General features: G+C 41.1%; 2 long non-coding RNA genes across 2 annotated transcripts; one reads left to right on the forward strand and one right to left on the reverse strand.

The window, feature by feature from the left end:
* The first annotated feature begins 33,390 nt into the window (after nt 1-33,390).
* On the forward strand, nt 33,391-95,152 carry LOC132210621 (uncharacterized). Its single transcript, XR_009446758.1, has 3 exons — nt 33,391-33,486; nt 93,340-93,438; nt 93,704-95,152. It is a non-coding gene; the product is annotated as an uncharacterized LOC132210621 (long non-coding RNA).
* LOC125459993 (uncharacterized) lies at nt 73,423-104,892 on the reverse strand. Its single transcript, XR_007249148.1, has 5 exons — nt 104,822-104,892; nt 89,451-89,564; nt 78,217-78,373; nt 74,280-74,369; nt 73,423-73,784 (listed from the first exon to the last, which is right to left on the reverse strand). It is a non-coding gene; the product is annotated as an uncharacterized LOC125459993 (long non-coding RNA).
* Nucleotides 104,893-144,179: the final 39,287 nt, after the last annotated feature.

Raw genomic sequence — 144,179 nt, forward strand, 5'->3', positions numbered from 1 at the left:
CACAAGCTTTTTGGGTGTGAGGCCTAACTTAACCTCTCACTGTATCTTACAAACTGACTTCATCAACTATTGACCCACTCCTACAGCATCCCGCTTGTCCAATTCCAGCCTCCAGTTACCACGAGTTTGTTCTGGAACAACCCTCCACTCAGCAGATATCAACTGAAAGACTGGGATCTTTGGTGCATACATGAACATTAAAAGGCCACTACGCACCTAGACAAGCATTGGCAATCCAGCATTGCGCCCCCCCCCATCAATATAATGACAGAAGAGCCATGCTGATCATCGAACATAGCTAGCAGGTTGACACTTCCTCATACGTATAATGTCATTATCTCATCCAGCAGACTTTCATTCCATGCTTTTACACATCAAACTGATCCTTGGCATTGTCCAGCCATTTTCTGCTTGCACTTTGCATCAATGAAACAGCAAGTAATGGCAAGGAACTCAGGTCGTGGTGAATCTCATCAATGTCTGTGGATGATGGGTGTCTGCACATAGTACCCATGGATTGTACCAATGATACCATTATGTAGTAACCAACATGGAGTCTCTTGCCAGCCAGCAGTAGGATGAAGTCACCAGGTCCCTGTTCTGGCCTCAAAGGTGTGAACTCTTGGGTTCGAATTTGTTTGGCCTGTTGGATAAGAAAACAAGTTACATGCTAAAGAGATGAGATGTGCTACTAATAAGGCATTTAATAAGCAATAAATTGCCTCAACAGGCAACTCACCACTGCCAACCACGAAACTCACTTGCGTGCCTGGCAGATGAAAAAAGGATGAAGCCAGAAGTTCCAGCCAATGAGATAAGACTTATCTTTTGATCTTGCCACAAAATTGGCCGTTGTCTGCATTTTCAGACCCCTATGTGATTCCACCCACTGAAACTAACTGAAGCAAGAAGCTGTAAGCATGAGCGCACATGTTTTAGAAGCAGTGTAAATAAAACCATAGTTGGATAGAGAATCTGGAGTGCCGTTCCCACATTTCTCTCAGGCATAAAACATAATATTTAGAGTCGAGATGTTAAATAGTTTAAATTTATCAGCTCAGGGACATTTCCTTCCTGCAACCTGAGATCCGTCCATCGTGTGAAATCAGTAGATATTAAAGTTTAGGATCCAGTTGCTCACCACAGGGATGGAGGGTCCAGATGTGGATAGATTAATGGGACTGGATTGATTTAGGATATGTGGTTGGTATGGATGAGTTGGACCGAAAGGTCTGTTCCCATGCTGTACGGCTTTATGACTCGATGTAGCAACAACTCACGAAAAGCAAGTATTCAGTACCTCCGAGCAGGCTGCCAGCAAATATTCAAGCAGCTCACAGAAGATGCCTCTACATTTGTTTTAGTGGGAAGTGATCTCAAAAATATACTTCAGACTGGAGAAAAAAAGTGATGAATAAACAACATGTATAGTGCCAAAGAGTCCATCAATGTCAGATCATTAATTGTGAAGGAAACCATCAATTCCCAACACTTTGGCCAGCCTGAGGGAATGAACCCAACAAATTCTAAAGCCACTTATCGCAAATTATAACATCAAACACTCGCATCAAATTTTAAATGCCTCTAACACTTACTCTCACATTAGTATTCATGCACAAAGACTCCATTCAGATGAGGTAATGCACTTCCACAGAATACAATTATCTCCATCCCTGGTTTGTGATATCTGATCTTCCAAATGGCAGCCATCTGATTTTTTTGAATGGGTTTAATAATTCAAAGTTGAATTGAGGTCCTTGCAAAGTGAAGTATTCACTACAGAGAGCGAGCTTTCTTGTAGTCAAATATCAAGGAAATCACTAGTCTAGAGGCTTGCCCTTTAGAACTGAGATGTGGAGGAATTTCTTCAGCTGGAGGCTGGTTAATCTGTGGAACTCAAAGCTGCAGAAAGCTGCGGAGGCCAAATCATTGTTTACGGCAGAGATGGATAGGTTCTTGATTGATAAGGGGATCAGGGTTGAGGGGGGAAGACAAGACAATAAGATTGAGAAACATACCAGCCACGGTCAAGTGGCAGAGCAGATTTAATGAGTTCTTACATCCTATGGTTTTATGATCATTGTGATCAGGATGAAGGTAGATCAAATGGTTGCGTGATATCAGTGGTTATCTGTTGGATGTCAACATGCAATTGAGTGTGAGAAAATTGACAATTAACAAATGGAGGTATTTCAATTTTATATCAATTTTAACTCCTTCAAGTGTCAGAATTACCTCCTCTTTCACATGATTTGTGCAGCATCTTCTTCCTTGGTGAAGATGGGTACAAAATATTCAATGTATACCTCAGGCACACCCACTACCTCTATGCATATGTCTTTTTGGTCCCTGATTGGTCCTACTACACCTTTTGCCATCTCTCACTATTATTTTATGATTATAGAAAACATTTGGCTTTCCTTTTGTGTTAGCTGCCAATCGTTTTCACACTTATTGCTTTCCTTATTTGCTTTTTCAGATTTCCACTGAAACTTCTATTCACAGCCTGGTTCTGAATTGTATTATCCACCTGAGAGCTGCCATAAGTGCAACTTTTCTGATGCATCTTCATCTCTATATCTTCTGGTATACAGGGAGCTTTCGATTTGTTCTCCTGATCTTGCTTCTGTATCAAAATATATCTTGAAAATAATCAAAATATCTCCTCTTTAAAGATAATCTGTTCCACTACCATTTTGCCTGCCAATCTTTGGTCTAGATGTAACGTTTTCCCCAGTGAATTTAACTCTTCTTAGTTAATTAATCTTAGTCCGGATTAGTCCTCATCCTTTTACGTGTAAATGTTCTGTAAATGTCCTGTAAATGTTCCTCTATTAACATCTGACTCGTTTAACCAATCAAATTCCCAAGAACCAGGTCCAGCAATGCCACCTTTCTCATTTGTGCACCAAAAGGCTTGAGCAGCTATTCAGTCCTGCAGTATGCAAAGTACTTGTCGAAGCATCTGATTGGCCACCCTGTTGGGGGCCACAGTGTCCCAACATTTTGAGAGCGCTGTTTCAATGCCATTATTGTGTATACTACAACTGCTGAATGATCAAAATACTGAGGGAACTGCTTTGTTTCTGATATTGCCCACGGAGGCTCAATGGAACCGTCCCCACTGGATCCAGGCACTGAAGCTATAGATGTCTCTGTGTCCTCTGCAGTAAGTATGTCAGCAGGGATGGGCAAGAAAAATGGATGAGGAAACTCTGTGCAGATGAGAGAGGAGTGTATGTTAATACTCTGGTTAGAAGTAGTGATCAGATCACTTTATCACAATTTCCAGTGTATCTGCAATGTGACACCTTCTTCCACTGGGGCCACATGAAATTCGATTCCCATGCAGATCATGTCTGGGATTTTTGTTGCAGGGCAGCACAGACATACACAATACAATCCTATGACGCATTGCTCTGGACAACAGGAAGACAAAATGAGAGTATATGATAGATAATGAGGACCATAGAATCTGTACAGTGTAGATAGAGGTCATTCAGCCCATCAAATCTACACCAACACTTCAAAGAACAGCGAGTTTTGAGAAGATTTGTAGCTCAGGTTGAGGTTCTTGATGTGAGTTTGCTCGCTGAGCTGGAAGGTTAGTTTTCAGACGTTTCGTCACCATTCTAGGTAACATCATCAGTGAGCCTCCGATGAAGCACTGGTGTTACGTCCCGCTTTCTATTTATCTGTTTAGGTTTCCTTGGGTTGGTGATGTCATTTCCCATTCTTTTTCTCAGAGGATGGTAGATTGGCTCCAAATCAATGTGTTCTCATTGGAACAATGTTCTAATGCAGCTCCGTTTGTGGGTGTTGGGATGGTTGCTCCTGTAGTTCAGTATTTTTTCCATATGTGTTGTCTTCCTGTAGACGCTGGTTTGCGTCACATTGATTTGGAGCCAATCTACCATCCTCTGAGAAAAAGAACAGGAAATGACATCACCAATGCAGGAAATGACATCACCAAACCAAGGAAACTTAAACATATAAATAGAAAGCGGGACATAACACCAGCGCTTCATCGGAAGCTCACTGATGATGTTACCTAGAATGGTGACGAAACGTCTGAAAACTAACCTTCCAGCTCAGCAAGCAAACTCACATCCAGAACTTCAAAGAACATTTCACCAACGCCACCACATCACCATAACTCTGCATTTCCCATGGCTGATGCATCGAACCTATACATCCCCGAACACTATGGTTAGGTTAGTATGGCCAATCCACCTAACTTAGACATCTTTGGACTGTGAGAGGAAACTGGAACACCTGTCAGTAACCCATGCACACACCGGGAGAATGGGCAAACACCATACACACAGTCACCCAAAGATGGAACCGAACTCAGGTCCCTGGCACTGTTAATCAGCAGTGCTAACCATTGAGCCACTGCCCTGCCTGATCCTGGAGAGCTATAACACTATGCCAAGTAGAGAGATGAGAGCCCCTGCTGAGCTGTTCCAGCAATTTCTGTTTTTGTTTCTGATTAACAGCATCTGTAGTTCTTTTGATTTTTAGAATAATAAGAACATTCATCAGAATGAGCAGCACCTTCAGCGTCCTATAGTGCAGCAGCTTTAGCTAAACCAACCCTGGCAGGACAACTTTGTGAACCTTGTTTAATGGAATGCTGTTGCATCAAGTTATCCTCCACTGACTGGTAAATATTTTGATGCTGCTGAGGTCAGCATCTGCTGTGAAGTCCCAACTGTAATCCTGCTCTTTGGTTTAATTTTTTTAAGCTTTTCCTAACAAATGATGTTTAATAAAAGTTAAGGTTACAAACACTTGGAAGTCTCCACAACATCTGATCTTGCCTTTTACAATCATGACAACGTTTCATGCTAGTATGGGCATTACAGAAAGACTAGCTATCAGTCGTGCAAGATTAGAACATGGTGTGACACTGAGGATGGCTAGACTCTGTAACTTGATTCTTTTAGCTAATGATGAGAAATGAACGTATGTTCCAAATATAACTTACATACAATGAAATTTCACCCGTGTGCCCTCAGAAGGTTTTCTTTATCATTTCCCTCCTAATACATCTAGTCCTGTCCCAGGTTCATATTTGTAGTAGAAAGAGCCAGCTCGATAGTGGAGCATATTCATCTTGGAATTTTGGACAGGCAACACCAAGAACATTAATGTTTAAAGGGCTTGACATGCTGAGACTATCCTAGCCTAGAGACAGGCTCAAAGTCCTCAGCTTCAACTCACATTGGGTTGCGGATTTTTGGGCAAAGTGATAGTGAAGTGAGTCCAAAGAAAACAACCAGAACTTGAGGACTCCGTAAGTATCCCCATCCTCAATGATGGAACAGCCCAGCTCATCAGTGCAAAAGATAAGGCTAAAGCATTCACAGCAATCTTCAGCCTATAGACGCTACTGTATGATCCAACTCAGCCTCCTCCAGCCCATCGCGCATACCAGTCTCCAGCCAATGAACCATTCCATGTGATGTCAAGAAACAGATGGAGGCACTGGATACTGCAAAGGCTATAGGCCCTGACAACATTCTTCCAATAGTATTGAAGATCTCGCCACTCTCCTAGCCAAGCTCTTCCAGTACAGCTATGACTCTGGGATCTACCAATAACATGGGAAATTGCCCAGGTATGTCCTGTGCATCATCAATAAAGTGATGAAAACTGTCATCAAGCAGCCCAGTTTGGGATCCACCAGGGCTAATCAACTCCTAACCTCATTACACCCTTGTTTCAAACACAGACAAAGGAGCTGAATTCCAGGGGAGAGGTGAGAGTGACAGCCCTTGACCCATTTGACCAAGTGTGGCATCAAGAATCCCTGGCAAAACTGGAATCAATGAGTATCAGAGGCAAACTCTCCTGTGGTTACAGTCATACCTGGCATATAGAAGATTGCTGTGGTTGTTGGACATCAGTCATCTTAGCTCCAGAACATCTCTGCAGGAGTTCCTCAGGGTAATATCTAGGACAAAAAAATCCGTTTGATTGATACCACATGCATAAGCATCCATTCCTTCCACCATTGACAATCAGTAGCAGCAGTGCGCACTATCTACAAGATGCACTGCATAAATTCACCAAAATCCTTAGTCAGCACCTTCCAAACCGTCGACCACTTCCATCTAGAAAGACAAGGCCAGCAGATATGCAGGAACAGCGCCACCTGCAAATTTCCCTCCAAGCCTCTCACCATCTTGACTTGGAAATATATTGCCTTTCCTTCACTGTTTGAGTCAAAAATCCTGAAATTCCCTCCCTAACAACATTGTCAGTCTACCGAGAGCACAGGGACTGCAGCAGTTCAGGAAGATAGCTTACCACCACCTTCTGAAGGAGAACTAGGGATGGACAATAATGCTGGCCAGCCAGCAACATCCACGTCCCACAAGTGAATAAACAGGTAAATAAGTGTATTATTTGATAAGCCTAAACAAATAGATTAGTAGAATCATCACTGAGCAATACCTACTCTCTATTCATCTCAAAATGTTATCACAGTACTGAAGCATCACAAATGTTAAAAATAAACAACTGAGCAACACAGTTAGTGCCAGTGTAAAAATGTACAAGGCTTTCTGAAGACAAAAGGAAAGCTTCACCATCTGTCTAATTAGATAAGGCTTTTTTATAACCAAGTAACAGCATGAATGCTGGCAGTAACTCCATTATTCATTACAGATATCACTGTCAGAATTCTATTAGCAACAAACAGGAGTAAATGAGACGTAGACCACATCTAATGCTCATCTGAATGATTTTCAGTTTCATAACTTAGGCCATGAATGACTCAGGAGCAACAAACTTCTGAATGAGTTATGGTCGAACTAGGATTGGGAAAAGATAATTAAACATCCCAGAAGTCATTACTTGAACTTTGGGGATAATGGGAACTGCAGATGCTGGAGAATTCCAAGATAATAAAATGTGAGGCTGGATGAACACAGCAGGCCAAGCAGCATCTCAGGAGCACAAAAGCTGACGTTTCGGGCCTAGACCCTTCATCAGAGAGGGGGATGGGGAGAGGGAACTGGAATAAATAGGGAGAGAGGGGGAGGCGGACCGAAGATGGAGAGTAAAGAAGATAGGTGGAGAGAGTATAGGTGGGGAGGTAGGGAGGGGATAGGTCAGTCCAGGGAAGACGGACAGGTCAAGGAGGTGGGATGAGGTTAGTAGGTAGATGGGGGTGCGGCTTGGGGTGGGAGGAAGGGATGGGTGAGAGGAAGAACCGGTTAGGGAGGCAGAGACAGGTTGGACTGGTTTTGGGATGCAGTGGGTGGGGGGGAAGAGCTGGGCTGGTTGTGTGGTGCAGTGGGGGGAGGGGACGAACTGGGCTGGTTTAGGGATGCAGTAGGGGAAGGGGAGATTTTGAAACTGGTGAAGTCCACATTGATACCATATGGCTGCAGGGTTCCCAGGCGGAATATGAGTTGCTGTTCCTGCAACCTTCGGGTGGCATCATTGTGGCAGTGCAGGAGGCCCATGATGGACATGTCATCTAGAGAATGGGAGGGGGAGTGGAAATGGTTTGCGACTGGGAGGTGCAGTTGTTTGTTGCGAACCGAGCAGAGGTGTTCTGCAAAGCGGTCCCCAAGCCTCCGCTTGGTTTCCCCAATGTAGAGGAAGCCGCACCGGGCACCCCTCCCTATTTTCTGCATATAAACTGAAATTTTCTCAGCTACCATCAGCTACCTAATGTTTAGGACCCAAAACATTAACTCTGATTTCTCTTTCACAGATGCTGCCAGACTTGCTGAGCTTTTCCGGCAACTTTGTTTTTGTTCCTGATTTACAGCATCAGCAGTTCTTTCAGTTTTTAAACAAATCCCCTGCTCAACAAATTGCGTCAGAAGCTTCTGAAGCATAATCAAACATTCATAATATGATCAGCTATCAAAACAAACCAGTACAGTTACAATTCTGTTGAAACTAAAAGAGCAGATTTTTCTTTATAATTTCAAAGCAGATGTCCATCAAAGGACTGTAGTAAGTTGAGGGACGTCAGCTTTTGTGCTCCTGAGATGCTGCTTGGCCTGCTGTGTTCATCCAGCCTCACATTTTATTATCTTAAACTGTAGTAAGTTATTGTTTTGATTCCATTACAATAAAGCTACAGTCTATTTTTCCAGAATTAGAACACCCTGGGCCTTCAGATCACTGTTCATTTGATGACAGGATGATTCCTAGGTGTTTTTTAATTTCATTGTGAATGCATGAAAGCACTTTTTAAAATGGGAATGCACTCTAATGAATCCCAACACAATACCATGCTGGTTAATGTAGTGGTAACCTTGCAGGATAAAGTCCTGTGCTGAGTCAATGCAGCAAAACTACATCTAATTAATTTTAATATTTGAAGTTGTCAAAGCATTTAATTCTGGCCTGTTGGATTGCTTCACACACATCAGCAGACTTCCACCACAATAATTCTCTTAACTGATGGGTTTTCTAACCACTTCCAAAACCTGCTGAGCTCAATGAAAATGCTAAGGGGCCTCAAATTCATGCTGTCCGTGCTTTGGAAACTTTGACCAGTTTATGAATTAAAAATGCTTTACTCAAATGCTCTTGATGGTAAAGCAGGCAAAGGGACAGAGAATTTGGTTGGGGTTTAATGCAGTTTTATTAAAATATTCCTTATTAAAAACGCTGTGTAAGCATTTCCCAAATCCCCATAATATTTACTCTCTATCTAACTGTATCTATTTGAGGAACAATCCATGTGTTTGAGCTGGGTCATTGGAATCTCCTTCCTTTCTGATGTAGGACTGGCTCTCTTCCACAAAGCTGGATCTCACAGGTCAGGGTGCATCTTCTCCTGGATCTTCTTGGGTTCTTCTGCCATGAGTCTTGCTGTAAGTCTTTATTAACTGTGCATTTTCACAATGTACATTTTTATACCTGTTGCCCTGGACCTTCCTGAACGTTCTGTGGCCTTTGACCCATGAGATCACGAGTGGGGTTCAAGCACCCAATGAGTTCACACAAACACCTTTCACTGTTACCATACTGAGGAGGTATCTCGTGCACACCTTCAGGCAGCTTGACACTTCTCTAATACACAGCTCCTGGGCTGATTGTCACTGGTTACTATGAACCATTGTGACCTCCTTGATTTTGGTTTCTATTGTCCTCTGTAGCCAATAGCCTCAGGTTGCTGTTTTGTTCAATTTGGCAAATTTTCTGTCAGGATTTCCCTGCCAGTGCGTCAATTTGGAATGTCCAATTTTGGGCCCGTTGTTACTTGACCACACGCAGATATCACTTAGAACTGCCAATAACAAAACTGACATGTTAGGATATAAATATGGGGGTGGAACGTATATCCAGCCCACCTACTGGAAGTTTGTGTAGAGCACTTTTTGAGGGGGATCTTCAAATTCCTGGCCCCACAGCCTCCATTTTGCCAATTCTTGTACTCATTCCTATTTTTAGACACAACGCTCTGGCCTGGTATAATTTTCATTAGCAAGTGAACTGGCAATTTATTTTTCTGTGTCAGGAGGGGCAGGTACCCTATCCTGATAAATACTGCAATGCCAACTCTCCCATTCTCCCACAGCCTTTTCCCCCTTGCCTTACCAGTTTATCTCCCTCACAGGCCCCTCCAACTTCTTTCTGAAATAATTGATTGTCTCTGCTTCTATCACCCTCATTGGCACAAGTTTCAGGTTATTACCATTCACTCTAAAAAAGGGTTCTTCATCATATCACCGTGGACCCATTCCCTCATCTTTTAAATCTGAGATCCCTGGTCCTTAGGTGATCAACTAATGAAAACAACTTGTCTTTGTCTTCCGTGACAACCTGCTCAAAATCTTCTTTATTTGTATCAAATCTCAAGAAGCTATAGACTCATAGAGCTGTACAGCATAGAAATAGCCCCTTCAATCCAATTGTCCATGCTGACCAGATATCCAAAATTAATCTAGTCCCATTTGCCAGCATTTGGTCCATATCCATTTAAACCCTTTTTATTCATGCATCAATCCAAATGCCTTTTGGTCATTATACCAGCATCCACCACCTCCTCTGGCAGCTCATTCCATACACATACCACTCTCTGTGTGAAAATGTTGCTCCTTAGGTCCCTTTTCAATCTTTCTCCTTGTACCTTAAACGTATGCCCTCTAGCACTGGACTCCCCTGCCCCAAGCAACAGACCTTGACTGTTCACTCTATCCATGCGCTTCATGGTTTTATAAACTTCTACAAGGTCACCCCTCAGCCTCCAACCCTCCGGAGAAAATAGTCCCAGCCTATTGAGCTTCTCCCTGTAGGCTAAACTGTCCAACTCCAGCAACCTACTTTGGAGCAAGCAATGGGCTGAAGTTACCAGCTGCTGGCTCTGACTCCCATGCTGAAAATTCTCAATACCTGGTTTGTTCTATGTGTTTCATCAGAATGGAAGCTGAATATTAGTGAAGCAAGTTTTGGTAAAATAAGGCAATTAACTAGCTATAATTGTCTTATTTGGCAACTCGGTATGGCCTATCAAGAAATTTACCATTATACGAGGCAAAAGCATAAAAGGTAAAATGATATGAACCTAATGTTGAGATAGACGTTGCTGGATTTTTTGCCCATTTGTGCCACAAAATTAACCATAGTCCACATCTGTCAGGTCCTCATAAGATGTTGTCCATAGTGTGGAACACTGATCCCATCACCAATAAAAATTATGAAATGCAATCCAAGTAAAGTAGTAACAATAAAATGTTTCTTTTTCTATGTGTTCATTTTGATGCTTGTTTGAAGTCTTTATTTCAAAAAAAAACCACATGGATCAATAATTCAAAAACATTTGATATCTTTTCATTTTAGTACCACAAAATCTGTACTATTCACGTATGGAAATGTATTTTATCATAGTAAGTCAACATTTTGTACTTCAGTTAAAAGTGTATGATGCCAAGAAAATCAATAACAATACTTATTACACAGAATTCAATGCAGCTTGAGCTAGACTACTATTGCCTGCAATAGTAATCGCAGGGACACTAGTTTTATCTAGCCAGGAAAGCATGTAGTTCTCTCAAGGTGCTGTTGGTTTTAAGGCCTCTAGTTCCTTTGGATCATATTTCTTTTTAAAGAGATGTCTTTTTCCTTAGTCAACATAATATCATTTTACGGTAAAAGTCTCGAGTAATTTCCTCTTTTTTACAAGCAAAAGGAAGACTTCTGTGCAAGAAGAGGATGGAAAGAGGATGTCCTGTCTCTTCAGATAAAAGAAAGGAGTGATTTTTGTTCCATTCAAAGAATTGCTTCCTTTAAATGGAGCACATCAGGTTTGGCAGCTCTAAGGCTGTGGATTCTTTGCTGTTGCATGTCAAATCAGACACTGATAGCAGACAGTTCTTGATGTGTTCATTGAAACTGTACATTCTGTCAGAGCGTCAGAAAGAAAAGAAGAAGATGAATATGAAAAGAAGACCATTAGAGACCATCACATTTTGGAATGTCAATATTCTGACACATCTGCCAGAAATGGGATTTTGGCAGGTTCAGCAATTTGCACATGAACTAGTAGTGTATCATTGTCTTCCTTTTCAAAAGCAGAATTGTAATACTTTGCATGAACTATTTAAGTTCCTTAAAAATTACATATACAAAGACTGAATAACTCAGAATTGCAATATCTCTAGTCCTGAGATACATCATCAGGTATATCTCCCCTTTCACCTACAAAGGCACAAAGCTTACAGCTATTCAAAACAAAAATCACAATTTTACAAGACCATAAACAGACAAAGTTGTGCATCAACTGCCTTTCCCTAGAGGCTTGTGCAGTACAGCCAAAGCTTTGGTATGAAATAAAGCAAGCAATGCAAATAAAGTAGGTATTTGAAAATTTGGGATGAAAATATTAAATAATTTTATGTTTTATAGTTAGAATTAATTATTGTAAACAGAGTGTTTGAGGGTTTATGAAACAAAGAAATGCATAACACAAAAATACAAAAGCTGAAAATAAAGTACTGTAGTTTCATAGGAAACAAATACAACACATTGTACTCATCAATGAAATATCAGCCATTTAGAAGCATAATCTGAGGTACAAAGCAGTTGCATATTTGTTCTAGAAGGCAGATCGATTTGTAGATTCATAAGCACCTTTACTGAAGCCCAAAGATTTGTGACAGGCTGTCTCAGCAGTCCATGATTATTTTCAAAATGAACCTTTAGAATTTTAATTCAAATGATGGCGATCCTTAACTCACCTGCTACAAAATCAGTTAAAAAATTAAAAATAAAATGTGTGCACCTTAAGTCACATTTTAAATTGTGATGACACTGAAACATCTAGAACAACACAGGTCTGGTGTCCATGGTGTAGAGTTTGGGCTCATGTTCAAGCCAGAGTATTCCAACTGAATAAAAAAGGATGAGAGAACTAAGTAGCTTATAGTGTTGATTCTTAGTTGCTGGACTGAAAACCATTCAGATGTATGGCCAAAGAATGTCAGTGATGAGTGGAGAACCCTTAGAGATATTAATTCTTCTAGCCTGAAACAAAAGAAGTCATGTGGTAATTTTACCTGCCCAGAGAGCACAGTTCAATCCAGAACTAATTACTGTATAAAAATACTACTTCTGCCCTCAGCCATCTCTGTCACAGAAGTGTTTCTATAATGAGACATGAGTATTGTGTTGTATTGCTAGTCATCCTTTTTGTTCTCTGGTCTGTCAGACATGTCAAAATGGAGCTGGATTAAATTTTTAAAAAATTATCATTACTCTATCATCACCAAAAGGGCAAACAATGTTAAAATTCAACAAACAACATCCAATAAGCTCAAAATTAAACAGTATGCACATTCTGCCCTCCCACCTTGAGGGAGAACTCCAGTTCCCTTAATGAGTTATCTTTTGTTGACATAAACAAGGTTTAAATGTCCTTCATTTTATGACCCTTGCGCTCTTCAAGAATTATTTTTCTCTACACTAGACTTTGGAGGCCACGTGAATGCTTTCTACTAAATCAGAAAATTGTGTATGTCTGTGTGAGATGCAAAGAACCAGATTCAGAATTGTCTAAGCCTGTGTCAAAGGGGCCTCTTCCAGCAGTGGGCAATGTACTCGAAACTTTAACTCTGTGCTCAATGCCTCATGGGACCATTTGCCAGGCCTCAACAGTCATGCATTCTCTCAATTATATGCCCCTCTGCACTAACCAGACGTTCCTGAAGAGCTACGTGTTCTATAAATTAATCTGTAAGCCAACATCATATGCATAAAAGAAAATCAAAGTTGCAACTAAGTGCTCCACAGCCGGTTAATGCAGCCTGTTTGAGGTGCATTTGCAATTTAAAAAATAATGTTCCTCAAAATATATTGTAATAAATAAGTCAGGATTTTTTAATACAATTATTCATTCATGGGATATGGGTGTCACTTATTAGGTCAGCATTTGTTGTCCATCTACAATTAGAGGCACCAAGAAGGTGTTAGCGAGCCATTTTTTTGAATTACTGCAGTCCGTCTGGTGTAGATATAACCAGAGAGCTGTCAGGTAGGAAGTCAGGGAGTCATGGAATCACACAGCACAGAAACTGGCTTGCACCTGTACCTGCATCCATCACTTTCTCTGGCAGTTCATTTCACACACAAACCAATCGCTGTGTAAAAAATTTGTCCCTCATGTCCTTCTTAAATCTTTCTTCTTTCAATATAAAAATATGCCCCCAATTTGAATTTCCCTACCTAGAGGATGAAAAACCATTATCATTCACAATTTCAGTGCCCCTCATGGTTTTATAAACTTCAAAAAGATCACCTCTCAACCTCCTTCATTCCAGTGGAAAAGCATCGCAGCCTTTCTAGTCTATTTTTACACCTCAAACTCTCCATTTCCAGTGACATCCTGGTACATCTTTTCTGAACCTTCTCCAGTTTAATAATATCCTTCCGATAACAATGCAACCAGAACAGCGCACAGTACTCCAGAAGAGGCTTCACCAACACCCTGTACAATCTCAGAATGGTATCCCAACTCCTATGCTCAAAGATCTGCACAAGGGAGGTAAGCATGTTAAGCGCCTTCTTAAGCACCATGTGCACCTGTAATGCAAATTTCAAAGAACCATGTTCCTGAACCCCGAGGTGGCTCTGTTCTATAAAACAACCCAAGGTCCTACCTTTAATTGTATAAGTCATTACCTTGTTTGTATTGCCAAAATGCAATACTTCACATTTATACAAATTAAACTCCATTTGTTACTCCTCAGCCGATTGGTCCTATTGATCAAGATCTCTTTGTAATCTCAGATAGCCTACCCACAACACCACCAATTTTGTTGTCATCTGCAAATTTACTAACCATGTCTTCTATACTCTTGTGCAAATCGTTTGAAAAATGATAAATGAGAGCCAAGTGCCAACTTCTGTGAAACATTGCTGGTCACAGGCCTCCAGTCCGATAAACAAATGAAGGAACAGTGATACTGTGCCCTTTTGTCAGCTTCTCTTTCCTTTCTAGATTATAGAGATCATGATTTGGACAGTGCTGTTTGAAGAGCCTCAGTAAGGCATTGCATTGCATCTTCTGGTTGGTAAACACTGCTGTCACTGTGCATGGGTGGTGAAAGAAGTGCGTGTTTCTTGATGTAATATGATTTCCATGAATTCCGAGCATACTTCATAGGATATGATCAATCTTTTCACATACACCTTTGCTGTAATGACACCCAATGCAAACCTTTAATAAAATTTGTAACTTTGGTACATTTCCCAGACTGATATTTGTAGAATTGTACAGTACTTCTTTGTATCTCATCAACCTTAATTATATCTCTCACTGTATAAGGATCCCGCACACAACTTTCATGCTCCAGGTTTGGGTGAAGAAATATATGGTAAGCTATAACCCTGAAATCTTCATTACAATACAAAGATGCCTCCTCAGAAATCTGAGAATTCTGTTTCTTGTGTGCTTTAGATGTTATCTCTGAACATGGAATCCCAATTAAAGATTGCTTTAAAGATAAACACAGGTTCTACCTGTTGGAGAATATGATAACAGAAGTTAAACTTATCGGCTGGTGGACCTGGTTTGTTGGTAAAGCATATGGCATAGCTCTGGCAGTTTTTCAATTTCAGTAAGCTGAAATAATCCTGAATGCTTGCTGATATGGACGTACAACAGACATCCCCAAATAACCACAGCAACTTTTTAAAGTTATTCTGAAGTTATTTATAGATGTCAGAAAGGTCTCTACACAATTCCTTGGGGAACTCAAGACATCTTCATGAAAGGATCATTCCCAATCACAGACCACTCTTTCTCTTCTGTTGTTAGTGAAGTGCTGGATCTACTTTAATCATGTTGCCTTGTTTCAAAAGCAGTGACATTTGGACAAGATCTTTTCATAGGAAACTTTGAGGCTTTCGAAGGAAATAGTATTACAATGTGAATACTTCCAAGCTTGGGGTAGTGTGCAAATTTTCCCCGGAAGCTGTCAAAACACTCAAGAAAATTTAATCATGATAGCAACCAATCATAAAATGCCACCCTGTTAGAAGAATGGACAGAATCAGCAAGGAACTGCCCTTTCAATCATAGGCCAAGCCTCTTCTGTATTTCTTACTGAAAATCAATCATCAGTAAAGTGGTTCACATAAATCTCTATTGTGTGTTGTGATATCGAAAGCACTTACTTCTCCTTCCTTTTATTTCTTTTTTCCTGGCCGACCAGAAGCACTTAGGATTCTCCTTAATAGAGGTTGTAAGATAATCAAAAAGACAATCTTTCCTTGTTTTACTGAGAGCTCCTTTTAAGTTCCTCTGACAGGGTATCTAAGGTGTAAGTGTTCATCAGCTGTCACTCATTCTGGAATTGAATTGAAAACATTGATGTTAAATCCATTAGCACCTGTTTTCAGGAGTGGGCCAACTTCTATGGCTTTCTACCTTGGCAGTGAATATTAATCAAACACCCTGATGTATATACTAAGCAGGTCTTGCCAATTGTTGCTGGCTGAGACATTGGTGAGGATGCTGTGCTGCGCTGTGCAGGCTGTGATTAGTTTTTATGAATTTAGCAAACTTGTCCTGAAACAGGTGCAGGACATCCCTGGTTCAATATTGAAATGGTTTTGGGTAGCCACCAGGGCCACTAAAGTAAATAGTCATCATGAATATTGCAGTGCCAAATACAAAAGAATAAAAACAGTTCAGTGCAATGCTAGACTCCTTTTCATTGCACCCACTGATATTAAATCTGGAACATCCCTGCCCTGTGTGATTTGGTTCTATGTTAGACAGTGCATTAACCACACAACTACTACGAACAGTATCAGATTAATAATGTTTCTAGACTAGTAACCCACATCCTCCTGACTAATGCTGTAGTAAAATAATTTCAAATTCCACCATGGCATCTGGGGAAATATAAATTCAGTTAATTATTAAAACTGGAATGAAGTATGATTCTGAATAATGATCATGAAACCTATTTTGTTCACAAATGTTTTTCAGGAAAAAACATCTGCTATCTTAACCCATTGTGGTCTACATGTGATTCCATCCACACAACAATGTGGTTCACCCCTAACTGTCTCCAAAATGGCCTAATAAGCCACTCAGCCCCATCAAACTACAACAGAAATATCAAATTGGAATAAAGGCAGACAGATCACTTCACATCCTCAAAAGGTACATCCCCCATGATGGCCTCCTCACCAATGTTTCGAGACTGGTGCCAAAATTGTGAGAGATGTCCCACAGACTTGTCAAGCAAATAGTCTAACATTGTCACGCTCACAAAGACATGTTAGAGCATAGACAACACCATCACCATTCCTGGGAATGCCCTACTCCATCGACATGACAAATCAATAGAGATTTTCCCACAATGATATACAGTCAGGAGGCAGATACACCGGGAGATCTCGATTTTGACCCCAAAGCCCATGAGGTTCTCATGGCATCAAGTCACCCATAAGCCAGAAAACATTCTGCTGGTTATGATCAACCGCACGCCATCAATTGATGAACTCCTCCATGCACAATGTTCAGCACCATTTGTACTCGTCAAACACTGAAGCAGCCCATGTTCACATGCAACAAGATACGGACAATATCCAGGTTTGAGCTGACAAGTGGCAAGTGACATTCACGCCACACAAATGCCAGGCTATGATCATCACCAATAAGAGACAATCTCTGGATGTGAGTTTGCACGCTGAGCTGGAAGGTTAGTTTTCAGACGTTTCGTCACCATTCCAGGTAACATCATCAGTGAGCCTCCGGTGAAGCGCTGGTGTTATGTCCCGCTTTCTATTTATCTGTTTAGGTTTCCTTGGGTTGGTGATGTCATTTCCTGTTCTTTTTCTCAGAGGATGGTAGATTGGCTCCAAATCAATGTGTTTGTTAATGGAGTTCCAGTTGGAATGCCATGCTTCTAGGAATTCTCGTGCGTGTGTCTGTTTGGCTTGTCCTAGGATGGATGTGTTGTCCCAATCAAAGTGGTGTCCTTCCTCATCTGTATGAAGGGTACTAGTGATAGTGGGTCATGTTGTTTAGTGGCTAGTTGATGTTCATGTATCCTGGTGGCTAGCTTTCTGCCAGTTTGTCCAAGGTAGTGTTTGTCACAGTTCTTGCAAGGTATTTTGTAAATGACGTTCGTTTTGCTTGTTGTCTGTATAGGGTCTTTTAAGTTCATTAGCTGCTGTCTTAGTGTGTTGGTGGGTTTGTGGGCTACCATGATTCCAAGAGGTCCGAGTAGTCTGGCAGTCATTTCAGAAATGTCTTTGATGTGGGGGAGAGTGGTTATGGTTTTTGGGCCCGTTTTGTCTGTTTGTTTGGGTTTGTTGCTGAGAAATCGGTGGACTGTGTTCATTGGGTACCAGTTCTTTTTGAATACGCTGTATAGGTGATTTTCTAAGAAACAGGTACCCAATGAACACAGTCCACCGATTTCTCAGCAACAAACCCAAACAAACAGACAAAACGGGCCCAAAAACCATAACCACTCTCCCCTACATCAAAGACATTTCTGAAATGACTGCCAGACTACTCGGACCTCTTGGCATCAGGGTAGCCCACAAACCCACCAACACACTGAAACAGCAGCTAATGAACTTAAAAGACCCTATACAGACAACAAGCAAAACGAACGTCATTTACAAAATACCTTGCAAGAACTGTGACAAACACTACCTTGGACAAACTGGCAGAAAGCTAGCCACCAGGATACATGAACATCAACTAGCCACTAAACAACATGACCCACTATCACTAGTACCCTTCATACAGATGAGGAAGGACATCACTTTGATTGGGACAACACATCCATCCTAGGACAAGCCAAACAGACACACGCACGAGAATTCCTAGAAGCATGGCATTCCAACCGGAACTCCATTAACAAACAAATCAATTTGCTCTCAGATGAAGGGTCTAGGCCTGAAACGTCAGCTTTTGTGCTCCTGAGGTGCTGCTTGGCCTGCTGTGTTCATCCAGCCTCACATTTTATTATCTCGATTAACAAGCACATTGATTTGGAGCCAATCTACCATCCTCTGAGAAGAACAGGAAATGACATCATCGACGCAGGAAATTACATCACCAACCCAAGGAAACCTAAACAGATAAATAAAAAGCGGGACATAATACCAGCGCTTCACCGGAGGCTCACTGATGATGTTACCTAGAATGGTGACGAAACGTCTGAAAACTAACCTTCCAGCTCAGCGAGCAAACTCACATCCAGAAACTCAACCTGAGCTACAAATCTTCTCAAAACTCGCCAGAGACAATCTAACTACCATCCCTTGACATTTAATGGTGTTACCACCTCTGAATCCCCCACAAATAACATCCTGGGGGTTACCATTTGATCAGAAACTCAACTGGACTCACCACATTAACGGAGTGGCTATAAGAGCAAGCCAGAAGCTAGGAATACTATGGCAAATAACTCACCTCCAGTCTCCTCAAAGCCTATCTGCCATCTACAAGGCACAAATAAGGAGTGTGATGGAACAGTCCCCACTTGCCTGGGTGGGTGCAACCCCAACAACACTCTAGAAGCTTGACACCATCCAGGAAAAAGCAGCCTGCTTGATTGGCACTACATCCACAAGCATTCACTCCCTCCACCACCAACACTCCGTAACAGTAATCTGTGCTAGCTATGAGGTGCACTGCAGAAATTCACCAAAGACCCTCAGGCAGCACCTTCCAAACCACGATCACTTTCATCTAGAAGGACTGGGGCATCAGATATATGGGAAACCATCACCTCCAAGTTCCCCTCCAAGACACTCAACATCCTGACTTGGAAATATATCGCCGTTACTTCACTGTTGCTGGGTTAAAATCCTGGAATTCTCTCCCTAATAGCACTGTGGGTCAATCCACAGCAGGAGGACTGCAGCAGCTCAAGAAGCCAGCTCACCACCACCTTCTCAAGGGCAACTAGAGATGGGCAAGAAATGCTAGCCAGCCAGACACACACATCCCACAAATGAATAGAAAAAAGCTTATATATTTCTAGGAAGCAACACTGAGAATGGCAATGGCACAGAATGTGCTTTGACTGGGAGTCTTCAATTTCCATTATCAAGAGTGATTCAGCGGCAATATCACTGACTGAACTGGCTAAGTCCTGACAGGTCAGGCCTACAAAAAGAGAGAACCAACAAGATAGACAAACCTACCTCACAAATTTACCCTTTGCAACTGCATCTGTCCATGATAATATTGATAGGAGTAATCACTGCACAATCGTTATGGAGATGAAGTTGTAGCTGCCCATTAAAGATGTATGCCATTATGTTGAATGACACTTCGACACTTCCACAATACTAAATGGGATAGGTATGAGTAGGTGTAGCTGCTTAAAGATAGACATCCCTGAGACATGGGGGGCTATGAAGAGCAACAAAATTATTTTCAACCAAAATGTGTAACCCATGGCCCGGCAAATTTCCATCTCTCACAGTTACAGCATGCCAGAGGGCCAATGCTGATTCAGTGTGGAGTGTAGAAGAACATGTCAGGAGCATAATTAAAGTTGAAGTGCCTGGTGAAGCTACAGCAGAAAACCGCACAATGGAAGCAATATGCAACTGACACAATTAACTGATGCCATGACTGATAGAACAGATCAAAGCTCTGTATTCTTGCTGTACCCAGTCATGGAGGGTAATGGATAATTAAACAACTAAACAGATGACATGGCTCCAAAAACATGCTCAGTCTCTATGCTTGGGAGCCCAGCATGTCAGTAGGAAAGAAAATATTGAAGCATTTGTAACCAACTTCAGCAAGAGGTGCCAAGTGAATAATTGACCTCTACCTTAGGTCCCCAGCGTCACAGATGCTAGACTTCAGACGATTTGAATTACTGAATATTATATCAAGAAACAGCCAAAAGTACTGGATATAAAAAAGTTTATGGATCTTGATCACTTCCACATTAACATTAATAGTACTGAACACTTATGCTCCAGAATTAGGTATGCCATTCACCAACCAATATAGCTCTATCACTGGCAGCTACCTACCAACATGGAAAATTGCCCACATATGTCCTGCCCAAATAAAAGGACAGGACAAAAGCTGGCCAATTACCACCTTATCAGTCTACTTGGCATCATTAACAAAGTAATGGAAGGTGGCTCCAAGTGCTATCAGGTAGCACTTCCTCAGTAACTACTTGCTCACAGCTGCCTTATTTAGGTTCCTCAACTCTAGTACCTCTCTCCATTGAAACGTGAAGCCACAGAGCCACAGTCTAACTCATCTTGCCTTCCTTTGCTTGTAAAGACACTGATCAACTCAGCACAGGGTTTCTGACACCACTCAGATACAGATAGTTGGTGTACTGGTATTGCTTGCCATGTTCTCTGCTGTAACCTTGAAAGATTCCCATCATGGTAATATTAAGAGTGATAGTGACCTTTCCAATGACTGCCAGCACAATCATCACCCTGCTGTGAAGTTGCAAGTCCTGTTAAAGGAGGAGATACCGTTATGTGACCACCTTCTCAGTTATATTGCTTGTGGCTGAGCTGGGAGTAATGGAAATGTTTGCTGTGGAGGGCCCTTTTCTTCATCCCTCTATAAAGAGCTTCCACTTTCTAAAACCTTTACATTACAGATCCAGAGATACAGGAACTGCAGCCTTTGTGGGGACAGGTCACTAAATCCTTAAACCTCAACCATTCCCCAACCCCCAGCCACTAAATGTATTAATGTATTAACACTCTGGGCAAAATCCAGCTAGTTACAACCACAACTCTGAAAACACTCCACAGTACATGCATACATTTTCCAGTAGAAGAAGTCTAATGCACCTCAGCTGCAAGTTAGAACCATAGGGAGATGGATGATCCTCAGGCAACTGAACATGTAAATAAGAGAATAACATAAGAATTCCATAAACTTGCGTGGTGCAAGTTGCAAAGATGTGAAATGAATCAGCCTGAACAAAATCAGACACCATAACCTGCCAACAAGACCTTCCAGGGTTTGCAAGGCAAACCTGCACATGGCCAATCAAAGGATGGGGGACAGACCAATTTTTGATTTCAGAACTTCCATTACCCCAGCACCACTGGTGCTACTTAGTCCCATTTCATGGTTGAAAGGCTTCAAATAGGTTTGTGTGGCACCTGCAGCTTTAAAGATTCACACATTTAATCTATTTCAAAGATAGAATAGATGAAAAATTGCCACTTTTTAGTTGCTTTTTTCACAATGTCAGGCTCGCTGAAACAGCGAGCAGCTTGAAATTTGGCTTTCAAATAGCTTTAGGGCCAACAGAAGGGAAAATCAAATGTAAATTCTTAAGCACCAGACAGAAGGGCTCCTCCAACAAAGGCTCTAGGTCTCTTAACAGAAATGAGATGCATTACTCATAAAAAAAGCTGGGTGACATTTTGAAATGTGAAGGCACCCATTACAGTGGCTTTAATGAATCAAGAACTTATAACTTCTCCCAAACCCAAATCTACCTTCAGGCTATTTCAGACAACAGACCCTTTATCCTCCAACAAACATCAAAACATTGATGAAAAGCCAAGAAAAATCAGGCAGATTGCCAGAAGTAAAAAATGTAAATATAAGATATATAAAATCCATTTCTACTAAGTGCTGTGTAGTTATAGTAGGTTGAAGTAGAACAGAATTTATGAAATATTCAAGCCAAGCTCACAAAAATGCACTTAATTATATTACCTTGCCTTGTTAAGGATCTAATGTTAGAGAAACATATCTATCTCACAGACGAACAAAATGTTAACCAGATTGTAGGAATGGACAAATTACAAATTTATGATTTATGGAAATATGATTTTGCAAACAGCTTTGGAAAACTAACAGAAGACAACAGTGCACCTGCAATAATGACCTTTTCAAAATTAGAAAGCCTTTTACCAAATGATGTTGGAGAGATTGGTACACCAGCTGTCGAGTGTGCAGTTACTAAAGAGAATGCCTGAGGGCGGCCATAGCAAAAACTGATTTACTGAATAGACACAGTGCTCAGTAATAAGCGCAGGAATGGAGTGAACTGAATATGTTTTTGATAAGGAAAAGGCCAATCCATCCCCTAACATGCAAAGATAGCAGAGACCATGTGTGACACAACATTTATGACTGGTAGAAAATGTAGAATAGTGGGTACACTTTGTAGAAAAGCATAAAGGGATATCGTGAATATGGCTGTAAAGTGGCAAAATGAAAAATCTATAAACAAGAATAATATGAAAAAGATTTATTGAAAGTACTTGAAAATTATTTGTATTAATGAGAATGTTACAAGTAAGGTAAAAGGGAAAATAGCAAGTTATGTTATTGTCACAGTGTAGATGTCATGATGAGAGAAGAAGAATACTAAAGGAAGGAATGTCTGTAGACAAATCAACCATCTCAATCCATGGTGTTTTAGTGTTAAAGAATAGCATTGATACAGGAAAGGAGATAACACACAGGGCAACAACACTCACATCTTCAGCTCTGTGCAAAGCAGTGGTTGACAAATGTCATTAACAGATCCTATCCTGTGTTACATAGCTTCTTCATTCAATAGTACAATTGTTTAGACAATTTTTGCTTCTGTTCTTGCTGAGGCTCCTCAATAATCAGCAGACTTATTATTCTGATTGAGGTATATTGTCTCCAAGGTTTTCTCGAGCAAGCCTGCTTGATTGCATGTCAGCAAATCAGATGTCATGTAAGACTCAGTGATAACATACTTGTCTCTGACTCGGAAGGTTATAGATTCAAGTTGGACTGCAGGGATTTGAGCACATAGTCAGCATCTTTAAAATTTATTCATGGCACGTGAGCCTCACATGCTGGGCCACTTACTATTCATCCCCAGTTGCGCTTGGTAAGACGATGGTGAACTGCCTTACTGAACCACTGCAGTTCATTTGATGTAGGTAGACAGACAATGATATAGGGAGGGTATTCCAGGGTGGTGACCAGCAACAATGAAAGAATGGCAATATATTTCCTAGCCTGAAGGGTGAGGGACTTGCAGATAAACTGGCAGATGGTGACATTCTCATAAATCTCTACAATTATCTTTCTCGTTTGTGAAGGTCCTAGATTTGGGTGGTGCTGTTGAAGGAACTTAGGGAGTTATCTATCAGAAAATCATTCTCTAATTGGATAGAGTAAATGTGGATAAATGGAGGTGAAACCATGTTTGACAAACCTAATAGATTTTTTAAGGAAATGTTACTCGAAGTGTTAATAAGGGGGACCCAAAAGGAACAAAGTATAAAGCTGGATGAACACAGCAGGCCAAGCAACATCTTAGGAGCACAAAAGCTGATGTTTCAGACGTAGACCCTTCATCTAGGCCCAAAACATCAGCTTTTGTGCTCCTAGAATGCTGCTTGGCCTGCTGTGTTCATCCAGCTCTGCACTTTGTTATCTCGGATTCTCCAGCATCTGCATTTCCTATTATCTTGGACCCAATAGTAGATGTATTTGGATTTTTAGAAGACTTTTGATAAACTCCCTCACAGAATGTTGGCAGACAAAATTAAAGTGCATGGGATGGGGTATAATAAACTAGAACAGAGGCAGAAAACAGAGAACAGCAATAAATGGCTCATTCACAAGGTGACAGGCTGTGACCAGTTGGGTGCCACAAGGATCAGTACTTGGACTGCAGCTTTTCACAACCTATATCAATGATTTGAGAAAGGGGCCAATTTATGATATTTCCAAGTTCAACAAAGACAATGGAAAGAAAATTTGGGGGACTTAGATTTGAGTGAGTGGATAAGAGCATAGCAGATGGAATGTACTGGTGACAACTGTGAGGTTACATCCTTTGGTAAGAACAGTGAAGATGCAGAGTATTCCTTAAGTGGCACTAGACTGGAAAGTGTTGCCCAATGGGACATAGGCATCCTTGCTCATAAATCATTGGAAGTCAGTATGCAGGTGCATCAAGCAACCTAGGAGCCAACTGGTATGTCAGCCTTTATTGCACAAGGAATTACATACAGGAGCAAATAAATCTTGTGTCAGTTGTATAGAGCACTGGGTGGAGTTTTCCATGCAGTTCTGTCCCCTTGCCATACAGGGAGATACATCAGTGGTTCAATGACATTACCCTTCCTCTTCTCTAATGGCTCAGAAATGGCACCGATATCTGAAGGGTGAAAAGTGTTGGTGGATCAAAAAGGAGCTGGATTAGCACCCAACCAGCATATTGAGTTGTGAAACAGCATTATCACTACACCAGACAGATATCTTGCTGCCTCATTTTGTTTTTGAAACAATGTATAACACTATACAACCATTTTAGTTCAGAATGAATTCTTTCCAAAATGATACAAGGAGGAAGCTGACTTGTACTGTCATTCTTCTAGACATTTGACAGTGGTGCCAGGTGAAAATTTTGGATATGTAAGTAGCAGTATCTGTGTTAGTATAAAGCTGCCTACATAGGCAGTTATTGGCAAATTCAATATCTTACAGGAACGATGGTACTTTGTTTTCACTTCATTTGGTCGTAAAATAAATGTTTCTGATATGCATCAAATTTTTAAATCTAACACCTAAAATCAGGATTACAAAACACCTATTTACCAAGCTATAGGATCCGAGATATTTTGTAAATATGTTCAGTTCACACTTTGACACCAGTGCATGCTAAATTGATTAGGGTACTTTAAGGTATGAGTCTACAAATAGCTAACCCTTTTGCCTTTGTCATGGGAGTTTCAAGTCTCTTTCCCGTTCTCAACCTTGAATGTTCAGTTAATTTCCTCCAAATGAATGCAGCTGAATCAGGAGAGTTCTAAAGGAATTATTGCAGATTGCTACAATAACATAATTTCAAACATGGAGTCAAGAGTAGTCTTCCCCCAACTTCTGATCACTACCAGCTTCCCACTATTCAGAGCGGAGATACCATGTCCTCAAACATAAATAGTGCAGAGATGCCATTTGTTTGTTGCAATAGAGTCAACCTGAAATGTTTGTTCACTTGGTATGCTACTAGATAGAACCAAACTGCATTTATAAATAAAATATATTTTTGGAATTTAAAGAAAAAATGGTGTGGCAGTACATGAGTTGCAAGCCCACAACAGGAGATTCAATTTTACATGTTCTTCCTGCATTTTAATTTGCTACACAGCCTAAGTTCACCAGGTTTATGGCTTTATTGAAACATAAAAAATAACTTTCTGACAGTGGAGTGGATTGCTCTTCAATTTCAAAGAACTGAAGAAAAGCAAGTGTCTCAATTGCAAGAAACTATTACATCAGAATGGAGAATGACTCTCAATGCATGTCTCTCAGTAAGTAAGCACAGTCAGTTTTGGGGCTTTTTGAAAATCACTCAAGAAATATGAGCATAACACATCACCAATCCTGAATTTTTCTTGAAAAAATGACAGTGAACTGTCTTGTTGAACTGTTGTAGCCTGGTTGTTATAAGTACAGTCAAAGTGCTTTAGGGAGGGCTTTATAATTTTGACCCAGGATAATGAATGTGTTTTCAAACAATTTAAATCAGGATGGTGAGTGAATTCAGCAGCAACTTGCAGGTGCTGTATTTCAACGCAACATTTGCCCTTGTTCTTGTAGGTAGTAGCGATTGCAAGTTTAGACTGTACCTCTAAAGTAATAAAAGGCTTGTCTCCACAAGGCCCAACATGTTTTCTCACACTATCATCCTAAAAACAACTCATCAACTACCTAACTTGCCCCTCTGCTGTCCCCTCAACTGATGCTCAGCTGATTCCACACTTGCCATAGCCAGAAGAACTGACCAGATATTCCAGAATAAACTGGCTTTCCTGGCACAAACATCAACTTTAATCCTCAGCCAAATACCAAGCCAAACATTAATATTCTGGACTTGTCATTTACTGGCAATGAAATGAAACAGTAACAACAAGCAAATACTACTCAGAGTCATAGTTGGCATGGCTGACACTGGCACAATGCAGGCTCAACATTCTCGCCCCAGTCACAACCCAAACACCAGGCCATACAATCTACCTGTCAATAACTACGTTCAATCAACCACACTTTCTCTAAGTCACTGCTACTCTGTCCCTCTGCCTACTGCATGCCAATATTTTGTTGACCAGTTGTGGATGGTTACAAACAGTAAAGCTCTCAAACATCAGCAAGGAGATTTTATTTACAATCAGGAAAAGTGAAATCAAACAATATGATAGAGGCTGCACTTCACCCCCTACAATACAAACCAAATGCTGAAATGGTGATGCACAATTATTTAACATTCCATGATTGTCTGCAGCGCCCAGCTCTCATCTACTGAACCCAAGTGACAGTCAGCTCCTGGTTTGTAACACCCGACACAGCTCAGCTCTGCCATGCATAAGGAGGGTGTCTTCCTCCCCAGTGTTCTCATCCTCCTTCTCTGAAGGCTGCTTCCATCCTCCAGTTCTTCAGCATTTAGGACATCTCCTCATTGCTTGCTCCCCTTATGCAGAACACTGCATGCCAGGATGATGTGGCGCGTTCTGCCCAGACTGTGCTGGTGGGATCTCCCCTTGCAGACTTCTTACGATTTTCCCAGGTCTCTCACTATAGCCCACATCAATCAAGCCCCTTTAAGATTCCACCCACTCTCATTGAATTCAATAACTTTCTTGTAATTATCTGAACAAACTGTTACTCTTTTTAGCATTTTTAGTCTGACCTACCATAAACATGAGATATTGATGTCCGTGGTTTGGACACTGTAATCGGTTTATGTATCGAAAACACTTCATCCAAGTGCTCTTGTTGGTCAGACAGACAGGGGGGGTCAGAATTTGGTTCGCTGTTCAAATCAATTTTACAAACAAAATATACTTTATTAAAATGCTGTGAGCATTTAACAAATTCCTACAATATTTACTCTCTAGCTAGCTTTATCCGTCTGAGAAAGGATATTACCTGCAAAGGGCTGGGCTGTTGGAATCTCCTTCTTCTCAGATTGTAGGGTTGGCTGTCTTCCATGAATGTGGCTCTTACAGGTCAGGACAGATCTTCTCCCTTCCTCTCCCTCCCTCCCTCTGCCTCTCTCTCTCTGTCTCTATTTCTCTCCCTCTCTCTCTCTCTCTCTCTCTCGCCCTCGCTCCATCTCTAATTCTCTTTCCAGGTGGTTGGAATTCCGCTTCTGGGCCAGGTCAAGGCTTCTCTCAGTCCTCACTCGGTCTTCATGTGATTTTCACTAAGTCTTCATTGAGAGTCTTAACTGAGTGAGTGGCATCTAGGAAAGTGTTCTTATCCCTGCTCATTCCTGACCTTCCAGAATGTTCTGTGGTCTTTGGCCAATGGGGTCATGAGCTGGCTTCAAATCATCCAATGGGTTCAGGCTAACATACTTCATTGTTGCCATGCTGAGAGGTGTAAATGCACATACTCAGGCAGTCAAGATGCTAGAACATCCGAATGACACCCCCAATACACAACCCTTGGGCTGGTTGTAATTGGTTCCTCTTGAATTTTTACGACCTCTTTGATCTCGATTACCACTGCTGTTTGTAGCTGATAGCTGCTGGCTGCTGTTTAGTTGGCCAATTTTTTTCTCAGGCTTGTGGGTCTCCAGCTGTGGGCCAATTTAAGATGTCCAGTTTTGAACTTGTTCACATTGACATTAAAATAAATTACCAATACTAATTCTACAAGATTTTTTTATGTTGCAGTTGCCACACAATGAATTATTTACTTTAAAGTCCTGCAAGTCGTCTGGAAGAGCACAGAAAATAAGTCACCTCAGATAATTTTAGCTCCTTTCTCCTCTAACAGTTAACTTATATTCCTGAACAGGCATATATTTTCTGAATACGAACCAAAAGAACTGCGGATGCTGTAAATCAAGAACAAAAACAAAGTTGCTGGAAAAGCTCTGCAGGTCTGGCAGCATCTGTGAAGGGGAAAACAGAGTTAACGTTTTGGGTCCAGTGACCCTTCCTCGGAACTGCTGAGCTTTTCCAGTAACTTTGTTTTTGTTATATATTTTCTGAATGTATTATCTCAACTTATATTCAGTGTGCTAGTTGGCAGTCTGTTTCATAAGTTGTTCTTCAGTTACATTTCATCATACTTTCTTAGCTTTTAATCACACCTCTAGTTATGGTTAAACATGAGGAACTTCTCCACATTTATCCTTTTGATTGCTTTCAAACCGTAGAAGGAAGCAATGTGGCCCACTGTGTTAGTACTAAATCTTTTCTAGAATAAACCAAGAGCTAATTTCATTGCCACGTGTATTCTCCTCTTGGCTCTGTGTCCTCTTACACTTCAAATATTTATTTACTTTTCATGCTCCAATATGACTTTGGGCTCGAAGACTTTTTCATTTGAAGGGAATTTTGTAGAGTATGTCTTAATTATTAAAGAAGCTTTTCTTTCTTCCAAAGTAACTTTCATTATTAGTGAACCTTCAAATAATTAATTTTGGCTTAATGTGAAATTGGCAGAAATTGTTCACTCAGTTCTATGAAAAGACTGAAAGTAGACCTTTTACTGTACTTTAAAAATGATTTACTACAGACATTTTGAGGAAAATTCACACAAGTACATAGGAAATATCATCAGGATTGTACTATGTGCCCCCTCAATATTCTGCCTCAATGCCACATCCTATAAATATTGAACCTGATAAGCCCCATTAAATCTTGTTTCCCTTAATAAGATTTTGTTTCATTCTTCTAAACTCCAATTCATTCAGAAATTTGTTATAGGTCAACCCATGCATCCTAGTACATGATCTAGAGAACCTTACCGTACTAAGTTAAATGTATGTATATCATTCCTTAAATATGAAACCAAAACATGGTATTCCAGATATGGTGTCACCAGTATATTGTAATAGACTTCCTGTATTCCTCTCTCAATAAAGGCTAACATGCCATTTGCCTTCCTAACTACTTGTTATAGAGTTATAGAAATGTACAGCTCGGAAACAGGCCCTTCAGTCCAACTCTTCGATGCCAACCAGATATTCTAAGTCAATCTAGGCCCATTTGCCAACATTTAGGCAATATTGTTCTAACCCCTTCCTATTCATATACCCATCGAGCTGCCTTTTAAATGTTGGCATTGTACCAGCCTCCAAAACTTCTTCTGTCAGTTCATTGCATACATGCACCACCCTCTGCATGAAAATGTTACCCCTTAAGCCCCTTTTAAATCTTTCTCCTCTCACCTTAAGCCTATGCCCTCTGGTTTTAGACTCACCCCACCCAAGAGGAAAGACCTGGGTTACTCACACTATCCATGCCCCTCATGATTTTATGAACTCCCGTAAGGCCCCAGCCTATTTGGCCTCTCGCTACAGCTCAAACCCTCCAATCCTGGCAACATCCTTGTAAATCTTTTCTGAACCCTTTTAAGTTTCATATTATCCTATAGCAGGGTGACCAGAATTACACGCCGTATTCCAGAAGTAGCCTAACCGGTATCCTATGCAGCCACATCATGACCTACTAACTCCTATAGTCAATGCACCGACCAAAATAAATATGCATACCAAACACCTTCTTCCCTATCCTGTCTACCTGGGACCTCTTCCAAGCACCTACGAACTTGCACTTCAAGGTCTCATTGTTCAGCAACTCTCCCCAGGACCTTACCATTATTTGTGTAAGCCCTGCCCTGACTTGTCCTACCAAAATGCGGCACGTCACATTTATCTAAATTAAACTCTACCTGCCACTCCTCAGCCCCTTGGCCCATCTGATCAAGGCCTCATTGTACTCTGGGGTAACCTTCTTCGCTGTACACCACACCTCCAATTTTAGTGTCATCTCCAAACTTTCTAAGCATATCTCCTATGTCCACATCCAAATTATTTATATAAAGCAGTGGACACAGCACCAATCTTTGTGGAACAGTGCTGGCCACAGGCCGACAGACTGAAAAAGAACTCTCCATCACCTCACCTTCAAGCTAGTTCTGTCTCCAAATAGTTAGTTCTCTCCGTATTCCATGTGATCTAACCTGTACCAACATTTTAAATTTCCGTATTCTTTGTACAAGTACACTCAAGTCTCCTTTATATTCAGTTGTTTCATGCTTTTAAAAAATACTTCACTTTCATATTTTTGTATGAATGTGAGTAATTTTACATTTGCCATATCGTAATCCATCTTTTATCTTGTTGCCCATTCATTCGACCTTGTCTATTCTCAGTCTCTTTGTGTCCTCCTCATAGGTTGCATTTCTACTTAACTTTGCATCATCAGTAAAGTTAGATACATACTCTCTGTTTCTTTGTCTAATTCATTGTCATAGATTTTAAATAGCTAAAGTCCTGTCATTGATGCCTGCAGCACTCTAGTCAATTAAAACCTGTCAACTTGAAAACACATCGTTTATTTCTATTCACCATTTTCTGTCCATTAACTATTCCTCCTTTCAAACTGATATATTACTTCCAACTCCATAATCCCTTATCTTACCAATCAACATTTTGTGTGGAAGCTTATTGAATGCCTTTTAGAAGTCCAACTATTTTACATCTTTATCTTCCTACTAGCTACATCCTCAAGGAAAAAAGCCAAACAGCACCTGCGTTTCATAAAACCATGACTTTGCATAATTCATATTATCATTTTTAACTCAATTGGTGGAATATCAAATATGAAAAATAGCAACATTTACCCGATGACTGATAGTTTGTAGCTGCATGTCTTCTCCCTTCCTCCTTTCATGAATAGTGATGTCAATGTGCTAACTTTCAATCCTTAGGGAATGCTCTAGAATCTAAAAATGTTTGGAAAACCATAAACAGTGCACGAACAGTGACAACTTTGAGAACTTTTGGAAGTAGGCCATAAGTCATAGGGATTTGTCAAGCTTCATTCATATTGTTTTCTCCAATACTCTCCTGTTATTACTAATTACCTTAAAGTTTTCACTCTTATTTACTTCTTGGTAATTCTCTATCTTTGGTATGTAATTTATACCTCTTCAGTGAATAAATGCACAAATTATTTGTTTAACATCTCTGTGATTCTCTATGATAATTCCTCATGTGTCTAAAGGGTCATCATTTACTTTTAACTACTCTTCTTGTTATATGCTTGTAAATGTCCTACAACCTGTTGTTTTTTATATTCCTGGCTAGTCTCATATTCTACTATTTTTTCTCTTCTGTCAACTTCGCAGTCTGGTTTTACAAATATCGGATCATAGAAAAACACTCACTCCTAAGGGCATTAAATTGAATAGTTACTGAAATAGTAGACGCATTGCTTTTAATTTTCTGAAAGTTCCTATTGGATTCCAAACAGCAAGCGTGGCGCCCGTATTCAACTGATTGGGAGGCAGAAAGCACAAAATGACAGGCCAGCTATCTTAACATCTTTCGTAGGGAAAATGCTGAAATCTTTTACTAAGAAGGATATAAAGGAGTACTCAGAAAATCACAATGCAATTAGACAGAGTCAACATGGCTTTCTAGAAGGGAAATCATGGTTGGCTAAGTTATTAGAGTTTTTTGAGGAAATGACAACCTCTGTGGATACAGAGGAGAATGTATTGTACAACACAGAAGGCATTTGGCAAGGTGCCATATCAAAGGTTATTATGCAAAAGAAGACCTCACGATGTGCAGGGCAACGTAATAGCACTGGTAGAGGATTGGTTAGCTAAAGAAAACACAACTGTGTCAAAGGTTATCAGGGTTGGGTATGGGATATGGAGGAATGTCAATTTGAGGCCACAAGAAGAGTAGATGTGATTTTATTGAATGGTGGCCTACTTTTGCTCCTAATACATGCATTCTTTTAAGTTAGCATTATCCTTACTTTGATTCATAAGTCACAGATGTAATGCATTTGGTAAACATATTGAATCATTTCTATTCATTAACTGCCATTCCTTTCAGTCTATTTACATCATGAATCTTAGTCAGCTCCTCCTCCCCTCCACTAATATCAATTAAATTGGCTATAAGGTATTTTTATTCAGTGGAGTGTTTAAGTCTCAAATTTAATATTAAATTCAAATATATTGTAACGACTTTTCCCAAAAGTTCTTTTACAACAAAGTTATTAATTAAATCTGCTTCATTGCACCATATCAGATAGAAAATAGTTTAATCCCTAGTTGTTCCACAATCTGTTGTTCCAGAAAGGTGTCATGAAATGATGTACAAACTCATCTTCCAAACTACCTTTGTCAATTTGATTTCTCTAGCCTAAACTCTCGACAGGATAAAGTGTTCAACTGTCTGTTATGAGTAGCCTAAATCCAAAGATTGTGAGTCCAAGCCCCACTCCAGAGACTTGAATATTTAATCTAGATTATCACTTCAATTCAATACCAAAAGATTGCCACTGAGATATTACAGAAATTCATTACAAAATACCCATTGACCATTCCTCTCTATTTCCTATCATCAGCCAATTTTTTGTCCATGCTCTTGCTGTCCCTTTCATACCGTGAGCCATAAACCTGCATGACACTACATCAAATGCCTTCTGTAAATCCATTTACACTATTTCAATAATGTTACCCTCATTAAACTTTTTTAAAAAACTTCAACATGTTCTTTAAACATGATTTCCCCTTTAGAAATTTGTGCTGACTCTTCCTAATCAACCTATCTTTTCTCACTAGTTCCATTCCGAATAATTGTTTCTGAAAGTTTCCCCATCACCAAAAATAAACCGACAGATCGGTTCCCTTGGTGTCCTGGCTACCTTTATACTTCAACCAACACCAAATGCAAATGTATACCCATGAACGTCATTAATATTTGGGTAACTATTTTGCATGGAAATTGGTTGCCACCTTTCACTACTAGCGTTCAAAAGTGCATCATTAACTGTAAAGTGTTTTAAGACAACCCAAGGTTATTAAAGTTACTATATAATGTAATATTGCTTTTCAGAGTATAATTGTTAACCTGATGCATATTTGCAGGATAACAAAGTGTGGAGCTGGATGAACACAGCAGGCCAAGCAGCATCTCAGGAGCACAAAAGCTGACGTTTCGGGCTTAGACCCTTCATCAGAGAGCATATTTGCACATAGCCCTGGTAAGTAGTTTTCTGTTAAATTTTAAAAAAACACAAAATTGACACTTAGATATTTCTAAAATTATTAAGGGAAATGCTTATATTTACAAAACTTTAAATTTGCGCAGTTGGTACTTGTTCTCAGAACTCACAAGTAATAGCATGATTCAGATGAGCAATTTTTCCAGAAAACTACATGTATATTTTCAAAGCAATAAAAATACAAGTTGTGCATAGTAAACATTGATATGGATGGGACATGCAATCACGCTAGTTTAACTGAAGAAATATGTGTTCAGAGTTTCAAAGACAATATTGCCTTTATTATCGCTAAATTCCTGGCTTTGTACTCAATTCTTCAACAGAAAACTTGTGCCTTACTGTTGGCTGAAGTTCTTTGTTATACCTGATCTAATTGAATTTATTGCTTCTTCACAATCCTAATTTTACACAGGAAATCTGTGGTCTTGTCCCAAACTTTCATTTGAGTTTGGACGCATGTTGCTACAAGGTAGCTGTGATATGTAATTGAAGTCTTTAATTAATGAACTGAAAGATCAACAGATTGGGATTCTTTTGAATGGTTCAGCCATTTTTGTATATCTTGCATCAACTGCTGTAGATATTAAAAAAGCAATCAGTATACTGTACTCCAGTATCAGTTCAAGAGTGGGATTTAATGGCCTCCACCCACTATCCTTAGGTGCATTTAGAGGTAATGGGAGTTATTTAATTCACTGAGAGGGTGTATGGTGGGAACTTGCTGCCTTCCCAACTCTGCCCAGTCATGTCCCGGTGGAAATGACTCATGCATGATCTTCCCACCTTGCACCAATTGGCACAATATGTGGGCAATTAATACTTGATCAAGGGTCTCATCCTACCACCATGGAGGATTTGCCATGCAAGGCCAAAAAACAGCCCTCTAATGGGTTTGTTTGCAGGCTGCCCAGTGCTCAGGATAGGGAGGTTCCTTCTTCAAGCATGATCAGAAAACACAGCATTGAATAGAATAGAATAGACTTTATTGTCACATTTACTCAATGAGCATAGTGAAAAGTTTATATGTCACCAATTGCAGCACTGACTTAGGTACAAAAGTATCGAAGAACAACTTCTTCTATTACAAACTTTTTAGACAAAGATTTAGAAAGTGGATATCACCGAGGTTCACACCCCTCACTGTTTCCACTGCTTTCCCCATGACTCCTACCCTGTGAACACCTCTTCCCAACTTGCCTTAATGCAGCTTGACCAGAGGTCCCTCACTGATGCAATTTCTCTACTCAGCAGCTGCCACTGCTTACACCAGTGCTGGTGTAAGGCATTGCTGTCAGCTTCAGACTGACTGCCTACTCATGGGGTTGAGGTGAGAAGACTCTGCTTCCATGGTCCTCCATTATTCCGGCCTTTCCACCAGGCATCAGTCACCACCTCCCCAAGGGAACATGCTGTTCCATGGAACTACTGGCCTCCAATTAGCTCACCTCTCTTGGCACAGGGACATCCGCCCCCAGAGACTTGTTCCTGTCAATGGTCTATCAGTGACCACTCAATTACCTGACTGGCATGTAATTGTAGAGGAGGCAGCACTGGTCTCTCACAGGCTCCAGTGATCGTTATCCCCATCACCTCTTTGACATTCATTCCAAGGATTCTAGGGGGATGGATCTTTACTTTGCATCTTACTACACAGCAGGCAATTGTAAGTTACTGTAGTACCTTTAACAAAGCTCTCAATGGTTATTTCCCTTGACTTCAAATGAGGCACAAACACCATTTTGGCGCATGTCTCATGTCAATATCGACAGGTCACGGTTATGTCTGATTTGTCCCTGTTTCTCTAAAAACTGAATCTTGCAGTTTTCGAGCTTGTTTCTCCTCTAATTCTCATCAATCATAAGAATTGTAAGGTGCTTTGAATTTACCCTCAGGGTGGTCTGCTTTGGAACAACTTGATTCAAAATAAAAAAAGAACTAATGTTCTATCAATTAAATCGGCCAATTCCCACTGATCCTATATTAGACGTAACAACTAAAGATAGTTTATGAGCTGATTAGAATCAAACCCCCAGTTCATAAATGTCCAAAAGAAGAAAAAAATCAGTAGAAAACCATGCTTGTTAAAAAAAACAAACCAGATGGCTACTTCATTACATACTACACTGTTAATGATCTTTACAGCAGTTATTATCATTTAATGATATTTTCCTACCACCTGTATTTACAGTGAAGTCTTTATTGAACCTTTGGGACCAAAGCAAACTGACTGGCTCACACTGGAACTTTTTAGACTAACTGACAACTGTTGAAATTGACATAATGCCATCATAGCAGAAACCAGAGAGGTTGTAACAGCAGACCCATCTGTGTTTAAGATAGCTGCTTATTCAAATGTGATTTCCTTACTCTGTTATTTTGTTGGTGGCCAAATAAACCAGCTTCTTGGTGCATTCTCTATCTTCAGTTCCTCCTAAATTAAGCTCAAAACTTGTTAATTCTAAGAAAAACTGCATGCATAGATTTTTAAAAAAAAACTTAAGTAAATTGTAATGTGTCAGAGCTTTGTTGATTAATAATCCATAAACAACGTTTGAGAGTGGGTGGAGGAAAGAATATGTTGAATGCTCTTTGTCCTATTCATCCTTCCAGATCTTTTCCTCTATCATGTTGATAACTGTACATGCAGTTCCCACACACACTTTTTGATTGTTTGTTCGTCCTCTTACGCTCTGAATCACTTACCTTCTGTGGTGCACTTTTTACTGATATGTATTACAAGCCCACAATCATTTGAAGAATTTTTTTCCTCAGTTCCACACTATGTAAATTCCCCATTCAGTTGGGACTGCTTCCTTGTCCTATGAACCTATTTGGATAGTTCTAGATTCTGTACCAAGGTTCTGGTGTCACCTACTTTTGACTCAGCCAGGGATTCTTCTTTGCTAAGGTTAACAAGGTCTTACTGAATCTACTACATAGTCCATGCTTTTTCTTTGAGGTTTGGTTAGCTCAGTTCTTGTTTCAGCTGATTTGCAATGCAAAGTGATACCAACAACATGGGTTAAATTCCCATATTGGCTAAATTCAATTTCTTCCACTTTATCAACTTCCACCCTTGCCTCAGGTTAAAATTACCACCAGTCATCTCTCTCTCGAATGAGAAAGCAGTCATATGATCTTCTGGGACTATGGTGACTTTACGTTCCTTCTGTCTTGACTCACAATTATGAAAGATTCTAAGAAAGATTATCCGTGATCTGCATTTCTGCCTGAACTGCCTCTACACATAACAAATTATCTTCAACTAATTGCATAACCTCCATGTGATTCCATTTACAAACATTTTTCCCCACTTTCCAGAGGGGCTTATCCTTTAGCGATACCATGGTCCATTTTTCCACTATCCTCACTTCCAGTTCCCTTCTCCTGGGCACATACAAACACCTCCCAATCATCTATTGCATGACCACTGTCCAGAGCCTCAAACATTCCCACCATGTGAGACAGCACTTTATATGTACTTCTTGTCATCTGTCAGCGCATTGTCATCTGCACTGGAAACATCAGATGTAGATCAATAGCCACTTTGAGAATTGCACATTCTGTGTATGCATTTTTCAAATTAATTCTTGTAATATTGGCATTGCTAACAAGGTCAACTTTACTTGTTTATCCCTAATTGCCTTGGTAGTGGGCCTTCTGCCTAGGCCAGTGCAGTCCAAGATCTGGAAGAATAAAGGCTTATATTTCTAGGATTTCAAAGTGCTTTAACAGCCAATGAAGTATGTTTTGAAGTGACATAATGCTGGAGATGCACTAGCCTATTTAGCTCACAGCAAACTCCCACAAACAGTAACGTGATATCTGTTTTTGTAATGGTAACTGAAAGATAAGTATTGACCAGAACACCAAGAATATCTCCTCTTCTTCAAAACTGTGCAATCAGATTTTTTACCTCCAGCAGAGAATGGAGATGTCGCCTCGTTTTAACCTCTTGTCAAATAGAACAACTAACAGTGGCCAATGCTAATGCTGCAGGACAAGGAAGATGATACCTTCATGTCAATGTACCCTCAAAGAAAAATAAATTTCTTTCGATAAACCTCAAGCAGTCCTCAGTACTACACACAGTGCCAGCCTTATGTGGGACCTCACAGCATTGAGTGGGATGGGCAACCTTCAGGGATAATTAGTTTCCATTTCTGTAGAAGCCCTTGTCCTTAACTTATGTAAGCAATAAAATTATTTCAATTAAAACAATAGGGGTAATCCAAAACCTGTTGGAGGAGAAATATCACCTCTCTGAATTTTATCTCAATTATTCAAGAATACTGCTCACCATGATAGTTGTAGGACCGTTCAGTATAAGCTCGGAGGGATGCAGGAAACATGGTCAAATCAGAATTTCAGTCATGTACAGATGATGTGGTCCCTAGTCTAGCTGTTGATCACTAATGTTCAGTACTAACAAGCCAATACTGTTCACAGGAAAAGTCCAACTTCTAGAAAGTTGTGCAGAGCATATTAAACACATCTTCAATCAGCCTTTATCCATCAGTGAAAAAGTAATCAGCAGGCTGCCATCAACTGATGTCTTAATGACCCTCTCAAACTGTTAGAAACAATGAAGGCAATCAAAACTTTGTTGATCAGCAAAGATCAGACAGCTAATGCTATCCGAGCTGAGATCTACAACGTTGGAGATCATTGCTTGGTCAAGAATCTCACTGAACCCTTTCAGTCTATGCAGGAGCAATAAACTATCCCACAAGAAGACAAAGATGGCTCCAATAGCCACCTGTACAAATGAAAATGACCAACAATTACAGAGGAAGCTCACACCTCCCCATCACCATTAAACTCAAACTAAATTTTGGTATTTGTTGTGCAATCTATTAACCAGGATCTGCTGCTAGAGAGTTCATGCAATTTCAGACACCGTTAAGGAACCACTAATATAGCATTTTTTTAGAGTTAGAGGAGAAATGTCAAGAATAAGGCACGGACACCTACATCACATTTGCAGCCTTATCAAGGCCTTTGACACAGTCTGCCATGAGGGCCTTGAAAGGTAATGGGAAAAGTTGGAATCATCTGAGAAATTCATCACAATGATTCACTAACCCTGTGACAGCATGTTTGTGCATGGCCTGGAAGATAGTGAACCCTTTACCTCATTCCCACTCATTAGTGAAGTTAAATAAGGTGACATGCTAGTGCTGAGCCTTTTCAAAATGTGTGTCTCTGCTATACGCTCTGATGCCTTCCATGATGGTGATTCTGCCACCAAAATCAGATATCATATGGATGAAAAGCTGCTCGTGACTCCAGGCAAAAAACAAGGTTTCTAGGGATATACATCATGGTTTCTTGTTTGCCTATGATTGTGCACAAGCTGCCCAAAGTTGGGCATGCAAAGTTGCATGGAATTGTTCTCTAATGCTCGCAACAACTTTAGTCTTATCATGTGCACAAAGAAAATGTAAGTAACCAGTCTGCTCTCGGAAGCTCTGTCTTGAACCCAAGTTTCAGCCCATTACCAGAACATGTTAGCAGTGGATAAGTTCACTCATCTTAGCAGCACACTCTCTTGAGCTGTCTATCTTTGTAATGACATGTATCAATATTTTCCAAAGCAAGGGTAGCCTTCAACAGATTTGAAGCATTAGTCTGGAAATGAAGTGAAATAATCTTGCCTACAAGACCAAAAGCAATAGCTGCGCACATTCTGCTGGATGCAAACAAGACATATGCCAGAGTCATGCCAAAGAACTCAACCACTTTCACTTGAGCTAGCTTCAGAAGCTTTTGAAAGTCAAATAGCAAAACAAAATACATCCAGCCAAGAGGTGCCTACCCAAGCTGGCAAGTGAAGCATCCACACTATATTAAGGCAGTCACAATTGAGTTGGGCTGGTCATGTAGCCAGAATACCTACAAGTTATTGACTAAAATGAATCTTCTGCGCAGAACATAAGTCTGAGAAGTACTCACATGGTGATCATAGGAAATTCTGCAAGAACATTCTGAATTTCACCCAAGATTATTACACAATCATAGCAACTATTGGGCTATATAGCTTCACATATAATTGGGAGACACTCAGACTGTTTATGAGAATGATTAATATAGCAATACCTGAGTCAATATTTAAGCCGACAGACTAACTTTGTAACAGGAAACGAAAAGTTGAATATTGTAGACTATAAAGCACAGGAACAGAAAATATAACTTTGCAATAAGTGGACTTAAGATAAATATTCCTTTGTCCAAATCTCTCATTTACTTTCGTCACATATATCCCTTCTTCCTTTCCATACCGAGTATGGAAAATGTAACTCACAAAGGAATATGCTATCACAGGAACTGAATGCCTTCCATTGGCCTTAGGACTATTTAACTGTTGGGCTATCATACCAATATCTATCATGTCCCTATTCAATTCTTACTTGGTCACATTCTCGGTATTTTTAATCAACCTGTTCGGATTTTTTATGACGCAAGCCTGGAGTAGATTGGACTTGAACGTAAGCCTTCTGGCTCAAAGATAGGGACAGTACTACTGTGGCACAACAACCTTCTCACTCACATGAGGAAATAGGTCACTGAATAGTGACTAGTTGTGTTTTGCCTTTCACTAACCTGATTCCAATTGAAGCAAGCTTCCAGCTCTATCATGGAAATGAGCTAACATTCATATACGAGCAATTAAACCTGTTAGATCTTGTTCACAAGTTGAGGAAGAACTTGATTCTCTGACATTATGCATTACAGAAGTAATGGCAATGATTTCCTTCCTAATTTCTCATATAAATATTATCTCTTTTACCACATGCTTTAGTTATGTTCCCTTAAAAAGACCTACCTTAACAATTATCACCATTAAAAATCCAGAAAATTCAATATACGTAATTGTGTTTGCAAGTTGTAATTTTAGTGAATTATATTTGAATGTCATAGCCGTCACATGAAATCTTCAAGACCTCTCTCTAGATTTTTTCTATGTATCATTATCAGGTCTATATATCAGCAGGACATGTCTGGTTTAGCTAGGGCTAAACATATAAATGTTGACAAAAGACAGATGTTAGTGTCTGATGCTAACACAACCGAAGAATGAGAAGCTGAAAAAGTAAAACAAGACTGACAATTCTCAGCAACACACAGTGGCTTTGAAGGAGGAATAGTTGCGCCCTATAGCTGGAGCAAATCTGAGTGTTAGACCCGGGTTACTCAATGATACTCAGCAGATTTCTCAGTTAATAAGAGAAAGCAAGTGTAAAGTGTAATGTCTGGAGGTGACTGAGTATTTTTTACTAAAGAATTGGAGTAATCTGGATTTACAAATAAGCTGAAATGTGACCAGGTGACTTTTCACATTGTGTGGTGTGTCAATTGTTTGAGGCATAAAAATGAATAAATATGAAAATATGTGGGGGCTATATTAGAAAACGCACAATAACAGACACACGGATTATGGTGCATTACTGACCAGCACCCATTTAATGCCACTATATCTACTTCATGCTGCCTGCCTTCACCACATAACTCATTCGCAGCACACAGCAGCAGCATTCAAAATGTTAACTTTCTGTCACCTGATCAACCAGCCTACATTGCACTTCCAGCGGGTGCTGGACTTTGTCCAGAAAGTGAATCTGACTTGGTAATCAGTGAAGAACGGCACAACATGGAAGAGAGGGCAGTCTGAGGATTTTGATGCTTCATTAGATGCCTGTGGCGGAGATGGAAAGAAGGAGAGATAACTGCAAAGTCCCGAACTACAAAGGACCAGCCTGACCTCCAGATATATGCTTGAAAATAGTGTGAGAAAATGCATATGGAGGTCAGTGCCAGAAATGAAGACCCAAAGACCTGAATAAAACCACAAGAAGTTCAGTTACTTCACATTATTTTCCAAGCTCAATGAATGTATTTACAAACAACACATTCTATTGTCTGCACCATTACCTTCAGATTTTGCTAAAGTCACTAAACATCCACCATTCCCCACCATCAATCTCTACCAATGAGGCATTGCATTTCACATTCATAAGCTTTACCTAAACCTCACACACTTAGCGTTTCTGCAAGCTCACAGCCCTATTGCATACACTGACAATTCCAAGTATGGCAAACTGTAATAACCCTTATTAATGACTGATGGGGAATCACTAATTAATGCCCCTGTAGAGCTTATTCAATAATAGGCAATGACCGGCCCAACCGGAACTCATCACCTGAACCCTTCATAAAGCAAACCCAGGAATGGGCCTGTAGAACTGTCTGTCCTGGGCTGAAACGAGCCTATATACAACAAAAATAGTGACTATATTTTGGAGTTCAACAGTAAATGATCTTTCTCCCCAGTCAGGCTTCCTGAGTTATTACATAAACAAGTTACACTACACTTATCAATACACTTCCATCTAACTTGCAGATCAAGGTGATGCACAACAGGAGATAGCATGAGCTAACCAGAGGGGCAGAGGCAAACACGCATGCAGTATCCCACACAGAGGAGTTGATAATAGCTATAAATGGAACATCTACCATTGTGATTGTGGCCAGATGTGAGGTTGAAACTGTCAAAAATGACAGTAATCTCAGACATAACCTCCCTTCTTGAATCTCACATATGCTTTATTCTACATTCGGTCAATTTAACAGCAGATAGCTTAAGCATGAACCTTTTGCATTGTCCCAAACATCAAACTTACCCTTATCCTGCAAAAGAACACTAACAGAGGCAAAGAAACACAGAAGACAAATATTAACAGTAATGCAAAAATGAGTAGTTAATTTGAGTAAGCAATGTGATTGGGAATGTTTGTTCTGTGATTGATTCTATTCTTGCATTGTATCGACAGGGGTATTGTGATGGTCAATGATAGAAGGAATGTAAGGAACAGAAAAACCATTTCCTGGTGAATAGGAAATTGGGTTCTGATTCCTGGCATGAGACTAAGATAAGATCATCAGACTCAGTCTATCCAAAAAGGAATGGTATAAGTTGGTCTCTTTCCCTTTTCCTCTCTTACCCCTATTTCTCCTCATGCTTCTGTTCTTAAATCTTTGTTGCAACAAACACTGTCTCCTCACAAATCCAGGTTGTAATATGCCTGAGATCATCATGACTCTTGTACTTGTCCTGCTGGTCTTCCAGAGCGGGCCAGGCTACAGAAGCATTGCTTCTGCACACCAGAGATCTATCACACTTCATATGACAGCATGGTTTTTACTTTATGTGAGATGTCCATTATGTGCATAAGTTGTACTACAGAGTCATCAGCCATATCATCGCAAGATGGTCCTGGTCACCCAGTAGCCTCTGTTTAGTTTGCTTTGATAGCTCAAATAGACAAAGCACAGTGAAATATCACATAATGGGAGTTTCAGGACAATGCATTGCTCTGTAATATTTTCTGTCTATTGTTACATATCAGCTAGATATGGAAGGAGTAGAATCACTTTGGCTTTGATATGAATGAGTTGACCAGGTGATGTCCATGCACACTATCAATGGTATTCTGCGACCCCATTGACGCTGCCTGCATGTTTGTCAAGACAGAATGAAATGTATTACTCTCTCATTAAATACAGTACAACAGTGACCTCCTTCATGTAACAGTGTAAGGCAAACTGCGAAATGTTGTAAATATCTCCAGGACTGACCTTGAAAGACACAAACAGATGAAAAACCACATAAGCTTTCATAGGTCCTTGCCCTGATCTGCAGTTGTGACAAACAACTTGAGAACATTATACTGAAGCACAGATGTCTATGCATTTTCATCTTCAGAATAGTCCTCAGAACATCTAAGGTAGACATTGGCATCCTGTCGAAACCTCTTCTCTCTTCCTGCAGCTTATCCTGATCTGTGTGACCTCTATTCATTCTCTAAGCAAATCTGGACTCCATGCAGAATGCCAAACCATGCACCTGTCTCTGGAGGCAACTGGTTTGTCCAGAAGATTTGAAATCAGCAAAAGTTCCTTCAGAAGCAGCCACACCACTCCTTGTAGATCTTTTCAGCTGAAATAATTACAGAAAGTATTGAGTCCTTGTACCAGATGAAATTAGCCAGCAACTAATCTCTAAGTATTGGTGGTTGCTTCAAATAATTGTAATGTTGGCTCCTTCATGATGCTGTGCAAGGCTAAAAGAGTGCATTAGCTAAAACAATAAGCCTGCTGTGTATATTTCTAGAAGATGTTCACATGTTATTGCCCTCATCAGAATGGCATCCAGTGTGATTTGTTCTGTATATGAGTGCACATGACATAGACTCACCAGTCAGGTTAAAATGTAGCACGAAGCTCCCAAAACAAAGGAAGCTAACAAGCCCACTTTCTCAGCATATAGGTTTTATTTTGACCGTTTCTAGGCTTAGAATATACTGAGATAAATTTAATCGAAAACAATAATCAGTCACATGGAGGTGGAAGTGGCAGGACAGGGAATTTGTGAAAGTGGCTTCATCTACCCATCCAAGCAATTTTGTCAGAGGTGAGATTAAACTATCTCTGGCTACCTGCCCAGCAGCAAAGAGATCAATTAATCAACTGGGATCATTTAATGGTTGGTGCCTAAAAGTGCCCTCCAGCCACAATCTCTCAGTAGCAAAAATGAAGGTAGCATGTTAATGGCCACCTCCAGGAAGAGTGTGCATCCAGGTAAGCCTTAGGAAATGCTGCTGGCCGGTATTCAAAAATAATGTTGGTGAGGTTCTATCCTTGTTTCTACAGCTTAACTATGTAACAACTGTAACAGGCCTCCAGTGTCAGGCAGCAATAATGCAGGAGGGCAGGCAGCAGAGCTAATGGACCAATTGAGCTGGGAAATCCAGCAACAGGTGCTGGCAATGAGGAAGGCCACCAGGTGGGCAGCCAGAAATATCAAATAGACCGTCCCTGGAAGAAAGGACATGTTTGGGGAAAAGAGTCCTTTTCGATACATCATGCATCATGCAGAGAAAGGACTTCCTCAATAAGATGTAAACCGTGGACATTTATATGCTGTGCCTTCCTTGTTTAACATTAATTTCCCTTCATGTTTGTGATGACTTGATGGCAGTGGAATAAAGAATATCAGCCTTCCTGATCTCTAGGCCATCTATGTGCTGAAATCTCATGTCAGAATATAGTACTCATTTCCACATGTCAGCACCACTCTTGAGTTGTGGTATTTTGCATGTTATCTCAAGAGCTCTTAATTCACTTTTATTAGAAATCTAGGTAGGCGAATATACACTGCACAAGTGCAGGCCTTGAGCACACAAACCCTGGCCCAAAAGTGACAACAATGCTAACAGTCAGGCTGGTATATATTTGATACAATTTGAGAAACAATGAAGATAGCCAGGGTATTTTGTTGCCTGTCAGCTGTTTCAGGCTTTACTGAAAAAGATGTGTATGCAGGAGTTAATATTAAAATGGTTTCAAACCTATTTATTCATCTGACTCCCAACAAACTCTCCTCCTTATTTCTAAAATGCAAAATAAATGTATGCAATGTATTCAGCTTTAACAAGCCAGATTTGCAGAGACTCCAAAAGAACACACACAAAATGTAAAATCTATAAAGACTTTAATTCAATACATCTGACAAGACAGATCTCTACAGACGTACATTTCAACTCTGTTTTAATTGCACTCTACGCACAGTAATCGGAAAGGCAGATTTGTCAGGCCATAATCAGAACAAGTTCAGTAATGCAGAAGTAATCAACCTGAAGTGTTGATCATGCAAATAATTACCACACAAAAAGGAATCCATCAATCTAGTTGAGGTTATTTGTGTTTTCTGTAAAACAGAGTGGATTTTCTGATCCAAGTACGATGGGATGTTAAAAATATTGCCTGTAGCTAATGACAGATTTTGTAGATAACTTCAGTGAATGTTTCAAAAGCAACATTAATACGGAAGACACATTCAGAAAATTAATGACAGTTCATCCATGTAGACATTGAAGGCTCCGAGTTCAACTGCGACATATTGATGAGATACTGTATTTGTTGTGGTATTTCTTTACATTTAGCCAAAAATTCTTATAAATACTGAATAACTGTTACATGTGTATTAGCTTATGAAACGCTTTATTATTCAGCTTTTATCAGATGATAGAATCATGTTGCACACCAGTTCTGCATACCGTACTGGGGAGTCTGGAATTTAGAATTCTTTGCACTGCAATTTCTAACTATTGACATCTTCCATCACTTTATTGATGATCAAGAGTAGGCTGATAGGGCAGTAATTTGCCAGGTTGGATTTGTCCTGCTTTTTATGCACAGGTTTTAATTGGACAATTTTCTACACTGCCAGGGAGATACCAATGTTGTAACTGTACTGGAAGAGCTTGGCTAGGGGAGCAGCAAGTTCTGGAGCAAAAGCCTTTAGTATTGTTGCCGAAATATTATCAGGGCTAGTAGTCATTACAGTATCCAGTGTCTCCAACCATTTCTTGATATCACGCAGAATGAATCAAATTGGCTGAAGACTGCTATATATAATGCTGGGGACCACTGGAAGAGCCCAAGTTGGATCATCCACTCGGCTCTTGCTACAAATGCTTCAGTCCTATCCTTTGCACTGATTTGCTGGGCTTTTCTATCATTGAGGATGGGGATTTTTGTGGAGCTTCCTCCTCCAGTGAGTTGTTTAATTGCCTACCATCATTCACAATTGGATGTGGCAAGACTGCAGAGCTCAGATCTGATCCATTGTTTGTGGGATTGCTCAGCTATGTCTATCATTTGCTGCTTCTGCTGTTTACCATGTAAGTTTGTAGCTGTTTGGTAGTTTCACTGTGTTGACACCTCATAGAACATAGAACATTAGAACATTACATTACAGCACAGTACAGGCCCTTCGGCCCTCGATGTTGTGCTGACCTGTCATACCAATCTGAAGCCCATCTAACCTACACTATTTCATGTACATCCATATGCTTGTCCAATGACGACTTAAATGTACTTAAAGTTGGCGAATCTACTACCGTTGCAGGCAAAGCGTTCCATTCCCTTACTACTCTCTGAGTAAAGAAACTACCTCTGACATCTGTCCTATATCTTTCACCCCTCAATTTAAAGCTATGCCCCCTCGTGCTCGGCGTCACCATCCTAGGAAAAAGGCTCTCCCTATCCACCCTATCTAACCCTCCGATTATTTTATATGTCTCAATTAAGTCACCCCTCAACCTTCTCTCTAATGAAAACAGCCTCAAGTCCCTCAGCCTTTCCTCATAAGACCTTCCCTCCATACCAGGCAACATCCTCATAAATCTCCTCTGCACCCTTTCTAAAGCTTCCATATCCCTCTTATAATAGAACATAGAACATAGAAAAGTACAGCACGGTACAGGCCCTTCCGCCCACGATGTTGTGCCGTGGAATAATCCTAATCCAAAAATAAAATAACCTAACCTACATTCCCCTCAATTCACTGCTGTCCATGTGCATGCCCAGCAGTCGCTTAAATGTCACTAATGACTCTGCTTCCACGACTATCACTGGCAAACTATTCCATGCACTCACAACTCTCTGGGTGAAGAACCTCCCTCTGACATCTCCTCTATACCTTCTCCTAACACCTTAAAACTATGACCCCTCGTGGCAGTCAATCCTGCCCTGGGGAAAAGTCTCTGGCTATCGACTCTATCCATGCCTCTCATTACCTTGTTCACCTCGATCAGGTCACCTCTCTTCCTTCTTCTCCCCAGAGAGAAAAGTTCGAGCTCAGTCAACCTCTCCTCGTAAGACAAGCCCCCCAGTCCAGGCAGCATCCTGGTAAACCTCCTTTGCACCCTCTCCAAAGCCTCCACATCTTTCCTATAACAGGGCGACCAGAACTGGGCACAATATTCCAAGTGTGGTCTCACCAGGGTTTTGTAGAGCTGCAGAATAACCTCGTGGCTCTTAAACTCAATCCCCCTGTTAATGAAAGCCAAAACACCATATGCTTTCTTAACAACCTTATCCACCAGGGTGGCAACTTTGAGGGAGCTATGGACTTGGACACCAAGATCCCCTGTTCCTCCACACTGCCAAGAATCCTCCCTTTAATCCTACATTCAGCATGTAGGTTCGACCTTCCAAAATGCATCACTTCGCATTTATCCAGGTTGAACTCCATCTGCGATTTCTCAGCCCAGCTCTGCATTCTGTCAATGTCTTGCTGAAGCCTGCAATAGCCCTCGATACTACCAACGGCACCTCCAACCTTTGTGTCATCAGCAAACATACTAACCCACCCCTCAACCTCCTCATCCAAGTCATTTATAAAAACTACAAAGAGCAGAAGCCCAAGAACAGAGCCCTGCGGGACACCACTTAGCACTGACCTCCAGGCAGAATACTTACCATCTACAACCACTCTCTGCCTCCTGTCAGCCAACCAATTCTGAATCCAGACAGCCAAATCACCCTGTATCCCATACCTCCTGACTTTATGAATGAGCCTGCCGTGGGGAACCTTATAAAATGCCTTGCTGAAGTCCATGTACACCACATCCACTGCTCGACCCTCATCAACCTGTCTTGTGACTTCCTCAAAGGACTCAATAAGCTTTGTAAGGCATGACCTGCCCCTCACAAAGCCATGCTGGCTCCCTTTAATCATGCCATGCTTTTCCAAATAGTCATAAATCCTATCCCTCAGAATTCTTTCCAAAACCTTGCTGACCACAGACGTAAGACTGACTGGTCTGTAATTTCCAGGGATTTCCCTATTCCCTTTCTTGAAAAGAGGAACAACATTTGCCTCCCTCCAATCATCCGGTACGACTGCCATGGAGAGTGAGGAAGCAAAGATCTTCGCTAGCGGCTTAGCAATCTCCTTTCTTGCTTCCCGGAGCAACCTAGGATAAATCTGGTCTGGCCCTGGGGACTTATCAATCTTAATGTTTGCCAAAATTTCCAGCACATCAACTTCCTCAATCTTGATCTGTTCAAGGCTGTTTTCCTGCTCCTCAAGGTTCTCATTCACAACAAGGTCCCTTTCCTTAGTGAAAACCGAAGCAAAAATCTCATTGAGGGCTTCCCCTATCTGCTCAGACTCCACACACAAGTTCTCTACGCTATCTCTGATCAGCCCTACCTTCTCCCTGATCATTCTCTTATTCCTCACGTATGAGTAAAATGCCTTCGTGTTCTCCCTAATCATTCCTGCCAAGCCTTTTTCGTGCCCCCCTTCCTGCCAAGCCTTTTTTGTGCCCCATCTTCAGGTATGCCTGGTGCTGCTCCCGGCAAGCCCTCCTGCACTCTCCATTGGACTCGGGTTGATCCCCTGGCTTGATGAGAATGGTTGAGTGGGGGATATGCCGGGTCATGAGATTGCAGATTGTACTGGAGTAAAATTCTTCTGCTGTTGATGGCCCACAGTGCCTCATGGATGCCCAGTCTTGAGTTGTTAGATCCGTGTGAAATCTGTCCCATTTAGTACAGTGCTAGTGCCACACAACATGACAAAAGTAATTCTCAATGTGAAGGCAGGACTTAGTCTCCACAAGGACTGTGCCATGGTCACTTTTACTGATGGACATGGATAAATGCATCTGCAATTGGCAGGTTGGTAAGGATGAGGTCAAGTATGTTTTTCCCTCTTGTTGGTCCCCTCACCATCTGCCACAGACTTAGTCTAGCAGCTATGTCCTTTAGGACCTGACGAGCTGCTGAGCCACTCTTGGTGTTGGATATTGAAATTCCCCCACCCAGAGTACATTTGTGTCCTTGCCGCCCTCAATGCTTCCTCAAAATGTTGTTTAAAATAGAGGAGTGCTGATTCATCAGCTGAGGGGGACTGTACATGCAGGAAGTTTCCTTGCCCATGTTTAACCTGAAGCCATGAAACTTCATGGAGTCCAGAGTGAATGTTGAGGATTGCCAGGGCAACTCCCTCCCAACTGTACACCACTGACCTGCTGATGGGATAGGGCATATCCAGGGATGGTAATGGTCATTTCTGGGACATAGTCATACTTACAGGATCATACCTTACAATATCAGGCTGTTGCTTGACTAATCTATGAGTCAACTCTCCTAATTTTGACACTAACCCCAGGTGTTGGTGAGGAGGACATTGCAGGGTCAACAGGGCTGTTTCTGCAGTTGGCTTTTCCAGTGCCTGGTTCGATGCCTGGTGATCTGTCCAGGTTCATTTCTTTGAGACTTTGTAGCGATTGGTACAACTGAATGGCTTGCGAGGCCATTTCAAAGGGCAGTTGAGAGTCAACCACATTGCTGTGGATCTGGAGTCATATGTAGGCCAGACTAGGTGAGGATGGCAGATTTTCTCCACTGGTCGGGATTAGTGGACCAGGTGACTTTTTCCTACAATCATCAATGAATTCATGATCATCAGTAGATTCTTAATTCCAGATTATTTTATTGAATTTCAATTCCACCATCTGTTGTGGCGGGATTCGACCCAGGCCCCCTGAACATTAGCTGAGTTTCTGAATTAATAGTCTAGTGATGATATAACGAGGCCATTTACCTTCCCTAAGACATGGTTGGAAGATTGACTTGCTAACAGAAAAGAGAAGGTGTTTTTAAATGCATTATTTCTGTTGAGAATGATTTAACAAGTGGTGTGCCACAGGGATCAGTGTAATCAATTTTTTTCACAATTTACAATGCTGAGTTTGATGAAGTGACCTGAGGTATGATTACTAAATTTGCTGATGGTATAAAGGTTGGTAGAAAAGTAGGAAGAGAATATATAAGGAGGCTACAAAGCAATATAGATAGGTTAAGTGTGTGGGCAATGAACTAGCAAGTGGAATATTATATGAGAAAATGTGAAACTGCCCACCTTGGCAGGAAGAATAAAAAATGTCTGAATAGCAAGAGATTGCAGAACTCTGAGATGTAAAGGGATCTGAGTGTCCTATTGCATGGAACACTGACACTCAGTTTGGGTTTTCCCAGACCCACTCAGTTTCTGACATTAATACAACCCTGGTTAAAACATGGACAAAAGTACTGAATTCCTGTGGTGAATTGTGAGTTATTGCCCTGAAATCCAACTGCATGTTGCATCTAGGGGACCTAGTAAAACTAGAGACAATGGGAATAAGAGAGAAAACTCTCTGCTGGTTGAAGTCATGTCTGGCACTAAGGAAGATAGTTGTGGTTGTTGGAGATCAGTCATTTCAGGTTCAGGACATCTCAATAGGAGTTCCTTTTGGGTAGTGACCTTAGATCAAACATCTTCAGCTGCTTCATCAATGAATTTGCTTCCATCATAAGGTCAAAAGTAAGGATTCCTCACTGATGAATGCAGAATCTTCTGCACCATATTGGACCAGTCCAAGTCCAAATGCTGCAAGACTTGGACAAATCCAGATTTTACTTACAAGTAGCAATTAACACTTACCTTACACAGTGCCAGGCAATTGGCATACCCAACATGCAGCAAACTTGATTGACACCATATTCACGAACATTCATTCCCTCTACCACCAATGCTTGGTAACAGTAGTGTGTACCATCTTCAAGATTCCTTAAACAGCACCACCAAATGCAAGTTCTCCTCCAAGCCACTCACCATCCTGACCTTGAAATATGTCATCATTCCTTCAATGTTGCTGGGTCAAAATCATTGAACTCCCTCACTCAAGGTGTTGTGGATCTACATGTAGCTAATAGACTGCAATGGTTCAAAGATGCAGCTCACCTTTTCAAGGTCAAGAAGGGATGGATAATGTTGGTCCAGTTGGTGATGCCCACATCCTGTGAATGATTGAAATAAATCATAAATTGTTACTATGCAGGTACAGTAACAGGGAAAGGTAATAGAATGTTATATTTTACTATGAAGAGAAGTAAATTCAGAAGTATGGAGGTTATACTTCAACAATACTGGACATTAATGGAGTACACCTGGAGTACCATGTATTATTGGCCTATGTATTTAAGAAGGATGCAAATGCATTGAAAATTGTGTGGAAAAGGTTTACTAAAATAATTCCTGGATGGGCAGGTTATTTTATGAGGAAATGTTGGATAGACCAGTCTTGTATCTGCTGTGTTTAAAAGATTAAAGTGCAATTTGTTTGAGTCATATAAGATCCTCATAAGTCTTGACTGGGTGTAGAAAGATTGTTTCTTTCTGCGAAACAACACACAACTAGAGCTTACTGTTTAAAAATAGCTCTTCTTTAAGTTTTAAATTCTTTGTTTTCGGTCTGCTTTCTTTCAATGAGTAGTTATATTTCAATGTAACTTAATGATTTTCTTTTTATTTTAAATTTTTAAAGTGTAAGTAGAATTAAAGACTTAAATATTACAGCTCATTGATTTGAATTATCTTCCTCATTTGTCTTTGTCGAAGTCTCTTGACATAAATATAGATCGTCTTTGCTCATCATTTTCTTGAAGACGCGTATTAATAGGTAATCAGACAAGAAGTTTGGAACAATCTGGGCCAAAATCTTTTTGTGGATTTTGTTTTTGAAAGCACTAGCAGGTGTAAGTGAAAGCAAGATTATTTTAAAAAAACGCAAGTTCTCGGCTTCATTCTTCTAAGTTGTACATCTAGCACTTCAGTTTGAAACTGATCAATCTCTGCTTCTAGAAGGTGTTATAACTCTGACTGGAGGCATGTGCTGGTAATCAAGCTTTACCACTCCACGTGCATAACCCAAAATGGTCAATGTGTCTCTCTTTTGGATACTACAAAAGAAATATCAACCAGGCATTTTTCATAAACTCAAAATAATTCCATAATAAGCAAGATTTATTTTCTAAACAAGTGGCAAACTAAACTACTATTTAGAATTAAACTATATCCCTTTATTCACCAGCACACACATTCATATATAAACAGGACAACACAAATTTGCAGAAATATTATGAGATTGGAAAAAAAAAGAAAAAAAGAGAACAACATTGGGTGACACAGTGGCTCAGTGGTTAGCACTGCTGCCTCACAGCGCTAGGGACTCAGCTTCAATTTCACCTTTGGGTGACTATCTGAGTGGAGTTTCCACATTCTCCCTATGTCTGTGTGTATGGATTTCCCTCGGGTGCTCCAGTTTCCTCCCATAGTCCCAAGATGTGCAGGTTAGATGGATTGGTCTTGCTAAATTGCCTACAGTGTCCAGGGGTATGTAAATTAGGTGGGTAAAAGGGGTATGGGTTGGAAGCTCTGACGGTTGGCGTGGACTTATTGGGCCAAAGGGCCTGTTTCCACACTTTAGGGATTCACTAACATTCCTGTGGATCAAGGGTACCAATTCAGAAGATAGATTGAGCTCATTTCTCAGTTCCTTTGTTTCCTGTTAACAAGATCAGTTGATGACAGCCACAGAAAGAACTTCAGACTCGTTTTCAGATTCAGATGGATAACAGCCAGAAATCCTGATATGAAAAATTATCAAATTTCACAAATATTTCACTTAGAGATGTTTCAACTAGTTTTATGTTGTCTCTTATTGAGTGTAAGACAATGACAAGGAGAGAGAGAAAGAAATAGAGCTATATTTTCCCAACCAGCATCTTTAACTGCCCAAGTCTAGGTCTACAAAAACACACTGTAACTTCAGTCCAGAGGCTGTTGCTAAGTAGCACACATCACAAATCCCAGGGTTTTTCCAAGCTTGTTTATTTAGCACTTAAGGGCCCTAAAATCTAATTCTTAGCTCGCTTGTTGTCTTTACTGGACTCTTCTACTGATATTATTTGTTTTTCCTGTACAGGTATTTTACAGATTTTTATTTTAGCTTTTTCCTTTCAACAAATCACAAAAAAACTCCATCAAACCAGAAATGCCTGAACCATTTCATATTCCAATATATTACTATCCATAAATATATACATCCCTAACAAAGGAGATAACCCTGGTTGACATGGAAACATAGGACTTCAAATTTATAATCTTCAAGCTGGGTGTACATTGAACAAAACCTTGAGCAATGTGGTTGCTGTCTGAAAGAAGCAATGCTATTGAATGATGCTGTATTTTCTTGATGTAAATCTGCCATTTCAAGAAGATTTAAAGGAATCTATGATCAATAAATGTCTCTTGTTTAACTAGCGTTGACAAAGGCTGTCTAGACTATAAGGGAAGAATAATATTCCATTGTGCAGATAGAATTTTTATTTTGCTTTGATATTCTGATCTGCTGCCTAGCCAACTGTTTGTAACTTGGCAAGTCAATGTTATGTTTATTGTAGCATCTAACACCACCCAGCTGTTCAAAGAATTCAGGATATATTAATTGTATAGAGTATAAAATACCAAGCATATCTTCCTGACTGATGTCTTCTTGAATAAATATTCCTGAATGTTTAATGCTGTTATTTATTTTCTCTTTCAAATAAGACTTTGTGAACACATTTCTTCAGAGCCCTTGAAATAAAGATAGAAACATCCCAACCCGTTCAATTTTGTGGTTCGCATGATTATTCAGAGACTGGTACTGAAGAATATTTTGGACTTCATGTTAATATGAACATTCTTCCCTTCTAGTTGGTAGCACCCATTTCATGTTCTCCATAGGGGCTATGAACAAAAGAAAGCCTCATCCCTCAACACACTGTGTCGATGACTTCCCTTCACTATCAAATATAGAATAATGAGTTTTTTTTTGCTTGAAGAGTAGTACTTTACTCTGGCTGGGCACATGTCAGCAGTATCACATTTTAGGTTGAGCTTCTATCAACGAGTAATGGGAACATGAGGCGGAAGGAAAATTTTGTCCTGATTTTCACACAATTTCAAAATTGGGCTATATAATAGTTATTGCTAAAATTTAAGATTACAAAAACCGAAGCTGAACAACCACTCATAGGACCAGAAAATTATTAGAAAAATTTCAACATTATTATTTTTGCAGGAGGATCATGTCAAAATGGAAAAACTTTGGGGATGGAGTAAAAATCCATAGTACAGCTTACAACCCAAATTTGAATAACACCAGACAGAAACAAATTAGATCAGGAAGTAGTGATATGCCACAATAAACACAGGCTTTAAAAGTCTCAAGATTGCTGGAAGCAGGAGAAAATGAAGGGAGGTAAAGTAGCTTAGCAGCAATGGTGTCCTGTTATAGAAGGTTACTGCAGGAGATGTTACAGTTTCTACGGCAGGAGTGGTGAAATAAGATGAAAAAAAGCCTCTTACGTGCAAGTGTCAGCTAAAAATAAAATTTAGCGACAATCTCTCAAAGTGACTGCTCCATTGCAGTTTCAATGTGTTTACTTTCATCAGTGCCTCATGCTTGTATGCTGTAATCAAACAGGAACTGTCCAGTACTAGGCTATAACTTCACTTCCCCAAATCTTGAATGCCCTTTCCTTTCATTATAACCCTGTCCTTTCTAAATTACATCAATATTCAGACATGTCAAAGACCGTTAATGGGCTGTGATGCATTCTGACCCTTTCTGAAGGCTATCAGGAATAGTGTTCCCCCTTTGTGACATGGCTAATTTTTCCAAAATCCCCAACTATTCAATTTCACTTGCAGGCAATTCTCCACTCACAAGATTCATATATGCTTTGCAAGTAAGAAAATCTTTTCACCCAGAGTCATGGACATGTTAGGAAATTGTTGAAATTAGCACACTGTGTTTTGTGTTATTTTATATTAATGCACACCCCCTCTTACCCCGCTTCCTGCTCCATCACACCACAAATAACAGATATGTTTAGACAAGGAAGAGGTTGAAGTGGTAAAAATCAGAATTGTGACCCCAACATGCCTCTAACCTGCCCACATTTGTCCAATCAATGGGAATCAGGGATTAAAAATCTGCTGTAATAAAATGTGAGGCTGGATGAACACAGCAGGCCAAGCAGCATCTCAGGAGCTCCTGAGATGCTGCTTGGCCTGCTGTGTTCATCCAGCCTCACATTTTATTATCTTGGAATCTCCAGCATCTGCAGTTCCCATTATCTCTGATACCATTAAAAATCTGCTACCTGGAATCATACCTGGTGCAAAGGAAGATAGTTGATCGTGTTTGGAGGTCAGTTATTTCAACTTTAGAACAGCTCTGCAGGAATTCCTGTGGGTAATGTCCGAGGACCACCCATCTTCAGCTGCTTCATCAATGACTTGCCACCTGACTCCTCAGATACTGTGTGCCCATCTTGCCTAAGTTCTGTGATTAGGCGTCTTTCTGACTCCATTGATTTAAACTCTGTCTTTCTCCCCATCAAGGCCTCCAATTCAGAAACTTTACTCAGCCTTTGATTCCTGATCTTCAACTCTCCCTTTCCCTCCTGTCATCCCGCTCTGGGTTTGGCCCTTTCTGATCCCATGGCATCTTCTCCAAACTGCCCATCTTCTGGAAAGTTATGCCTGTCAATCAAGCTGATGTCAGAGTGGGGAACCTGACAGTGACATCACACACTGTAGAATCTAATATCACACTTTAAGATTTCCAGTACACTGCCCAGTACTAGACATATGAACATCAGTCACCAACTCCCTAGCTGTTAATCAATATAAACAATTGCAGCGGTAGTATGTGAAAATACTTCAGTGATTTGAACACATTATTCATGCATTTGAAACACTGAATAATTTAACAATTGGTGAGCTCTGCATCAAGAATTTAGCTTAATGTCAATCTAAATTAGGCTCTAATCTCTGTGTAGACATTTTTCTTTTATTGAAATAAAGAGGTGAAATAACTCCACAAAGGCCGGTATCCTATCGACAAGTCAGTCTTTATTTATATGGTACCGACCCAGCTAATACAGAGCCAGCTCCTAAAGTGAAGAGAACCTCTGACGCTCCTGTTCTGTCAGTCAACCAGGGCTCCCTGAGTGCTCCTGATTAACAGCCCCAAATTGGAAGACATTTCAGCTTTAGAGATAATGGGAACTGCAGATGCTGGAGAATCCAAGATAACAACGTGTGAAGCTGGATGAACACAGCAGGCCAAGCAGCATCTCAGGAGCACAAACACTGATGTTTCAGGCCTAGACCCTTCATCAGAGAGGGGGATGGGTAGAGGGTTCTGAAATAAATAGGGAGAGAGGGTGAGGCGCACCAAAGATGGATAGGAGAAGATAGGTGGAGAGGAGAGTATAGGTGGAGAGGTGGGGAGGGGATAGGTCAGTCCGGGGAGGACTGATAGGTCAAGGAGGCGGGATGAGGTTAGTAGGTGAGAAATGGAGGTGCACTTTGAGGTAGGAGGAAGGGATAGGTGAGAGGAAGAACAGGTTAGGGAGGCGGGGACGAGCTGGGCTGGTTTTGGGATGCAGTGGGGGAAGGGAAGATTTTGAAGTTTGTGAAGTCCACATTGATACCATTGGGCTGCAGGGTTCCCAAGCGGAATATGAGTTGCTGTTCCTGCAACCTTCGGGTGGCATCATCGTGGCACTGCAGGAGGCCCATGATGGACATTTCATGTAAGGAATGGGAGGTGGGAGTTAAAATGGTTCGCGACTGGGAGATGTAGTTGTTTATAGCTGTGGGAGTCGGTGAGCTTGAAATGGGCATCAGTTACAAGCTGGTTGCCTGAGATGGAGACTGAGAGGTCCAGGAAGGTGAGGGATGTGTTGGAGATGGCCCAGGTGAACTTCAGTTTGAAGTGGAAAGTGTTGGTGAAGTGGATGAACTGTTCGAGCTCCTCTTGGGAGCAAGAGGCGGCGCCGATACAGTCACCAATGTAACGGAGGAAGAGGTGGGGTTTGGGGCCAGTGTAGGTGTGGAAGAGGGATTGTTCCACGTAACCTACAAAGAGGCAGACCTTCCACCCCGCCTCCTAACCTGTTCTTCCTCTCACCTATCCCCTCCTCCCACCTCAAGCCGCACCTCCATTTTCCACCTACTAACCTCATCCCGCCTCCTTGACCTGTCTGTCCTGCCCGGACTGACCTATCCCCTCCCCACCTCCCCACCTCTACTCTCCTCTCCACCTTTGCAGAAGGACAATTCCTGGAACGGCGGGACTATCATATGTTGAAAGATTGGAGCGACTGGGCTTGTATACTCTTGAGTTTAGAAGGATGAGAGGGGATCTGATTGAGACATATAAGATTATTAAGCGATTGGACATTCTGGAGGCAGGAAGCATTTTTCTGCTGATGGGTGAGTCCAGAACCAGAGGACACAGTTTAAAAATAAGGGGTAGGCTATTTAGAACAGAGTTGAGGAAAAACTTCTTCACCCAGAGAGTGGTGGATATATGGAATGCTCTGCCCCAGAAGGCAGTGGAGACTGACTCTCTGGATACTTTCAAGAAAGAGATGGATAGAGCTCTTAAAGATAGTGGAACAGGATACTGATTGTGGATGATCAGCCATGATCATAATGAATGGTGGTGCTTGCTCAAAGGGCTGAATGGCCTGCTCCTGCACCTATTGTCTATTGTCTCTCCACCTATCTTCTCCTCTATCCATCTTCAATCCGCCTCCCCCTCTCTCCCTATTTATTTCAGAACCCTCTCTCCATCCCCTCTCTGATGAAGGGTCTTGGCCCAAAACAACAGCTTTTGTGCTCCTGGGATGCTGCTTGTCCTGCTGTGTTCGTCCAGCTTCACACTTTGTTAACATTTCAGTTTGCTTGTTTGTTTACAGAACTGCGTGGAAATAGAGCATATAGACAGCTCATCACCAGTAATTTCTGATATTAACCTTTTGCACTCAGGATCTTTATATTTAACCCATGTCACCTCCTAGTCTTCAAAGCTGTATCTGATGGATGCTCAATCTTTTGCTACTGACAACCTCTCCATCTCATCTTCTTGCCCTTTCCATGTGAAATGTGTGCCAGTGGTATAGAATCATGGAATAGTTGCAAAACAGAGGGAGACCATTCAGCCTGTCATGCCTGTGCTAGGTTCTCTGCAAGAGGAATTCACCTTGTAGTACTCCTCTGCCTCCTCATTGTCGCTCTGCATATTCTTTTGCTTCAGATGCAGATCAGTGTTCCTCTTGAATGTTTTGATTGAACCTGCCTCCACCAAGCTCTCAGTCAGCAGATTCCAGATCCCAACCACTTACTGTATGAAGATCCTTTTCCTCATGGTGCATTTGCTTCTTCTGCTGATTACCTTAAATTTGAGCCCTCTGACTATCGATCCTTGTGCTAATGGGTTTAATCATATCTATGTTATCCACACTGCTCAAATCTCCCCTCAACCTTCTCAAATTAAAGCAAAACAGTCTGAACTGCTCCATTATATTCATATAAATTGAGTTTCTTTACCTGAGGAGCAATTCTCGTGCACATTCTCTGCACCCTTTCTAACACCTTGGCATACTCCTACTTAAATAAGACTCAGTTGAAATTGACATGGCATCCTGATGCTTCTGTCAATTGGAAAATTGTCGCAGCAATTTTGCAGCAGAAACCCATTCAGTTAAAATTCAATTCCCTATATTCTGACTTCAATTTGTTACAGAGCAATACATTTACAAATAATTAAATTTTGCTCAATTACATAAGTAAATAGAAATGTTAACTAAATTGATTCTGAGTGAAATGAGCAAAATCGTACAAAGATCAACAAGAAACAAAAGCAGGAATTGTTAAAAATGTTACCTTGGTACAAGTGTGTGATGTGTTCTGCCAATTTATCTTTACTGTTCTAATTTTGCTTTGCACTGGCAAAGGCAAAAATTGTGAAGAAACATCAATTTTGCAGCTCACTTTCGGAACCTCACAGCTGTGCTTTAGCCTGAGAAGAGGACCTCAGACAAGATCTATGCCTTGACCTAGCAATGATCTCATGCACTAACAATTTGGAGACAAAGTACCACAGTACAAGGTGGTCAAGCTGACTTAAAACTGGAGTGAACACCTTGAAAGGGTAGCCGAGTGTTGAACCAAATGAAAATCTTCACATTGCAGGCATCTAGCCTTGAGGGTTTGCTGTCCCAAACGACTGAAACAAATCTGCCATCACTACCCTGTTCATATTTTTTTGGTCTAATATCATAAATCCAACTCACAAAAGATCAAAAAATGCAAAGACTGGAGTTCTCTTAAAAAAAGTGATCTTCTCATCACTGGTTCAAAAATCGTTGTTACTGTCAAAGTGGGGTTGTGACAATATCAGAAACATTAAATCTGATTAAATAGAAGGGGAAAATGCTTCTGCAAAATAGTATTTTGCCAGTAAAGCAGGATTTGTTAACATTGAGAGTCAGTTGTCTTCTAAAGGCCTCACAAATACTGAGAGGAAGCCCAAGTGAAAGAAAATCCTTTATACACCCTCTGTTCAAAAGGTTGTCTAAATATTTGTCTATGGTTTGGCGCCATATTATTATCTGTTCATCGTGACATTTGATACTTTTTAGTTACAGTGTATCATGCAAGAATTACTATTAATCCTAAAAGCTATTGTTTTAAGTCCTACAACAATGCAAACTAAAATAGGAAGGTCAGGGAATGTTTGAACTTGCGATTGTTTATGAGTGACTCAAGCAGGAGAAACCTCTTGGGTAGTAAACGTTACATGCGAGCACAGAAGGAAAAATTACAGATTCAAAAGGAGTCTACCTAACATCCAAATCAAATGTTTCATGTGTTATTTATATGTGGTTCAGGATCACTCACTTAAAAACATATAAATAAATATACAAAGGAGGAATACTTCACACTATCTAAAGTTTCAAATATTGCTCTGTGAAGAGCTAGCTCCTGTTGAAAATCCTTTTCAAGAGTACAGACTTTACATTTTGTAATAGAGTCCATGTTGCTGTTAGTCCATTATAACAGTTGTTTTCTATAGCCCACAGCCTACACTATTTCAAGACAATTTGTAATTAATAATATAGTACATTATGATACTCACCCCAGCACAAATTAATAGATCATTTTTTTTGTCAGCAGGTCCCTTACATCAGTTTGAATAAGCTGTAGTGTGCCTGTAATTATGGGCACTCTAAAGAATAGTGTGGTAAAAAATACTGTTGAATTGCTAAAACTGCGAGTGTTATATATTTCAACATGATTACTCAGCTTTTGACTTTTTTTAGACACATTTTTTGTCCAGATCAGTCTTTAGGATAGTTATATCACTATATTTGGGATATAGACAAATGGCAATTTATCATGACCATTCTGGAGCCAATTACTAGGACTTCACCAACAATAGCTTGGAACAATATGCAAATGTGAGTGGGTGTTGAGAGTCAGTTGAGTGATTGTGGTAGGTTACCGAGTAGGTGGGGGTTAGGGTGCCAGGTGGGTGAGGAGCTTGGAGTTGAGCCAGGAGGGGATAGCATAGAGGGATTGTGGTATCAGGTCCAGCAGTGTCAAGTCATTGGGATGATATCGGATTGGGTAAGTATGGGGGTCAGAATCAGCAGTGACAAGTCAGGTGGTGGGGGGATGTGTTGGTGGTAAGTGGGGGGTAGAAGGGTGCAGTGGGATGTTGGGATGGGGAATGTGGATCTGGAATGGTCAGGGGAGGTAGATTCAGATAGAGGGGGTTATTAGGTTATTATGCCAAGAAGTGTCAGAGGCCAGGGTGGGTGTAGTCACAAAGATGAGTTAGGTCTTCAATTTAACTTTTACCGGGCTAGAGCAGATTTTCCTCCAAATTTTCCTGGTAAACTATTAAGCTTAAGTGACTGAGAGCCATCTAAAATTCTCAATCTGAACTTAAGATTTTGGCTTTTTTCAGAAAGTTCCAAGCACAAGATCATTGCCCCAAGCAAATTTCAGTTTCTTGGCAATTCCTACAGAGTCAGTTGCGTCAGAATTTTCACATAGTCCCAATGCACAATTAGAACAAGAATTAGCTTTGTTATTACATGCACTCTAATCAGTGTCATGAAATGTTTGCAATGTTGCCGTTATGACGCCGTCTTAGGTACAAGACACCTGAGTACACATACTTAAGTATTTGATACAAAATTGAAAGAATAATAAAAGTCCACCATAAGAATAAAAGGAAAAAATTGTACTTGGTTTACAGTCCTACCACCCCAGTTTGTGCCAGCACCAAGTATCAAGACTTTAATGACAAGTCTCCCAACTACACCAGGCTTCAAAAGTCAAGGCCTCACCTCCCCATGGAGCCTCCTGACTGGGACTCACCTTCCCCATGCTGACCTCCGGTCTGGATCTCATCTCCGGGACCCATCTCCCAGCACGGGACTCACCTCCGCAGCCCTGGCCTCCGGCACGGGACTCACCTCCCCAGCACTGACCTCCGGTAGAGGACTCACCTCCCCCGCATTGGCCTCCGATCAGGGCCTCCCCCCCCAAGCCTCCAACTCTGGCCTCCAGTCCGGACTCATCTCTGGGACACACCTCCCTCATGCTGGTATCTAGTCAGGGTCTCACTTCCGCCATGCTGGCCTCTAGCCCAGGACTCATCGCTGGGACACACCTCCTCAGCAGTGCCCCCCGGTTGGGGACTCACCTCCTCCAAGCTGGCCTCCGGTCCAGGACTCTTCTCTGGGACTCTTCTCCTCCACACTGACCTCCAGTCCGGCACTGATCACCAGGACTCACTTCACCTGTTTTATATTTGCTACAACAAACAATCTCCGACATCAGAATTCCTGAGCCAATGTGTAAGTTAAATGCAATGATATGTAAGAATTAACATACATTATCTTTACAAGAATTATGTGAGAGTAAAAACTATAATATATAGGCTGTTATATGTTGTTCTTGTGACAGCTGACGAAAAACTATGGTGCATAATGTGGTACCAAGCCACAAAAATAAATGCATCTACCAATCACAAATAAAAAATAACGTTACAAAAGAGAAACAGAAACCACTAGAAAACATCAGCAGTCCTGGTAGCAGCTATGTAAAGAAAAATTAAACCAACATTTGGGTTTGTGACCTTTCATCAGTTGATCACTTGAGATAGTGTATCATGATGTGAGACATTAGCTTTGTTTTTCTCTACAGATGCTGCCAGACAAATGGAATATTTGTGCCATTTTCAACTTTTATTTCAGGTTTCAAGCATCCCCAGTATCTTCCTTTTGTAATAACTTGAAAGCATTATTTATTTCCAGAGAACTACTAATTCCCAACTCTGTCAACACATAAAATGTTAGTGCAGCAATACACCCTTTCCTGTGACTTGTTCCTCTGTTTCATATTTGTTTCACAACTTCTAAAATCAACTCAAATTGTTCAGATCTTTTGATTTCAGCCAGGTTAAGATCTGTGCACAGCAAAAATTGTTCCCTAATGTGACACACTAAGGATTTTCCACAATATTGCAAACAAAATAATTTACTGTACAGCAAGGAAATAATAGGGGAATATGGCACCAGACAAAGGAGGGACACAGTTTGATCTTTATCATGCAGGGAGTTGGTGTTGGAAGTGAGAGGAAAGCTTTCTGCCGTGAATGTAGCCATGCCAAATAAAAAGAGAAGAGGAGACAAAGCAACAAAGAGACTTCGGGGAAAAACGTCTCCTAAATCCTGGGGAAACTAATCTTATGGAAATATGATCCTCATTAAAATCAGAATCTCAATTTTAGATAAAATATCATTTGACAGGAATATCAAGAATTTCCTAGGCAAACTATAGCTTATTTTTCATCTCCAAAGGATGCATAAAAAGGATAACATGACTTTAAATAGTAAGGATGATTCACAGCTATGTATAACATTTCACATTAAAATAAATAGCATTTAATGCCACTTATGTATTGCATTTCAATGTAATTCCATCTTAGGTTTAATTTTGTTTTAAATCAAACTGTAGAACGATGCTCTTGTTGACAAATGTTATGCACCGTCACCCCTTGTACTAGTAACAAAAGATAAAAAAAATTTCCTATTAATAATTTTCTGAACACCCATGAAAACTAGAATCTTGCAGTATTATGGCTTTTAAAACATTTGTCAAAAATTACACGTAAAAACGCATGTTGTACGTGGCATATGTTTCACATTGAATTCAAAGGGAGCCTGTTGTGATGGTAACAATTACTTTGTGAGGCGGCAGAAAGTAAGTTAAAAGACCATCTTCACCATCATGAATTAAGTTCAGGGGAAAAAAATGATATTTATAAAGCCAAGCTGTTTGTACTTCAAAAAGGAAGTGGTACTGCCTCTAGAGCATAGTGCTTCTGGACCTTCCTGGTTTTAAGTAGGCAAGGTCATGTCAGTTACAACCTTAAGGTCACCGCAGTAAACAACAGCCCATCAAGATAAGAGTAGATCAGCAGACGATATTAATTACCTGCTCTTTCAAGTCATCTCTACTTCACATCTGGTTTTCTCCCTGTAATGTTCAGTCGAGCCAATAAAGGCAGATAGAGACAGTGCTCCACTAACCTGAGACAGAACAAGTTTTTTTTCGTCACAGAAGACTGATTTTCAGAACTCTTCCTCAAGTTTTGACTTTGATATTCTATTTTACCCTAAACATTTTTTTTCTTTGGAAAAGTTCCTCAAAAAGATTACACAAAAACATGTAATTAAAAATCCCAGCATGGTCCTGATACAGAGAATTATGCCAGAATGTATAATCTGCAGGCAACTTTATTTCACTCTTAACATTTTGCATTTTCTTACTTGTTATTGTAGATTTTCAATTAAAATGTCAAACCATATTGACCCTCTAAAACTTTAGTTCATGTTCCAATGCGTAAGTTAAATTTGTGCACTTTCAACACATTTACTCTGTATCTAACTATGACATATACAGATATATTATTTGCATTCATAGAATCTCTTCAATGTGGAAACAGGCTCTTTGGCCCACCACCCCCTGGAAGAGCTTCCCATCCAGGCCCACCCCCCTATAGCCTACCTAATCTACACATCTCTGATGCTACGGGCAATTTAGTAAGCCAATCCACCTACCTTGCACTTCTTTGGACTGTGGGAGGCAAACTGAGCACCCTGAGGAAACCCATGCAGAATATGCAAACTCCACACAGACAGTTGCCCAAGGAATTGAACCCAGATCCCTGGCACTATGAGGCATCAGTGCTAACCACTGAGCCACCATGCTGCCCCATCCTTGTTCTTTTCAATGAATTTCATAAACAAAGGTACTAGACCACAGCTAGCACTAAACAAACGACACCTTACATACTGCTGAGAAACTGGACACAACCGTACTTGTTGATCAAATTCCTACTTCCACTAAAAATGTCCTTGAGTTGTCCTTTCTATCAAGTGCTACTTACCTTTGAAACACGCTGCCTGCAGATTTGACAAAAAAAATCATATCAAAACATTTGATAGCCTGATCTGAATACTGTGGGTGCCAACAAGTTAATACTTTTTTTAAATCCACAGATAGGTGAAGGGTCTAGGCCCGAAACGTCAGCTTTTGTGCTCCTGAGATACTGATTGGCCTGCTGTGTTCATCCAGCCTCACATTTTATTATATTGCTCAATCCTAATTGCCCAGACAGCGGTTAAGTGTCGACCACATTGCGGTGGGTCTGGAGTCACGTGTAATGCAGACCAGGTGAAAGCAACCGTTTCCTTCTATAAAGGACATTAGTGAAATATAGGAGTTTATAATGCAATAGCATCATAGCCATCATTAGACTCTTAAGTCTAATTAATTCAAAAATGTTAATTCAAATGGGATTTGAACCTAGTCCTCAGAACACTATCTGGGTTTCTGGATTGATAGTTTAATGGTAATACCAAAGACCATTTACTCTCCGGTATATCCAAATTATAGGCTGAATTTTGACACAAACTTAGAAATTTCAAAGCCAACGTAAGTTTCACAAAAACTGAAAATCATTCAAGTTTCACATTCTCTGTTAACTCCTTATGGGTGAAATTATTCAATTGCTATCATACTATTTGCATTTAACATTATAATGCAATTAATCCCATTCTTGATCCATAAATACAAACATTCTTCTCAGTGGGCATATTTTGTAAATAAACTCAATCCTTGCACAATTGCCTTAAACATGCATTTTCTGTGCTTACTTTAGCAGGATCCCAATGTATTGCTGTATAATGACCAAAAAACTAATTATTATGGAACAAATCCAATAAAATGAGCCAAAAACTGTTTTGCAGTTTGTTTGATATTTTCTGGTGGAAAAATCAATTAAACCAATCTGTGATTCTGATCCACATTTAAAGTTTACCTCAGAACCAGCCTCCTAGACATTAGGCAATCAGAAACATCACAGCTTTCTGAGAGACCTTCACTTTACAGCTTGAGGTCACAGAAAACATCCAAGAACCAACACCTGCCCTGAGGTTTAATGGAATTTACAACTCAGAGACTGAGATATTAGTATTTTGCAAAAGAGCATTATCCTTGTAACTTTGAGCTGGTATGCAAGTGAGAAAGTGAGAAGATGAAATTCTGTTCATCTTTTGCACATAAAGAATATTTGAAGGTACAATACTTGCATTTAATTAAGGAAATGCCTTGTCACAAGCCTAGTACACATCTTTCATTACATGACTGTCATCAATTAGGATTATTTACCATTCACTACAACAAAGTCAAGGAGGAATTTAGTAATTGTAATGAACCTGGCATAAACTGCATAACATCAAATGGAAATATCATCCTGTTTCACATGGAGCTCCCACTTTTATACACTAGCATAAATACAGCCATTGAAATTCTAGTTGCCAGCCATTTTAATGGACCTTACTGCAAATTAACTAGGATTTCCATTGTACTCTGAATTTTTAATGGATAAAGGTCTTGCACTCCTTTTATGGCTTAGGCCCCACACGTGAGAGGCTGGTGCTGATAGTTTTATGGTTAATGTCAACATGGACAGAAGTGTTCCCTTACTATCCATGACCAGCATATTTGGTGTGGAAACAGGTGTCTCCATCCATATCTCTTTGAGTTGCCCAATTAAATAATTTAGCAGCAAAGTTTTTAGTGAGTTTACATAAAAAAGTTACTTATTCTCCCACACATACACTGAATTTAAATGCGACTTCCTACATATTCATTCTCACTTGGATACTCACTCAAATTTAAGATACAAAATGCAACGATGTCAGTTTCTGAGGTAAAATTTCCCATGTCTTACAGGAAGGCTTTGGTTGTTAGATTTTTTTTCTGTGACTTTAAGCTGAAGTGAGGATTTTGTAAAGTGAGGGATTCTCAGGAAGCTGTGAGATTCTGATTGCCTCATATCTAGGAGGTTGGATCTGAGGTAAACTTTAAATGTGAGTCTGGATCACAGATTAGTTTAACTGACATTTCCACCAGAAAATAGCAAACAAACTGCAAATCAGCTTTCAGCTCATTTTTAAAAACAAAATGTGGCTCCCGCATCATGTGACTTTCTATAACTTCAAGTCCTCTTTGATACATGGGCCAGAATTCGTGTTAACTCCAGCACTTGTGTTGTGGTTTTACACCTTTGAGATTCATTTAGTTTAGTTTGAGCCATCTATGAAAATTTGGGACAGGGATGTGGAAAAGCATCAGGATACAGCATCTATTATAAGTGATAAGTGACTATTCACTTCTGTTTGCCACAATTTGAGTTTCATCCTTTCCTTTTATCCAGCATGAAGAAGAGAGATAGATACCCTGGATAATCAATGGGTAGCATCTTGCAAAGCCCTAAACACTGTGGTCAATAGCAAGAAAGTTGAATGAGACCTATCTAAGCATCAGGAAATCTAATTGCATTTTCCAACAGAGTTCCAAACATCAAGATGGGATTCTTGCTAGGGAGTGGTGCGAGGTCTTTTAATGCAGATAACTGTAAATCTTACCTCATTAATATGCAACTTCGTCTCAAACCACAAGATAGATTGAAACTAGCTACTAAGAATTTCCAACAGGAATGTCAGAACAGGCACCTGGTGACTAGGATCAGTGTTTCAGGGCACCAGATAAACACACCCCACATGTGAGGACAATGGCATCCGTCAGCTGCTAACCTCTCTGTGCTACCATAGCCCATTTCCAAGCAACTTTCACCGTGCCTCTGCGATTCAATGCTACACTCTGGAGCACACTGGCAACTATAATTAGTTGCTTCTACTAGGACACTTTACAGACTGGGCCACCACTACATCTCAGGGCTGCTTAATCTCCTAGCACTCACTGATTTTGTGCCTACCTAGATGCCCACAGCACCCCTGCCTCGCAAGGCCTTTTTGCATTTTGTCCCCTCAGCCACAGTTTAAATGCTCTTGGTATTGTTGCCCTGGCTTGTTGTTCAGTCCAGAAAAAAAGCCAGGCAATTTTAGCCAAGAGGATGAACACATTGCAGTATAGCCATAGTTGCCTCAATCTCACACAGGCAACGTGTGCCAACAGCTTATGTGGCAAACACACCACATGTGCTGCAAGCAAATGATTATGTTAACATCCAACAGAAATGTTCTGAAGTAAAATCCAGGGAGATACTCGACAGTCAGGGTGTGCTTGCACACAAAGCCTCTGATATCAGTCCATCAGATTAGACAGGGTCAAGTGATGCTCCAGGCAGACAGAATCAACATCCCACCAGCTTTCTTGTCTCTTTCCACCCCAATATGGGTTGCTTTGACCTGGAAAGTGTGCAATGTTTTGAGATTCAAGGGAGAGAAACAGCTGACAGTTGACAGATTTGCAGCGGCTATTTTAATAGCTTACTTATGTCTAGTTTATAAAACAATTTACTATAAGTTCAAAATATGATGCGTCAGTTCTCACCATGACAAAATTTAAGCCCTATCCAAGTGGTCATCAGTGTGACAGTTGTACTAAACTTGGATGCAACTGGCTCCTTCCAAGGAACGACTGGGAAGTATGAGATTTCTGAATCCTCAAATGTATCCACAAATGTGTCAATGCCAATTCTGAGTTGATTTGTGCAGGTCACACTGTTTCTTTCTCCATGACAAAATCAGTGCTGTTCCCCAGCCAGTAGATCAGGAGTAAATTGTGTAAACATTGAGCATGGTATAAGGAACTGTCTGGAGAGGTTAGTTAGCTAGCTCAGGACAAAGTAGTCTGATCAACTACTCAGAAACTGGTTGGAGAGAACTGATCACTCTCTCCATTTCATGTCTCAGACAAGCTCAGGCAAACTTGCACACATGAACACAGGTATATAAGCCTTATTAAGCACAAGTTTCTTTCTGAGAGTTGAATTAAGAATAATTTAGGAGTCTCAAATTGTTAATACCCAAAGTGAACCATCAGTTACTCACATACAAATGCATCATTTGAGCAGGTTATGCACATAGTTCTATCTTGCGCTGCAAGAGCCCCTTGACTCTATCATCCAAATTGCTGGATTTGAGTTACCCATATTGAACTGCCTGACCCAAAATTCAGAAAGATCCAACATCTGGCATGGTCCCAGTCCCAAGGATGCCAGATTTGAGATGTTGTACTGGTGTATTCAAGTGGGCTATTAAATATATCATTAGGCTTCCTGCCACCAACAAGCCACCACTGATTTCATTGCTTACAAATTTCCCATTGCCAGGAGTCTTACATCTGGCCTCCCATGTAATTTTCCTTGCCCACCTATAATCTTACCTGCTCCAGTAAAGTTGGTAAAATCCTACCCAATAAGACAAAAATCCAAAGAGTACCATAAGGGGCAGGCAATCTGTTGTCCCATACTGCTCCCCAGGTAATGGGCATGAAAATTATAGTTAGACAACTTTTAAGTTTAAGGCACCCATTATTCAGGGAGTCCAGGTCAATAAGGTCAGCAATGATGAGCAACATGAATTAGTTTGAGGTGGAATTCATACCATCATGTTTTCAACAAGAAATACTCTTTTGATATATATCTGATTTATAAATATATATTTACGGTAAAGATTAAGATATACTATAATCAGACAATCATAGATATCCTGCACAATAGAACAAAATTAGGCTCTCTGAATGTTAGTTTCCCTTAGATTCCTTTTCAGTGATACTAACAAAGATAGAAATTTGTTTGAAATATATGCATGAATGCCACTATTACAATACCAAGAAAAGAACTTAAGTGTAACTGCATTGTATGCATATTGCAGAGGTTCAAAGCACTGCATTCCAAAGCATGTATTTTCATAAAATTATCCACAGCTTAAATTATGGGTTAGTGAATTAAAGAATAACATTGCCCTTGTTCTTGTTTTGGGAAATCCTGGAGCAACAAGCAAAATTTAATCCTAAAGGGTAGACATCAATGCAGGCACCTGAAGTTATAATCGGGGAGAGGAAGAGAGTTGATACTTTTACTTTATCATTCTCCATTAAAAGCTGGAAAAAAAACTAACAGAGTGCCAATTCTCTGAGAAAATTGGAAAATCCCATCCTTAAGTTAATCGAGCAGTGATTTTGCAGTAAAAAGAATCCAGAGTTGTGTGAATTAAATATACATAAAATTGCATGACTACTCAGGAGTCACAGTTTCCTCTTAGGATCACCAACTCTTCACTCAACTGGAGACCACCTTCAAATATATGCTGCTTTTATTACATGAGTTTGTATGGAAGATAACTTTTCTTCTGGCTCAAATTGACAAAGATGTCTTTTCTAATGGAAGAGAATAAACGGTAAAATGCACAATTCAGCAGAAAGAAAAGTAGAAATTGCTGGAAAAACTCAGCAGATCTGGCAGAATCTGTGGAGAGAAAGCAGAGTTACCACTTTGGCTCCAGTGACCCCTTTTCAGAACTGTTTGCAATGTGGGGGCTACATCATAAAAAGGACAATTGATGGTTACAGTTTTCAGATTCCTATGATTGTGACAGGAAAATTAAAGAGAAGTAACAGAAAGAGATGGTAAACATTTTCAGCTGTTCAAAAAGCACCACAATCTTTCAGCAGCCAAAATTCTCCCCACAGCCTTATGGAGCACCATTATTACCCCACTAACCATCAATGAGATTTTGAGAGTTGGGGTATTCTATCAATGTAGACTCATTCCCGCTCATTGGCTTTTCTTGTGCTTTTAACTATCACTAGTTCTGCCTTGATAAAGCCTACCAACAATTAACTTGTTCAATTGCTAAGCTACTTCTTTGCAAGCAATTTTGTAGTGCAATGTGTTTATTTGGACTGCTACCTTGGCATAGCTGCTGCTATTTTTGTGATGTCAACTTATAGGTCTCCTGGTCAACTATGTTAAACAGGTGTTAGATTTCTGAACTCTATTATTGAAAGGATTAGTTCCACCATGGCTCCTGAGTGGTGTAGGCTATGAGTCTGCTCTGCCCAGTTTTTTTGGTCAAAGTTAGGTCTAATCATTTTAAAGAGATCAGCTGATATTGCCACTGAAAATGAACAGCAATTTTAAATTACATTTAATGCGAGATGAAAGAACAAACTGCTCCTTCCAGTTATAAAACACTCACATAGACTATTTGTCTCTCACAGTCTCCTATTCTCCTCCATCACAGGACATCTTTGTTGGTCCCTGCAGTTGAGGCAGACTGCTGAAAAATACTTCCATCAAATCTGCCTCTGGAAACCCACTTGACATCAGTGAGAATATGCTGATAAGGCCCAAATTCATGTCAGCCTTCATTCCTAGCTTCTAGCACTTGTAAGAATGTACTTACTTCAGATCCTATAGGCCTAACTGAATTTTAACCCATCAACTGCATACACATGTTGCTCAGCGCCCACCTGTGGTTCTTCAACATAGTTAGTTTCACTCATGCTAAGTTATTGGCTGTAATATCAGATAGAGAAAAGAAAAGTGAAATGCATTTTTCCTAGAGTACTGTGTTTGTTTCTGATGCAGCAATGCTTATGTTATTCCTCATATCATAAGAACTGGACATGGGTATTGTGATATTGAAGAATTCAACAGGACATTTTTTACGTCATATTGTTAATAACAAACAAAAAAGATGTGGAGGCATTTTGAGAAAATCGCTACGCAAAAGAATTGGGTAAAGGGGGACTGGACATTAGTTATGCAGAGTAAGTTGACAGGTAAGCACAGAGAATATATGCCACACTGTCAGACGAAGTTTCTCGGGATTACAATGCAGTGAAGAAAACTAGGTTGGCTGCAAATGAGGTCATACCTGAGGTACATTAAGATTTTGTGTCAAACATATAAGCCAAAGATTTTGAGATTTAAGGAATCAGCGTGGTCAAACATAAAGTGAATCTGAAGAAGTTCTGAGGAAAGGTCACCAGACCTGAAATGTTAACTCTGATATTCTCTTCACAGAAGTTGCCAGACCTGCTGAGCTTTTCCAGCTACTTCTGTTATTGTTCCTTATTTACAGCATTCACAGTTCTTTCCATTTTTATTCTTGTATAATTAATCTGCGATGGTTGCAGAACACAATTTTGACAGGTGGATAGGGGCATTAGAATGTAAAACCATGCAGGAAGCTTTCAGAGACATTTACTTACTGAGAAGAATTTAAAAGCTCACTACCGCCTGTAATAAGAACAAATGCTGAGAACCAAAAAGTTGAAACTCCTAGCCAGGCAGCAATAATAAATGATGATTATGAGCTACCATAAAACCATACCTTTCTTACATCATCCCCATTTATTTAAAAGGAATAAAAAGTAGGAAAGTGAAAGGAGGACAAATAGCCAAGGTGCGAATGGGTAACTGTGAGAGTCCTGAGGTCTCTGCTCCAGCTAAGAGAGGACAGTACTGAGGCTGAAGGTGATAATCATAAGCCTAAATGTTTCCACTGTAAAAAGGTGAGACACATTCATTCAAAATGCTGAAAGGTGAAACAAAAATTCATGGAAATTATTGGAGTTCATAAGAATGCCTAAAAACAACATCAGAAGGTAAAGGCCAACAATTGTAGCTTAACTACAAATAAGATATTCAAGATAGACATGGTAAATATGGTAGATGTAAGATGGAGTCGTAGAGTTATATTTACAGCACAGAAACAGATCCTTCAGTCCAACTCATCCATGCTGACAGGATACCTTAAATTAATCTAGTCCCGTTTGCCAGAATTTGGCTCATATCCCTCTAAAACCTTCCAATTCATGTATCCATCCAGATGCTTTTTAAATGTTATAATTGTACCAGCCTCCACCACTTCCTCTGGGATCTCATTCTATTAAGAGTTTACTCTGAAAGAAAGTTAACCCCTTTTTCTTCAAAGGAAGCCTCCAAACCCATAACTATTCAAAGTGATACAGGAGCTACTCAAACTCTCTTGCAGGAGAAGAATTTAGTTTTCCCTCCAGAATGTTCAGTGAAAGCCAAAGGATAGATGGAGAGTATATCCCAGTTCCAGTGCACAATTCCCATTGGACTATAATTTATTGCCTGGACTAGCAATTGTATGGATTGTTTCAAAATTACCTGTGGATGCAGTTGATTTACTAATGGGGACTTATTCTGCAGGAGTGAAAGTCATAGCTTTGACTATAATCATGAAAAGTCCAATTGAAGCTAAAGAGACAGAATAGTTTCAGGATGCGGGTTCTGGGTGTTTTTCTATCAGGTGTACCAGAAGAATGATGAAACAATATCTATAATCAGAACTCACAGTACATTCCACAGGCAGATGTTAGGGTGGCTGAAACTCTACTTAAGAAAAAAGGACAGTTCAAAAGAGATTTCTGGCATTCTTTTGTTAATTGGGGCTCAAGAAACAGATCCAGTATAAATTTAGTATAGACAGCTGACACTGAAACTGAGGCCGAAGGAGTTCCAGAGTGTATTGTATTAGAAACAGAGCTTTGATGAGGAAGTAGAGATATCCTCACAGACCTGCAGGTGAAGAATGGATAGTTGATCATCAAATAGTGATGCCGGTCAGATATCGTAAGGAGATATCACAAGTGGATGCAGTTCTTATGGAAGAGCCCATGAGAATTTGGAAAATGCAGGCAACAATAAGCAGGCATTTTACATGGTCAGGATTTCATAAAGCCATCGTGCAATTTGTAAAACATGTCAAACATGTTAGGTAGGAAGAAAACTTCAACATGCAACCAGACCATCACTTTTGATACCTATACCAGATCATTTATTCAAGTGTCCATTGATTATGTAGCTTTATTACCAAAAATCAAAAGAAAGACATCCTTACAGTTATGGATATGACAACGTGATTCTCAGAGGCTATACCTTTAAGAATAGTTACAGCTAGGTTAGTGGTGGAAAACTTAACACAGATTTGTCAAAGAGACTACCAATTAAGGAATGGTCTGATCACAGTTCTAACTTTATGTCTAAAGTTTTCCAGAAAATCATTAGTAGTTTGGGAATACAACAATTAAAGTCAACTGTGTATCGCCTGCAAATACAGGGAGATTTGTAGAGGTACCATCAGACTCTCTAAACCATGATCCAGGTATACTGGATTATAAATGTCCACAGGAATGGGATAAAGGATTCAATTTCTTGTTATTTTCTCCCAGAGATTCTCCAAATGATTCTGCTGGCTGATGTCCATTTGAATTGGTGTATGGTTGTGAGATTAGAGGTCCATTAAAACTGAGGGAGAAGCTCCTGAAAGAGAAAGACAAGTTGTCAGTGTTGGATTACGTGTCCCTGTTTCTGGAAAGACTCACTGCACCATATAGGGTAGCACAGAAACATTTTAAAACTTCCTCAGGTAAAAATAAAAGAATGGGCAAATATACATTCAGCAACTGGGATGTTTCATGTGGGAGATAAAGTATTGATATTATTGCCTCTGCAAGGTGAAGCTTTGAAAGCATAATCCAGTGGCCCAGATATAAAATAGTTACACGGGCTAGTAAAATGGTTCATTTGATACACAGAGAATCTCCCACAATTAGTCTAGCTAACACAGAAATACTGGCAGAGATAGACACCACTAAAATATATTGGGAGGATCTTACAAGACTACTGAGGAAATAGGAGATCATCTGGATAGATAAACCTGGATGTGTTACATTAGCTGGACTTCTTGTAGATGTAGGAGAGTCAGGACCAATAAAACAACAGCCTTATCGGGTAAGCCCAGAAAAATAAGCTCACCTGGGAACAGACGTTCAGTGCGTACTGGAAAACCACTTGATTGAATGTACTCAAAACAGCTGGAGTTCACGAGTGTGTTGGATCCTAAACCTGATGGATCGATTAGAGTTTGTACAGATTACAGAAAGGTGAATGTTGTCACTAAAACAGAATTATACTCAATTTCGCAGTTGAAAGATTGCGTTAATAGAATTTGAAGTGCATCATTCCTTTCTAAGTTTGATCTATTGAATGGGTACTGGCAAGTGCCATTAATATCAAGGGCTGAAGAAATTTCTATTTTTGTAGTACCAATTAGGTTATACCAATGTTGAGTGATGCTATTCGGGTTAAAGAAAGCACCAGCTACATTCCAAAGGCTGATGAATCAAGAAATAGCTGAGGTTCATCTCTGTGAAGTATATTTGGATGATATTATAATTTATATCAGCACTTGGGAAGAACGTGTAAGACCAGTCTAAGAACTGCGTAAGCAATTACTGTTAACTGGTTTAGTGAAAAATTTAGCCAGAAGTGAATTTACAAAATTTAGACTTATCTGGGACTTACAGCTGAACAAGGACAAGTGTTACTGGGCATAGACCTACCTTTAAATGTAAACATCCTTTTTCTGTTAGGTTCTTGTGAACAGAGTGTTTGTGTCTGAGCCAAGAGACCTCAGTACAAGTCTTAACTGTTCCGTGGGTGTGTCATAACATCTCAGGACAGGTGATTTGCAAAAGGTAGGGCTTTAATAGAATTCCTTGTTCCTAATATTAAATGAGAAATCACAAAGTTTTGGGAAATGTGTGGATTTCATTGTATGTTTGTGCATAATTTCAGCATGATAGCTGTAGCTTTAAAACACTTCTTAAAGAAACAAGTGGAAGTGCTATGGTCAGCTGAATGCCAATCAACTTTTGAGAAGCTGAAGGCAATCTTGATAAATGATCCAGTGTAGCAGCTGATACTAGTGATTTGGCTGTCTTGTTACAGGATGATGAGTCAGGAATAGAGGAGCTAACGGGTTCATCTCCAATATCCTGAACCAGTATCAGGAGTACTGTACTGTGAAAAAGCGACTTTGGGATTATTGCTGGCTTTTCAACACTTTGAAGATACAGAAACACAGAAATGCTAATTTACACTGATCACAATCCACTTTATTTCAATGAATAGTTTAAAAACCAGAATATAAGTCTGTTCAGATAGAGTCTTCTGTTGCAACCATTTGGCTTCTGTCTCTTTGCAATGTTTCGCCATGAGTAGTAATGACCTCTATCTGATCTGGATTGGTTGCATATTCCAGAAACTTCTTTTGGTTCCAAGTACTTGTCTTTGAATTTCTAACTCATACTTTCTGACCATTGCTCAGCTTTGGTAGTTCCCTATCTGCTTACTTGTCATGTACCTTTTTCTTTTTCCTCTGACATTGAAGAACAGTATCCTGTGACTGCAAACGTTTAGAAATTGGAGCTGGACAATATTATTCATGCTTGCGTTCTCAGCATAAGAAGCATTAGCCCCTTCTCCATTGGTGCTGCACAAAAATACGGCAATGCAATGTGAAAATCCAGTTTTGTTGCTCAACACATGGCAGTCATTGATTGGATTACATGTATCATATGTTCTGCCAGACTATTTGAATGTGAATAGGACGATGATGTAATAAAGTGCTACTCCCACTTAGCACACGTTTTTACATTGTTTACCAGTGAATTGCAGTCCATTGCCAGACACTTTCTATTCTGAACAGAAAATAGAACTCATTGTGGCGAGTATAGCTGTATTAGTTCTGCTGTTAATTCAATGAACAATGAGAAACTTGAAGAAATTTGTCAGAAGGATGTTATCTTCCGCAGATGCTGTGAATATGTCTCATGCTGCTTTCATCCAAGGAGTGGATGGAACGTTATTTGGATATATATTCTCCCTCCACTGCTGGGTTTGATCTACTTCATTTACATTCACAAGTAATTAAAGATCCTGATTTTATCCTAGTCACTTCTCCTATCCACATGCTAGTTTTCTTTTGGTCATTTTGTCATACAGTGGGGTGTCGTTCTTGAGAAAATCTCTCACTGGAGATGAGTCTTCTGCAAGGTAGGGATTTTTATTACAAGAGGAATTTGAAAACACAGAGGCATTAATCATAGCTTCACTATACTCTGTAGCGTCAGCAATTGCTTGACAGCCTGCATTTTGCCTGAATCAGGACAGATTCCATGGCTAGGTAAATGGAGCTGAAAAAAATTTATCTGATTAACACTGAAGTTCTACGTTCTGCTGTTAAATATCTGCCCCATGGCATTGCACTGCTGCCATCAGTAGCTAAAGGTTGTTACCATGCTCTGTATTGTCTTACCCATGACTGAGATATTGTCAGCTGCAGAAACAAAACCTGGTACATTTTCAATCATCCTATCTACATCCTGCATGAACAGGTCTTGGCTTGCTGATAGCCTAAGTGATAACCATTGGAAACAATACCATTTAAATAGCATCTTAAATGTTGTGAGAAATTGGGATTCTTACACTAAGTGAACTGACTAGTATCCATGCTTCACATCTAACATTGAAAAGAATATTGCTTGATAAGCTTATGATTTAATTCTTCCAGTATCAGTATTTAATGTGAAGGCCTTTTAAGGAAAAGATTGAGGTGCACTGGAAAAATGGTAACTCTTAGGCACAATCTTTTTTTAAGACACATGATGCATTTGTGTCATGGCCAACATTCCCACTTACAGCACCATGTCGTTCAGTTGTACTCAAAGTTTCTCTTGAATGTGCACACACTGCACTTCTTTGAAGGATCAATAAACGTGGTTACAGCATCTTTAAAATGCAATGCTACATCACCCTAAAATTGTCAAAGGTATTGAATTGGTCTGCTAACAGTGTTTGAGGTTATTGACTTATTCAATTGCACAACACTTGGTCTATTCCACTGCAGTGGGTATAGTTTGAATCTCATAAACTGTGACCACACCAAGGTCTGGGGATACTGGTGGAGCTGACATTGCTGGACTATTGGTATCTACTAGATAGAAGATTTCAGGAAACCACAACGAGCTTGGCAAAGCAGTGTGATTGCAACAATGCACAGAATTGGAGACATGTTACATGCTGTGAGTCAATAAGTTGGAGGCTGCACTGTAGTGCACCATTTTCTGAAGTACACTCTTTCAGAGTGACTAGTAGCAATTGTTTTCACTAGTTCCTGTGTCAGTTTTAGCTTTTAAGATGTGATGATCTGCATTTCCAGGAAAGATGATGTTAAATGTTGGAAAAGTCTCTGATCACCCTATTTTTTCAACTTGGTGTGTGAGGCTGCCATGGAAAGCTTGTTCATTTTCTAAAATTTGCCTTTTGCTTGATTGAATCTGAATGTCATGGATAAATTTGCATTTGTACTCCTTCTTAACACATTCCTTGCTCCAGCATTGTGGTGTCATACCGTCAGTTTGGATTCTAGTGATATATTCTCAAGTCTGACTTAGCCATTGAAATGAGATTCCTGCTCATATGTGTCAGTAAAGTGACATACTGTAGAGACATGAGGAAAAGCTGGACAACTTTTATGTTGGTTTGACAAACCTTATTTGTTACAGATACTGCTGTCTTAATATAATTCACTGACTGCAGCAATGATGTTGACTGCTCCTAAACACATAACTGTTGTTGATCCATCACGGTGACTTCATACTTGTATCCATTCTCAAGTGTTGAGTCAATGTCACAGATGTTCTTCTTGGTGAGAAGATCCTTCCTGAAGATTTTGAGAAGATGTAGAGGTGATTATTGATTCAATGAGTTTCTCTGAGAGTTCATCTTCAGAAAAGGTCCATTCATGTGCTTTGTTGTGACATCTTCAGATTAACTCCTCAAAAGAGTCTCGAGGATGCTCTTCATATGCAATGAGTTGAAGGCTGTTAATCATGAGGTTAACTGTTACCTTGAGCTGGTCTTTGAGAGGTTTCCAGACTTTTTCTGGATGACTGATCATCAATGGAAAGGCCAAACATCTGAATTCCACAAAGCCCCTCCTTGCTAATGGTGGGCAACTTTCAGAAGGTTTTCAAAATTCCACTTGGAACCATCTATCACTTGATCTGTAAAACAGAATCACATGTATTATTCACAAAATTGCAGTTCAGTAAAGGTATCATTGGCTCCCAAGTCTTTAATTAAGTAATCGCCCCCCACTTACCATTGAGAGTATTTGTTACTTTGTTTAGAAGTAGTATGCACTGCTTGTTTTTCCTTTCTATCTTTTAGTTTTGATTTCCCCTTTTCTTTCAATGTTGTTGTTTCTTTCCTGGACTTAGTCCCTTTAAGAATATTGTTTTCAGAGCTTCAGTCTTGCACATTTAAAATTGCAGTTTTGCAGTTGCAATTTTCAGTTTGCTAAATGATATTCATTGCTAAATAAGGAGTGATGACATTGCATCGTCTTTGCTACATTTTACATCAAGTTGAAGAAGGATCGTGACACAAACCACTGACCTTTACAGTAAGGTAGGCCTGCTCAGCATAGGAAACCACTTTTAAGTGTTTCATTTACCCGTACTTTCTTTCAGGACAGCTTAGCAGTTATACTATGCAAAGCATTTTTAATTCAGAATTGCAGGCCCATTGCTTTCTTTTAAACAGAGACAGCATTTATAACTTAAGTTCTATTTTAATCAGAAATAAATTAGCTCTGTCTTCAGGATGCTGAATACCTATCTGCAGATCTGTACTCAGAACAAGTAATGTCCAAATGCCTTGATATTATTTCTGAATCCTCTCCCCATCCCCCTTTTCTGATGAAGGGTCCAGGCCTGAAACGTCAGCTTTTGTGCTCCTGAGATGCTGCTTGGCCTGCTGTGTACATCCAGCTCCACACTTTGTTACTTCGGGGCTGTTGTCTAGTTGACCATCAATTCAGTTTTCAAGAATCTACCATTGTGATTTTGGACTTCTTTTTTCATCGATTCTACTGCTGCTAACCATTGGATTTCAGAAAGATATTTGTACCTAAAGTAGCAGTGCTTAGATTATCTCTTGTAATATAGGAACTAGGCATGGGTAATGTGGTATCAAAAAATCCAATGAATATTTATTGTTGTTGACTGATGTACAAACGTGAGATTAATGGACACATATGTCTCTGAGCTAGTAAAGGTAAATTCACCACAGCATTCATTAGAGAGAAATGCATGGAACAGTTTAACCTGAGGGTCACAATACCTCAGACAAGGCTAAGCGGGTGGGATCTTCATAGTAATTCAGCTAGTACGGGAACCGAGCCTGCACTGTTGGCATCACAAACCAGCGGTCCAACCATCTAAGCTAACCAACTCTTATCTAGGCTACTGTTAAATTATTCAAAGAACAGCGTGTTTCTTCAGTGTATCATGTTACAAATGACACAGGTTAAGATGGAGTTAACACCTCTGGCATGTCTCTTAACGATGTACTAACACATTAACTGTGAACGTAAAACACAATGAGCATTAGTTTCTGCTTAAATCAGTGGGTCACAAGGGAGAAATCATTTAGGATCCATGTGAGAAACCTAATCCATCCTATGTATGACTTTCCATCCTGAGAATTCCTTAGATTGTGAATTAGTCCCTTGTACACAGCAAAATTATGAATTTTCGAATTCAGCATTTTGCCTTATTCAGACAATTAAGTTTTAAATCTTTTTGTACTTCATTGTTATTTCAACCAGAATTTTACAATCATTTTTAAATTTGTGATTTAATTTAGCTACTTTTTGTATCATCCATCCTGTTATTAACTAGTGCAATTACATTTATGCTCAAGCCAAATTCAATTCTAAACAAAATTGCCTAACTAGTACTGTACAAAGGAATTTTTGTACAACCCACATGTTGTGCTCATCACAGAATGTGGAAAATATGAAAATGGCTTTTTTGTTTTGTGAGTTTGACAAGGAGATAACAAATAAAACTCAGAAAGACTAATTAATCACATTAAGATAGAGTTGAAAATCTTTGCAAGATCATTGCAAATTTTCCAGAGAATACTATTCCTAATTTTGAAACTGGTAGCATTGGATGAGGATCTGTTCATGCCAAATAATATGAGCCAATGCTTTGGCATTGGCAAGGATTGCTGTAAATCAAAGCATTTCATGGTAGCTTTTACCTTTGATGTGAATACACCATTTAGATAAGGTGCAAAAGGTTGTTCTACATTGTGAAAAGAAGGATTTGAGACTGAGTCATACTGGAATCTTGCATTATTAATATACAACATATGACAGCTATGTATTTTTCCTTTGACCAAAAGACGCAAAAGATTACTCTCTTGTCCCCTCACTGTTTGTCTTGGCCAAAAGTTTGCTGTTGTGGCAATATAAACTCATTCAGTCATCAAGAGGAAAGGGAAAAGGTCAGTTTGATGTGGGGCTCCAGTCAGTCTCAGAATGTTTTGTTTCATCTTTAGGACTCACCGTCAGCTACACTACATTGCTCAACTTGACTGACGTATGGGAAAATGTTGGTTCTGAGATCAAATCATATGAAGTCCTTATCTCTTTGAACTGCGTTCCAGAATCTTACAGTTCATTACCACAATAAGGACTTGAGAAAGAACTGAACTATCTGAGGATAATAGTTTACTTAGACCCATCATTTACTTTCCAGCTGAATTATTCCTTGCTCATGAAAATCTCAATCTATTGTGATGAGAAGGTTCACTGTTATTATGTGGGAAAGCTGGTGTATTTAAAATGTCTATTACCCAGAGCCTCCAGTTCTTATTTACTATGAAAATATTCCTGGAAGACATCACGGAAGAGATATAAGACTGCACTTTGTATGACTTCTTTGCTAATATTAATATGTCACCAGTTAAGATCATAACAATAAGTTATGGACCTCTATTTGCTGTATCCCAAATCAAGTGGAAAGGCATATGCCAGCAAATTAAGACAACCCCCATTCAATTGAAAAATTAAACACTTTCACTTTAATATGTTAAATAAAATGATGCCTACAACAAGTTTTAAATATCTAAAAAGCACTAAGGCATTTGCTGGAGATATGAGATGAATATTCTCTATAAATCCCATTGGAGTTATTCACTTCAGAATCATTCTTCCTTTGAAAAAAATTTATGCAGAAGTTTTGAAATGGAATGCCCAAGTGCCCAGAAACTGATCTATGTAAAGCAACTGAAAGCAAAATACCAAAAACCATTGTAGTTATTTTTCATGTCATATTTTCATTGTTAATGGAAACATAAAAATAAACATACAGCTCATTAAAGAGGCAATCTCCTATTATTCCGTGTTGAAATAATTCCTCAGCTAGAAAGGAGTACGTGAAATACATTGAAATATTTCTTTCATGAAAATCTGGAGATCCTAAAATATAGGAGCAGGATTTGTCTGCTCTGCCCATCAAACCTCGTCCACTATTCAATAACTCTAATCCTAAACCATTCAGATAATGGCTGGAACTAAAACTGAAGTTGCTGGAAAAGCTCAGCAGGTCCGGCAGCATCTGTGAAGAAAAATCAGAGTTAATGTTTTTGTTCCAGTGACCCTTCCTTGGTTATGAAATGTTAACTCTGATTTTTCTTTACAGACGCTGACAGACCTGCTGAGCTTTTACAGCAACTTCTGTTTTAGTTCCTGATTTACAGCATCCACAGTTCTTTTGGATAATGGCCGATCTGATTGTGACCTTAACCCAACTTTCCTCAATGCCTCCAACTGATCTCTTGGTGGATGAAGATTCAATCTCACTCAGCTTCTAATAGATTCAATAACCCAGCCCCAACTGCTCGCTGAGAAAGAGAATGTCAAAGGTTAAAAATCTAAGGGAAGAAATTTTTCCTCATCTCAGTTTTCAATGGCAGACCTCCTAACTATTAACTGTGCTGCCTTGTTCTAGATTCCCTTACAAAAGGAAACATCTTCTCAGTGCCTAACATATCATGCACCCTCAGAATTGTATATGGTTCACTGTGATCACCTTGCATTCTTCCAAATTCCAGTCAGTATAGGTCCAATCAGCTCAATATTTCCTCAATAGATAAACTCTTCATCTCACAAAATCAGTCTGTTGAATGTTCTCTGAACAGCACCCAATGCAAGCATACCATACTTAAAGGGCTTTGTGTCACATTGCTGGCCTACCAAGTGGCCAGAAGATAATAAAATGTGAGGCTGGATGAACACAGCAGGCCAAGCAGCATCTCAGGAGCACAAAGGCTGACATTTCGGGCCTAGACCCTTCATCAGAGAGGGGGATGGGGAGAGGAAACTGGAATAAATAGGGAGAGAGGGGGAGGTGGACCGAAGATGGAGAGTAAAGAAGATAGGTGGAGAGAGTATAGGTGGGGAGGTAGGGAGGGGATAGGTCAGTCCAGGGAAGACGGACAGGTCAAGGAGGTGGGATGAGGTTAGTAGGTAGATGGAGGTGCGGCTTGGGGTGGGAGGAAGAGATGGGTGAGAGGAAGAACAGGTTAGGGAGGCAGAGACAGGTTGGACTGGTTTTGGGATGCAGTGGGTGGGGGGGAAGAGCTGGGCTGGTTGTGTGGTGCAGTGGGGGGAGGGGACGAACTGGGCTGGTTTAGGGATGCAGTAGGGGAAGGGGAGATTTTGAAACTGGTGAAGTCCACATTGATACCATTAGGCTGCAGGGTTCCCAAGCGGAATATGAGTTGCTGTTCCTTCAACCTTCGGGTGGCATCATTGTGGCACTGCAGGAGGCCCATGATGGACATGTCATCTAGAGAATGGGAGGGGGAGTGGAAATGGTTTGCGACTGGGAGGTGCAGTTGTTTGTTGCGAACTGAGCGGAGGTGTTCTGCAAAGCGGTCTCCAAGCCTCCGCTTGGTTTCCCCAATGTAGAGGAAGCCACACCGGGTACAGTGGATGCAGTATACCACATTGGCAGATGTGCAGGTGAACCTCTGCTTAATGTGGAATGTCATCTTGGGGCCTGGGATAGGGGTGAGGGAGGAGGTGTGGGGTCAAGTGTAGCATTTCCTGCGGTTGCAGGGGAAGGTGCCGGGTGTGGTGGGGTTGGAGGGCAGTGTGGAGCGAACAAGGGAGTCACGGAGAGAGTGGTCTCTCCGGAAAGCGGACAGGGGTGGGGATGGAAAAATGTCTTGGGTGGTGGGGTCGGATTGTAAATGGCGAAAGTGTCGGAGGATGATGCGTTGTATCCGGAGGTTGGTAGGGTGGTGTGTGAGAACGAGGGGAATCCTCTTAGGGCAGTTGTGGCAGGGGCGGGGTGTGAGGGATGTGTTGCGGGAAATATGGGAGACACGGTCAAGGGCATTCTCGATCACTGTGGGGGGAAAGTTGCGGTCCTTAAAGAACTTGGACATCTGGGATGTGCGGGAGTGGAATGTCTTATCGTGGGAGCAGATGAGGCGGAGGCGAAGGAATTGGGAACAGGGGATGGAATTTTTGCAGGAGGATGGGTGGGAGGAGGTGTATTCTAGGTAGCTGTGGGAGTCGGTGGGCTTGAAATGGACATCAGTTACAAGCTGGTTGCCTGAGATGGAGACTGAAAGGTCCAGGAGGGTGAGGGATGTGCTGGAGATGGCCCAGGTGAACTGAAGGTTGGGGTGGAAGGTGTTGGTGAAGTGGATGAACTGTTCGAGCTCCTCTGGGGAGCAAGAGGCGGCGCCGATACAGTCATCAATGTACCGGAGGAAGAGGTGGGGTTTGGGGCCTGTGTAGGTGCAGAAGAGGGACTGTTCCATGTAACCTACAAAGAGGCAGGCATAGCTGGGGCCCATGCGGGTGCCCATGGCCACCCCCTTAGTCTGTATGAATTGGGAGGACTCAAAAGAGAAGTTGTTGAGGGTGAGGACGAGTTCAGCTAGGCGGATGAGAGTGTCGGTGGAGGGGGACTGGTCGGGCCTGCGGGACAGGAAGAAGCGGAGGGCCTTGAGGCCATCTGCATGCGGAATGCAGGTGTATAGGGACTGGACGTCCATGGTGAATATGAGGTGTTGGGGGCCAGGGAATTGGAAGTCCTGGAGGAGGTGGAGGGCGTGGGTGGTGTCACGTACGTAGGTGGGGAGTTCCTGTACCAAAGGGGAGAAAATGGAGTCCAGATAGGTGGAGATGAGTTCGGTGGGGCAGGAGCAGGCTGAGACGATGGGTCGACCAGGGCAGGCAGGTTTGTGGATTTTGGGAAGGAGATAGAAACGGGCCGTGCGGGGTTGGGGAACAATGAGGTTGGAGACTGTGGGTGGGAGGTCCCCTGAAGTGATGAGGTCGTGAATTGTGTTGGAGATGATAGTTTGGTGCTCGGGTGTGGAGTCATGATCGAGGGGGCGGTAGGAGGTGGTGTCGGAGAGTTGGCGTCTGGCCTTGGCGATGTAGAGGTCAGTGCACCATACTACCACTGCGCCACCCTTGTCTGCGGGTTTAATGGTGAGGTTGGGGTTGGAGCGGAGGGAGCGGAGGGCTGCCCGTTCTGCGGGGGAGAGGTTGGAGTGGGTGAGAGGGGTGGAGAGGTTGAGGCGGTTAATGTCTCGACAGCAGTTGGAGATGAAGAGGTCGAGGGAGGGTAGGAGGCCTGGGGGTGGTGTCCAGGAGGAGGACTTGTGTTGGAAGCGGGTGAAGGGGTCAGTGGAAGGAGGGTTAGGTTCCCGGTTGAAGAAGTAGGCATGGAGGCGAAGACGGCGGAAAAACTGCTCTATGTCCAGCCGTGACTGGTATTTGTTGATGTGTGGTTGTAGGGGACAAAGGTGAGCCCCTTGCTCAGGACTGACCGTTCGTCCTCAGTCAGTGGGAGGTCTGGGGGGATGGTGAAGATGCGGCAGGGTTCAGTGTGGCTGTCTTCTCTGGGGTTGCTGGCTGTGGAGGTTGTGGGCGGAGCGATGAGGTCATCGGCCGTGGGCGGGGTTCCGTCGGCGTCGGCCGTGGGTGGGGTTCCGTCGGCGTCGGCCGTGGGCGGGGTTCCGTCGGCCGTGGGCGGGGTTCCGTCGGCGTCAGCCGTGGGCGGGGTTCCGTCGGCGGTTGGAGTATCGGGGTGGGCGGCAGCAGCTGCGGTGAGGGTGGTGTGTGAGGTGTTGTACCTGGACGTGGAGGTGGTGACTGCAGCAGCGGTTCCAGAAGTTCTGTGGCTGGCGGAGGCGGATGTGACGTCATCGGTGGGGTCTCCGGCCGTGTCCTCATGGTCAATGGCGGCGGGTGCATGGTGGGGGAGGGGCAGGGACAGAGTCGGGATTTGGGAGGCGCAGGAATCCTCTTGTGGGTGGCAGGGGCCAGTGAGTTGGTTGTACTTACGATTTTTGGTGTCCAGTAAAGCTGTGTGAAACTGGGTATTCAGTCTGTGGATCCTGCGGAGGATAAAAAACAGCAGAGGTCCTTTGCAGGTCTGGGAGAGGGAGGCTCTGAGCTGGGGCAGGCTGGATTGCAGTGCCTGGAGGTGCCGGTGCATGGCTGCGAGTGTCTGTTTCAGGACTCGCAGGGAGAAACGCTTCTGAAGGGTCTGAATATTCTGGGTGTAGAGGTGGTCACGGTTGGGGCCAAATTGGGAAGGCTGAAATGTGGACTGTAGTCCCTTGGGGATGATCTGGTTCCGTAGGCAGGTGCTAAGGAAGGTGATGTGGCTGTGGTACCTGGTTTGCTTAAGGACATGGTCAAGCAGTTTCAAGGCCGAAGAGATTACAAGAGAGTTGCAATGGGAGAGAGATTCCCTGAGGTTGGTCCGGAGGGAGGAGGGTAACTTCTTCAGGTTAGGCATCACTGGAAGAGGCTTCGCAGTGGGGTTAAAATAGTATTAGAGATAATGGGAACTGCAGATGCTGGAGAATTCCAAGATAATAAAATGTGAGGCTGGATGAACACAGCAGGCCAAGCAGCATCTCAGGAGCACAAAAGCTGACGTTTCGAGCCTAGACCCTTCATCAGAGAGGGGGATGGGGAGAGGGTTCTGGAATAAATAGGGAGAGAGGGGGAGGCGGACCGAAGATGGAGAGGAAAGAAGATAGGTGGAGAGGAGAGTATAGGTGGGGAGGCAGGGAGGGGATAGGTCAGTCCAGGGAAGACGGACAGGTCAAGGAGGTGGGATGAGGTTAGTAGGTAGGAGATGGACGTGCGGCTTGGGGTGGGAGGAAGGGATGGGTGAGAGGAAGAACAGGTTAGGGAGGCAGAGACAGGCTGGGCTGGTTTTGGGATGCAGTGGGTGGAGGGGAAGAGCTGGGCTGGTTGTGTGGTGCAGTGGGGGGAGGGGACGAACTGGGCTGCTTTTGGGATGTGGTGGGGGATTCCTACAGACTAAGGGGGTGGCCATGGGCACCCGCATAGGCCCCAGCTATGCCTGCCTCTTTGTAGGGCCTCAAGGCCCTCCACTTCTTCCTGTCCCGCAGGCCCGACCAGCCCCCTCCACCGACACCCTCATCCGCCTAGCCGAACTCGTCCTCACCCTCAACAACTTCTCTTTCGATTCCTCCCACTTTCTACAGACTAAGGGGGTGGCATTGGGCACCCCGCATGGGCCCCAGCTATGCCTGCCTCTTTCTTGGTTACGTGGAACAGTCCCTCTTCCGCACCTACACAGGCCCCAAACCCCACCTCTTCCTCCGTTACATTGATGACTGTATCGGCGCCGCCTCTTGCTCCCCAGAGGAGCTCAAACAGTTCATCCACTTCATCAACACCTTCCACCCCAACCTTCAGTTCACCTGGGCCATCTCCAGCACATCCCTCACCCTCCTGGACCTCTCAGTCTCCATCTCAGTCAACCAGCTTGTAACTGATGTTCATTTCAAGCCCACCGACTCCCACAGCTACCTAGAATACACCTCCTCCCACCCATCCTCCTGCAAAAATTCCATCCACTATTCCCAATTCCTCCGCCTCCGCTGCATCTGCTCCCACAATAAGGCATTCCACTCCCGCACATCCCAGATGTCCACGTTCTTCAAGGACCGCAACTTTCCCCCAACAGTGGTCCAGAACACCCTTGACCGCATCTCCCGCATTTCCCGCAACACATCCCTCACACCCCGCCCCCACCAGAACCGCCCAAAGAGGACCCCCTCGTTCTCACACACCACCCTACCAACCTCTGGATACAACGCATCATCCTCCGACACTTCCGCCATCTACAATCCGACCCCACCACACAAGACATTTTTCCATCCCTACCCCTGTCTGCTTTCTGGAGAGACCACTCTCTCCGCGACTCCCTTGTTCGCTCCACACTGCCCTCCAACCCCACCACACCCGGCACCTTCCCCTGCAACCGCAGGAAATGCTACACTTGACCCCACACCTCCTCCCTCACCCCTATCCCAGGACCCAAGATGACTTTCCACATTAAGCAGAGGTTCACCTGCACATCTGCCAATGTGGTATACTGCATCCACTGTACCCGGTGTGGCTTCCTCTACATCGGGGAAACCAAGCGGAAGCTTGGGGACTGCTTTGCAGAACACCTCCGCTCAGTTCACAATAAACAACTGCACCTCCCAGTCGCAAACCATTTCCACTCCCCCCTCCCATTATTTAGATGACATGTCCATCATGGGTCTCCTACAGTGCCACAATGATGCCACCCGAAGGTTGAAGGAACAGCAACTCATATTCCGCTTGGGAACCCTGCAGCCCAATGGTATCAATGTGGACTTCACCAGCTTCAAAATCTCCCCTTCCCCCGCCACATCCCAAAACCAGCCCAGTTCGTCCCCTCTCCCCACTGCACCACACAACCAACCCAGCTCTTCCCCTCCACCCACTGCATCCCAAAACCAGTCCAACCTGTCTCTGCCTCCCTAACCTGTTCTTCCTCTCACCCATCCCTTCCTCCCACCCCAAGCCGCACGTCCATCTCCTACCTACTAACCTCATCCCACCTCCTTGACCTGTCCGTCTTCCCTGGACTGGCCTATCCCCTCCCTACCTCCCCACCTATACTCTCCTCTCCACCTATCTTCTTTTCTCTCCATCTTCGGTCCGCCTCCCCCTCTCTCCCTATTTATTCCAGAACCCTCTCCCCATCCCCCTCTCTGATGAAGGGTCTAGGCCCGAAACGTCAGCTTTTGTGCTCCTGTGATGCTGCTGGGCCTGCTGTGATCATCCAGCCTTACATTTTATTATCTTGGATTCTCCAGCATCTGCAGTTCCCATTATCACAGAGTAAACAAGGTTTGTTTGTTTGTGAGGTCAGGCCTGAACGTTAATTACAGCCTGAATATTAATTAAAAAGTTTGTAACAGACACCATGATCCCAGGAAGAACAATGTGTTTAAAGAGACAACAGCAGTTGGCTATTAAAGATCAGTACCTGGAAATTGGTTCTAGCAAATCTGAAAGAGACCTTATATCCAAGCAAATGGCAGTACTTGAATGGGAACTGAGGGTTTGGAAAGAGGTGATCAGTCTATCAGGTGGAACTAACTTTACTGTTATACCTTTGAACCGTATTTTCTAGGACAAAGATCTACAACACTGCTGAGACAGTGCAAAGATTTGAAAGCAACTAGCCTAATCTGAGACACAAGATTCCAGAAGCCGAAAGTGTATAAAACTGAGTCACAAGCATAGATGCCTTTGCGTGGCTGAACTCAGAAGGTACCCCTGATCATTTTGAAAAAGAGTAGCCAAAGAGTCCATACTTATGTCTGTGAGACAATGCAATATGAAAATAATTTAAGCAATCTGGCCAGTTTTGTTATTTTCTTTTATTTATTCCTTAACTGCATTGTTTCTCTGTCTTTTGCATGAAAGGGCATGATAATAATGTTTCAGGTTTAAAGAACAAGATTAATCAGCTCACTGTTGTTTAATTTTCTAATGCTGAACATATTATGTAGTTAATAAATTGTTCAGTCTTTTGTTTAAGATACAAAACCACAGTCTGGAAATTGGTTGTTCACAAATTCTGGAGTTGGTTTTTCAAAACTCTGCTTAGGAACCATTGGAGTGAATATTTGGGAACTTTGGTAGTTTAATTTCACTGTGTTGCGAATACAGGCATAGGAAGGCTAATTTGATTTGACTGTCTGTCTCTGTGTTATTGCAGTAATCTGCATGTGATTTCACTATTGCTCTGTATAGCTATAGGAAGACTGCCTTACTTTTATGCTCTAAACACATTGCACTAAATATAATGTTCTATGTTTAGGTACAAGGACACCAAGGTCTTTATGTACCCCAGCATTCGCTGGCCTCTTACCAGTTAAACATTGACTTACATTTTGTGGTGGCCAGTGTAGGTGGGAGGTGGACATGGGACTCTGCAGAATCCCCTTCACAGCAGACTCAAAAGACATTGGCTGGGAAATTGAAGATTCTGCTGGTCAATTCCTCTACAACAGAAACAAATCTCATTTAAAACAGAGAATTCAGAAGATTCTAATAAAGTACATAGTTACTTAGGAAACGTTAGGCTATGAAATAAATGGTCTAACTCCAGAGTAATTACTCAACTGACCCCATACTTCACTCACACACCCCTAAGTACACCTCCCTCGGATGACTTTCACTGCCTTTCCCCACTCCCTCAACCTGACACCCACTTCCTCACTCCACACCCAATATTTCATCCCACCATGCTGCCAGACCCAACCATACCACCTGGATTTGACACTCACCCTCCATCCCCTGGCTGGAACAAAAAATCTCCTGCCCATTCCAACCTACCTTAAATACTGGATAACTTACATGGCACTCTTATCACCTTGCACCCTGGCACTTGACCCACTTAGCACCTACCCTCTTTCAATGTGATATCTTAAACACCTGGCTCCCTATTCCCTACCCAGGTAGCCCCCTCCTTATTTGATATCCTGATACCCTACTCACATGGCACCCTTGCCCTACACATGGCACACTAGTTACCTGGAAACCAGGCACATTACCCACATGGAACTCTACATATCTGGCGACTCTATCCCACTCATCTGGTTACCTGGCAACCCCTCTACCCTACTAACTGCCTCCCTACCAGTCTAATACTCTACCCCCCTGGCAGCCGAACATCATAATTACCATTATGTACAACTTCCCTACTTTTGGAAGGCTCTCTCGAGTTTCCAAAAGGGTATCCTAGCTGTCTGAAAGGAAGCACACTGAGAACAGATCTCTTTAACCTGAGTCTAATCTCCAAATTCTGGCTTCCAAACACCAGGAATTCCAAAATAGGAATTCAGTATGGGCAGCGGATAATTACATCGCTGTTCGTACATATGCAAGGTGTGCTTAAGAAATTGTTAACTCTTTTGTTCAAGGTACAAAACCACATCAGGAAATTAATTATTTGCAAATCCTGGAATTGCTTATGCAAAAGTCTGCTCAGAAACTATTGGAGTGAGTATTTGGTGTCTTTGGCAGCCCAACCCCCAGTTCTGCCTCCCTGAGAATTTTTTTTTCTTTATTCATTCATGGGATGAAGATGTCACCGGCTAGGCAGCATTTATTGTCCATCCCTAATTGCCCAGACAGCAGTTAAGAGCCAACCACATTGCTGTCAGTCTGGATTCACATTTAGGCCGGACCAGGTATGGATGGCAGTTTCCTTCCCTAAAGGACATCTGTGAACCAGATGGGTTTTTCTGACAATCGACAATGGCTTCACAGTCATCATCCGATTCTTAATTCCAGATATTTTTATTGAGTTCAAATTCCACCGTCTGCTGTGGTGGGATTTGAACCTGAGCCCCCAGAACACTATCTGGATCTCTGGATTAATGGTCTAGCGATAGTATCACTAGACCATTACTTCCCCCTTGGTCTCAGGATTTATGACTTCTTCCAATATTTTGACACAAAAAAGAAAATTTTCATCATGGTGTAAATCGAGGGTCTTTGTGTACTCCTTACTGCTTACTCTCCTTCCTATCTTTGTAGCATCAGTATTTTTGACAAAATACATCAGTCCCTTCATCCAACTCACTAATATAGTTCATAAATATTTACAAACTGAGCACTGATTGCTGCAGCCCCAGTTACAATTTGCCAATTTGAAAATGCCCTACTATCCCAAATCTTTGATTCATGTTAGTTAATGAGTCTTAAATCTATGCTAAAAGATCACCCACAATTCCATGAGCATTTATCTTGTGTAGTATTCTTTTATGTGGCATCTTATGGAATGTTACATATAAATTTTTTAAAACACTACATCTACTTGTTACCCATTATCTGGCCAAATTCTCACATCCTCAAAGAAATCTAACAAATTTGTCAAACATAAATTCCTTTCTGTAAAACTCTATTGACTCTGCTTGATTGTATTATGATTTCCTAAATGTCTTGCAAATGCTTCTATAATAGTGAATTCCAGCGTTTTCCCTTTCATTGACATTAGGCTAATTGGCCTCTAGTTTGCTGAATTGTTGAAAAGAAGTCTGGCTTATCAATTCATTAGGATATTTGCAGAATCCAGGGACCTCTGGAAGATTAAAACCATTAGTTTTCCATATTTTTTTTCTCTAGTGATGATGATTGATTTAACTTCATGACTCCCTTTTGAATTGACTTCTTACTATTCTTAGGATACTTTCTGTGTCTCTCTTCTATGAAGACAAATATAAATTACTTCTTCTAAATTGATATTTATCATTATTAATGTACTAGTCTTATCCTCTAAGGGACCACACTAACATTAGCTAATCTTTACCAGTTTGTATACTTGCAGAAGCTTTTACTGTCTGTTTTTATATATCTTACTGGTTTTTATCAATACTGTAATGTCTCCCTTCTTACTTGGGTAGAGGCATGATAGAGAGCAAGTCGATCCATGCTGCACCCAAATTCACATTCAAACATAACGGAATCCTCAGAAGATGGCACGGGTCTAGATTCAGTTTGCAATTAACCTACTGACCATGGATAAATTGGAAATAAGAAAGTGTGGAGCTGGATGAACACAGCAGGCCACACAGCGTCTTAGGAGCATAAAAGCTGATGTTTCGGGCCGAGACCCTTCATCAGAAAAAAGCTTGTTGCTGCATATTTCACATACTGAAAGTAAGTGAAACTACATAGGCGACTTACTGAAAACAGAGTTCTTCCACTGGATGAATGGCTCCCATCTTACAAAAAACTAAGTCAATCACTATCACTATGCAAATGAGCTTGCCCAGGAAATCCTTGTTTATATACCTTTCCATCCCATATGATGGCACAAGATTTTTTTCCATTGACATAAATGTTCAAATATGCTTAATCAAAAGACACATTGTGCAAACTTCATCAGGCAGTACGTAAACTATCAGTGTTTGTAACTTTAAAACATGTCCTCTTGAACTCGTCTTTGGATCAATTATTAGCAGGAAGGTAAAATTCAAAGAACAGTAATGGATTATTCATTGGAAACTTTTGGAATAACTGTAGTGCAAACTCTGAAAGGTATAAAGTTGAATCAGGCGGCACTGAGTTAATTAAAGCTTTGGAGAGCCTATTCCAGCACAAGGTTTTAATTAACTTAAAAGCTTCTGTTTGAATAGGCCATACCGAAGATTGGACTATAACATCAGAAGCTAATTGCTCAAAATAGCATTCAACAAATTCAGGTAGCATGCTTAGAATATTGTTATATCAATGTTAGTACCCACTGGCTAATCAATAATGCTGCATTAAACACAAGTTAAAAGAGAAAACAATGTGTAATAGCGTGTCTATTAGCATTTGAAAATGATTAACAGCTCAAGTCAGTCCTTTTGATGTTTTTGCACACAAGGCATGAACTAGGCTTTTCTCTTTCAACCCCCAGCCACCTTGCTTTACATTTCCAACATTTTCTATTTGATTTCCATGCTGGCAGATTTTCTATATATTTCTGGAACAAAAGACATGCTTTGCCTTCTAGACACTCAAAAGAAAAATATTACATTTACGTTATCACGTTTAATTTCCTTTTACTCATATTACCACTTATACTGAAAAGGAAGCAGTTTATGCATGCTCCTATTTCATTCTTCTTTTCCAATGCCTAATTCTATTCCATTGTGATAAGTGAAATAAAGGATATCAGCAAAGTATGCACATCATAGCTTAAAAGTTATGCATCGTGACAATGTGAAATGCATTGTACCAACCAATAGCCATGAAAGGTATTCTCATTAAAATTTTCTTTTTCAGATCTACTTCTGCTCATTGGCGTATCCAGTGGAAAAGTAGCTTAAGAGTTATGCATCGTGACAATGTGAAATGCATTGTACCAACCAATAGCCATGAAAGGTATTCCCATTAAAATTTTCTTTTTCAGACCTACTTCTGCTCATTGGTGTATCCAGTGGAAAAGTTCCTGTAAAATCTGTGTAAAATGGTAATTATTAATTGGTGGATTAATTTAAAGACAGCATTTCAGAAATAACTCCTGGCTGAATTTCACAACAGAAGGCACGTAAGCAACAATGAATGTCTCAAGTCAGTTGGCTCTCAGTCAACTTGACTGGATATCCATGAATGTTTTCATGCTGCTTTACAAAAATGTCTCATACAGGGCAGAGAAGATACAGCTACAATTTCACTGATTGTGACCTGCAGCATCTCATTGATGAACCTGAACAGGGGAGAAGCTGAATACCACCACTTATAGAACATGAAGTTTCTGAAGAAGTACTGACCCAAAACATCAACTTTCCTACTCCTCTGATGCTGCCTGGCCAGCTGTGTTTCTCCAGCTCCAAACTGTGTTATCTCTGACTCCAGCATCAGCAGTTCTGACTCTTTCTGACAAAGTTCTCATCACTGTGATTGCAAGCATGCATTATATAAAGGACAATGACTTGACCGGAGCATACAAGTGAACTTCCCTATTGCCAACTTCCCTTTCTTCTTTGGAGGCCCTGGATTTGAAGTCTGGATGATGTTATGTAGACGTTGCTTGAAATGATTGAAGCCCCTGAGAGAGTAATGTGAAGAAATGGGGGTCTGACTTTGTGAATAAATAAATTGCAAACCATTAGCTGTTACATAACCCGTCAACAGAAAGCAATATTTGAAAAAAGGGCTAAGTGCATTTTGATGAATGTTATTCCAAAGGTGGAAAAATAAGTTGCCATCCCATTACTTCTGTTCTAATGTGGCTGACATATATGCTTAAACTATAGCTTGGAATACAATAATAGCAACTTGCACTGATGCACTACCGACAACATTGTGAATCATCCTAAGGCACTTTACAGCTGTGGTAACAAATAAAATTTGACTGAATTTCTTTTGAACAAAAGACTAAACCAAGTTCTAAGTATTGTTTAAAGGACAGGGGAGAGCGAGAGATGGTTTACAGAGGGAGCTCCAGAGTTTATGAGCCAGCCAGTTGAAAAAAGGGTCATCAATTGTAGAGCAAGTAAAATAGGGCAAGGATATGAGGCCAGAAATGTAGAAGCTCAGAGTTCAGAGAGGGTTGAAAATGTTACACAGATAAGGAGGAGAAAGGCTATTGAGGGATTTGATAACTAGAATGAGAAACTTATAATTAAAGCATTGTCAATCCTGGAGTGAATGTAGGCCAGTGAGCTCAGAGAAATGAGTGAATGAGATAGCTAATTTGTTCAATGTGTGTTAGGATACAAGCACCAGATCTTAGTATGAGCTAAAATTAATGAAGGGAGATGATCGCAGGAGGCTGGCTCGGAGAGCGTTAGAATATTCAGGTCCAGGGGTAACAAAGATGAGGGTGAACATTTCAGCAGCTAATGAGCTAAGGCAGTGGTGAAATTGGACAACATTACAGAGGTCCAAACTGTGGTGTTGGTAATGGCATAGTATGTTTGGGAAGTGAACAGCAGCATGTCTTTTAAAACATATATTACACATAGGCATGATGCCAGTTGTTACATACACCAGTTTGTTTTGAAATTATGTTGACTGTAAGTAGATTATACCTGACAGCAAAACCACAGTGGAAAACAGCTGTGCTTGTCTTCAGCAAAGAATTGCATTATGTGCGTAGACTGTTTTATTGATAGGATAATCATTATTAAAATGTTTTAATTGACATTTTAACCACTGCAAAATCTGTTTTGTGTTTAAAAATATCCTAGAGCCATAAAGTGTATCCTATTTACAAATTAAATTCAATTTTGATTGACTGGCTGGCTTCTCAACAAATCGAAAAGCAATTTTTATTACTTTAAAAAAATGTTGTTCATATGTACAGAAAAGAGAGTTGTAATTTCATAAGATTAAGAGTACTTTGAGGAGCATTAAAATAATTCAGAGATATCTCCGCTAACTTGTTTTTCCCGAAGTCTTTAAATCGTTATCAGCATAAAGTTCTACAGTCAAAACAAGCCCTGAAAATTGAACCTAACAATCAGCAGAAATCTGGCTAATATTCCCTGACTAAATTAGGGGCAATCAATCCCATTGCAGTGTATCTGCCAGAGTTGAGGCCGATCAGACTCACAGAGCTGATATTTCATCTCCCAGTGGGTACTTCGATGCCATTCCTGCTGGCGAATTTCACCAGGACAGGGATGTGAAGGGCACATTCTGATTCAACAAGACTTGCAGATTGCTTATGTTGTCCCAAGCAAGCAAACTGAGTGGAGGTTGGAGCACAGCTGGGAGCCAATCATGGCTTAGCCAGAAATTCAGTTAGCCCAATGAGGAGGTGAAATGAGCTGAGGATCACTTGACCAATACGATACAGGTAATTTTCTTTTATGCAGTCATGGGATGTGGGTATCACTAGCTAGTCAGCAGTATATTGCCAATCCCTAGTTGCCCTCGACAAGGTGGTGGTGATTTGCCTCCTTGAATCACTGCAGTCCATTTGCTATGGGTTGACCCACAATATCCTAATGGATGGAATTCCAGGATTTTGACCCATCAGCAGTGTAGTAACGGTGGTATATTTCCAAGTTAGGATGGTGATTGGTTCAAAGGGGAATTTGCAGCTGGTGGTGTTCCCATGTACTGTTACCCTTGTCCTTCAAGGTGGATGTCGTTATAGCTTTGAAAGGATCTGTCTGAGATCTTTGCTGAATTCCTGCAGTGCATCTTGTAGATAGTACACACTGCTGCTACTGAGCATAGGTAGTGTAGGGAATAAATGCTTGCAGATGTGGATATGGATTGATTAATACAAGGAGAAAGGGCTAAAAGCCAGTCAACGCTAGGGTTTGTTATCTCCAGTCTTTGCAAGGACATAGAGAGTAGAGAGCAAGACCACCAAACATAATTAGAGGACCAGGTGAGCAAACATGGGCAGCAGCTCACAAAGGGGCATGACTATCAGATTTTTAGATCAACAATAATGAGGAACAATACAGCCTGTAGGAAAGCTGGGCATCAGGAGGGACACACAGCTGATGGGACATATAGGGCATATCATAATCATAGGATCTGCTGGAAAAGAAGGAGTTACTGTGAGATGACTGAGTGTTGCGGGAGAGTAGGATTCTTGAGGAAACTGGTCAAAGAGATTTGTGTCACTGTAGCAGGAGATCTCAAACCTCACATTACTGTCCTTCCAGTAACTGTCAAAGCTGCGTCAAATGCTACACACTGATCTATATCTCACAGATAACCTTTTTTAATAAAAGCTGAACAATGCATTCAATTCCAGACCAAAGGAGCCTTCCAGGCAGAGACAAAAATGAGGTCCACCTCCATCACTGGATTCTCACAGCTCCAAAGTATTGTTAATGGCTCAACAAAAAAGCAAAAACTGAGGATGCTAGAAAGCTGAAAATTGCAAGAGAAACTCAGCAGGTTTGGCAACAGATGTGGACAGAAAGCAGAGTCAATGTTTCAGGCTAAGTGACCTTTCTTCAGGACCCACAGATCTGCTGAAGCTACAATCATACCCAGACTGGTTAAGCGGCTGCCAGAAATACTGTCTTGGCAAGTCTTATTGTGATGGTTGGCTTTACTCTCCATGACATAAATCTAAATTGTTGTGAGTACACATTGAGCGTCTCTAACTATGCTGGCTAACATGTATTTTCACAGTACAACAGCATTGTTTTATTTTCTGTGCTCTGTTCATGGCCAGGTGAGTGATTTGATCTTCTTGCCTCAACCCTTTCATCAAGACCCAGGAAGAGAAACTGCTTCCCACAAAGATATGAGAATAGGATGCCCTTCCAATGTTCATGACTAAGGCAAAAATTATCTGGGCAACGTTCCTGTGGGACAGAATTACAGTCTGTACTTCTGGGCCTAGAGGTCCTGATCCAAGTCTTACCTGGCCCGGAGGTGTGTAATAACATATCAAAACAAGTTGACTAATAATAATTTTCAACATTAGAAAGCAAATGGTACAGTGGAACAGTGATAACACATCTATCTTCTGATCCATATTCAAGTCTAGCCATATGATGTGATGGTCACAAAGTTAAATCAAAACAGGTTGATTATTTTATTTTAAATTGACATTCGATTGGAGAGGCAAATGAAAGAATGGGACTAAAGCAGTTGGGAATAAGACAGGCTGTGATTAGCGCTGTTTGCTTATATGCAGGTTAAATGCTCTGTCTTGAAAAAAAGGTTGACCTTAATCATAGAACATGAAACAGAGCAGTACAGCACAGTACAGGCCCTTCAGTCCACAATGTTGTGACAACCTATTATCCTATTCTCTAAGATAAAATTACCCTGCATAGCCTACTTTTTACGATCATCCAAGTGCCTATCCATGAGTCATTTGAATGTCCCTAATGTATCTGACTCCTCTACCACTGCCGGCAGCGCATTCCACACACCCACCACTCTCTGTGTACAGAACCTACCTCTGACATCTCCCCTTTATCCTCCTCCAACTACCTTAAAATTATGCCCCCTCATAATAGTCATTTCCACTCTAGTAAAAGGTCTCTGGCTATCCATTCTATCTATGCCTCATCATCTTGTATATCTCGATCAAGTCACCTCTCATCCTTCTTCTCTCCAATGAGAAAAGCCTTAGCTCCCTCAACCTTTCCTCATAAGACCTGACCTCCAGTCCAAGCAGCATCCTGGTAAATCTCCTTTGCACCCTCTCTAAAGCTTCCATATGCTTCCTATAATGAGGTGACCAGAACTGAGCACAATATTCCAAGTGTGGTCTAACCAGGGTTTTTTGGAGCTGCAGCATTACCTCGCAGCTCTTAAACTCAATTTCCCTGCCAATGAAAGCCGACACACCATACACCTTCTTAACAAACCTATCAACTTGGGTGGCAACTTTGTGGGATCTACGGACGTGGACCCCATGATCCCTCCGTTCCTCCACACTGCCGAGAATCCTGCCAATAACCCTGTATTCTACATTCGGCCTTCCAAAATGAATCACTTCACACTTTTCTGGGTTGAATTCCATCTGCCACTTCTTTGCCCAGCTCTGCATCCTGTCAATGTCCCGTTGCAACCTACAACAGCCCTCCATGCTATCCACAACTCCACCAACATTCGTGTCAATGTCAAACTTACTAACCCACCCTTCCACTTCCTCATCCAAGTCATTTATAAAGATCACAAAGAGCAGAGGTCCCAGAACAGATCCCTGTGGAACACCACTGGTCACCTAGCTCCAGGCTGAATACTTTCCATCTACTACCACCCTCTGTCTTCTATTGGGCAGCCAATTCTTTATCCAATAGCCAAATTTCCCTGAATCCCATGCCTCCTTACTTTCTGAACGATCCTACCATGGGGAACCTTATCAAATGCCTTGCTAAAATCCATGTACACCAATTCCACTGCTCGACCTTCATCAATGTGTTTTGTCACATCCTCCAAGAATTCAATAAGGCTTGTGAGGCATGATCTGCCCCTCACAAAGCCATGCTGACTATTTCTCATCAAATTGTGCTTTTCCAAATTATCATAAATACTATCTCTCAGAATTCTCTCCAATAGTGTGCCCACCACAGAAGTTAGACTGCCATAAATTAGATACTTTCTTTAAAAATATATCAGTCCATTACTTCTCAGCCAGTCATCAGAATGAGCTATCTCCTATAATCCCATTCACTCATCTTTCCCTAGATGTTTCCATGTTTGGTTTCGCAAATATTTATTCATCTCATTTCTAAAAACTTTGAAGATTCTGCTTCCACCACTATTTAGCATATTTAATACCCTAGTAATGATTTGTTCATCAAAATTCTCCTCATCTCTCTTTTGTTCATGATCTTAAATCATTGTTGTCTATCCCATACTACCCAACAAAGGGAAATAGTTGCCTTTTCCAAATTACTTTAACTTTTTAAATCAGAAACGTTATGAGAAAAATCTGAAACAGGTCGGACTTTAATTGGATCTCCTGGCTCAGACATAAGGACATTACCACTGTGTGAGAAGAGCTCTCTTAGTCTCTTGTTTTTTTCAATTTGCCCTTTTGTAACTAGAAATGCTGTTATGCACAACACTGAATGCATTTTTCCCCTTACTAAATCACCTGTATTTTTTTGTCATCTATTAACAACCATCAGTAATCATTCATGTTTTCCAGTTGATTACTTTGCGTGCTAAGCTGTTGAGAGCAATGCAAACCATTAAAAGTGAGGGAGAGGTAGGAAGAGGGGGAGGGAGCGAAATCAAATTGGATTTGGAAGGGGTGCTCTCTCAGTCTCTCATTATACCACTTTATAAGAAAAACATGAAACAAATTAAACCAAATTAAGCCAAATAGTTCCTTCGAGAAGTATTGTAACTCAAGGAAACCTACTAAATGTAACTAAAATTTGATACAGTGGCATAATGATGCACTCAAACCCCTATTTGTGCCCACTTGTCATGCAAGACCTCAAGCATCTCAGTGGAAAGTTTCTCTTTATACTGTTTTGAATAAAACCAAGTAAAACCAAATTAAAATATGAAAACCCCTTAAAGGGGACTGTAACAAATGTCAAAACAGAAATCAAATTTATGAAAGCGAAATAAAAATTGGGTTTAATGGAGTAGTAATACACTCCAGGCCTCAAATGTATTAGTGGAAAGTCTTTATTTTCTAATCAATCTGTTCAACAGATTACAGACCTCTGAAGCAGATGTGATGTAAACTCCTGGCTCAGAATCAGGAGCACTGACACTTTGTCACAAGAACACCCTCAACATACTTGTTCAAAGCCCTCTATAATGATGAACATCAGTGTTATACCATAAGACCGTAAGAAATAGGAACATGAACAGGCCATCCGGCCCTTCAAGCCTGATCCGCCATTCAACAGGATCATGGCCAATCAACATTTCTCATGTTCACTTATCTGCTTTTCCCCCGTAACCCTTGATTCTACTACTGATTAAAAGTCAATCTCAGCCTTAAATATACACATAGGCTTTGTCCACACCGCTGTCTGCAGCAAGGTGTTCCAAAGACTCACAACCTTCTGAGAGAAGAAATTCCTTCTCATCTTAGTCTTAAAGTGATACCCTTCATCGGAGACTATGCCCTCTGGTCCTAGACTCTCCCATGAGGGGAAACATCCTCTCAACATTTACCCTGTCAAGCCCCTTAAAAATCTTATTTTCAGTAAGATAAATTCTCACTCTCCTGAACTCCAGAGTCGAGTCCCAGCCTAGAGCCTTTGCTCATAAGGTAATCCCACCATCCCGGTGAACCTTCCCTGAACAACTTCCAATGAAATAATTGTTGTATGGGTTTAAAAATGCCATTGTACTCTGTGTCCTTATATTTAAAACCTGAGAGGTTTTAACAATTTTAACAGTTTTAACAATTTGTGAATCTGAACTCTATGTAAAATTGGTCAATGCATATTCGTGTAATTACTGGCTGATAGCAAATTTACCTCAGTTTCACAACATAATTCATTTTCTTTTCCATTGATGACAGCTACATGTCAATCATTAAAGCTCCTGGAAATTAGTTAATTATTTTCTAGGGGGTGGTTATGGTTTGTTAGGCATATTTTCTGTGATGCTAACCAACTGCAACAATGGCCATTGAGTGCAATGTTAAGGTCAGTTTCCAGGTGAGGTTCTCCATGTTATTTCATACCCTAGGTGAGGAGGGCTGAACTGGTTCCCTCTTTCTAATCACCTGGTTCGTTACAACAAGGTTAAGACTGCACTCTATTCTCCAGTCATGTTCGCAGTCTGGGATAACTCCTGGAAAATTACAGTTCAGTTTGTTTCATTTCAGTCTCATTTCATCCCTTTTAAGTGCATCACTTTGAAGGTCCCACCACACCTCATCTAGTGTGATATTCCAGGGACTTTCTCTCCAGGTAACCATTGAATTTACATCTGTTGTCAGTTTAGCTATCTGTTTCTTCTTTTAAAAGAACATGTTCGAATTAATGTTCAATGTACCTTTAGGTGATCTGGTTATTTTAACTAATTGATGGGATGGGGACATCAGTGGCTGGGCAAGCATTTATTGCCCATCCCCAGTTTCCTTTGAGAAGGTGGTGGTGAGTTGCCCCTTGAATCACTGTACCCCACTAGGTTTCATGACGCCAATCAACTCAAAAGATAATTTTACCTCTATTTAAACTCTTTAAACTTACATTTAATGGACAGCAAATTTTCAACTTGCTGCATATTTCAGTCAATGTACCTTTCCTTGTCTTATAGCAATCAAAAGGAGGCTTTTGGTTTCTTGCTGCAATTTATTTTTCCAACACCACAGATTAACAATTTGTATATGTAATAGAAAGGACAAGTTTAAAAAAAATCAAAATTTAAACCTGCAATAATCCTTAAAGCAATAATACCAATGTCAAACAGCAAAGGACATCATTAGAAATGTCAAATTCAATGTCTGCATGAAATGGTTTGACAGGGCAACCAGTGTTTTTTTTAATGGGCTTTACACAGAACAATAGGCTGCAGAGATTTTGATTTGTTGCATTCTAAAAATTACTTAGTTTTTCTTTGCCTGAAACAGGCAAAGTTTTTACTATCAATGAAAATAAATTAAATAGTATCAACTGCGATTAAATCTTCATTTGAATTCCAAATTGATATGCAGCTATTGCTGTTTCAACTGATTATGCGATCTTTAATGCATTAGCTGTTCAACTATAACACTCAACCATATTTCATTAGCACTGCCTTATCCTCTCAGCAGATGTACAATGCGCACAGACCAATCTGTACTTGTCTTGAGAATTGTCAGGTTAGTACAGTACAATCATTTTAATACCTAACATTGGCGGTCCTCACAACAAGAGAGATTACTTTTTTGTTATGATCCTTGGATGTCAGATCAGAAGAAAAGGGAGATTAAAACAAATATGAATTTAATTAAGAGACTCTGCTTGCCTGGTGTGGGAACAGGCCAAGCCTGGCTGTAATAGAATGCCCAGCATCAGGGCGTCCAAACAAAATCAAAGGTGTCTTGCTTACCACTTACTGCTCTGATGATCTATATCATAACTACAGCAAAAGAGAAAAAAGAAATCATTCATTCCTTTTGATCTTCTTTGCCTTAGAAGCAACCTCTTTGTTGCGTGGAATAGGGCCAAAGTCAATTCAATTTTCCTTTGCTGAACTTTGTGCAATGCTGAAAGTTAGTAAGAAAACTGTGAACTAAAATTTCCTGTGGTTCATCTACACACCATGATATGAAGTAAGCAAATGAATTTTTAAAGAAGTTTTACTCCTTTGAGTCATTGCATCACCTTATCGGGGGTGAGTGTTGAATATGAATTTGCAGGTCAGATGATTTTACTTCTGCACATCTTTCTGTTTCCATCTATCTGTTGTTCGAAGAAGCATGAAGGTGTAATTTCTTTCAGAATTTCTTTTGAAATATTACCCAGAGAATGACGACTGCTGCTTTCCTCCTGTTTTTTTTCTTCAGCAATCCCTTTATCTGGCTTTCATTATGGGTGTGCTGAGCCTCTTTTGTGGGGGAGAACTTCAGGGAGCCAGTCACTTTCTCAGCCCTGTGATGTTCCTTAAGATTAAAAAAGACCTTTGAAGCCTCTACAGTTTTCTGTAAGCCCCGTGGTACAGAACCTCTGAAAGACCGAAGCCATCTGGCAACTTGACATAAAGAAGAAACAAACTGATTGAAACTGTTTCTTCAAAGCAACAATAGCTGGCTGGCAGATTTGTTGATTTGTGTTTTGTCTTTCATGTGTCACACTCAAAAGTCACCAGAACACCTCAGCAATTGCAAAGAAATGATTGGAAAAATCTGCCCAGATTTCTATCACGACTGAGGGCTCATCGCCACAATCAGTAACAGTAATTAATTTAACCTGCTGAGATCTGATCATTAATTACAGATAATAAACCCCACTTGGTGTCCATAATAAGACCCGTATTCTCCAATACAGTTATTCTACTTCCTCAAAAGATAATCTGACAATAAATGTTTAAAAAAAAGCAAAAACATTTTTATATGCTGTCTCCAACTGACTGCTAAATCTTTTAAGATGAGAGTGAAACATCAGGATCTAAATCATACACAGTGCTAGCTTTATTTGATCATGTGTTGTCAAGGCACTGCCAATTGACTTGTATTTTTGAAATGTATTTTACAGCTTGGCTTTTTCTTCCAACAGCCTAGATTTTATTTATGTGATTCTCTCATGCTGCAATCTATCACATTATAAAATGCCAAATTCAGAAAATCTGGGCAAATTATACCTTATATTGTATTAAAATACAATTTTAAAATAAATTTTAATTGACATTAAATAACACCCTCATCTTAAAAGATAACTCCCAGATTCTCATTTTAAATCAATACAAGTATCTCAGTTTTCAGGAAAAATGGCTTGCTTCAAAGCAGCTTCTCATTGCTTTGAGAAACTTCCCCATTACAGATGTGACCTTACTATGGCTATCATTGAAGAGGCAATTTTGAAACATCAAATTACAAAAAAAAGACTACTATAATTCTCTTACCCACTACTTTCCCACTGCTACCACCCAACTGATCAAGTGAATTTTGTGTGCTAAGATAAAAATGATATAAATAGGGCAGGGAAACGGAACACTTTTCCAATAAGAAACACACCCAAGTCAAGCAAAGCATGATTAGATGCAGAGCAAGGCTTCCTTTACAACCTGTATTCTGTCCTAGCTGCATCAACCTTAGAAGAGTGTACTGCAAATGCTCCCACTTGCATTTTCTAGTCCCATACCAATTTGTAACATTTTTGAATGAAACTGCAAGTAGTGCTGAGTTAGAAGCAGCTTAGTACAATAGATAAACATTAACCAGGAACAGAACTGAGACTTGCTATGCTAGTTTCAATTAGATCTTTTATATCAAAAAAAATGATGTATTTTGAATACATCACATTTAAAGTGAGCTCAAATCAAACTCTCTGAAATGAAAGGCATTCACGGGATAATATGTAGTGTAAAATTTGCTGGTATCTAAGTTTCAGCACCAGTTAAAAATAGATCACAAAAGATAGATCTAATATGGCCATCATTACATGATTACATATTGTGTAAACAATAAGCGTTTCCTAATATGGTTCTAGTATCATTTTAAACCTGGTTGTTTTAAGTAGATTTTTATTTCCTTAAAACTTTGAACCTTCGCTGGATTGTAATTCTCGATATCCTTTCATGCCTCAAATAAATTTCTGTTCTCCATGTGTAATTAGTTGATGAGAGCAAAAACTGTAGAAGAAGAGATGTTGGTAATCTGAAATAAAAACAAAAGAAGTTAGAAATACACAATATAATCAGTACTCACTGTGAAAGGATCTCTCATCAAAACTGTAAAAGTCGAGGCCTAATAGGTATTAAGCAAGAGCAGAGGCAGTGAAAGTTGTGGAAAGTGAAGCAAAGAATAAAAGGGAAGCTGTGAAATATGGCACAAGTCAGAAGATGAAGCAATAAAAGGTATGACGACATAAAGCAAAAGTACATAGTAATGGAGCAAGTAGTGAAACAAAAGGTAAATCTAAAGAAGCTATAAAGAGCAGTTGCAGAATTATTGTGAATAACTGCAGCGTGGTGGCTCAGTGGTTACCACTGACGCCTTACAGCATTAGGGAGGTGGGTTCAATTCTAGTTTCAAGCCACTGTCTGTGTGGAGTTTGCACATTCTCCCCATGTCAGTGAAGGTTTCCTCTAGGTGCTCTGGTTTCCCTCCCCAGTCCGAAGATGTGCAGATTAGGCAGATTGGCCATGCTAAATTGCCCAGTGTGCAGGGTAGGTGGATTAGCCATAGGAAATGTTGGGTTCCAGAAAAGGGTGGGTGAGGTGCCCTTCAGTTGGTTGGTATGGACTCGATGGAGCTTGCTTCCATGCTGTAGGGATTCTATGAATTGCAGTCTGGGAGCCGATGTGAAAGTGGTTAATCTCAGTGTTGACTATGAGTGTGCAAGCCACTTCAATCATTGAGCAGCTCAGTTTTCATATGACATCTGTAAATAAGCTGAAGACTAAAACCACTGAAAACAGTGATAAAGATAATACTGCTAATTTTTTTTTCTTCTTTACTCATTACAAATTGCATACATTACAGGAATTGCACTCAAAAATTTCCTGCTTTACTGGACACAGATACTAAATGGGAAACCTGCTGAAATACTCAGGAACTGATATATGTAAGGGGGGGAAGGGAAAAAAGTGTTTCTCTGTCGGTACAATTCTGTTATGCACTCACATGTCTATTGTTCCCATTTTAATGAAAATCTGAACCGATTTCCACTGAAGCATTGTACGCCTATTTTTATGATGCAACACATTACATAATGCAGGTCATCATCATTAAGAATGGTTATGTGTAAATGATGTTGTATTGATATTGTCGCTGTACTCGACAGACAAGCTAATTTTGATGCAGTACAAATAGAACTTACAGACGTAGAGGAAACTGTTGAGCTTCTGAAACCTATTCCAACATTCAATTGGATCATGGTTGGTCTGTACTTTAAATCCAATCACCTGCCGTGATTCCCTTTTTTTACTTACACCTTCATTTAACAAGGTTTCAGACTCTTTTATTGTCCTCTAACCATAACAAGGTAATGCTTGAAGGCATGTTTCAAGTAAACCATTAAATTGATATTTTCCCCCAGTAAACCAAAGTCATCAGGTGGATATATTTACCTTCAGTTATTGAACACAATATCCTTGAGAATGTCCTGGTGCTGTGACTAAAACAAATTATAAAATACTTTATAATGGGATGCAAAATAGCAACTTTGAATTGATTCTGCTATCTGATTCAGTAAACAGTAATTCAACCCAGGATCAAAACCTATGTGAAATAAGGAACTTTTATCACTACAATATTAGAAAGATCATAATGAAAATTTATTGGCTTGCCTTTTAGACTCTGAGGACAATCTTGTCAAAGTTGTGATTTGTTGTATACAACTGCCAAACTTGATCTAGATACAACATGTTCAGTCATGTTGTAGCACACTCTGGAGCAGGTGCAAATTGAATGTAGGTCTCTTGGCTCAAAGAAAAGGACACTACCACTACACCACTAGAGCTGTAAGAACTTGCTTTTTTTCGGATTGTTAGGCCACTGAACAGATTATATTAATTGTTTCTGTTCTTGTTATCAAGAAAGGTTATCAAAGTGGATGTTTTTGGCAGAATATCTTTTACTGTTGAGTTGGCAAAAGCTATATATGGTCTGTTTTAATTGATTAATAAAATTAATTCAAACATGTCCATATTAGATTGCACCCCCCTTAATAGAAATTTTGGACTGAGCCACAAAGCTAATCTCATCCTAGTTTCCAAGTTAATGTCTCAGGTGACTTAGCCAAAGATTGTTGGGATTTTAACACACTTTAATCTCCATCATTAGTCTTCACTCCTCGAATGCCTTTGAATGCTTTTTGCTTCAGTTTACATAATGCTAAGAAATTGTGAATTCAGCCCCATGTTGCAAATCGGCATTGACTGACAACCATGACAGGAATTTTGGTAGCACCACATTGGACTGAAGTTTATCTACTCGATATGCTGGGAATGGTTAATGGAAGATATGGTATTTCTATGGTGCCGTGGAAGCGAGTGGGATCAATGTGAGTTTGGTGCGTAAAGGAGTGTATTTTTTAAACTTTAAGAGGTAATTTCTTTCTGTAAAATCTAGTACTGCTCATTTGCAATTATATTGCATTTAAATTTCCTGCATTTAAGTTTCCTATTCCTTTTCAGACTTAGGCAGGATGAAGGTGAGATCAGTTAATTAGGTGATAGCACTAAACTGGATTTATAGCCCACTTGAATGGCACCACACCCACAAATATCCACTGCCACCACCACCAGCACTCAGTAGCAACAATATGTATCATCTACAATATGTGTAGAAATTCATCAAAGATCCTCAGACACTTCCAAACACACAACTGCTACCATCGAAAAAATCAAGGTGGGTAGATACATGGGAATCCACAAGCTGCAAGTTCCCCTCTCAGCCATTCAACACTCAGACTTCGAAATTGTCGCTGGGTCAAAATCCTAGAATTCATTCCCTCATGGCATTATGGGACTGTCTGTAGCACATAAACTGCAGTGACTGAAGAAGGCAACTCACCACCACCACCTTCTCAAGGGCAATCAGGGACAGGTAAAAAAAACTTTTGCCTAGCCAGAGGCGCCTGTGTGCCACACGTGAATTAAGAAAATTCACTGCATGAATTCCACTTTTGAAAGCTGTTGCCATGTATGGAACCTGGACCCATACATGTTGATGAAAGATTAACGGTACGTTACCGGAAGCTCAAGCTTTAGGGGCTTAAACAGTGAAAAAGCATGTGTCTTTCTTTTGGGTCTCAGAGAATGTAAATTGATGGAAGAAGAGCTACCACAGGATTGGAGACAAGGGCAATGGTACCTTCCAGTGACCAACCACCTGATTCTGATCGCTGCCCGCAATTCCCCCCAAGCAAAGGTAAATGTGGGCCATGCTCCACTTTGGCAGGCAGGTTGCCATGGTTTCCCAGGGCAAACCAGGCACTTGTCTTACCTTCCAGGAAGGTAGGTAATTAAGCAGGTGGTGAGTTAAGGCCTATAAATGGCCATTAATTGACCAATTAAGATGCTAAATTAGTTGCAGGGCAAGAATGTCAGCTTGTGGACCTTCTTATCCAGTACTAAATTGTTAAGGTGGCAAGGAGGGAGGATGTATGTTTTTGGAGTCACATAACCCTCTCTCCACATTACTTTCTATCGGGGAGGAATTAATCATACCCTCAGAATGCCACATCATATTTGGTCCTGACCGTGCAACAGCTCTGATACTCACACTTCAGTGGGACCAGAATGGGAGATAATTGGGTTTTCACTTGGCATCTCGCACATCACAATTGAGTAAGAGAAAATTGAGAAGACAGAGAGAGGCACGGATAGTTGGTGTTAGAGGACACTTCTAGTTCTACTCATCGGGTCATCAAGGCTGAACCTCAGTGGCCATCCACAAAGAGGATGCTTCTGGTGCAAGAACAACAAATGTGCAATGTATTGGCAAGTCAGCAATTACAAAAAGACTGTATCACCTACACCCCCCAGATGGTTCCCAATGTACATGGAGGAGCTTCTATACTTTCTCACTTTGTGAAACACTCTGCTAGTAACAATACATGGCAGTATAACAGTGCTGGAATTAAATTTTTTTAAAGTCTACAAATCCTTGGAGGGTTCTGATCCATCATCTAATATCTAACTGGCTTGTGTCCCAGCGGCGTAGGTGCTGGTGGGGCAGTCTTTACAGTTCTGCTGGGTACCAGATCCCAGAGGACCTCAGTAAAAACATCTCCACAGTCACAATAAGGATATGAGTAGCCTGTCTCAAACCCTACTAATGCCACAGAGACTAAGCAATGTAGAAGTGCTAGAAAGAGGAAAAGTAAAGATTTTAGTTGCACATGAGTAAATTACGCTGTGTTAGCTTCATAATTTACTGTTAATTTTTGACACTTTTTTTACAGCACTTTCTAATTTACTTCCATTTTGGTGGCAAGTAGCTTTTTAACATGTGCAAAGTGGGAAGACATGGATTAATGTTTCTAAAGGAATGTGTTTCAACTGCAAAACCACTTTGTGTGGTGTCATATGTGGACTGGGAGGTGATCAGGTTTTATATGTGATAGTTAAATGGGTGGACTGTGTGAACCTTGCAGTAATGAGGGCACCCTGAGCACCAGTGAGGGTTGTTGTTGTATTGGCCACACTGCTCTTCAACCTACTCCCTGAAATCATCTGGCGATGGTCTGTACTTTGATCCAGCTATAAGTTCAAATCTTACTGCTGTGCCGTGTTGTACAGGATTTAGGACAACACAATCACCCAGGAGACCCTGACTGGTAAATATTGAAGGATGCTCACAAGCACCTTAATTGGGTCTTCAGCATACCACTAGCATGATCAATGACACATCAGGCTACTCCAGAGCATTCACTGAATCCCTGCTGGGTGTCCCCAGCAAAAGCTTATCCTTTGCTTTTACAGGCTGTGAGCTGGGTATGGCATTGTATAAAGCACACCTCTCTGCCAATCCTTCTACCCTAACAGCTGTAAATCAGTAAGCTGGAGCAGCTCGTGCTTTTCTTTCTCCTGCTAGTTCTTTTGCTGCTAGAGCAAAATCTTTTATCTCATCTTTTTATGTTCATGCCCTGCTGATACTGGTCATCTTTGGCAGTCCAAAATAACACAGCTTAAATAGTACCCATGCTCTGATAGATCAGATCAGCAAAGTATAGATAAGACTTATAAAGTGTAGGTAACACAAATCTGTAAAAGTAACATCTCACAACAAACATTATGAACAAAGCTTTTACACAAACAGCCAAGAACTTTGCTATGAATTTGGTAGCACTTTGTAGCATATTTCCCTGTCATGCCTTTACCACCCTTAATTACCTTTGTGGCCATCTTGTTTTCACTGAATGATTGTAAAGACCTGGAAGCTAAATTGCAGGGGCTATGTTAATACAAATTACATGATTAGAAGACTGGGCCAGATTTTGCAGTCAGACGAGAAGCAACAATGCTGTTACTAATCTTGAATGAAGTCGCCAGCTAGGATTAGACAATCACTGTGCAACAGGATATTCTTTCCTGATGGCAGTTTAAATCTAGCACTATGTCAACTGGATCTCCAGAGAATGGATGTGATAGCAATAAACTAGCACCAAGGCAATGACTGTACATCATTAGCATACAAATTACAACTGCAAAAATTTCCTTCAATGTGATAAACCACATATATAAATGTTAACATAATTTACTTGAGAAATTTAATCTAATTCTCAAAATAAAATAAATACCTAACATGTCAGGGCAATGTATTTGTTGATGGCTTTTTGAGCAATTAAATATTTCTCCATTTTCTGATTTGAGTCTACTTAAGCTCAATGTTAATATCAGCACTTTTATACCACTCTTGCCAACTTTGAGAAACCCAGTGTAATGTCTGATGAAAGGTTTACAGAACACATGAATAATAACAATGAAAATAAAGTTGGATGAGGTCCGTAACAGAATGGTTATAAGTGAACTCAGAATTATGTGGTTCCTGATTGTCCTTTTAATGTTTTTTATTCATTCTGTTATGTTCTAACAAGAATAGTTGGGCTCAAGAACAATGGCAGCATTGTGTTAACATGAACTTGATAGATAATGTTCCTGTACATATACCCTCATATTATTAACCTTCAGCTGATTTTTAAGTTTCTTTGTTTGCAACAAAGCACCTGGACACAAAGCAAAAGATATCAGTGCAAAGAATTAAACACTTTTCCACTTGGAATCAGCATCAAGAATCTCCCACATTTAATGTTGCATAGTTTAACACAGCAATGAAGTTCTGAAGACAGATCCAACAAAAATAAATTAATACTAACTTCAGAAAACAAAGTGCAGAATTTCTTCAATACCACCTATTCTCAAGACCTCACAGAATGCAATGTCTAACTAAAGTGCTCAATATGAATGATTTAGTGGAATGGATTTGCTTCTTAGCAGTTGTATTAAAACTACTTATGACTGTTTCACTTCAGCTAATTTTGATAAGTGCAAGGGAAATCTTTTATCTCATCTTTTTATGTTGGGTTTGAAAAAAAACTGTGATAAACTGGAACATATCTATCTTCAATCAATCCCCATAAGAATAGCTTGATCCAGAAATGAAATATTGTTAAACAGTGTATGCTAAACAACTTGATTCATCATTTTTAGTTTGAAACAACAGTTATAGATACTGCAAAATTCAACAATTATTTATAGTCTTTTCTAGTTTCAGATGTTCTACTGTTATTATTTAGAGATTGATTGCCAAGCATTAAAATTAAACTTTCTTTTAAAAATATTCAGTTCTGTATAATTGCAATTTATTTCACTTATTTTTGGCATTAAGTACTACAAATAGCAATATTTCTCAGTCTCCCACTATTGTATGATGGTCACTAGATTCTTTTTAAAAATGGACTCAGCTATGATCAAAAATATCAAGATAAGAGCAATAAATTTCAAGTTAGAATACATTTTTCTTTGAAATTTATACCACAGTATAACAGGCCTGGAAACATTGCAGTTGATCAGCCCTTGAAAATTATGGCTTATGGGCCATTTTCACTGTATGAGTAATGCAGTGAGTTTAAAAGTCACATATAGAAGATTATTAATAAAGATGCTGAAAAAGTCTAATGTGTATTTGCCTTGCCACTAATATAGTCCTGAAATAATGAAAATTGTATTTTTCTAATGGAATATAAATATATTTTGAGCAATCTTTTGGAATTCAAAGAGGCTTCACATTTTCCTGAGTTACAGCAGAACGCACATCATACTTTAAGAAGATCCCAAATAGATAATTTTATCTCGCTCTGCTAGCCAAATGTTGACAGGACGAGTAACTTTCTTCACTGTTTGACAAAGGGAAGGATGGAGAAAAGTGGATTTAGAGTGACAGGGTAGGCAGGCAAGAATTTTGTTTTATGCAGGTACAAATAGTGTTTAAAGTGAAGTGGTACGTGTGCTGGTCTCCTATTTAAATGACTTTAAATTTATATTTCACAGTTGTCCTGCCCATAGCGTTCTTTGCAATTGTAGATTGGGTTTGACAACCTTAGTTAGGGATGCAGCAGCAACTCACTTCCACAGACATACCAAGCTTAAAAATGTTCAAGAACTATCCACTTAAAGTTAATCCAAATAAAAGTAGTAACTGAAATAACAATTCCAAATAATGGATTACGATTAATGTAAGCACTTCAGTGAGGCTGAATAAATAATATTGTTTTTCCAACAAATAGGATTTGATGATTTTGATCCATGATCTGGGGGTTGTATTGTTCACATTTTTTTTCATATTTTGTGTGAGAATGGAAACATTTACTCTTGCCAGTGGTATGTGAAGACAAGTAGACATACTGAAAGGACTGTCGGCATTCGTCTGCAGGCTGACCCAATCGTTATATCAGTAGCATCATACTAAAGAAAATAAAGTTACATTTTCAAATTTCTGAAGTGGGAAGCGAGCACGGATATCTATCACTGACACTTCTGGTGCAAATTCGAGCAGTAGAAAGCCTTTGAAGCTAAAAGCAATAGAGAGTGTAGCAGAGAATGCTAATAGTCCGATATCATCGCACCATGGGCTATAATCAAGAAATTCCCAAAATAAGATCATCCTTTAGGATATAACTCAAAATAACAGAGTAAAGATTTAAATGAACCTTTCTCCAAGAAATGCTACTGAATATATCCATAAATTGAAGACATAGAAACCATATGGTTGGAAGTAAGAATTAAATAGGGAAAGAAGGTGCTGAAAGGAATAGTCTATAGACACCTAACAGTAATTATATGATGGGACAGAGAACAAATTAGGAGGTAATGAGAGCATGTTACAAAAACAGTACATTAATCATGGGGACTTTAATTTTCATGTCAGTTGAGGTAATCAGATTGGCTGAGGAAGTCATGAGGAAGAATTTGCAGAGTATATTTGGGATAGTTTCCAGGAGCAATTTGTAATTGATCAGGCTATTTTAGATCTGGTAGCATGTAATGAGGTAGATTTAATAAATAAGCTTAGTAAAAGATCTTCATGAAAGCAGTGACCATAACATGATAGAATTTAGCATTCACCTCAGAGTGAGAAACTTGAATTGGAATCACCTGTGCTAAGCCTTAAACAGTAATTAAAAATGAATGAGGGCAGAGCTAGCTGGAGTCCTCTGTGAAAAGAGGTTAGTAACAAAGATGATTGAGGAACAAGGCAGACATTTAAGAAAATAATTCATGGCGCACAGCGAAGGTATATTCCCGTGAGGATGAATGACTCTAGAATCCAGTTCTGGTCTCCCTGCTATTGGAAGGATACTATTAAGCTGGATAGGGTTCAGAAGAGATTTACCAGGATGGTGCTGTGAATGGAAGGTTTGAGTTATGAGGACAGATGTGTCTAGGGAAATAATAATGAGGAATGAGGAAATGGCAGATGAGTTGAATAAATAATTTGTATCAATCTTCACTGTAGCAGACAATAAGAGCATTCTAAATAAGTTAATAATCAAGGGGGAAAATGGGGAGAGGAAATAAATACAATAATTATGACTAGACAGCAAGTACCAGGGAAACCAATGGTGTTTAACATCAATATGTCCACTTGACCTGATGGGATGCTTTGTAGGATATTGAAGTAAAGAGCTACAAAGATAATGGATGCACTGGTAGCTTGACACCATTCATGGCAAAGCAGCCAGCTTGATTGACACTACATCCACAAGCATCCCCTCCCTCCACCACCAATGCTTAATAGCAGCAGCGTGTACTGTCTACAAGGTGCACTGCAGAAATTCTCCAAAGATCCTTAGACAGCATCTTCCAACCCACGATGACTTCCATCTAGTAGGACAAGGGCAGCAGATATATGGGAACACCACCACCTCCAAGCTCCCCTCCAAGACACTCACCATCCTGACTTGGAAATATATCACCGTTACTTCAATGACTCTCGGTCAAAATCCTAGAATGTCATCCCTAATGGCATCGTGGATGAACCTACAGCTGGTGGCTTCAACTGTTCAAGAAGGCAGCTCACCACCACCTTCTCAACGGCGACAAGAGATGGGCAAAAAATGCTGGCCAGCCAGAGATGCCCATGTCCCAGAAATGAGCAGAGAAAACAAAACTTCCAGGAATACTTAGATTCTGGAAAAGTCCCAGAGGATTGGAAAATTACCAATGAAAACTTTTATTTAAAAAGGAAAGTTGACAAAAACTCGTAAATATAGGTCAGTCAGCTTCGCATCTACTATTGGGAAAATGTTAGAGTATATATTTTTCATTTAAGAGACTGCTGGACATGCATATGGTCACAGAAATTTGAGGGTGCATCCATGAGGATCAATGGTCGGCACAACATTGTGGGCTGAAGGGCCTGTTCTGTGCTGTACTGTTCTATGTTATATATTGTAAAGAAGGTAATATCAGAGCACTTAGGAAAACAAAGTATGATCAAGCAAATAATAAAATGTGAGGCTGGATGAACACAGCAGGCCCATGATCAAGCAAAGTCAGCATGGTTTCATGAGTCAGAAATCAAATTTTGCAAATTTAACAGAACTATTTGAGGAAGTAACCAAGGTGAAGCAGTGAATTTAAAAAATGGATTTTCAGAAAGGATTTGATAAGGCACCACACATTAGGCTACTTAACAAGATAAGACCTCTTGGTATTGGACAGAATATATTAGCATGGATAGAGAATTGGCTAACTAGTAGAAGACAGAGAGTTGGGATAAGGGGGCATTTTCAAGATGGCAACCTATATTGAGTTAAATGTCAAAAAGGATTAGTGCTGCACTACAATTATTTACAATATATACAAATGATTCAGATGAGGAATATAAATATACCATAGCAAAGTTTGTGGATGACAAAACAGAAGGTGGGAAGGCAAATAGTGAGGATAACACAAAAAGTCTGCAGATGGATAGATAATAAAATGTGAGGCTGGATGAACACAGCAGGCCAAGCAGCATCTCAGGAGCACAAAAGCTGACGTTTCGGGCCTAGACTCTCTGATGAAGGGTCTAGGCCCGAAACGTCAGCTTTTGTGCTCCTGAGATGCTGCTTGGCCTGCTGTGTTCATCCAGCCTCACATTTTATTATCTTGGAATCTCCAGCATCTGCAGTTCCCATTATCTCTGCAGATGGATAGAGACAGGTTAAGCACGTCGAAGAAAAACTTGAGAAATGGAATATTATTTGGGAAAAGGTGAGGTTATGCACTTTGGCAGGAAGAAAGGAGTACCTGAATACTACTTAACTAAAAAAGGACTGCAGGAATCTACAGAACAGAGGGAATTGGGAGTCCTCAAAAGCTATCATACAAGTTCAGCGGACAATAAAGAAAGCAAATGGAGTGTTGGCCTTAGTTTCTAAGTTAATGGAACATTAGAGTAGAGATATTTTGCTAAAACTATAAAAGAGATGAGTTGGACTACAGCTGAAATACTTTGAACATTTTGGGTCTTTACCTAAGGAACAATATACTGGCACTGGAAGTAATTCAGAGAACTTTCATTAGGCTGATACCACAGATGGAGGGACTGTCTTATGAGGAGAGTTTGAGTGGGTTGGGCTGCAAGTAGCAAGGAGCATCTGAAGTGAAATGATAAGAAAATCAATTGGCCACAGTGAGTAAAACATTTGATTTGTTTTGACTTGTTTATTGTCATGTGTATTTCATTACAAAATGCAGTGAATAGTGCATGGCTGCATACAGGCACAACCGTTCCTATGCACAATGATTGGCATTGGCATGCTAATGACAGCATTGACTTCTGGTTCCATCACTTTATCTGACTATTGCAGACATTAACTCTGAAGCTGATACTGGAGTTCCCTTGGAGACCTGTAACACATTGCAATCAGAACATGGTACATGGGAGATAGAACTGCAGCCAGATATTGGTTGCTTCCAGCTTCCTGGTTGGACAAGATGGCAAGTAGGTTCTGCTGCAGAGGTCTCAGGTAAGGACCTCAATGGGGATGGGCACAAATAGCATACATCCAAATTCACTAAACTTCTGCAACCTCTGTTCCATCAATCATCTTCCTTGAAGTTCTGAGGTACCATCACAGCTATCTATACACCTGTAGCACCTCCAAAAGCACTCCTAACAAATTTAAGAGGCCCTCTAAAAGAAAAAGTTCAATAAATTTCAATTGTTTGTATTTGGAGCGTTTGGCCCTTTCAGTAGCATTACTGCACTTCCTTTAAGAATGGTGAATTGCTTTGTCTAATTTTGGGATTCTAGCTTCACACCACCCAACCTTTGAAACAAAGGAAATGTAGGAACAGGAGTAGGCCATTCAGCCTCTCAAGCCCCTTTTGCTAGTCAATGACGTCATGGTTAATTTATGGCCGAACTCCATACACCTGTCTTTGGCCTATATTCCTTAATATCTTTGCTTAACAAAAATGTAGCTATCTCAGATTTATATTAACAACTGATCCTGCATCCACTGTCATTTGGAGAGGAGAGTTCCAAAAATCCATCAGCCGTTGTGTGTAGAAGTGCTTCCTAACATCTCTCCTGAATTGTCTGGCCCTAATTCTCAGACTATGCCCACTGATTCTAGAATCCTCAACCAGTGGAAATAATTTATCTTTATCTACTCTGATGTTCCCTCTTAATATCTTGAAGACATCAATCAAACAACCCCTTAACCTTCTTGATTTTGGAGAAAATAAGTTAATTTGTATAGCCTCACCTCATACTTAACTCCTGAAGTCCAAGTATCATTCTTGTAACCCTACATTGTACTCCCTCCAAGGTCACCATATCATTCCTAAGTTGAAGTACCTAGATCTGTCCACGTTGCTGCAAGTGGACTTTGAAATTTCAGGATAGCACTATTCCTAAGTGTTTGGGCACATCAGGGTGATGCTCTGGCACACATATCAAAGATAAAACGCCACCGTGATGCACAGGTTGATGTCCAAGGTGATACTTTCCCAGGGAAATCAAGATCAGTCTGAACAGCACTGCTAGGTACCATGCCATGCAAGTAATTTTCCAGACCCCAATTTCTACAGTACATGCCCCTGCGAGGGCCCAAAGTACTTGGACACTGGTGGGTGTTCTCTATTGCAAACCTGTACAGAAATTACCCAACTGAGTCTTCACTCATATGACAATGTTCAGTCCACCCCCAGATAAGATTCTTGCAACACTCTGGGATGACCTCTGGATAATAACTAGTGCTGCCTCTATTGATACTTTTCAACAAATGCACCAATTCAACAAGGAGCACCAACAGTTGAAATGCCTGAAACTGTAAGATCTGTGAGTAATAACTCTATTATCCCAGGTCCCTGTTCTGTTTGATGAACTTAGTTTGCATCCAGCTTTGTAAAACAAAGAGATGTGCAACTAGCTTAGAGGAGGGATAACAGTAATGTTTACCATTTTCATATTAAGTGACCAAAGGCAAATTGCAATGAATTTCAAACAAAAGTATGGAGAATCAGATAAACTAATAATCTAGCTGTTTGAAACCATTCCAACTAACAACCTTCAGTCATCTAATTGTTTCTGGATCCTCAACCAGGCAAGCCAGTCTGCACAGTTCATAAGGTCCAAATTGTGTGAATGGAATTGCAAAGTATTGTGAGATGCCATTCATGGTGGCCCTGGTTCGACTAAGAAATATTCATTTTCATCAGAAAAGAATGCGGACAGATAGGTGCAGGCAGTAGACATGCATATTTTGCCAATTAGTGTAATTTTATTTCAATAAAGACACTGCTCCTTAATTCTGAAGATAGGTCTTTACTTACCTATTATTTTATGTTGATAGACAGGGAAGGTGATAGCCTAGTGGTATCATCACTGGATTGTTAATCCAGAGACCCAGGCAATATTCTGGGGAGAGAGAGAGATAATGGAAACTGTAGATGCTGGAGAATCCGAGATAACAAAGTGTGGAGCTGGATGAACACAGCAGGCCAAGCTGCTTGGCCTGCTGTGTTCATCCAGCTCCACACTTTGTTATGCCCAACATTCTGGGGACCCTGGTTCAAATCCCACAACAGCAGACAGTGGGCTTTGAATTCAATAAAATATCTGGAATTAAGAGTTTAATGGTGACTATGAGTCAATTGTCAGAGAAAAAGCCCATCTGGTTCACTAATATCCTTTTGGGAAGGAGATTACCATCCTTACTTGGTCTGGCCTACATGTGCCTTCAGACCCACAGCAAAGTTGTTGAGTCTCAACTGCCCTCTGGACAATTAGGGATGGAAAATAAATGTTGCCTAGCTGGCAATGCACTTATCCTATTAATGAAGTAAAGAGCATATGCAAATATATTTTTGGGTATAGGCAAGTACTAATGTCTGTGCATGATTTTCTCTTGTCATATTTTCTCATGCACACTTAAAGTCATTGTGCAGAATCATTTCTATGCTTTAAAATCCATTAGCAGCACAAGTACCCACAATTTGACAAAGGGTCCACTATTGTGATCCCACTCTCAGCCCTCAACAGGAAATTTTTGGTCCCTAAGTAAAGTTCATTACGGTTACCATGGAAATGTCTATCCACTTTGCAACATGTGAGGATACTATGGCTTTAAGAGGTGTATTTTATCCTCATTTCTTTAATGAAGAGAGGATGAGACAGAGGCAATGAGCAGTCTATTACAAATCAATAAAGTAAACAGTTTGTGAGGCCCTGGGTTTTTTTTTCCAAATTAAAACAATAGAAGAAGCATGAATGGTGGACCCAGACTCCCACAGACCCAGGGTTTTAGTTTAGCTTTCAGTAGTTGTTGGGGTTTGGAAGTTGGCTGTGAAAGCTGTCTCTCTCTCCCTCCCTGCTACAGCTAAAAATCTTGGCTGTCTCTCTGCCAGAATCAGATTTGAGACAATCAATGTTACAAACTTTGCTCGTTGTATTTATGAGATGTTACTGTATTAGAACAGTTGCTGTTTAGTAGGTAAATAAATTATTGTTCTGTAACATTTTCCGATAGAGTTAAGCTTTTTCAAATTCTTCCTTCTTTTGTTTGTATTTTAACTGGGGTTAAGAATAAAGTGTGTTTTGCTTAAAGCAAGTAGTGTGACCATTTGAATTACATCTAGAACTCAGCACCGTACACTTGCCTTTAAACAAGATATAAGTTAGGGTCTAGGCTATCTCTACGATATATCTGAAGGGGTTTTGGTCTGGTCCATAACTGGCAACAAAGGAATTATTTTGCTACCAGCTGCTATTATATACAACATTAAACAGTATCTCTCATTGGTCCGACAGGTTTCTCGCTCAGTACAAACATTAGATTCAGGCTGCCTTGGTGGCTCAGGACATGAGACCATGGAATAGCTAAGCCGTAGACACAATGCCAATCAAGACACTTTATTGAGTCAGCTGATCTCAGCCAGAGCAAAAACGAGATGATGCAATTGGTGTCAGTGCCTGTAGATCAGGAATATGCAGAGAAAAAAAAACCTTGGAGTTCTTACTCCTGTGCACTATTCACGGAACCTTGCTAGAAATGTATAAATGTCAGTTGGGGATTGAATTGGGTTTGGTTTGTAATGTCCACCAAAGTCAAATTGCCTGTTGCCATTCATTATCTACCTATGTATCAAAATAACAGTCACATTCAGGCATCAATATTTTAACAAAAATACTAAGAATGGCAGATGCTGGAAATCTGAAATGAAAACAAAAATTGCTGGAGAAACTCAGCAGCTCTGGCAGCATCTGTGAACTTCAGCTCTGAAGAAGGGTCACGAGTCCCAAAACGTGAACTCCACTTTCTCTCCACAGATGCTGCCAGACCTGCTGAGATTCATAGCATTTTAATAAAGGGAATATGTGGAAAGGGAAAATATATGATAAAACTGAAAATAAAAATAAGAACTTGGTGAGGAAATAATAGAATAAATGTTGAAAATTGATTGCTTCGGGAACAGAATTATGAAATTGGAATTGCATGATGATATCATATTATCAGACATCATTCTTCGTAGGCAACCCCAGTCAACAGATAAAATCTGAGGCAAAACATTGGGACTGCATCTTTCACTAATTTAGTTACTTGCAGGTTGCATCGGAGTTTTGGAGGGTTTTTTTCCTATGAGACTGAGCAAGGTTTCTCACAATACCTTACCAAATATGCCTCATTAACTGTGATAATGGGAACTGCAGATGCTGGAGAATCCAAGATAATAAAGTGTGGAGCTGGATGAGCACAGCAAGCCAAGCAGCATCTCAGGAGCACAAAAGCTGACGTTTTTGGCCTAGACCCATCATCAGAGAGGGGGATGGGTGAGGGTTCTGGAATAAATAGGGATAGAGGGGGAGGTAGACCGAAGATGGAGAGAAAACAAGATAGATAGAGAGGAGAGTATAGGTGAGGAGGTAGGGAGGGGATAGGTCAGTCCAGGCAAGATGGACAGGTCAAGGAGGCGGGATGAGATGGTAGGTAGGAAATGGAGGTGCGGCTTGAGGTGGGAGGAAGGGATGGGTGAGAGGAAAAACAGGTTAGGGAGGCAGGGACAGGCTGGGCTGGTTTTGGGATGCAGTGGGGGGAGGGGTCGAGCTGGGCTGGTTTTGTGATGCAGTGGGGAGAGGAGAAGAACTGGGCCGGTTTTGGGATGCAGTGGGGGAAGGGGAGATTTTGAAGCTTGCAGCCCAATGGTATCAATATGGACTTCACAAGCTTTAAAATCTCCCCTTCCCCCACTGACCTATCCCCTCCCTACCTCCTCACCTATACTCTCCTCTCTACCTATCTTGTTTTCTCCATATCTTCGATCCGCCTCCCCCTCTTTCCCTATTTATTCCAGTTCCCTCTCCCCATCCCCCTCTCTGATGAAGGGTCTAGGCCCGAAACGTCAGCTTTTGTGCTCCTGAGAGGCTGCTTGGCCTGCTGTGTTCATCCAGCTCCACACTTTGTTATGCCTCATTAACTACCCAGTCAGCCCTTATACTTTCCTTATGTCTGATTCTAGCGGAATCCTACCATGAGCCGTTACTAGACAAACTCGCCACTCAGCAGACATCTGCCAAAAGGTAAGAATTCCTGGTGCCCATACCATAGTAAAAAGTCACAGTGTACGCAGATGAACACTAGCATTCCAATGCTAGCTGCTCAGTGACAAACACTGTGTTAAGTTGTCAAGATTGCATCAGGATCATCCAACATGGAGGTCCTAGTCCTAACGGGTAGGGCCACTCATAGGCTTCACATCACCCCACATCTGGATCGAACCTGTCTACAGGAGCCTGCACCTGCCAACCTCTACAACCCAATCCCTGGGAAAAGAGGTGGCCATGTCAGGTGTGGCACACACTGCTCCCACTCCCTTGAGGTCAGTGTGCTCCTGACCATAGAAGACCACTCTCCTACATGACTCCATTCCTATCTATGCATTACCATGCTGTCTCCTTACAAATAGATTTCCACCTTTCCAATTTTCATTATCCCTCCCCCAGCCTGTAGTCCCCCAGTCCTAACAAGGAAAGTTCCTGAGTTTAACAGAGACAGGCAACAGTCCCTGTGCGCAGTGTCCTTACAGCTGGTTCAATGTGCACCCTGCCATGCAGGTCTGTCCTTCCTAAACAGCCTGGATCAGATTGATGCCACGATGTCACGCGAGCTTGGTAAATGTTGGTTGCCAGTGCCCATGGATGAAGGGTGCACATTGTTGGTACCCATGATTGTGCCCTGACTTGTTTTATTGTGCTGAACAACATGGAGGCTCTCTGCAGTTGCCAGGAGTTGAGATTGGCAGGTACCCACTCTGACTTCCATGTTGAGGCTTATCAGCATCTAGGTTGTTCGATACATTTTGTCAGATAGGAAGTTGACTATTAGTGATGTGGCATTAATAGGGTACTTAACAAGTAATAATCAGGCCCCTATAAGATTTCACACCTTGTATCTACCTTTTACATAATAATGGAAGGAAGGAATTTATTTTTGTAAGTGGAGAAATTATTACAGTTGGAAACTGACTCTCAAACTTCATGTTATTTTTAACAGCCATATAATAAATTTATGAGTGTTTAGGCATGAGCTATCAGATCAATTCAATCTTACAGAATGACAGAAACAAATCTGTATGAAATTAAGATAACAAAGTGTGGAGCTGGATGAACACAGCAGGCCAAGCAGCATCTCAGGAGCACAAAAGCTGATGTTTCGGGCCTAGACCCTTCATCAGAAAAGGGGGATGGGGAGAGGGTTCTGGAATAAATAGGGAGAGAGGGGGAGGCGGACCGAAGATGGAGAGAAAAGAAGATAGGTGGAGAGGGGAGTATAGGTGGGGAGGTAGGGAGGGGATAGGTCAGTCCAGGGAAGATGGACAGGTCAAGGAGGCGGGATGAGGTGGTAGGTAGGAAATGGAGGTGCGGCTTGAGGTGGAAGGAAGGAATGGGTGAGAGGAAGAACAGGTTAGGGAAGCAGAGACAGGCTGGGCTGGTTTTGGGATGCAGTGGGGGGAGGGGAAGAGCTGGGCTGGTTTTGGGATGCAGTGGGGGAGGGGAGATTTTGAAGCTTGTGAAGTCCACATGGATACCATTGGGCTGCAGGGTTCCCAAGCGGAATATGAGTTGCTCTTCCTACAACCTTCGGGTGGCATCATTGAGGCACTGCAGGAGGCCCATGATGGGCATGTCGTCTGAGGAATGGGAGGGGAAGTTAAAATGGTTCGCGACTGAGAGGTGCAATTGTTTATTGCGAACCGAGCGGAGGTGTTCTGCAAAGCGGTCCCCAAGCCTCCGCTTGGTTTCCCCAATGTAGAGGGAGCCACACCGGGTACAATGGATACAGTATACCACATTGGCAGATGTGCAGGTGAACATCTGCTTAATATGGAAAGTCATCTTGGGGCCTGGGATGGGGGTGAGGGAGGAGGTGTGGGGGCAAGTGTAGCAATTCCTGCGGTTGCAGGGGAAGGTGCCGGGTGTGGTGGGGTTGGAGGGCAGTGTGGAGCGAACAAGGGAGCCACAGAGAGAGTGGTCTCTCCGGAAGGCAGATAAGGGTGGGGATGGAAAAATGTCTGGGGAGTTGGGGTCGGATTGTAGATGGTGGAAGTGTCGGAGGACGATGTGTTGTATCCAGAGGTTGGTGGGGTGGTGTGTGAGAATGAGGGGGATCCTCTTGGGGTGGTTGTGGCGGGGGCAGGGTGTGAGGGATGTGTTGCGGGAAATGCGGGAGACACGGTCAAGGGCGTTCTCAACCACTGCGGGGGGAAAGTTGCGGTCCTTGAAGAACGTGGACATCTGGGATGTGCAGGAGTGGAATGCCTCATCGTGGGAGCAGTTGCAGCGGAAGCGGAGGAATTGGGAATAGGGAATGGAATTTTTGCAGGAGGGTGGGTGGGAGGAGGTGTATTCTAGGTGGCTGTGAGAGTGAGTGGGTTTGAAATGGATATCAGTTACAAGCTGATTGTCTGAGATGGAGAATGAGAGGTCCAGGAAGGTGAGGGATGTGTTGGAGATGGCCCAGGTGAACTTGAGGTTGGGGTGGAAGGTGTTGGTAAAGTGGATGAACTGTTCGAGCTTCTCTGGGGAGCAAGAGGCGACGCTGATACAGTCATCAATGTAACGGAGGAAGAGGTGTGGTTTGGGGCCTGTGTAGGTGCGGAAGAGGGACTGTTCCATGTAACCTACAAACAGGCAGGAGCCCAGCTCGTTCCCTCCCCCCACCGCATCCCAAAACCAGCCCAGCCTGTCTCCGCCTCCCTAACCTGTTCTTCCTCTCACCCATCCCTTCCTCCCACCTCAACCCGCACCTCCATTTCCTACCTACTAACCTCATCCCGCCTCCTTGACCTGTCCGTCTTCCCTGGACTGACCTATCCCCTCCCTACCTCCCCACCTATACTCTCCTCTCCACCTATCTTCCTTTCTCTCCATCTTCGGTCCGCCTCCCCCTCTCTCCCTATTATTCCAGAACCCTCCCCCCATCCCCTACTCTGATGAAGGGTCTAGGCCTGAAACATCAGCTCTTGTGCTCCTGAGATGCTGCTTGGCCTGCTGTGTTCATCCAGCTTCACACTTTGTTATCTTGGATTCTCCAGCATCTGCAGTTCCCATTTTCACTGTATGAAATTACTTGTGTCGTGCCTATAGGAGTCACAATCTCTTCGACCAATGGAGCTGAGTACCCAGCTCTTCTGGAGGCATGTTAACTTTCTGCTGGTGGAGCTAGTCACAGGCACAGTATAATTGCAGAGCAACTAATCTTCAATGGTTTTCCTTGTGCTGTTCCAGACATGTTACTGCTAAACAGTTACATGCAAGGTTCCTTGATGGAGCACGTTGACAATGCTTAATTACAGCTTTTAAAGCCTTATGGCACCAATAACACTAGAGATCTTAGATTAGATTAGATTAGATTCCCTACAATATGGAAACAGGCCCTTTGGCCCAACAAGTCCACACCATCCCTTGCAGCATCCTACCCAGACCCATCCCCATCACCCTATAACCCACACACCCCTGAACACTGTGGGCAATTTAGCATGGCCAATCCACCTAGTCTGCGCATCTTTGGACTGTGGGAGGAAACCGGAGCACCCAGAGGAAACCCACGCAGACACAGGGAGAATGTGCAACCTACGCACAGACAGTCACCCGAGGCTAGAATCGAACCCGGGTCCCTGCCGCTGTGAGGCTGCAGTGCTAACCAGATTGAAAATGGAATGGATGACCTAAAATGTCGAGAGTAGCTGCAGTTTTGCTACAGTTTGGATTTAAAGGCCCACTGTGGAGAGAACAACCAGAATGCTGCTACTTCCAACAATAATTTGCATTTGTCAAGCATTTTTAACATAGCATAATGTTCCACAACTCTTCACAGGTAATTCATCGACCAAATAAATATAACGCTAAGCCAAGAAAGGGGTTAATAAGACAGTTGACAAAAGTGTAAATTTAAAGAAACATGTTAAAGAAGAAGAACAAGGCAGAAAGATTTAGAAAGGGAATTCCAGGAAGTAGACTGATGAAGGTACAGCTGTCAGTGGTGGGCCAAACAGACTGAAGGACGTACAAGAGCCTAAACCTGGAAGAAGTCAGAGCTTTGGGTGGCATGTGGGTCTGGAAGAGGTTACAGAGGTAGCGAAGGCCATGGATGGATTTGAACACAGTGATGAGAACTATAAAATCAGGGCAGTGGGAGCAAATTGCTCAATAAGCACAGAGGTAATGGGTGAATGGGACTTTGCACAGATTGTGGTAATAACAGCAATGTCTTGAATGAATTGAAGTTGACTGATAGTGAAAGATTGGAGGCTAGCCAGGAAAGCTCTGTAATAGTCAAGTCTGGAAGTAATAAAAGCATTGAGCAGTGTTTTATTAATGGTTAGGTTGCCAAAGTATCTAAATGAAAAATCTGGAAAAATCAAGAAATAATCAGATATTCCTTTGAGGGTTCAATATTTTTTATCGCTGGTAAATTTTACAAGTTGTCCTCTCTATGTACGTTCAAAACACTGTAATGTTATCACATATACATAACAACACAGTAATAGGCTTCTGTGTGATTTGAAAACCAGGGAGATTGGCATTTTGTCATAATCAGTGCAAGCCCAATGAACTCTGTTTCCTTTTGAGACATAAATACATCCTAAGAGGTATAATTTTAAGCAGTTGATATTTCTTTTGAAGCTTATGGTATGTCTTTCTCCCAGAATTTCTTGGCAGCAGAGATTAACTTCAATATCTTACTTTCTCAGTAACTATTCATTTCACCTCCATATTGATCCTTTTTTCTTTCCCTGGGCTTTCTTTGTTCACCATTTCATTTAGAAATAAGTCTGCACGCTGAAGTAGCTACTTATATCCTCATTTATTCTCATATCATTATTTAACAATTTGCATAAAAATAATGCTTTATTAATTGCTGTGAATAGTTTATGGAAAGAAATAACTTTACCAGGACACATCAAAAATCACATTTTATCCTTTCTATTTTATTAACCAATTTGTCAGAAAAAGCAAACTTCAGGAAGATGTGCTGCAAGTTAAACGCTCTGGTGATGTCTTCATTTCTTAGTAAAAACATTTTTGAAATCCCAAGAGGTCTTGACAGAGTAGATGCAGAGAGGATGTTTCCTCTTACAGGAGACTTGAGAAGTAAGGGTCACTGTTTCAAAATCAGGGATCGCCGATTTAAAACTGGGATTAGACAAACAGTTTTCTCACAGAGTCATGAGTCTTTGATCACGTAAATAGTTTGGTTCTGTACAGTAGCATATGAAGAAAGAAACAAACTTTGGAGTTTGATTCTACCCCACGAAAAAACCAAAGGCATTTCTTACTTGTGCATGTCTATATTTACATATATTTGAGGTTACAATCAGATCAGCTATTGTCCTATTGAATGCTACAGTGTCCCTGATTTGTGTGTTTATCTGTTCATATGGAACATCAACACGTTAAAAAGATTGTCTGTGAAAATACAAACATTTTGCCAAGTAGCATATGCATTTGGTAATAGGGTAGTAATAGTTAGAGAACTTCATGGATTTTGAACATTTCCAAGCTGAATATTCATCCTTCTTAAACGTTATTTATCTATTCCATGCAAATTAATCATGTAGTGTATTGTACATACCTTAGTATCTCTAAAGTATCTCATCATTCATTTTTTTTACTCATACGAGAAAATGATTATAAGTTTCTCTCCATAGTGGCATAATTTTATATATTAACTGTGTAATCAGTAAGAATACAAGTAGTATTTAACTTCCAGTCATTTTAGGTTTATAGAATATAATTTGTATTTTAAGCCTTAAAGTGCACTACTCATAAAAGATGTAGTTGTCACAAATTAACTATCCTGTCAGATGGCGCTTAGAACCACTTCCAGTTAGGTATCTCAAGCGAGGCACATTATACATAGCTATATATGGGTATAAATATCTCTTGGTATATTGTTTCACAAGCTCTTGCATAAAAAGTCCAGGCAGAATGTAGACACTTAATGGTAAGGTCCTGGGGAGTGTTACTAAGCAAAAAGACTTTGGGGGCATGGGAGTGGTGAGGGAGATTGACATGTGAGGGCTAGAGGACATTGTGGCCTTTAACACACCTGGTATGAATACTCAGAAAGCTAGGCCTTTGACTTTTGAACCAGGCTATCTCACAACTTGGCAGTACCTCTGGCTACCATTGAACTTCTTCTGGCATTTTGTGGTCCCAGTGTGACACTGCCCTCAATTCTCCAGAAAGAAAATAGTGTGTGTGAAACACATTTATATTAATAATGCCCTGCCAAGTCCTGACATTTGGGTGAAGGTTCATAGTTCCTTGAAAGCGGAGTGGTAGGTAGACAGGACAGTGAAGAACGCATTTGGTACACTTGCCTTCATTGGTCAATGCGTTAAGTTCAGGAGTTGGGATGTCTTGTGAAACTTGAAAGGATTTAGAAATGATTCATAAGGTTATTGCCAGTTTTGGAGGGTTTGAGCTTAGAGAGAGGCTGGATAGGCTGGGACTATTTTTCCTGGAGCATTGGAGATTGAGGGGTGACCTTATAGAGGTTCATAAAATCATGAGAGGCATGAATAAGGTGAACAGCCAAGGTCTTTACCCCAGGGTAGGAGAGTCCAAAACTAGAGAGCATAGGTTTAAGGAGAGAGGGGAAAGATTTAAAAAGGGCCTTAAGGGCACCTTTTTCACACAGAGGGCCATAAGCATGTGGGATGAGCTACAAGAGGAAGTGGTGGATACTGGTACAATAACAACATTTAAAAGGCATCCAGACAGATGTATGGATAGGAAGGGTTTAGAGTGATATGAACCAAATGGTGATAAATGGAACTAGATTAGTTTAAGATATCTGGTCAGCATGGATGAGTTGGACCAAACATGTGCATGCTTATATCTCTATGAATCTGTGACTAGGTAACAGGCTAAGATCAAAACATTTGCTTGCTTAGCTTCTAAGAGCTTTGAAAAATCATTGGAGATAATATTTTGACTTAGGTGCTTTGTATCCAGAGTAATTTTGCAATTCATTTGTAGAAACGATTCTGTTTGTAGGCATTTTAACCAAGGATTGTTGATGTGGCTCCTTATTTAGTAATTACTTTAAAATTAAACTCATTGAACCAGATTCAATAAATGTGGAGCTGGAAAAGCACAACAGATCAACCAGCAGCGAAGAGCAGCAAAGTCAATGTTTCAGGACGAAACCCTTCGTCAGGACTCTTTTTTTTATTCGTTCACGGGATGAGGGCATTGCTGGGTAGGCAGCATTTATTGCACATCCCTAATTGCACAGAGGGAGGAGTTTAAAAGTCAACCACATTGCTGTGGGTCTGGAGTCACATGTGGGCCAGACCAGATAAGGATGCAGTTTCCTTCCCTAAAGGACATGAGTGAACCAGATGGGCTTTCCCAACAATCAGCAATGGGTTCACAGTCATTGTTAGATTCTTAATTCCAGATCTTTATTGAATTCAAATTCCACCACCTGCCATGGTGGGATTCAAACCCAGGTCCCCAGAACATTATCTGGATCTTTAGATGAACAATCTTGCTATAATACCGCAGGGCCATTGCCTCTCATGTGACAACTGCCAACCAAGTTATTGCTCTGCTTCTGCTCACGTGACCACTCCTGTACACATACCAACTCCAGTTTCAGTCTCCGCCCCACTCCTAGCTCCAGCTCAACATTCAGCCCCAGACCCAAGCCTTGCCGAGTATTCATCTTCCCCCCAGACTTGCCCCTCCCTGAGGTTGAACAGTCAGTCCTCAGCAAAGGGCTCAGCTTCATTGCCCTGCACACGTACATTAACAAGCCTTGACAAAGGGTTTTAGCATGAAACATGGACATTTCTGCTCCTTGGATGCTGTCTGACCTGCTGTGCCTTTCAGCTCCAGATTTAATGACTCTACTTTTCAACATCTTTGTTTCTTTAATCAATATGTACAGGGCCCTTCTCAGGAGGGTGCAACACTGGACCACCTCTTAGGAAACAAGGTCATCAGCCAGAAAACATTTTGAACCCTGTGATTATAACTCTTTTAGTTTTTCCATTGTTAAGAAAAAGATAGGACAGTTCCACAGGTTAAGGTACGGAACCTGAGCAGGGCCAATTTTGGAGCCATTAAGCAAGATCTAGCATAGGTCGTTTGGATGAGTCTGTTTGAAGCAAAAAGAATGACTGGAAAATGGGAGGTTTTTTGAAGTGTCATTCAACAGTCCAGGGACAGTATGGCTGTGTTAGGGTAAAGGGAAAAGCTGGCAGGCTTAGGGATCCCAGGCTGACAAGGGATACTGAAGCTTTGGTTAGGAAAAAGAAGAAGGCATTCATTAGGTTTAAGGTATCAGGTTAAAATGAATCCCAAGATGACTATAAAAAGTGTAGGAGCACATTCCAGAGGGAAACTAGAAGAGCAAAAAGAGGATATGAGATAGATCTGGCAGATAACTTTAAAGATAAACTCAAGAAGTTCTATAGCTATATTGAGAGTAAAGCGGTGGCTAGGGAGGGGAGAGATCACTTTAAAGGTCAGGGTGACAGTCCTTGTGTGGAACCACAGGAGATGGGAACGATTTTTAATGAATGTTTCTCCTCAGTGTTTACTGAGGAGAGAATCATGGATTGTAAGGAAATAAGGGAAAGTTGGACAGCATACACATTACCAGAGACGAAGTGTCTGAAGCCTTAAAGTACATTAAAGTGGACAAATTCCCTGGGCCTGATCAAGTCCATCCTCTGACATTGTGGGAGGCTAGAGAAGAAACTGCAGAGGCCCTTGCGGAGATTTTTCATTCATCTTCAGCCACTGCTGAAGTTCCAGAACACTGGAAGGTGGTTGATGTTGTTCCATTGTTTAAGAAAGGTAGCAAAGACAAGCCAGGGGACTACAGACCAGTGAGTCTGACATTAGTGGTAGACAAGTTATTGGAGAGGACACTGAGGGACAGAATCAACCAACATTTGGATAGACAATGACTGATCAGGGATAGTCAGCATGGATTTGTGCACAGGAAGTCATGTCTGACCAATCTTTCAGAGTTTTCCAAGAAGGTAACCAGAGGATAGATGAGGGTAGGGCAGTAGATGTTGTCTTTTTGGACTTAGTAAAGCCTTTGACAAGTTCCCGCACAGCAGGCTGGTCATGAATGTTAGGTCGCATAGGATCCAGGGACATTTAGATAATTAGATTCAAAATTGGCACGATGGTAGGAAGCAGAGGGTGATGTTTGAAGGTGTTTCTTGGACTGGAGGCCTGTAACAAGTGGTGTGCCACTGGGGTTAGTGCTGGGGCCTTTGTTATTTGTTATTTACATAAATGTGAATGTACAAGGCATGGTGAGTTAGTTTGCAGATGATACAAGATTAGGAGGTACCATTGATAGCAAAGAAGGTTATCAATCATTACAAAGGGATCAGGTCCTGAAGTGGGCTGAGGATTGGCAAATTCAATTCAATACAGATAAGTGTGATGTGTCACACTTTGGAAAATCAAACCAATGTATGACTTATACAGTAAATGCTAAGGAGTGTGGTGGAACATAGGACCCTAGGAGTACAAAGACAATGTTCGCTGAAAGTGGTGTCACAGATAGGCAGAGTGGTGAAGAAACCATTTAGCATGCTAGCTTTCATTGGTCGATGCATTGAGTATATGAGTTAGAACATTATGTTACAGTTGTGTAAGTCGTTGATGAGGCCACACTTGGAGTATTGTGTACAGTTTTGGTCATCCTGTTATAGGAACAACATAGTTAAACTAGAAAGTGTGCAGAGAAGATTTGCGAGGATGTTGCCAGGACTAGTAGGCCTGAGTTAAAGAGAGAGCTTGGCCAGGATAGGACTTTATTCCTTGGAACATAGGAGAATAAGGGGTGACCTTATTGGGGTGTATAAAATCATGAGATGGATAGATAGGATAAATGCATACAATCTTTTTCCCAGGGACAGGGAATTAGAAACTAGAGGACATAGGTTTAAGGTGAGAGAGGAAAGATTTAACAAGGACCTGAGGTGTAACTCCTTCACACAGAGAGTGGTGTATATATGAAATGGCTGCCAGAGAAAGTAGTTGAGGCAGGTACAATAGCAGAATTTAAAAACCATTTGGATAGGTACATGATGAAAAAAGTTTTGAGGGATATGGACCAATTACGTGCAAATGGGATTAGCTGCGTGGGCATCATGGTCAGCATGGACCAGTTTGGGCCAAAGGGCCTGTTTCCATGCTGTACGACTGTATGTCTCTGCGTCTATATGCAGTCCCTACTGTCTTTAAGTCCAGGTGTTTGCTAACAAGGTGAAACATCAAATCTGGAAATGCCATGACTCAGCAGACCATTATTAATACAAATGTGTCGTACACACATTAAGTTATTTCTGAAGACGTGAGGGTGGGATCACATGAGGACCACAAAATGCCAGAAATAGCCAGAGACACTGCCAAGTGCGGAGGCAGCCTGGTTCAAAAGTCAAAGGCCTGGTTTTCTGAGTGTTCATCCCGGTGGCGTTAAAGGCCTCACACATCAATCTCCCTCACCACACCTATGCCCCCATGTAATATTTATGCCCATACATCCTTTCCATGTCCCCTTGCATTCTCCATGCCTTTATATGGAGTTCCAAGTCTGGCTAAAGAGATCTCCCCTGCAGACCACTGGGAAAACTGCAAAACTGTTTTGCAACACAGACAAGAAATACAGTTCAAAGTAAAAATGACATTGAACTATTTAGTACTCTTCATGAATTCAGGTCAATCCAAAGTACTTTGCATGAATGAGCTTCTTTTGAAGTGTCAATACCGGAAGGTAGGAGCACAAAACGGGGCATGAAGCGATAATAACAGGTTAAAATTAAGGATAATCCTACATTATTTTATGAATACATTAAGAGTAAAAGTATAACTAGGGAAAATGTAGAGCCAGTTGAGGACCACAGTAGTGATTAGTGCATGGAGTCAGAGGATGTAGGTTAGGTACTAAATGTATACTTTGTGCAGGTATTCACCAGTGAAAGGGTGATGTGAGTATAGAAATCGGGGAGAAGGATTGCAATAAACTGACAGAAATTAGCATAGACAGGCAGGAGGTTCCGTGTGGCCAGACAGGCTTTAAATAGTAGATAATTCTTCAGGGCCAGAAGGAACATATCTCAGGCTGTTGAGTGAAACAACGGAGGAAATAGCAGGGGCACTGGCGATAGCTTTTAATTCCTCTCTGGGCTCAGGAGGGGTGTTGGATGACTAGAGAACAGCCAATGTGGTATTGTTACTCAAGAAGGGAGCAAGTGATAAACCAGTAAACCATAGCCAAGTCAGTTTGACCTCAGTGGTGGGGAAATTATTGGAAGCAATTCTGAGGGACAGAATTAATCTACATTTGGAGAAGCAGGGGTTAATTCAGAACCATCAGTATGGTTTTGTTAAGGGCAGTCATGGCTGACTAACTTGAGTGAATTTTTTGAGGATGTAACCAGGTGTATAGATGAAAGCAAGAACTCGATGTAGTCTAATTGTATTTCAGCACAGTTTTTGACAAGGTCCCACATGGGAAACTGATAGAAAGGTAACAGCCATGCAATCCAAGGAAATTTGGCAAATTGGCAGAGGGACAGGAAGCAGTAGGTAATGGTTGAAGTGTGATTTTGTGACTGGAAGTCTGTGTCCAGTGGTCTGTCTCAGAATCAGTCTTGGGAGCATTGCTGGTCACAGTTACGTGGAACGGTCCCTCTTCCGCACCTACATAGGCCCCAAACCCCACCTCTTCCTCCGTTACATTGATGACTGTATCGACGCCGCCTCTTGCTCCCCAGAGGAGCTCGAACAGTTCATCCACTTCACCAACACTTCCACCCCAGCCTTCAGTTCACCTGGGCCATCTCCAGCACATCCGTCACCTTCCTGGACCTCTCAGTCTCCATCTCAGGCAACCAGCTTGTAACTGATATCCATTTCAAGCCCACCGACTCCCACAGCTACCTAGAATACACCCCCTCCCACCCACCCTCCTGCAAAAATTCCATCCCCTGTTCCCAACTGCTCCGCTCACGGCGCATCTGCTCCCACAATGAGGCATTCCACTCCCACACGTCCCAGATGTCCACATTCTTCAAGGACCGCAACTTGCCCCCACAGTGATCGAGAACGCCCTTGACCGTGTCTCCCGCATTTCCCGCAACACATCCCTCACACCCTGCCCCCGCCACAACCGTCCAAAGAGGATCCCCCTCGTTCTCACCCACCACCCCACCAACCTCTGGATACATCGCATCATCCTCCGACACTTCCGCCATCTACAATCCGACCCCAACACCCAAGACATTTTTCCATCCACACCCTTGTCTGCCTTCCAGAGAGACCACTCTCTCCGTGACTCCCTTGTTTGCTCCACACTGCCCCCCAACCCCACCACACCTGGCATCTTCCCCTGCAACCACAGGAAATGCTACACTTGCTCCCACACCTCCTCCCTCACCCCTATCCCAGGACCCAAGATGACTTTCCATATTAAGCAGATGTTCACCTGCACATCTGCCAATGTGGTATACTGCATCCACTGTACCCGATGTGGCTTCCTCTACATTGGGGAAACCAAGCGGAGGCTTGGGGACTGCTTTGCAGAACACCTCTGCTCGGTTCGCAATAAACAACTGCACCTCCCAGTCGCAAACCATTTCCACTCCCCCTCCCATTCTTTAGATGACATGTCCATCATGGGCCTCCTGCAGTGCCACAATGATGCCACCCGAAGGTTGCAGGAACAGCAACTCATATTCCGCTTGGGAACCCTGCAGCCCAATGGTATCAATGTGGACTTCACCAGCTTCAAAATCTCCCCTTCCCCTGCCGCATCCCAAAACCAGCCCAGTTCGTCCCCTCCCGCCACTGCACCACACAACCAGCCCAGCTCTTCCCCTCCACCCACTGCATCCCAAAACCAGTCCAACCTGTCTCTGCCTCCCTCACCTGTTCTTCCTCTCACCCATCCCTTCCTCCCACCCCAAGCCGCACGTCCATCTCCTACCTACTAACCTCATCCCACCTCCTTGACCTGTCCGTCTTCCCTGGACTGACCTATCCCCTCCCTGCCTCCCCACCTATACTCTCCTCTCCACCTATCTTCTTTCCTCTCCATCTTCGGTCTGCCTCCTCCTCTCTCCCTATTTATTCCAGAACCCTCACCCCATCCCCCTCTCTGATGAAGGGTCTAGTCCCGAAACGTCAGCTTTTGGGCTCCTGAGATGCTGCTGGGCCTGCTGTGTTCATCCATCCTCACATTTTATTATCTTGGGAGCATTGCTGTTTGTGGTGTATAATTGTTTTAGACTTGAATATAGAAGGGTTGATCAGTAAATTTGTTATTGATACAAAAACTGGCTGGGCAATGTACAGTGAAGAGAATAATCTTAGATTACAGGAGGATATAGATGGGCTGGTCAGATGGGCAGATCAATGGCCAATGGAATTCAATACAGACATGTGGGAGGAGATGCACTTGGGCAGGACAAACAATGCAAGGGAATACATGATGAACAGTAGGACCTTGGGGAGTACTAGGACTAGAGGGGCATTAGTGTGCATGTCCACCAGTTCATAAAGGTAGCAGTGCAGGTGAATAATATGGTTAAGAAGGCATATGGGATACTTGCCTTTATTAAAGTTTAAACACAGGGAAATTACTGCACTAAAGAAAGTGTAGAGGAGATTTACCAGGACTTTGCCTGGTCTGTAGAGTTTTAGTTATAAAGGAGAGATTTGACTAGGATAAAAAAAAGCTGGATGAACACAGTAGGCCAGGTAGCATCAGAGGTGCAGGAAAGCTGACCTTCTGGATCGGGACCCTTCTTCAGAAATGGGGGAGGATAAGGGGTCTCTAAAATAAAAAAGGGGGACAGTGATAGCAGGTAGATAGGGAGCAGATATGTGGGAGAGAATATGGACAGGTCAAGGTGGCGGGGATGAAGCTAGTAAAGGTCAGTGTAGGTAGAAAGTGGGGGTGGGGATTGGTCAGTGAGGTAGGAGGGGCAGATAGGTGAGGGAGAAGACAGCCAGGTCAAGGAGGCAGGGATGAAGCTAGTAAAGGTGACTGTAGGTAGGAAGTGATGGGGCTTGGTCAGTGAGGTGGGAGGAGCAGATAGGTGGGAGAGAGAAGACGGACAGTTCAAGGAGGCAGGGATGAGAAGGGTGTACTGGTCTTGGGATGGGGTCGGGGGTGGGAAGGTTATGAAGCTAGTAAAGTCCACATACAACTGAATGGTCTCAGTGTGGAACTGCAACAATCCAATGGTCTCAATGTGGATTTTACTAGCTTCAAAATCTCCCCACCCCCAATCTCATCCCAAGACCAGCCCCTCTCTCGTCCCTGCCTCCTTGACCTGTCCATCTTCTCTCTCCCACCTATCTACCCCTCCCACCTCACTGACCAATCCCCACCACTTCTTATCTATACTCAACTTTACTAGCTTCATCCCTGCCTCCTTGACCTGTCTGTCTTCTCTCCCAACTATCCACTCCATTATTCACCTTTCATCGTCGCCTCCCCCTCTCTTGATTTATTTCAGGGACCCCTTCCCCTCCCCCAATTTTGAAGAAGGGGCTAGACCCAAAACATAAGCTTTCCTGCTCCTCTGATGCTGCTTGGCCTGTTGTGTTCATCCAGCTCTCCACCTTGTTATCTCAGACTCCAGCATCGGCAGTTCCTGCTATCTCTGATATTGAACTGGGGTTGTTTTCCTTCGAAGTAGAGGAGACTGAGGGGGAATATGATTGATGATGAAGAAAATTACAAAGCCAATAGACAGGAAGAAACGTCTCACCTTGGTGGAAGGATCGATGACCAGGAAGCTTGGATTTAAGATTAGGGGCAGAAGGTTTAGAGAGAATGTGAGGAAAACAATTTTCACCAAGAAGGTGGTAGGAATCTGAAACTCACCGCCTGTAAGAGTGGTAGAGGCAGAAATCCTCATAATGTTTGCACCTGTGACACAAAGCTATGAGCTATGTTGTGGAAAATGAGTTTAGAATATTTAGGTGGTTGTTTCTTACCAACACAGACTCAGTAGACTCAAAGGCCTTTTTCTGTGTTGTAGATCTCTATGACTTCACTCTGTGACTGGTGTCAATGTCACACAGATTTCCAAGCCTGAAACATTGGCCTGGATTAGGACTTGGACATCTGTTGATATGGGAACCCAGAGTACACCCATAACCAGCTGGAATGCAGCCTCTTAAATGACAATCTGAGTTCTTTACAGAGGATAGACCCCTGCTGCGGTTGGCCCAATCAGATGGTCCACATTACTATCAGGCTAGCAACCTCACTGAGAAAGGGGAGTGCTCCAGGCCAGGCAGCTAGTGCAGGTGTGCCTCAACAAATGAAACTGGCCCCAAGCCATTAGGACCATCAGTTTGGAGGAAAAGTCCTCCACAGGCCCGTTCACTGTTGGAGATTCAACATATCACAGCCTCATCCACGTGGCGTGGTGCCCTTGTTGTCAGTGACAGTTATGCAGCACAGTACAGGTCCTTGAGCCCACTGAGTCTGCACCAAGCTGATCTGTTGGCCCACCACCAGGAAACCAGCACAAGTGAGCTAGCCTCCATACAAAGTGGTCTCACTATCATTCTTCATCTCTGGCCATGTCCCATGTCTTTCTCCCTTTCTACCATTGCCTTACTCCTTCCTTCCATCCTGCCATGAATCCACATCTTCCTCTTCTCCAGTTGTGTCCCCACCTCTTCCTTCCTTCCCATCACATTCTCCCATCCACCTCCCAATGCTCTTCTGAAGGATTGATTATAATGCCAATTTTTCACTCTCTGGTCATTTCTTAGCAAGTGTTTCAGAATGACAGTTAGAGTTTCTGTTGTCTTACTGACAAAATATATCCATTAAAGGCCCTGAGAATTTGACAACCACAGATGCTTTCATGTGTTTTGATAAAAGTATTTCTGAAACCATGAAAGAAAACACCAAATAAATACTGGGAAGGCTTAAATATTTTAATTTAATGCTGTAAATATTTAGTTACATCTTGATTGGAATCTGTGACTTGCCTGTCAATTGAAAGGCTGCCAAAAGATCAAGTCTTCACTGAATTCTCTTCAAAAGCCTAAAGTTGAAATAGTATCAATTAAAAAAAATTCAAATTGCAAGCAAATTTTTCTGGTATTAAATTTCCTCAACAGTGATGAAAGATCGTACTGATATCAATCATTTATTAGCAAGAGATTATCATTGAAATTACTGTGGAATGAATGTATTCAATACAGTATCATTCGCAGTTCAAACCTAAAACGTGCACCACATTACGGAACATTTTTCACAAACACTGGAATCCAAAGACAGAAAAAATCCTGAATAGCTTCTCTTTTTTAAATAGTACCAATAAAGACAAAACTACATTTGTTTTAATAACGCTGTATAAAGCACAGCACTACAGTCTGTAAAACAATCTGTATATGTGCATTTCGAAAAGAGAAAGGAAGCTGCAAATCCTTTCCCTAATATATTTTATTGAAAGTATTTGTATCCCTATTCATCTTCTGCTCGAAGTGAAATTTTCTAAGCTGCAGGATTCTATTGAACAAATGGGAATGCTGTGCACCAAAGAACATAATTCTTTCATGCCTCAGGTTTTAAATAAATAGGCCTCTGAAATCCTTTAGAATACAGATTGTCCCATTTAACCCTTTCATGTTTCATTATTCAAACTTACAATTTATACTATTAAAGCAAAGACCTGTTTCTCAGGAACCTGATTCCCCTTGATATAACATTCTATATCTTAGTTGCATGCATTAAGCGTTACAGACACTTATTAGTTGAGATGTAATCTCCCCATGGATTCATAATCACCTGCGAACTGGAGCAGAACTTCAAAGGCATGAGTTGAAAACAAAAAGAGCAATATGGATAAATGACTTGCAAGTGCCATATTACAAATCAATTATAAGGCCTCCCACAGATTTAGAAGGTAAAAGAACAGTCATATGATTTAAAATAATATATTTTCTTTGACAACAAATTGTTTGGAATGATCCAGTCCAGCTTCTGCTAACAATGTCTCAAAAGTATGAGAAACACTGAAGTATAAATAGTTCTATCTCAAAATGAATTAATGTTGAGAGTTGGTAGCCTTAAAATAGTTACATCTGTCTTCATCATTGTTTTACATATTCTCAGAAACTGGTCATCATGGACAGTTTCTGGCTCCAAAAATCTCAGTGTATTTTAAGTCAGAAGGAGCTCTTCCTCAAGCCACATCAAGAGGAGGGTTGATTTAATCCCATTACTCGTTTCTGCCACGGGAGCAGCCAACCAGCTCCCATGATACTGGTCTCCTTGAGAGTAAGAAGAGTATGTTTACACACTCAGGAGTTTCATGCCATGGGGAAAGAATGGGTTGGTTTATGTTTGCTTTTAAATCCCAGTTGATTTTTGAGGAGAATGTGCAGTTATGTCATGCTCTGTTATCCATGGAGATTAGGCTAACATGGGAAAGGGTGCACTAATTTCACGCTGACTTATTCAATCAGATGAGTAAGGTTTATATGAGCCTAAGGAATGTGCTGATGTGATGTTCTAGAATGGGTACTGAACTGAAGGCTTTGTCATTTATTTGAAAGAATACGGGGCTTCAAGGACTAAATGCTGTGGGTGCAAAGCTTCATTGTGTTAAACAGAAAAGAATATTTCACTGATAGTTCTGGTGCTCCTGGCAATAGTCAGTTAGGAGTTCTCCGAGTGTCTATCCATCCTGGTGCTCCACTCCATGCTGTTTTGGCCGTCAGAGCAAACCATTGTTCCACAAATCTGCATGTTTCAGCCTTTATTTGATGGCAATGTTGAGCAGAGCTCAACAAGCAACAGCAATGATGTATATACAACCTAGAGCATATTGTGGAACCTGTTGGGATCTATTGAAGCAGCGAATGCAATCCTTAATAGCCTTGATGGTCCATCTCCATGATTGCTCTGAGGGTAGAGACAAATTGTACTGCTCCTCAGCTGTTATTCCGAAAGTTTTATAGAGATCATGGCAGTAAGGTCTGCCACCAGTAAGACTTCTCTTCAATTCACTATTCACCTGAAAGAGATTGAGAATGCACAATTTCCAAAGACCAATGCATATTGGTAACTTCCAGCAAATCTGGCAATGGAAAGGTTTTCATATCTGGCTACTCACAATGTGAACATAAAATTAATTTTGGATTAATAAAGTAGAGAGACCTCATTGCTTGTTTTTGCCCTCAATTGTACTTTAAGGGAATGTAGCAGCAGCATGAAATGAAATGAATGTTGCTTGATATCACACTGAACTGGATGAATTCTCCAGCTTTCCTAAACAATAGAATATTCCTTAATGGTGAGACTCTGGGAACTGCAGTGACACAAATAAATTTCATGTACACTATTCACTAAAAGCTAGTTCACAGATGTAGAAGTGCAATCAAAAAATGTAATGAAGTTTGGCATACTCAGTTAGTGATTGGGAAACTGATGACAACGTTTATGACATATCTCCATTTCAAGCAGCCATGGAGTAATATTATCCTGAGTGCCATAAGCACTGAGTCTAAGCATTGGATGCATCTTTAGATTGGAATCATCTATTCAGGCTCTCAAGATTGTTTTTAGAGAATGTTATGGCTGATCTGTAATTCAACTCCATTTAATTAACTTTCTTCTATATCCCATGTGAAATAGACACGATGGGCTGAGTAGCCCAATTCTGCTCTTCTATCTTATGGACACCGTTACCAATCAAAAATCATTCTCAGTCTTAAAAGTTTCAATCCTCCTAGCATACATAATTTTTGGGAGAATGAGTTCCAGGCTTGTAGAACCCTTACTGCAGTCCTTGATGTGCATCAACAGCTTCTAAGTTCCTTGGTGCAACAGCCATGATTTTGGAAGTGCCAGTCTCTGAGGAACCAGCAGCAATGAGAGTCTGAGATAATGGGAACTGCAGATGCTGGAGAATCCAACATAACAAAGTGTGAAATGGGATGAACACAGCAGGCCAAGCAGCATCTCAGGAGCACAAAAGCTGACGTTTCGGGCCTAGACCCGAAATTAGACCCTTTATCAGAAAGGGGGATGGGGAGAGGGTTCTGAAATAAATACGGAGGCCTCCCCCTCTCTCCCTATTTATTTCAGAACCCTCTCCCCATTCGCCTCACTGATGAAGGGTCTAGGCCCGAAACGTCAGCTTTTGTGCTCCTGAGATGCTGCTTGGCCTGCTGTGTTCATCCAGCTTCACACTTTGTTATCTAGCAATGAGAGCCTGCCTGCTATCCTGAGTTGGACAGCAAATCCAGAGACCATCCAAGAGCAGCGCAAGCACCAGAACCCCATTTGATCCTGATGTCAGGGTCCTGGAGCAGGGGAAATTTTGCCCCAGAATCTTGACTGTTAGTCTTCTTTAATTTTGATAGTGAAACAAGTTCTTCTATCAGAGACCTAAAGCTTCAGTAGTCTTCACACAGCCTGCGAATTCTATGGAGGAGGGGAGTCTTGTAAGAAACTGCCTTTTAGAAGGCTGTTTCACTCTCCTTTCTCCCATTAAAATTGCATACGTGGAAGTTTCCGTTGGGAATAGTATACCTGGTGCTCAGAATCTCTGGCTGTGTGTAAGGTCAAGGCAATTCTGGTGGTCTTTGAAGCCCTCAGGCTGTTAGAAACATTCTCTTTTGAAAGTTTCTGTATGCTTCATGCTCAGAAGTATCAATTTCTGTTACTATCAACTTATACTGACAACACGATAACTTCTTTTCAAAATCTGAAGTTGTCTTTGGTGCAATGGGATTGGAATTCATTAGATTTGTGAAGTCTGTTGCTATAGATGTTCATTTTAATATTTGGTAATACATTTTAAGCAGTATCGGTGATCACATGTGTGAAATACCTTAGATCATACCACAAACTACATGCTGTCATCATAGGTTAGAAACTAGCCACCCTAAGCCACCTACAAATGCACTGGTAGATCAGTCTTACAGCAGCAATGCAATAAAAACAAGTAATTCCGAAATCCGGAATTCCTTGTGATAATATTCCCTATGGGAGCCATACAAAGACAAGTTTATGCACTATACCTCACACACTGTTAAAAAAATCATGAACAATAGAGAAGACTTTCCTTGATCTATTATCCAGGCCTAATATATTTATTTTGCTGTGGTGGTCTGAAAACAAGACAAAGCAGATGTTTTTAAATAAGCTCCCGTCATTTTCCAGTACTCGCTTCATTCTGGCCATCGGTGTATGTGGGCACAGACTCAGAACCATCTCCTCTAGTTGGCATATTGTCCTTACAGTAATTGTTTTACAGATCTACAAATATACCATCAATTTTTATCACTCATTCAGTATTCTTCAAATAGACTTACACATGAAACAACATTGCATATTAATAAAAGATATATTCATACATAATCACAGAGCGTACATACGTGTTAAAAGTGTTAATTATAATAAAATAAACATTTACATTGATGTAGGAAGGGTCCGGGAGACAGGTAATTTGGGAGAAACCCGTGAGGCCGAGGATCTTAAGTCTTAATCTTAAATCTTAAAGATTGCCACACTTAATATCAGAAGCTCATTTTAATTCTCTTTCTTGTATTTCCCACATGTAAGCCAGCTAAACTGACAAAGCGGCTGTTCCATTTCAGGCTGCTCCTAAGGTTCCAAGTATCTTGGGTGTCAGTCTTCTGCCAAGTAAATTCATTCTACATGATACAAAGCAATATCTGAAGGCACTCTTATATTATAAGGGCTGTGGACATTGAAAAAATTATGGCAATGGTAACAATGTCTTCTATGTCATGGAGTCAGTGGTGTAAGTACATTGAGCTGCAGCATACTAAATACTGGCAGCCATGTAGATCTGAAAATCCTTTCAATACAGCTTAAATAAAATTGAACAGTTGGCAGTGTAATAATTGTAACAAGGTCAGCCAGGTGAACCTCATTGGAATATGAGTTCCTTGATCGTGTCGGTTAATCCCGTCCAGTTAGGGATCCCTGGCTGACGGATAAGAACATGAGTGTCAGAGGTTCTGTTCACTCAGACAGCTTACTCTGAGGGAGCTGGGTCAGTGTCAAGGACTCACCATGTGTAAATAAAGCGTGACTTGGTGACAGGATACTGACCTCTGTGGTGTTATTTCAGTGGCAACGAAAGATAAGCACGCACCTGAAGAAATATGCTCATAAGAATCATCTTTGATTGGAGTAAGCATTGCCAGCATCATGCTGTTATTTGGGAAGTTTAACTCATTCAATCCCGCCATCAAAGAATGGGCCCAGTATGTGGAAAGAATTAATTTACTTTTATGGGCAAATAACTTTGGGGCAGATGAAAAACAACAGTTAATTCTTCAGACAGCTTGTGGACCCACAGTGTTTTTAGGTATTAGGAGCCTAACTTTCCCTGAGGCACCAGATACAAAAGCTTTTCAAGAATTGAAAGATTTAATCAGGGAATATTATCGCCCCAAGCCTCCTCTAATTCTGAGATGCAATTGGTTTTCCTCAGCACTTCAAGAACCAGGGGAATTCATGCTGGGGTTTTTCACTAGATTAAGATGCTGAGCAGAGGCATGTGATTTTAATTTAATCCTGAATGACATGCTGAGAAACTGTTTGGTATGTGGGGTTAATGATGAAACCATGAGAAAGCCCAGCTGGACTTCAAACTGTACTACAACTGGTTTCATCACTGGAAAATACAGCAAGTGGAACATATGAGTTGCAGAGTAATCCAATGAAAGTGGGCACTCTCGCCAGTCTGACTGAGCTTGGAGTCACCATTTGAGTGAAGGCACTTGCATAGGTTCATTCAGGGCATATCCCGATTGGGGGGACTCTGGGTCAGCCCACAGCAAAACCTTAAAACAAAACAAAGCCTCAGCCAAACATTTAAAATTTTCTTCACGATCCAGGCTGGCATAGCACTGTAGTTGCTGTCAGTATGCGGCATTAAAACAGCAAAGGAGTCTCACTGGTTCTAAATTGAGTAATAGAACTTATAGGCCAGAATCCAGGCAAGTGCACACCCTGGAAAGTCTAACAACACCTGGTTTGGAACAGTTAAATTGCTTGGCAACATCCAACCAGAACCAGTCAAAATAAACATCCGATTAAACATTCACCTGGTTCTAACAGAGGTCAGCATCAGCATAGCCATTTGTGCAAAACCTTGGCTAGACTAAGGACCTACACCGGGAACTTTTACAGATTAAGGATACAACTTTGGTTCTAGTGTTGTATGAGAAACAGCTGGTTTACTTACCATTGATTGTAATAAAGGCTTGGGCCCAGACTCAATGGGGCAAAATTGTTGAAAAAGATTCACCTAGATTGGCTCAATATTTTTCAATTACAACATGGCTGCCTAATTAAATACTCTGAAGTTTATCAGGGAAGTCTAGGGACTATTAAAGGAGCCAAGGCCACATCGCACGTCGACCAGGAAGCAATTCCATGATTCTGCAAGGCCCACCCAGTGCCATTTGCCTTATGGACAAAAGTAGGGGCAGAACTCAGATGACTGGAAAGTGAAAGAATCATCAAGCCGGTACAGTTTGTAGAATGGCTAGCACCAATTGTGAAGCCCAATGGGTCAGTTTGCTTTTGAGGGGATTTCAAACAACTGGTAAATCGCTTTTCACAGCTGGATTAATATCCAATCCCTCAAATAGAAGATTTATATACAAAGCTGTTGTGGGTGGGGGAGGTGGGTGTTGAATGCCGTCCTTCACAAAGCTGGATATGAGTCACGCATACTTGCTATTGTGGTTAGATGAAGATTCCCGGAAATGACTATTACAGGTTATAACAATACACAAGACTGCAATTTGGGGTATCATCAGCCTGTGCAATTTTTCAGCAGTAAATCTAGAACATTTTACAAGGAATACCCCATGTCTCCATCTTTCCAGATGATGCACTAATAACAAGGAAGACCAATAAAGAGCACCTAGAGAACTTGGACATAGTCCTTAAACATTTCTCCCAGGCAGGTGTATGCCTTAGAAGGAAAAATGTGTGTTCCAGACATCCCAAGTGACCTACTTGGGCTACAGAGTCAACAAGATTGGGTTACAC

The sequence above is a fragment of the Stegostoma tigrinum genome, chromosome 16 (assembly GCF_030684315.1).
Source record: "Stegostoma tigrinum isolate sSteTig4 chromosome 16, sSteTig4.hap1, whole genome shotgun sequence".
NCBI lineage: Eukaryota > Metazoa > Chordata > Chondrichthyes > Orectolobiformes > Stegostomatidae > Stegostoma > Stegostoma tigrinum.